This window comes from Cupressus sempervirens, chromosome 1 (genome assembly GCF_028749045.1).
Source record: "Cupressus sempervirens isolate cs-2001-9-10 chromosome 1, ASM2874904v1, whole genome shotgun sequence".
In the NCBI taxonomy this organism is placed as follows: Eukaryota; Viridiplantae; Streptophyta; class Pinopsida; order Cupressales; family Cupressaceae; genus Cupressus; species Cupressus sempervirens.
In genome coordinates, this window is record NC_143118.1 from 736,532,413 (window position 1) to 736,676,591 (window position 144,179).

Consider the following 144,179-nt stretch of genomic DNA (forward strand, 5'->3'; position numbering starts at 1 on the left):
AGTCTCCTCATAATCTATTCCTTCTTGTTGTGAGTAACCTTTACATACTAATCTTGCTTTGTTTCTGTGTGCTAGAAAATGTGACCTGCAAGAAGCATGGGTTAACAAAAAAACACTAGTTTAAAACCTTCAAAATGCATCAAGCATTCATCAAAATGCAAGGAATAAATATCAACTAATGCTTGCTTGGGTTTTGCAACCCTAAGCAACCAACAAATCCAACCTTCCAACCACCTCTATAGCTCAACAAAGGCACCCATGAGAGGCTTTGTTGGTGTGTTAAGATGGGGGTATGTTTGGTGTGCTCTCCCAAACACAACAATAATGAAATCCTTTGAGTGAGTGAGTGCAAGTGTGTATGCAAGCAAGATATGTATCTAGACTAAATGAGATGAAGAATACCTCAAGAAATGGCTATGGAGAGAGCCATTCTTGAAGGCACTCAAGGATGAAGATAATATGCAATGAAAGAACTAACTAGATATGCAAACTATGATAAAAATGCAAGCTAAAACTACCACGAAAGCTCAAACTATGGATGCAAGCCCAAATCTCAAACCAACATGATAACAATGCAATAATGGGAGATGTCAAATGCTTGAGACAAGCCCTCTATTTATAGGCTCAAGAGAGAGCTTGGTGAGGTGGGATCCATGTAGATGCCACATAAGGTGACATGCAAGCCATGCAAATGGTCAAGAATTCAAAGTTTGCTCACACATGTGTGAGCAAACTTGAGAAGAAGAGTGGGAGACAAGAGTGTGTAGGCATGCCATATCACACATGTGTGAGCACACTCTTAGGCTAATGAGGGGGATTAGGGAGATGATTATGAATGATTAAGTGGGATTAGAGAAGAAGTAGGCTTAAGAGGATGAAAATGATGGGTGTAGACTAGGCTCTAGGTTAGGCTTAAGACTAAATTAAATGAAATTTGATTTAATCATGGGTTTAGAGAAATTACTAGGATGTGGGGAATTTAAATAAATAAAATTTATTTTAAAAAGGGGGGAAAGATGGAGGATCATGTGTTAAATTAATTTAACACATTAGAGCTAGGAGTATTTAAATTAAATTTAAATACTTAGGAGAGTGAACTTATTTAATTAATTAATATAATTAAATAAGTAGAAGAATGTGAGCAATATAATTAATTAATTAATAATTAATTACAATGTCAAGGGCAATATTAAAATTAATTAATATAGTGTTTAGGGACGATTTTAAGCGTCTACAGTTTCTTACAACTTCTCCTTGTTCATTCATCTTGTTCCTAAATACCCATTTGGTTCCTATTACATTCTTGTCTGCTAGTATAGGGACCAATTCCCATGTTCCATTCTTTTCTATCTGATCCAATTCCTCTTTCATGGTTTGTTTCCAGTAATAATCATTGCATGCTTCATCTGCATTTTTTGGTTCAACTTGTGATATCAAGCACAATTCTTCATTCATTCTGCTTCTTTTCATCACACCTTTGTCTTTGCTTCTGATGATCTGTTCAGATGGGTGATTTTTTATCATGTTCTTTCCTAAAGTAGGAGTTGCTTTCTCAACTCTTGGTTTTACTGGAGGTTCCAAGCTTTGTTCCTACCTTGTTCTCCTTCATTCTGTAAATCATTGTTAGTCTCAAGAAATATCTCATCATTCCTTGGCTTAATAACATCATCATCTAAATTCCAATCAATTATTCTCTCTTGTATTTTGAACTTCTCATCAATTCTCATATTTGTACTTTCCATAATAGTCTTAGTTCTCTGATTATAACATCTATAAGCCTTTCTTTTCAATGAATAACCAAGAAACATACCTTCATCACTTCTAGCATCAAACTTACCAATATCATCATCTCTCTTTATGTAACACTTACTTCCAAATATTCTAAAATACTTAACTGTAGGTGAGTGACCAAACCATAGTTCATAAGGTTTCTTATTTGTGTCCTTCTTGACTTGCACTTTGTTCATAGTGTAGATTGTTGTATTCATAATTTCTCTCCAAAATGTCCTGGATACATCATTCACGGCTAACATAGCTCTTGCAGCTTCTATAATAGACTTGTTCCTTCTCTCTACAATGTCATTTTGTTCAGGGGTTCTCAGAGTTGGTAGCTATCTTTTAATTCCATTTTCTTCACAAAATGTGTTAAACTCATTTGAAGTAAACTCTCCTCCTCTATCTAATCTTAAAAATTTAATCTTCGTACTAGATTCATGCTCAACTCTATTCTTGAATATCTTGAACTTGTCAAATGCCTCAAATTTCTCTTTAAGAAATGCAACCCACATCATTCTAGAAAAATCATCAACTAGAATCATAAAATACCTTTCACCATAAAATCCTCTAGTCTTTGTAGGATTGCTAAGATCTGTGTGTACAATCTCTAGCTTCACTGTAGCGGTAAACTTTTTGCTGGGAAAATAAAATCTGTTATGTTTTGCCAAAACACACTCCTTGCAAATTGTGTTAGTATGCTTTACAATCTTGGGAAAATCCCTAACAACAAACATTCTACTTGTCCTCACAATACTCTCAAAATTCATATGACAGAATCTCTTGTGCCATAACCAACTATCATCTACCTTTGCAACCAAACATATCATTTCAGTAGGATTCAACTGAAATATATTACCTCTAGATATGGTTCTTGTTCCAATTGCCTTTCCATCTTTATCTCTAATTGTGCATGTCTTTTCTGAGAATCGCAATTGGTAACCTTTGTGTATTAGTTGTCCAACACTCAAAAGGTTGTTCTTTAAACCATCAACAAAGTATACATCCTTAGTATTAGTTTTACCATCAAGAGTTATAGATCCAATACCTTTTACTTGGCATGTTGCATTGTTTCCAACTCTGACAGTTCCTCCATCCTGACTTTTGAAGTCAACAAACTTGTTCATGTCATCAGTCATATGATGTGAACATCCACTCTTAATTATCCAATTAAATTTCTTCTCAACCTGTGATACCAAAGCTACCTTCTTTGAAATTTCTTCTTTAATTGCCACAAATCCAATTTCATTATCACTAGCACTCAATGCTTGTTCATTAGAATTATAATCTACATTTGAATACAAAAAATCTCTATTCTTTCTAGGCTTATGATTTCCCTTATAAATTTTCTCCCTTTTAGGACACTTAGATGCATAATGACCATATTTATCACAAGTCCAACATCTAAAGATTTTCATACCTCCTTTTTCTCTTCTTACCATAAGGGCTACTACTTCATCAATCTTTCTGTCTTCTTTAGATCTACTACTACTAGCAAAATCTCCTCTAGCACTTGTGCTCCTTGATAAGTTAGGTTGAATACTTAAGGCACTAAAAGTTGTCTATATTCTAGTAAATTCTTCAGACTATCTAAGTACATTCTCAACTACTTCAAGTATTCCAAGCAATGTCTCCTTTGTGAAATCTTTGGTGCATGATATCAACAACTGTATCATCTGAACTATTTCCTTGAATGGTACTTTTAGAGTCTTCAATATCTTCCACATAAATTCATCATCATCCTTGGTTCCCCCTTAAGCTTTAATACCTATAGTAATTTTTGATATCCTGCCTATATATGTTCTTATAGATTCATCTTCCATCATCTTGGCATCTTGAAATGCACAAATCCAATTTTGTAGCCTCAACTTCTTAAAGTGTTCATCACCTTAAAAATTATTTTCCAAAGCTTTCCAAATCAAATGTGAAGTAGCAAGTGGTTTTACCTAATTGTACTCAATTTCAGGAAGTGCAGTCAATAGTCCTTCTCTAGCTCTCATGTCACACATGAAAATATCTCTTTCTACCTCGATGCAAGTTTCCAAGTCCTTTTCTTCAATGATTGTCTTCACTAATTTTGTCAAGATCCAATATCCCAGACCCATACATAGCAAATGCATCTTCATATTTTCTTTCCAGTTGTCATAATTTGTTCCATCAAACTTCAGACTATCTTTCTTGAACATGTTTGCCATGGATCTCCCAAAGATGTTAAACTTTTTCTTCGAGGACCTGAAGTGATACCAATTATTAGAAACAATAGTCCACCAAGATAACTGAGAGGGGGGAGGGGGGTGAATCAGTTATCCAATAATTAAAACACTTATCTTTTTTAAACAAACTTAACCATTCAACCAAAGTAAATAAAAACCATATAAAGATGCACATAAACAATTACACCAAATATGTTGACTAGAGAAACCCTTGATTCGAGGGAAATCCCTAGTGGTAATGATGCCCACAAGCTGATGTACTAATATAAATATTCTTTGTTAGAGGATGGACCCTGTTAGGAGTCTATTACAACATATAATACAATGAGTCCCTATTAGGAGACTTTGAATCCCTGTTAGGAGATTCCAACCCTGTTAGGAGTTGTGCCAACCCTGTTAGGAGCTATGATATAAAGTATACAAGATGAGCTCACTGCCCAACCATGCAATTTCAACTACAAGAAGAGCTCACTACTCAAACAAGTAATTTATTGCTATTTTCTTCTTTCTTTGATCTTTCCTTTATCTTGTCAACCAAACCAATCATTGTTAGACCTTGTAGACTAGGTTATGAACCTTAGATCCAAATACCAAACCTCAGATCACTTAAAAAAACCTCGGTAATAAAGTTTCCTTTACTTCTGCACTGCTCTACTCAACTTTGCATTCCATACTCTTTGCTATTTTTCGAACATTCACAGTTCACATATATCCATACCATGATAAAGGAAAGTATTCTTCTTTTATACCAAGTCCATTAAACAATTCCTTAAGTTGATTGTTAGTCCTTCTCAATTAATTATTATAGGACCACATTAAGAACATGTTACACTTAGCGATAACACAAAAATTCCACCTCGCAACTTGAATAACTTTTTGTACATGCAATATTATGATGAGCAAGCTTAGCCATGTCATCCTCAACATTTCTTCTCCATTTCCTCAACCTTGATCCTTAATTTATCAACTGCACTAAGAGATATAACAAGTTTACCAGAACATGCCTTTGTAAGCTCTATCCTAGAACAAATATCACCAAAACTTACATAACTTCTTCTAGACTTATCTTTTTTGCTTTCAAAATTAACTACATATGTCAGATACTTAGAAGTATTCCCCATAACCTTGGGTAGTTATCATGCTCAACTAGTCATCCATATCAACTTGATCTTTCTGATGTTCTTCTATTGGATACCACAGAAGACATCAAACATGTTATTTTGACATCAATGACAAACTCAGTCATGAATGTAACATATCATCATCAAACCAATCTTCCAACATCTTATTCTTTTTCCTTTGAGTGTCAGCTAGGACTTCCAGTTGTACCTTACAAACATGGGTTTTATCATCCTTGTCCACTACCTTTGTTTCCTTCAGATTAGAGCCACATTGGTATGTTCATCGACACAGGAGTTATGCCACTTTAGGGGGGGCTATGGAGTCTTGAGCTTCTATCATGGTGGATTTCATTGTACTTATGGTCTTGAGAGATTCTCTTGAGATGTTTCATTTGTACATTCTTTTCTATCTCTTTTTGGGGTAGAGTTTTTCCCACTGGGTTTTCTCTATTTCTCCATTTCATAGAGATTTGGTTGTGATTGGGTACCTCATTAGGCCTTATTGTTGGGACACAAGTTTGATTTCATCATTGCATTGTAGTTTCCTTTCTCTTTCTACATTTTTTGTATCTATATTGTTTCTCATCTTAAGGTGGAGGGGGTGATAGAGAAAAAGGTTAATTTAATTTCATTAATTAAATTACCTTTTCTCCCTTTTTAAGATTTCACTTTATACACCTTTCGCATTCTTATTTAATAATTAATTAGTAATTATTAAATAAAATTTACCTTTTAGGTTACCCTTTTAACCTTTTAGGTTACCCTCTTCGAGTTTCGATCTCCTTCTATAAGGATAGATTGTTTGTAATTATCTCTCATCTTTTCTTTATCTAAGAATACAAATTGCATGTTTTCAGAGCAAACCCTTGCCTCCTCTTGTATTTTTCTTCTATGTGGTAGGTTTTCTACATGTAGGTATTCAAGGGCTTCGTGAATTTTTTTTGCGTATTTGCTCAAATCCTTCAAGGATGATACCCACTAGATGATTCACTAAACAATAGAATCCTATTGAGGATATTGACCTTGTTAGGAGTCTATGAAGTGCATATAGTGTGTCAATTCCTTGTTAGAGGACTAGGCCTTGTTAAAAGCCTCAACCTTGTTAGGAGTTTCTACAACAATTACAATGTATGCAAGAAGAGTCCACTACCCTAACATGCAATTATACAATTTAGCTCCTTCACAGAATATATATACATACAATACTTGTTTTCTATTGTAACTCACACTAGCTCTGATCTTATATTAGATTTTGCATCACATAAGCCTCACAGATGGTGCTCACAATATTTTTCATCTCATATCTAATCATACAACTTCCACAGTATATGCGCATTACACACATTCACCGCGCAACACAATTTGTACACATTATTTGCGCAACATAAGATCTTTACTTATAGCTTGTGCATTCACAAATTGTTGCATAGTCGACTTCCATGTCTTCACATGCTTGGCATAATATAAAATAATATCCACATATTTGGCTTAACATGAATTAGTAATTATTTTAAAATCAAAACAATTCTTAAAGTCATACAACTTTCTTTTCTGTTATGCTTTATTATATATTGTTAAATTCCAGCATAGTTAAGCTTATTGTAGCTTGTATCATACTAACTGTACACACATGCACACTGGTACACATCATCATGATAATGTTACAAACCTTCCTTAGCTATGCATAAGCTTAACTCTCTGTGCATCATTCATATTGCTAAGATCTGTTCACTACACTCCTGCAAATTGTCTAATACTTAGACAATTTTCTGTCCCTGAAAGCATAAATGAAATGTTGAGTATATGTTGCCATAAATTGCAACCATCAAGACATCTAATTAACCATATTGCCAACAATCACCCCCTTTGGAATTGAAGGCAACATTTGGGAAATTGGCTAAGTCCCAAAATGATGTCATGCAAAACAAAAGAAAATAAAATAACTATACACAAATTGCCTTCAAAACATAATAATTTTATTCATGTTTTGATGGATCATTACATTTTTTATCACTACTTTGTATTGATTCATACATAAGCTCCCCCTTACATATAAATTTACCTCTATACAATTTTCTTTTAATAATACTCCCCCTTTGATATCAATGGCAAAGGTGTCAAAAATTGTATCACAAAAACTTGATATTTGTTGTCGATCAGTTTGTCATTCTAGATATGCAATTTGAAAAATCAATCTTCAATTTATCAAAGTCCTTCTTCCAGTTGCCTTTGACTATGTTTGATATACCAATGAGTGTGCAAAGTGCATAGGATGTCACTTCAACTGTGCTCAAGTCAATATAGGCAAAATTTTTATAGGAATTCTTTGTTGAAAGACATTCCTCTAATTGCCTTTGCAAAATTACAACCTTGGGTGCCAAATATTCTCTAAGAATAGAGAATATTCTTATTATCTTCTCCTTGTCAAATTCAATTCTTCTAACAACATTGTGATTTTTTTCAATCTCATTCTCAGAATCTTTAATTTTGATCTCTGGTTGTTGCAATCTTGTAGTGAGTGAGTGAAGCTTGCTCATATGACCTTTGATCTTTGCATTAAAATCATATAAGTATAGGACATTGCACACTATCCATATAACTTCTTACCTTCAGCTATACACTGTCTCAATTCCTTGATGTTTCTATCAAGTGCCTTCAGCTCATTGCGCACATTAGTGCACACTATGTTGAATAGTGTTGCATCATGATTACTCCATGCTTGCATTGCTGCTACTTCAAATAAGGTTGTGAATTCCCCATTAAAAGTCTTCACCAACTCTTTTGCCTTAGCTTGCACGTTTGGATTAGCTATAGTTGTAGAAACTATCTTATGCATGTACTGCAACACTTCAGCAAGAGTCTTCTCTAAAGGCTTTACAAATTTTTTCTTCTCAAATAATTTGCTCAAAGTGCACAATAGCTCTTTCTAGTTTTCATCATCAGACATAATAGGTACTGCTACTGATGTTTGAACTACTAATACTACTAAAGATACAATACTCTTTTTCATCTATTCCTTTGCACTCTTCTTTTCCTCAGCCTCTTTCTTCTTCTTCTCTTCCTCTTCTATCTTTTTCTTTTCTTCTTCTTCTTCTCGCTTCTTTTCCTTTTCTTCTTTCCTTTTCTTGTCTTCATGTTCCTTTCTCTTCTTTTCTTCTTGTTCCTTCTTCTTTTTCTCTTCCTCTTCATCATCAGAGCTGGTATAGGTAGTGATATTGTGAACAATATTTGCCCCATACGCTACAAATGGATTTAGTACCTATAACAATGTGAGGTGGAGATAGTGCTTTTTTGTGTCTCTTTTGCCTCTTCTTCTTCTCTGGAAGGTGTACCTACCTATACATATATTGGACTATCAGCCTTTGCTTGTGTACTTTCCTCAGGCACTAAGGACATATATTTAACTATAGCCTCCTCTTTTTCTTGCCTTGCCTCCTCATAATTGCCTCACATTAGAAGAATTACTCTTCTTTTATTCCTCAACAAGGGATCAATACCCTTCAAAATTGTCTCAGATCCCTCTTTTGATCCAACATCACATAACTTATTTATGGATGTGATCCTCACATTCATATCTTCTTCTACTACCCTTCTCTTTCTATTGATCAACCTATTGTATAGGTCTTTAGGAATCTTATTCTGAATGCTATGAAATATTTTATTCCTCATAATCATATTTCTTATTATGGCATTCTCTAATTGCCTCCTATCCATACTGCTATACATGCTATAAAATTTATTCAATTGAACAAAATTGTCATCATTTATAATTTGCATGTTCAAATTTTCTTCCTTTGGTTTCCATGCCTTCTTGTCTATGGCTATCTTGGCTTCCTTTACATATTTCTCAATGGGTTTATCTTCATCATCATCCTCTAAGCTTTCAGAACCGCTCACTTGCATGGTTTTCCTCCTTTTGCCAAGCCCACTTCTAATATGCTTTACTCTTTTCTTTGCTTGAGGTGTAGGTTCTTGCTTAACCTTCACCAGTCTTCTTGACTTTATCTATGTAGTAGGTGCTTCCACCTCTGACTACCTTCTTGATTGATCATAGCTTGCTCTTGCAGGTTGCACTTGTGCAACTACTGCATATGGTGTAGTGGGAGCTTGCACATATGATTGTGCCATTGTTACTCCTTCAGAAGGTCCTTCTACTGCAATAGGTGTTGCTGCCAACACTTATGTCTACCCATTGGTCTTAATCCCTAATAAAATTCCCTTTATCTCATTGAATTCCTATCTGGTCATGCTAGATTCCTTGAGTATGGAATCTATCTCCTTTTCTATTTTCTTCTTACTCTCTTTGTTGTGGAGCTCGAACTCTACAATTCTTGACTTTTCATCATATGTCCCCCATCAAGGACATTTTGTATCCTTCTCAGACTTGAGTATGATCTACGCATGCCCTTTAATAAGTTTTGTGCTCATCTCATAGCCCATAGGCTCGATGAACTTCACTCTAGGTATCACTGCTTCCATGCAAGTGTTGTTAGTTTTTGCCATGAAGCACAAATCATCCTTATACTTCTCTACCATAGAGGGAGGTATCTTATACCTCAATTTCATCTCAAACTAATTTTTTTTCATCATCCTACCAATATCAACATCCTTGATATTCTTAAGTTTAGATCTATAGCTTTAAGTTACAATCTTCATTGCACACTCACTGCCATCCCAATTAACTACTCTAGGAAACTTCTTAGTAATATAAAAGAATAAATGAGTCAATAGGAATTCAAATCGAAATACTACACTCTTTGTTTTCTTTATCTTAGCAATATTGTCCAAAAGCTGCACTTTGAGAATGTCACACAAATTAACTTTTCTCCTTTCAACGACCATCACACGTGTTGTATGAAGGAATTGAGTTGGTACAGATTTTACCCTTGATCCATGGTTCAACTTGCACCCTAAGATTTTGGTCAACAACTTGAATCCTTTATCTTGAATAGGATCAACCCTCATATTTCTCCCATTAAACTTAATTTTCAGGTTTGTCTCCACTAATTTCCTGACACTTTTCTCATTAACAGTATTACAAACTTCATTGCTAAATCTTGTGACTTTTTCGATTAGGTCATTGTAAATGACAATCTACGTATCACCTAACCAAAACATATCATCATATATTCTACTTAATATAATTTGGGTCCACTTGTGATTGTCAAATCTTGTGTAGAACATATACTTCACCAAATTCAAATCTTCAAGGTGTGCATACTTAGACTTCAGGAATAAGTCATTATTACAGATGACTCTGAAGTCCTTGTGAATCTCCTCATCACCTATACTCTCAATTTTGCAATGTATATAATTCCTTATATCCTCTACATGTAACACATTTTCCAGAACTTATGAAAATGTGCCTATAGGATCATCTAGTAAAGAAATAAATGGGTGTTTCTTGAATTCATACCTTGGTCTGTCACTAATATCATGCACTCTTTGGCTAGCCATTCCTCAACAATTGCAAATACTTCAAGAAAATGGATTCAATACACCGTAAAATACCCTGAATTCATGATTTTTGGGCTTTTGCAACTTTCATCTTCATAAATTTGCTTCACACTTCAATTGTTGTCAAATCACTCTTGAATTTTCTCAAGACACTTTGCATGAGCAAATGTACATCAAATCTTGTTCATGATCCTTAAATCATTTCAAATCGCATTGCACAATAAATGTGTATCTACCATAAACTCATAATATTCTCTCTGTTTACCAATGACCTTGATCTTACAATTTTCACTTACTGTGATCACATCAAGACTTGCACAGTGAACCATAGCTTTCTCTCTATGCCTTCTACCTTTTGTTAACTGTGCAATCTCTAACTCTCTCTCTAGCATTAGTTCTAACCACTAATGCCCTACTACTAGTGAAAATAACTTAATTCAAACAGGTTGAGTCACAAATAATCTGTGACTTCAACTTTCCATTAGGTGCATCAAAGAATTGTTCTTCCAATACTGTTTGTGAACTCTCTAGATTACAAGCCTTCACAAATGCTTCTTTGAATTCCTCAACATATTCCTTGACTATTTCTTTCTGACTATTGTTACCTCCATTTTCATTCCTTTTATCATTCTTGTTGTTGTTTCTTTTGTGATTAGGGTTCCAATTAAAGTTCCTTCCATCCATTCTACATAATCTTGTTGTGTGTCCAAAGTTATTACATAACTAACATACAGGTGCATTTCTCCTCTAATTTTTCTCATTTTAACTTTCAAGTGCTCTGTAATTCCTTGCAATATGTCCAAGATTGTTACATTAGTAAAAAATAATCTACTTTTTCTCACCATCAGGTTTCTCTCCATCATTAGATTTACTATGTGATCTACTTCTTCCATTACCTGCAAGGTTAGTATTCCTAAATGTTCTACTATTCTTATTATCATCAACAAACTTAGGTTTCTTACATTCTACTACCTTATGTCCATAACCATAACAATTATAACAATAGGAATTAGTAATAGGTTTAAAAGACTTACCTATACAATCTCTCTTCATATGTCCAACTTCTTTGCATATGAAACATCTACCTTTAATTCATGTCTTACCTCTTTGGAGGAATCATCTTGCTCACGTTCTTCATTTTGCTCTGTTGTTTTAAGTTCATCAAATTTCTTTGTCAATTTAGTTTTCTCAACTTCATTAGACCACTTGCATTTTTCTATAGGAATTTTTGCTATAGAATTTGGTTTTGTCCTAATCTCATCTTTCTTTACTAACTTCTCTCCAAGAAGATATCCAAGGCTTGTCATGTCATAAGAGGGTCTTTGATGAAACATATGTTCATCAATTTTCGCAAAACTTGTGTAAAGTTTCTCTAATACTATGTAGCTTGTGTCAAATCTCCTTTCACTATGATGTTGCATTTTTCCAATTCTGCATGCTCTATCTTAATAGAATCTAATTCAGATGGCACTTGAATTAACTGGGATCTAAGGTCTACATTGTGAGATTTTGGATTAGGTTCACTCTTATTGTCGTTAGTCTTAAGACTTGACTTCAATTCAACAGTTTTCAACTCATGTTGCAAGATCCCATTCTCTTTCTTAAGATTTTCTATATCATCATTGTCACTATTTTGTGCAAATGGTTCCTTGCCATATTTCAAATCATCAATTTCATTTTTCAGTTTGCCAAGGTAAACTTTTGCATCTTTGTATCTATCTTTCAAGTTATCTCTCTCTTCAATAAGAAGATCAATCTGTTCAAGAGCTTCTTCAAGATTCTTCTTCAATTGTTGCATATTCATTGGGATCTTACTTAAGTTGTTAAGCCTCTTCAAAGTAATTGGGCTTTCATACCAATTATTAGAAATAGATAATACTAAGAGGAGGGGTGAATCAGTATTCTACAAACTTTTGCCCACAACTAAATATTATTAATTACTTTATAACTTGCATATGAAAGTAAACCAACAATGTTGAACAGTAAATATAACCATACACATGGAGAACTCATAAGACCATTATTTTTTAACTAGGGAAACCCTGGCCAAGGAAAATCCTAGTAGGGATGATACCCACTAGATGATTCACTAAACAATAGAATCTTGTTAAGGATATTGACCCTGTTAAGAGTCTATGAAGTACATATAGTGTCTCGAGTCCTTGTTAGATGACTAGGCCTTGTTAGAAGCCTCAACCCTATTAGGAGTTGCTACAACAATTATAATTTACTCAAGAAGAGCCCACTACCCTAACATGCAATTATACAATTTAGTTCCTTCATAGAATAGATATACATACAATACTTGCTTGCTACTATAACTCGCACTTGCTTTGATCTTATATTAGATTTTGCATCACATAAGCCTCACAGATGGTTCTCAGAATAGTTTGCATGTCACATCTAATCATGCAACTTCCACAGTATCTATGCATTACACACATTCATTGCGCAACACACTTTTTACACATTATTTGTGCAACATAAGATCTTTACTTATACTTTGTGCATTCACAAGTTGTTGCTTAGTCGGCTTCCATGTCTTCACACACTTGACATAATAAAAAATAATATCCATATAGTTGGCTTAACATGACTTAGTAATTATTTCTTGAAATCAAAACAATTCCTAAAGTCGTACAACTTTGTTTTCTGCTATGCTATGTTTTGCACTATTAAATACTAACACAATTTTAAACTTACTGTAACTTGAACTGTACTAACCACACGCACATGTGCATTGGTACACATCATTGTGATAATGTTACAAACCTTCCTTAATTGTGCATAAGCTTAACTCTCTACACATCATTCTTATTGTTAAGATCTGTTCACTATAATCCTACAAATTGTCTAATACTTAGACAATTTCTTGTCTTTGAATGTATGAATGAAATCCTGAGTATATGTTGCCATAAATGAAAACCATCAAGAAATCTAATATACAATTTTGCCAACACCCTCATCGTTTCTTCACAACTTCATTTTGGACTGCTTGAAAATGACCCATGAAGTAGTGAACATAGTCAAGATAATTGTTTCACTGCTTCACAACTAATAATTCTTATAAGATTTGAAGTGCCACGACCCAACAAAATTTAACCACATGCTATGCTTTAATCCTCTGGCAACAACTCGGTTATCTTAGAAAACCATGGTGAGAACCCTACTATGATGCAATAATAGTTAATCTCTTTTTTACCACTTGAATTTGATGTTAAAAACTTAAGCCCATGACGTAGCGAAAAGAGATAATACTTAAACAATTGTTGTTTCTCTATCTTGACTTTCTCACAAATCCTGACCACAAAGATGTCATGTGAGCCTCCTGGTTGACTGTGACATAAAATAGTTAAAAACTTTTCCAAGCGGATATTCGACGATTAGCTATGAAGCATGATTTCGCAACTTAAAAGATGACTAAAAAATCCTTCAAATCACAAGATTAGAATATAAAGAACCTCATTAAAAAGGCTTATGAGGTAGAGAGGGAAAAAAACACATAGGAGATGAAAAATAAATAAGATAAGTGAATTTCCTAAGCACAAAGCCCAAATTCAAACCTAAAAATAAACTGTCTTAACATGCAAGTGTGCCCATTTTAAGAAGGTACACATCTAACTATAATTCTCATAACAACAATACAAAAAGGATGGGAAATTTTAGTTACTATTAAGATTGGGATGAGTATTTAGAATACATGAATCTTAGGCCTCAACTCTTTCAAAAGCCATAATTAATATAAGATAAGATAAAAAAATGGGTTTCTCATTTGCTATGGTGTTTAATGCAAAATCTTTAGAGAGTTTGAGAATAATACAACCATTATGAGAAAAATGAGGAAGGATAAACAATTTGCCAAACATAAGGTTTAAGGAATAAAATCTCAAATTTTTAGAAGATAATTGATGTCATATATTTTTTGTTCATGAAAATGCTTCAAAGGTCTTGATACATGTGCTCTTTTTATGCCCCATAATAATTTGTTAACATTTTAGATATCATTTGTATACTTTCACAATTTCAATTGAACAAATATAAACAATGATATCAAATCCCCTTAAAAACTAAATGTTTCGAATTTCATTATGAAATGAAAATTAAATTAAACTAAATTAAATAGAACATCACAATATTTTATTTTGTAATATTTGATATTATATAAATATTTATTCTAATATTCTACTTAATTTAACCTTAATTCATGTACTACTTATTTTAATTCTTCTTTAAGCCCAATTGTCACTGTAACCCTTTCAAAAACCATAATTATAATTTACACTAAGCCTAAATATAGTGAAAAATCAACCCATATCCCCAGCTCCATTTAAAAAAAAACTTCTTTCATCTAATATTATTACTATAATTCATAATAACCATATTTTTTGGTCAATAAACACTTTTGACTAGAGTTATGAACTAGTGATGCCTCAATTTGGGGGACCTTATTTGCAAACCTAACAATCCATACATATGAGCTCACAAAAGCCCAACAAGGACCCCAACCCAATAATGGTTTGGGTCATTCATTCCTTAATCTTATCATCAACACTTACCTCCACACCTCCTCACAACACCACCACTTCCAAACTCCTCCAAAACCACCAACATGATCACCAATTTATTCTCGTCAATTAATATCCAACATGTCTAACAAGGTGGGCCCAAACTAGCATTAACATATGGACTTGAACTTTGATTACACCATTAATAGTATAATCATTTTACCATGACAACACAAGGTTATACTTATAATAAAAATCATTTTTATTTTTTAATTAACTATTATATAATATTAAATAAAATATTGTAATATTACAATCTACATTAAATTTAATAACTAATATTAATATAATATTTAATATTTTAATTATTCATAAATAAAAATAAAAATATTGTAATCAAATTCAACTATGTGATTTTTGAGTTAACTGCTACTCATGAAAGATGGGTCAATATGTTTGAATAAAAAAGTGTATAATTTGACTTATATAAAAAAATCACAATTTGACTTGCTATAAAAATATCAAAATTTGACTTGTAGTAAAAAATATCTCGTAGTTATCAATTATATCTTATTTTGATAGCTAATGAGTCAAAGTCTAAATTATTTGGTATTCTATTATTATTTGTTGAGATTAATTATTATTATGTATTAAGTTTGAGTAGTCTCCAACCCAAGGCCTCCCAGATAGAAGCTCACAATTTACAATTGTGTTGTAGACTCTTCCTATTAATTATAATATTTTTGATGAATAGTCCCTTTCTATTAATTAAAATATTAAAGTTACATATTCACAAAAAAGGGCTCAAGGACACAAGGATCACCGTGTGAGAGTTCACATGGCAAAGCCGAAAAGCTAAGAACTATTCATTAAAAAAATATTTAAAATGCCCTCATGCGAGGGAGGTGGATCATGGCACTCGTTAGAACCCCATACATCAACAGGGTTAGTGGGTGGCTCAAGAGGAGCCCACCTGTCATCAACAACATCTTTTTCTTTTTCTTCTTCTCCCTCTACCTTGGGAGGTGAGATTGCCAACACCAGGTGGGGGAATGACTACTTCAAATCATGATTGGAAGAAGGCCAACTAGAGGCAACATGCACAACAGAAGGAGCAACTAGGGATCAGCCAGAACCCCATCGCAGAGAGGTGAACCATCGACGTCGGCCATCAAAGCCACCACTAGGGGAGCGACAGGGACCTTGAGAGTGTGTCTCCATGAGTGACGAGTAGAAGAACTACGACCCCGATGACGACCACGGGGTAGAGTCTGATCCATGGAACCATAATCTGATAGAACTCGTGCAACCGTACCTAACATGTTGCCCCAGTGATGAGTAACTCTTGCAGGTGGGCCACCTCAAGGGCTACCTTATTGGATTGTACTTGTATCTACATCATTACATTGTTACATATGCAAGTTTTAATATACATACAAACATTTATATATAGAAAGAAGTCAATGAAAAGAACAACATTTCTATCTTCCAAAGAGTGAACATAATCTCCACCATGAAAGCATACCAAGTCCAGGTATACTTGAAGGGAATCATGGGCGAATCTCCCAACAAGATCATGTGCCACAAAAATAACTTTGACCTAAAAGGATTGGAAAAGTCATGAATCCAGAGCCAATAATGTTGGACTTTGTGATAGATCCAAAAGATATGGAGAAAAGACTCAAGTTTCCCACAAAAGGGACAACAAGGGTCAGGAATACCCAAGTGCTCGAGCTGAGGACCTAGATGTAATCCTTGGAACAAAACAAACCAAACAAAGAGTGCAATCTTTAGCTCAATGATGACATTCCAAATAGTATTAAACTTTTATTTTGTTGTGAAGATTGGAGGTGCCAACATTGGTTGAGAGTATCAACCATAGTCAAATGTAGCACTAGCCAAAGGTATCCCATCTTGGGCTTGTAATTGACAAGAGGAGTAGACAGATACCATTTCCACTCCTTCCACCATGGCTTAACAAGCTAGATACCAAGCTTGTGGAGCATATGAGAAGGCAAAACAAAGACAAATAGGTCAAAAGTTTGACAATTTGGTCGAGTCAGACGAAACTAGACCTAAATATCTTCCCATGTTATGAGACTCATGATAACTTTGGAGAGCAGATCTTTGCGAGTCTTAATGCCATGTTTAAAAAAACACTGCACACTGACACCTTGGATTTTAGACAGTGGAACTCCTTGCACGACAAATATGGGAGATCACCAACTATTGTGTTGGTTCATAAACATCTCATCCCTGAAACCATCACTAGCCCAACGAAGCTAAGGCTTGATGGCTTCCCAGGCTCTCTAGATACTTTTAAGAACAAAAGTGCCTTGGATTTGCATTGGTTATGCATTATTAAAGATAACCAAATAAAATAAAATACTAATATTAAAGTAATATGATTTACTATGTTCATCTTATCAACAATTTGCATATATTTTATAATATATATAAAATAGTCTAGAATATCCTTTTATAAACATGTATTACATGTTAAGATGAGAATAATAATATATATATATAGATTGGATTATCTATACATTTAGAACTTTTAATTTTTTTATATGACAATAGCATGACCTTTTCAAAAATAAAAATAAAAATTGATAATGACCTTTTCAATTGATTTCATTTATACTTGTACTAAACCATCAAAAAAGATCCAATGTCTGCTAAGTGTTCCATTTATTCTCATGAGAGATGAGTTCGTGTGAATCACTACTCATGAAACATGGGTCAATGATTTCAACTCAAAAGCTAACAAGGTAAATCTTAAATCCTAATAGCAATATCACAATTTGACTTGCTATGGAAAACATCTCCTACTTATCATTGGTGAGCTTAATGGGCTTTCCAGTGAATGGTTCCTAAGGCACAACACTTGGTGAAGGTTTTGCAAATGGGATTGCAAGTAGAGTGCATTTGAGATGGATTAGTATTGGGATGGGTGACCTCCCTGGAAGTCCGATGCTTCCCCTCCGTGAGCATCACCTAGATATAATGAGTACTAAGTGTTTCATTTATTCTAATGAAATATAAGTTTGTGTGAATCACTACTCATGAAACATTAGCCAAAAAACTAGATAGCAATATCACAAACTAACTTATAGAACAATATTTATGCAATCAAAAATATACTTGATTATACAATTAATTAATTAATTTATATTTTTATTTTTGAAATTTTAATACTTGACAAATACAAACCAAATTATGTCTAATCATGCGCATTTTGCCCCCTCAATACCCATTTCGAAGGTATACGTGATACACGTGCGTACAACAGAAACTGATAACTAATTGTAATTAATAATAAAGACAAGCTCGATTTAATACATCACTTTTACTACTTAGTGTCATATTGTCTAACGGCAGGCCCACTAATCTGACTTATGCGTCTGAAGACAAAAATGGTTGTGTGAAAACTTCTGGTCGTGACACCGCCAGTCACGGCGGGGAAGCAACCACTTCACTATGGCAGTTGAGCTTCATGCAGTAAAGCGTATTCTATTTATGCATTGACTCTTTAAAGTCACCACTCTCCAGACGTCGCGACTTCGAAATCCCTAGATTGCCGCTGTAGATGAATGGCACTGAGATCGTTATTATGAAATTCTGAGATCCGAAACCCTCAGACACGTGAGCCTCTGCCCGAGCTTGATGCACATACGATTCAAGGAGATGGAGAAATCTTATCGACTTTATTTGCTGTGAATTTATCCTCTGGATTTCTGTGAAGTGCGATTTGGAGGTAGTTTACGGTCGTTGGAGTTAATGGCGCTCCTTGCTTGGCTCTGCTTGGCTTCTCTTTCTGCTCTCGTTTGCGGTCAATATCCTTTCGGTAAGGATTATCTTGCATTTGTGTTTATTTTCATACTAAGTCCTCTGAAGTTTAATTTCGAGAATGTGAGTTTAATCTGTGATGGTGACTATGAATCGGGAACAGAAATGCACTTCAATTTAGAAAATGAGGGAAAATCATTGAGAAAATAATGATGAAAGTATGTTTTAAAAATATTAAATGTACATTAGACTCCTAGTTATGAAATTACAGGTCGAATCTGTGGAAAAGCCTACGAAAAGATTTAGAAAATGTCAGCTGATGAGGGAAAATTATTAAGAAAGTAATGAATTGAAAGTATGCTTTTAAAATGAGAAATTCACATTAGACTCCTAGTTTTGTGATGCAGGGCGAATCTGTGGAAATGTGTACGAAAATATTAAAGGAAAAGATATTTGTTAACTTTAGTGGATTAGATATTCCTAGCTGCCAGGTGAATATGTGAAAATTGACGGGAAAAAGATGATTTCAAAGTGTTTTGTAAAAGGGAAGGCACTTTACTATCTGATTTCATGTTTCATAATTTACGTCCCTGGAAAGTTCTTTAGCCGTGCCCATTTTATATCCTTTCGATTTCTTTTCGTGACAATGTGACGGAATCTGTAAATTTGTATATGATATGAGAAATGCAGAGGAAGTTCCGTTTTCGAAACTGTGTTTTAATAGAGTTTCACTGCTCCTGTAAAGTGAAGACAAAGATGAAGTGAAAGAACATCGATAAATTTGTGGAAATCTTCCGACTCGTATCGATAAATTTGCAATAATCTCTGCGTTTAATATACATATTTTTACTGGCAAGTTCTTCAATTGTTAATTTATTCGTTTCAATTTAAAATTTAGAAGAGCATGCTGAATGGCTGTAGTCAGTAATCTAGGAAGAAGGAATATAAGTGTACAGTAGGCCGATTTTCTATGCTGTTTTAATGCCCGCTTAACTAATAATGCTTTGACGCCTGAAAATTCGTTTGATCTGTGTTAATTCAAATTGAAAGTGTGGAAATATAGAGGATCTGCTCTGATATCTGCTTTATTTAGAACTGTAGTACTGCGGATATTGTTTTATCTGATTCAAATGCGGAGGATCTGCTCTGATATCTGATTTATTTAGAACTGTAGTACTGCGGATATTGTTTTATCTGATTCAAATGCGGAGGATCTGCTTGGAGTTCAGTACTTTCCGAGTTTCTTATTTTTGTTAAATTTTTCAATTGAAAAATGAAAGAAAAATCCAGAGAGCCTGTTCTCAGGACTCCAGAAAACAGAGCTTTGATATCATTTAGGTGATTTTTATATTTTTTGAGTCCAAAAGTATGATTCATGTGCTGTTTAAAAAAAAAATTGAGTCCAAAAGATTTCTTGTCTTATGTTTATATAAAAAGAGTAAAAATGCATAGATTCTGCATTGATGGATGTCCTTTCTACTGGAAAATTATTAGTGTTGTTGTCTTTTTAAAATTTAAAAGTAGAAGAAAATGCTGGAGAGCATGTAGTCAGGAACAGATTAAGCAGAGATTTGATACTGACTAAGTTTATTTTGAATGCTTCTTCTTTTTGTTCTCGCAATTTTTTGATCAGAAATGCTTGAATTATATTGGAAATATGATTAAACTGCAAAGGAACATGACTTTAATGTCAGGCTAGATCTAGAAATTCGTAGCAATGATTAGATTTAAGATTTAAGCTGTTCTAAAATGACATCACAGTCAAATTTCCGGGGATATTGTCCACTGCTTCTGTTAGTTTCATCTCTGTCATCTCTAAAAATCTACAAATGTATTTGGTAGCCTTAAATAGGAGCTGTTATGGTCAAAGTATGTTTTGCAGGAAGAATGTAATAGAGACAAAGAACAGGTTTCTTAACTGCCGTAAAAGTTTAGATTACACCATGTTAGATTATTTTCGATAAGATTGCTATTTATCATGTATAGTATGTATGCATCGCTTAGTTTTTTCCTAGGACAATATTGCCTGTCTCGGGAGTATTTGTTTGGCTTTCCTTCACCAAGTTATTTGTACTAGTGCTCAAATGGTTTCTGTTTCACCATATTAGGCAGGGGTCCCATGGAGGTTGGATTCTGTAATTTTCTCAACATGCTTTGCACATTTACAATCCCTTTGTAGGAAAACAGCTTGCTGAAATGAGAAATTTTGAGTCTGACACATGACAAAATAAATTTTGAATCTGACTCATGATATTTTATAGGAGTATACAATTGGGATTGTCACAACTCATTTGAAGGAAAATTCTGTAAGTACTGCATTCCTAATTCCTAATGCCTTCATCTTGGAAACCAGACTCACAATGTGTGAACAAAATGAAATCTTAAAATTTGTTAAAGAGGCTTAACATCAATTCAAAAGATTCGGGCTACAAATTCTCAAAAGTGGTGACTGCAAACATTCCACCCCTTTCCTTCTCCTGAACTGCTAGAAATTTATTTCCTAAATAGTGATTGTATTGGTCTTTTAAGACATGATTATGATTTTTTTGCATTTTCTGGAATAATCACATTTTGCAATGCCTTCTGCTCCATAAATAATGGAACAGGTACTCGGTATGCGAATGCTTTCGCCCTCTGTGGCACGGCACTGTCCCTGCAGTGGCATTGCTCCTCGAATCCACTTCAATTTAAAACTACGGGAAATGATTGAGGTTGTAATTAGTTGCAATTTCAAATCAACATCTTTCTAACATGCACCAAACGGATTGCCTTTGCTAACTTATTTATTTACAGACAAATTTCAGCATGGGAAGTTTATCATCTTACATAGCTAGCTAAGAGCCCACTGTAACTGAATCACTTAATTTGTTGTGGAAAGCCACCTTGGTTTATTTAATTTTTTAACAATTCCATTATTTATGTATCAAATTGTATAAATCTCCGTGGTTCCATCCATAAACTTGATACAGATGTCTTTTTCACTTTTAATGTCTTTATGAATTCATCTCTGACAAAAATAAGTAAATATAAATGTGCCAATGTTAATGAGATAGCGTTGTGCAATTTTGCTTCTGACTTGGTATTTATGGAAGTGATTAAGACTTCAATGCAGGTTTTTATTATTGGTTAAACTGATCCAACTGTTGTGGTGCCGTCTGTAGGTAGGAAATTTCTGTAACTATTACTCATAGCTCAAGTGACTGATGTTGGAAATCCATTCATTCTGTATTACTGTGATAGAGGTCAAAAATAACAGCAGAGCTTTGAATTTGAGTTATTTCTTGGCAGTCTTACAGAGCCCTGAAATTTTTGTGTTACTTGAAATTCTTACAGATACTGTGTTACGGATTGATTGTGGTGGGTACAGTAATTTCACCAGTAAATTCAATCTGTCATGGATGTCAGATAGGTTCTTTACTGGAGGTGCACCAGGATTAGTTTCTGAACCTCACAATTTTGAGCAAGAGCAAGAGAGAACATTGAGGTTCTTTCCTATTGCAATGGGAAAAAAAAATTGCTATATAGTCAAAGTTCCCGATGGCCGATATTACATACGGACATTTTTTGTATACGACAATTATGACAGTAGGAAACACAGCCCAAGCTTTGAAGTTTCAGTGGAGGGAACTCTTGTCTTCAGTTGGAGATCACCCTGGTTAGAAGAAAATGCCAAATTTGGTGCTTACTCAGATCTTTTTGCTTTTGTTAAAGATGGTGAAGCTACGGTATGCCTGTATAGCATTGCTACAGATGCCCCTGTTATTGGGTCATTGGAAATTATTCAGGTGGATCCATTGTCTTATGCTTCACCCTCAATTGGTAAGGATGTCATCCTGGTGAATTATGGCCGCTTGACATGTGGCTCTGCTTCATTTGGTCCAGGATTTAGTAATGATACAGATAATTTTGGGCGTGCATGGCAATCAGATATGAATTTGGTTATCAGCCACAATGGAAGAAAGGTTTTGTCAACCCAGAATCTAATAAAGAGTACCAATCAAGCTCATGATTATTTCCCAGTTCATTTGTATCAAACTGCTCATACATTGATTTCCAGTGGAGAATTGGAGTATCATTTATCTGTTGATACAAGGTTGGATTACATGCTTTGGTTTCACTTTGCAGAGATTGATTCAAGTATTACTGCTACTGGGCAGCGAGTGTTTGACATTATAATCAATGACATAAATTTACACCGGATAGATATCTTCAAGGAAGTAGGAAGCTTCACTGCATTTCGTTGGCAGCACATTGTTCACAATTTAACCAATCCAACAATAAACATAAAGTTAGTACCTGTTACTGGAACTCCAATAATCAGTGGTCTTGAGAACTATGCATTGATTCCCATGGATCTTGCAACTGAAACATCAGAAGGTAAGCTGGGATTTAAGATTTTTATACAGATCTCTAGATACAAGTAAAGGAGAAACAATATGTTTCATATTATTAGCTGAATATGATTTTGATAAATAGTTGTTTCATAAAAGGTACTGAACTTGATCTCAGCTTTTCCTTATGCTGGTAGGTTTGCACAATTAGGATAGATTCACATGAGCTTCATGCATGGCATTGGTATCTTTAGTATTTATGACATATATAGGAAGAGCCAAACAAAATTCTATTAGTATGTTTTTCTTTGTATAGCCTCTTTAATGTAGCTTAAGGAGTTGGAGTTCCTATTTGCAGTTGTCGCTATGAGAGCATTGAAAGAATCTTTTCAAATTCCTGATAGAATGGGATGGAATGGAGATCCATGCGCTCCTTCTACGTGGGATGCATGGGAAGGTGTGACATGTAATTATAATAAAGATAGCTCAGCTCTTGTTATAACTCACTTGTAAGTTTCAATCTATTCTTCTTTGATGCTTTCTTATTTTCCACAATTTAATTGGAATAGAATATAAGCTACTTAAAAAAGATTCAGTTCCAGGGTTGACATTGTTTTCAGCATAGAGCATCTTTGAAGGATCTCAAGCTTCATAATCCCAACAATGAATCAAAATGGGTTATAATTTCAAGACTCTATCCAAGTTCCAGATTACGCAGCTTCTGTTTATTGAAGGGAAAATATTTACACAAATTATTTGAAACTGTGAATGTGCTTGCACGAAATGCTTCTTAATCTATTACATACGTCAGACTTCTCGTTTTAAATGCTATTCCTTTGTGTGAGTAAGGGTAGCTTCATAAGCTGATATTCCAACCACAACATAAATATGTTACTGATGCATTACAGGCTCCTAATGGAAAAGGGAAGCATTAGAACAGTGCCAGTTTAGTTTGCCTTTGGGGATACCATTCTTGGGACTCCCTCATATTGGTAGCCTGAAAACCTATACTTTATTCATCTTTTTCTGTAGCTCATGCCATGCAATATTTGGAAGAGTGCAAAGATAAGAACATTATCTATTTTGTACATTGGAGCCCTCATCTTCTGCATCTATTACACTTCATCAGTGAATAATTTATTCTTTATGATCTTACGTAATTGGCAAGGCAGGCAATGGTCCATGTTCTTGGTTCGGTAAATTTATATAATGGTTACATAAGGCAAATGCTAGCTAGGCTTTACTTTGTCATCCACTTGACTAGCAAAACCTGCATAACACAGCATAGCCACCAGAGAGGGAGCAATGGATCAAGATGTTCATAAACAAGGATCATAGTGTGTAATCAGTCCCTCACACAGATGTAAAGAGCTATGGTGAAATGTCTTACATTTAAATATCTTGCCTGGGGTCTGGTAGATGCCATTGTTTGGTGAGTTGGAGGAAAAAATAAGTAACCCTTCAATTCAAGCTCTGAGGTTGTAGATTAATCACAATCAAGTGTCACTGCTAAGTGCTAACTGTCCCCAGGTCTATATATCACTTATTATACTCTTAAACATAATAGTAGAGTTGTAGATCTGAAAGAAAGTACTTAGATTTGGAAAATATCAATCATCAGAATGACCCACAACTTCAATATATTAATCTCTGATTATCTACCAGCATTCAATATAGACTAATTCAAACCAACCTTACAGATCAAATTTAAAAGAGTGCAGGCACTGAAACTGCAAACTTTAGACAGTGACTGGAATTGCTGGCAAACTCACGAACCTGAATCGATTGGTTTGAGCGTGCACAAAAAGAAACACACTCACACATATAACCGCGATGGTCGTTAAATATGAAGTTAATCATATGGCCAATCAATTTTTCTTGCCACAATTGTCATTTCTAGCTTGGGCACCCATTGCCATATTGTTTATTTTGGCCATCTAGTTATCGGGTGCTAACAATTGACAACTTTGTTTGGCATGTTGAGGCATGGAATTTGGTTGTGTGGTTTGATTTGTGATGTTCGTAATGGTTTTCGGTCAAGATATGATTTTAATTATGTGTTTTTATGTTGAATGGCATTGCCGGTTAATATTATTGTTAATTTTTGTGGTCGCTGGCTAGTTTTTGGGTGTTTTATTTTATTGGGAATTTAAATTCTTTGACTTGAATTTTAATTTTAGAGTTTATTTTATGATTTTAATTTGATTTTTTTAATGTGTTTATACAAAATATTATATGAGTCTTTAATATATGAAAATTGGATGTTTTCACTCATCTATTCATTTTCACTCTTTTAATTTCAAGGAAATTTTTGGAAAACCCTCGTGGAAATTTAAAATTTTGGTTGTAGATTTTTAAGTGGAGATCTTTTTGTGGGTACTCAAGCAATGGATCTCTCTTTGAGCTCTCCCTTTCCCCAAATTTTCATTTCATTTGGTGACGAATTTCTCAACTTTTCTCACTTTCTTGGTTTTGGGCATGAGGAGGTGAGTTTATTAAATCTTAACTGAAATTCAAGTTTATTGATTGAGAATTGTTGGAAAGACAGTAGGGTTGGATCTATCTTACTTCAAACTTATTTGAGTTCAAGTGAATGGAGGAGTGATCATTTTATTGAAAAATTTGAGAAAAGAAGGGTTTGATGTCCTTATCTTTTCGGGAACTAGTTTGGATGCTTGATTGGTTGAAAAAAACGTATTTTTGTGATGAGAATCATTTGAGATCCAATGGGTTTGTCCAGATTTTGGATTGGGTTAGTATGAAAATTTGAAGAACTTGGCCTCTAGGCTTGTATGCACTCAGTCTTGTGCATATTCTGATTTGAAATTGTATTAAGTGGATATAATATGGAATCTTGTTGTTAATCACGTTGTTGAAGATCTCATGGTCATTTTGCCATGATCAACTTGAAATTTTATTGTTGATAAGTTAGATTGGTGGTGTTTTCATGTTGAGTGACTTGTATGCAATTGTTGTCCAGTTATGTCTTCCAACTATATGTTGAATGAATTGTTGATTTGGAGCATTTGTATTGTAACCATGGATCTCGTTTGGCTTAATACGAGAGCATGCTTAATTGGTATGAGTTTGGGGATGTTTTGTATATCTTGAGCATACTTGATCTTGATGCGGCTTTTCTTTAACTAGTTTTGGGCAATTTCCCAATTTGAGCGTGAAAATGAGTTATCTTTTAGGAGTCTTATTGTGGTATATTGGATTTCTTGGTTCCATGTGAACTTACAAGTGTTTGGTTTTGCATTGGATTTTGTATGGTTTCTTGTGTGTACCGTAATCTTGGTATAGCTCAATAGTGCTTGTAAGGAAACAATTCTGAAAGTGTGTTGAGTGTTATGAGACAATGCATGGTTATGTGATGATAACTCTTGTGAGGTTATGAGTTTTGTACATGGACATTGGGCTTGGTAAATGCATTTGGAATGAGCATTAAAACCTTGAAAGACTTGTGTGTTAAAGTCTTATATAGTCAATTCAGATAAAAACATATTGAAATATATATATTTTATATTTATATGTTTAACATTATGCAAGTTTATATATATATATATATATATATATATATATATATATCATTGGTAAGTTTACTAAATATGTTTAATATTGCATATTATCTTATTATTGCATAATATAATATATGAGTTTGATTTGACCAACTAATTTAATTAGGCCATGTTTGACCAAAATGCATGGTCGATAGCAGGCAAATTATGTTTTGTTTGAGTTTTATTTAAGTAGAGGTGACGTGGTGGGGCAGTCACGATCCGATGGGATGTGACATCGGGTGGTGACTCCTCGCCACCTACAAATATGTCTTTGACTTGCATTTTAACATTACCATTGAACACATAATAGCATAGTCTTCAGAGCCAATTCATTTGGAGTCAACAGGAATTAGAAATTGACAATTATTGCTTAACTTCAGCAATCCTCCTCCACTAACATGGTCTCCGAATATTAATGGAGGAGATATCAAAGGGAAACCCCAGTGTATGCGCCATAAGGTCATCGTACATATTTATTGACAAGGAAGATAGGACATCCTTAGCACTAATTTCTAACACAAGACTTGTGGTGCATACTGATCTTAATCGAGTTGCATTGTGGGATTTATACAACATCATTGAGCCCTCTCTTTTTTCCTAGTTCACGTGCTCAACATTCACAAACATATATGACTGTATTGATTCAAAGATTTTTATTGAGATCGTTGGGAACATGCGCGACTTACATGAGAACACATTTGGCTATCTTTTGAGAAATTTGAGGTACTCATGGTACCTAACTCGTTCTGCCACAACTATCCCACATCGACGTTGCAAGGAAAGATATATAGAGTGCAGAAAACTCGGATTCTTGTGGGTGATTCAGTCGGATTCTAGAGTTGTTCATACAGAGCTTCAATTTATGGCTTGGCTCAATGCTGGAGAGATATGAACACTAAGGAATGTCAAAAAGGTACTTCACTATTCTTCCTAAGCTTGTGGGTAAAAGTTACCACTAACAAAGGTTTCAACAAAAGCGTAGATGATGTGACAAGCCTGTCTCCAACAATCTACTCCCTTGCACAGTGTCTAGTTGAAAGAAAGAGATATTTCTCATTTCCTTGCAGCGACCAAAAAGGGATAGCGGGCAAAGGAGTGGTAATAAAGGTGGAATTAAGATAAGGACATTGCTTGCGTAGTGGAGGATATAAGGGACCTCCAACAAGGAAACCACGAGGTGACTATACAGGTTGATGCAAAATTTCGTTATTTGGATTAAAATGCTCAAGTTGATAAATATTTAAGATAGATTATATGATATCAATTCTACCCAATACTATAAATATAAAGTAATGAGATTATGTTAGAAATGACATAACACTTTCTTAATAGTTGAAGAAGATCAACTCTTAATGAAGGCATAAGGGAATCATAGAAGAAAGGTAGATGATTTCACACATCTAAAGAAGGAATTTAGAAAGAGAGGGAGCATATAGAGAATATGGTTCAATTGATTTTTTGAAAACCTTGATCATGTTTATTAAGAGAGAGTAGACCATGTTGAGATGGATTCTCTAGTGACCTAGAAACTATAGCAATCAAAGGACTATGAGTCATTTCATGACTATTTTGGACCCTGCGTACATCTTGAGAAAGTGACAACTTTCGAATGATCGTCACTTGTATTTGCAGAAGTCATTGGAAGTTGACGATCTTATAATAACTTAAATCACGATATACATTTTATGTAAATGTTGAAACTAATTATGATAAATTATATCTTGTAAATCAACAACTAAGTGTTAGATGTCACTGACTTGATGGTTTATGAGTTGTTTGTATAGATATATGACAGGTATTTGGTGAATATCATGTGTTGATATTCTATAGGCCATTACTTAGAGTATTTGGTGTATATCATATGTTGATATTCTGGAGGTCAATACTCATGATATCAAATGTGTTGTCACAATGGTGGAGATCTTTTGATCAAAGATGTCCTTAAAATTTGCCATTTCTAAATATTACCAATGGTATAATATCTCTGTAGTCCTTTTTGACTAAGAGAGAGTGTTAAAGTCTTACATAGCCAATTCATATAAAAACATATTGAATTATATATATTTTATATTTATATGTTTTAACATTATGCAATATAACACACACACACACACACATATCATTGGTAAGTATAATAAAATATATAATATTGCATATTATTTATTATATTATTATTGCATAACATCTAAGAGCTTGATTTGACTGACTAATTTAACTAGACTGTGGTTGACCGAAATGCATGGATGATAACAAACAAATTATGTTTTGTTTGAGTTTTATTTAAGTAGAGATGACGTGGAGAGTTACGACCTGATGGGATGTGACTCCACGCTGGAGTCACCCCAACTCCTCATCACCTACAAATATGTCTTCGACCTGCATTTTAACATTACCACCAAACACATAATAGCATAGTCTTCAGAGCCGATTCATTTGTTGTCAATGGGAATTAGAAATTGACAATTATTGCTTAACTTCAGCAATCCTCCTCCATTAACATTATGTATACTTGGTTGGGCAATTTATTATCCCATGTGATGCATGTGTGGTGAGTGAATGGTTGCAAGTTGTTATGACCTATGTGAATGGATGTGTCTTGGTGATGGCATTGGATGGTACTTGAGAATGTTTGTGCGATCACCTATGGAATGTGTTTTTGATTAATGTTGTGGTCTTTATTAGTGCTCTATTAGTCATTTTTATGGATGAAATCTATTGTTTAATTGCCAAGGTATATGCCGGCAATGTGCCATGCCCACTCATCTGATGGGAGACCTTACCAACTTGCCATGTGTGTGTGTGCATGCATGAGTAGATGTGAAGCCAATTGTGTGAGTGATTCTCAATATGGCGACCAGGGTACAAAGGGGCCACCAAGGTAACCCATTGCACAATCTTTAATCAAGTGAAAACATAAATAAAATTAATGGGGTTAAAATACGTAATTTAGATAAGTATGTATAAGCTTTCTCCTATGTGCCTTGTGGGCTCCAATTAGCCACAAATGTATTGGAGAAGGCTTGGAGTTTTGATGCACCAATGCATGGGTCACAGTGCAAATGATGCAATGGGTCATTCTGTTCCCCAATTTGGTGATAGGATGCTTGGTGCTGCATGAGTCATGGTGTGGTGAGGCAATGGGTTATTTTGTTCCCCATTTGGGCTATGTGTTGCATGAGACAATATAGTTGAGGCAATGGGTCATCTTGTTCCATGTTGGGGCTATGCGATGACACTCCCATTCCTTGCTTGCATACTCTCTTGAGTTTTCTTGTGAGATAATGGTGGTTGAGCTCGTGAACTTGTATGATGGATATGTTTAGGCCTTGCTTGTGGCACACCAAGTTGTGTGTGTGACCATTCATTCAACATGATCATGCCTATTGTGGTTTGTGTGATTATTTAAATTGAGTTGTTCATGTATTGCCACCTAGTTTTCAGATGGTTGTTGACTCTTGGGGGTTTTCATACCCGATTTCGTGTGGTCATAGTATATTGCGGATGTTGCTTTGGGGTGTATGTGTATACCTTGTATGATTGCCTTGCTTGTGTGGTTTGGGCCACATGGTTATCTCCATGAGCTTGGTGGGAGAGGGGCTGAGGGTTCCTCGTGGTCAAGTGGCATGAGCAATTGCAGCTGGGGACTTGTGCAGTCCCAGGATACACTACTACTATTCCTTCATGGCATTTTGACCTTTTATTGATGTATCATGCACTAATGATGTAAGCTCGATGTATTCATACTTTGAGATGATCTTGTGTTTCGTGGAATTGAATAATGATGTCATTATGATAATTAGTATTTACTATTTAGTGCACTCTCATGTATATTGATCTGAATTGAGTAACTTGGATCCTTAAATAATGTATTTAATACTCTCTAGCATGGTGGTAATCTTAAGTGGACAATTCTTGAACTCTTGGCAATGCACTTGTTAATGATGTAACTCAATTGACTAAGTGTTATTGTAATTGTATATATTTAAGGAAATTAATGCTTACTTCGAGTATGGTTCACCTTTATGTTGTGTCCTCAATCCTTCTCGTTGTAGGTGGGGTCTTGTATTAAGCTTTTGTGATAATACTAATAGGAGAAAGAATTAACTCCAAATTTTATGCTCAGAGTGCTTCTACACAAGAGTCTATGCAATCTTGCGTATATGTGTAATTTTTCTATGCATATGCGTAATTTCATTGTGCATATGTCCATTTTTGCTGCTTATATGTTTTTATGAAGTCTATGCATACATACTCCGTAATCCAGCACTTATCTTCATCTTTTTAGTCATTTAGTGCCATTAGTCCTTTATCAAGCATGGCTTATCCATTTAATAAAATAGATCATATGCAACATTGGCTAGGTGTTGCTAGGTAGATATTCCACACATTCTCACCAAGTGTCATCTAAGATCATTTGTTTGCTGAGATTTTTGGGTAGATTGTGTTCTAGTTTTTTGCATCAACGTTTTGGATCACACTCTATGATACATCTTCAAGATGAGAGAGCTAAAGGAGAAAAAATGATAAGATCGCAGACCAAGGATGAATAAAAGGGAAAAGATGGGATAGGGGGCACAATGATCAAAAAAAGAAAGAGAATCCAAGAAACTTGAAAAAGATAAAAATACAGAGTAAATGGAGAACAAGAACACTCAAATGAATAAGAAATAAAAGGGGAGAAACCACTAAGCTAGAAAAGATACGAAGGACAAATACAAACTAGAAAATGAATTGAAAAACCACACGTATAGAGGAAAAAATAAAAAGATTGAAAGAACGGAAAAAGAAATAAAAACACGACCAAAAATAAAGAAATGAAAAGAGAAACCGAGAAAAATGAATTGAGATCAAATCACAGTAAGTACTAATAAAGACTCAAGAAATTGAGAAAAAAACTAATATTGGAAAGATTTTAAATTACAAACATAAATGAAGAAAGAAAAAAAAGCTAAAAACTAAGAATAAAAAATACACAAGACTACAAAAATAAAAAAATAAAAAAGAACGGATAAAAAATTTTAAACATAAAAAATGAGGACAAAAAAGATTAAACAAACAACAATGAGTTAAAATTTTTAAAAAAAAAAAATAAAAAATAAAATTATATACAGACCACATACATTTATATATATACATATACATATACATAAATACATATGTATATACATATGTATGTATATACATAGATATGTATATACATATTATGTATATACATATGTATTTATATATATATATAAATACATATGTATATACATACATATGTATATACATATCTATGTATATACATACATATATATATATATATATATATATATATATATATATATACATGTATATACATAGATATGTATATACATATGTATGTATATACATATGTATTTATATATATATATACATATATACATGTATATACATATATATGTATATACATGTATATGTATATATATGTATATATACATATATATGTATATACATGTATATGTATATATATGTATATATACATATATATGTATATACATGTATATGTATATATATGTATATACATGTATATACATATATATACATATACATGTATATACATATATATGTATATACATGTATATATGTATACATATATATACATATATATTATGTGTGAATATCTTTATTCACATTCATATATGAGTGCATATGTATGTAAAAATGCATATATATTTATTAGCGCTCATATAAAAATGCAAATAAATTTGTATATATATATATGTTCATAAATATATATACACACACACACACATACATATATACATATATACTTACAACATACATATGTGCATATATATCTACACACACATATGCATGTGTGTATATATATATGAAAGAGGAGAGATGAAAATATTAATAAAGCTGAAAAAATTCAGAAGAGAGCTTAAATATACAAGAACCTAAAAGTCGAAGGAAATAAAAATGAAAAAAGGAAGAGAATATACAAATAAATAAAAATACACAAAGGAGCACACACGTACCCACATATATCTGTATGTATACATATAGGTATATACCTAAATAAATCTAATAAAGAACAAATAAAAATAATAAAAGCTCAGGAATGAGCTTAATAACTGGGGCGAAGAGAATGAAACAAAAAAACTTGAAGCTAAGGTGAGAGAACTGAGGACTCAAAGGAGAGGGAGAAAGGATGACAAGATGCCAGACTCGGGGGGTTGGGGGGAGAGAGAGAGAGAGGAATGGTTCCTGATAAAGGATAATAGGGGTTGCCACAAATGGCTAAGGTACCATTCTTCATCATGATGAAGGTTTTGAGGATGGTTTCCAATTTCAATGGCCTCTTTGATTTTTCACATGAAGAAGTTCTCTTCTTTGCACAAGACTTGATCCTTCTCTACGCAAATGTGGTGTTTGGTGGCAAAGGGGTGTTCAACTAGGGCTGATTTCATGACTCTATTGTGTTTAATGTCTACACTGTGTTCTTTTAATCTTGTTTTGATAGAGCAACTTGTTTCTCCTATATATGGAACACCACACAAGCATTCAATCTTGTAGATTCCCGAATCAAGAAGAGTGTCTTTGGAGTCTTTGAGAGAATGGATACGATGTTTTACCAAAGAGAAAGGTTTGAAAGCACACCATATGCCTTTGTTTGCAAGAATTTTGGAGATTTTATGAGAGATACTTCTAGATTCCTTCAAACTTGTGGTATCCTGGAGTCTTTATTTTCTTTTCAGAATCACTGTGTCCTCATCCAAGACATTATGTCGCAAAGGAGGCCAACACAAGGAACAAAAATGCATCCAATGATTGGGTAGGGCAGTTTGCAAGGCTCTGCCCACCATGGAGTCTCAAAATAGATAAAACAGAGTTCATGGAAAAAACAAATGGTCAACAAATTTCGTTTCCCCTCAAAACTATGCTCTCTGCTAAATGTCGAGTGCGTTTTCACTTGCATCAAGGAATTCCTCTAAGGCAGCCAAATTCCATGACCTTTAAAATGCGCTTGTTGGAGTTTTTGGAGCGCACTTTTGCCCTCCTTATGGATTTTCTATCCCATAGATAAAATCCACTACCATGCTAAAATCACGCTCTCCAAACTTTTTGGAGTGCACATTTGGCCTCATAAAGGAATTTGTCTCTCATGGATAAAAATCCATGACTTAGCCAAAATTGCGCTCTCCACCTTTTTTGGAGTGCTTTTTTTTTGTGTTGAGGAATGTGTTCAAAGGAAAAGGAATTTGAGACACCATTTAAAAAATGTCCCCTATTTTGTCTCATGCACATTGATGCATCTCGTGGAATTTTGGGAGATGCATCAAAATGTTATAAGACAGTTATAATCACGACGGTGGAAAATTCTCACCTCTTCTAAGCCATTAGGCGCCAAAGGGATGAGATTTTGGAACAATCCAAAAAATTAAAAATTTGAAAAATCTAGGAAAATTTGAAAATTTTGGAATTTTGAGAGAATCCATGTAAGTAAGAAAAATTGAAATCCAAAATAGTATGAAAATTCCATAATCCAAATGGGCAATTTTTTTTTGGAAAATTGGAAGATTTGGGAAAATTGTAAAAGGTTGAAAATTTTTGGAATGCAAAAAAAATCCCAAATTTGAAAAAATAAAATCTCATGGAAAATCAAATTTAAAGATTGCGGAAAAAAGCAAAAATAGAAAAAGCAAAAAGTTAGGAAAATTCTTCAAGGATGAAAAAATAAATTTCAATTTAAAGAAATCAAATTTGGGAAAATCGAGAAATGGTTTTTAAGAAACACAAGTGTTTGCTTTTTTTGATTTACATTGAGTATTTTATTATGTTTTATTAAAATTTAATTTGATTATTTTTTTTGAAAATAATCCATAAAGGAAAAAATTGGTAGAAATTGAGAGAATTGATTTTTTTGTGTAAAATAATTTTTTAAAATTAAATATTGATTTTTATTAATATTTAATTAATTAACTCCCCAAATAATCAAAATTGGATAAATGAGGACTTAGCTTCATCATGAAGCTAAAAGTGTCAAAAGGAAAACTTTTGAAAAACAAGGAGAAAAGCGACAAGTGGCACAGAAATGGGAATCTTGGTGACTAAGTAAAGTAGTTGCCTAATTTTAGCCTATAGCTTTATGGCAGCTTTTTTAGAAGGAAGGCTTATATAATCAAACCATTTCATTCTTTCTCACACCCACAAAGTTGAAGAACGAATTAAGAGCGAGGGTGAAATTGAGAGTATAAGGAAGATTTTTGAATAAATTTTTGTGATCGTTGAGGAGAGAGGAGGATTTTTCTTGGAACTCATGAAAAAAAGATTCTGAACTTCATTAGAAAGGAACTTTTTTAGTAAGTTGGAGAAATTTGTAAGTTTCTTGAGACAAGCGTGAAAAGTGAATTCCGAGGAGAAGAATCTAGAAATCTTGACAAAGTTCCAAAATCTTTTTCTTTTGGAGAAATTATTCCTACTTTTTGTGCTTTTCCATATTATTACGTATGAACATTTTCTGTTTTGTAGGAAGGAAGAATGGCAGATGCTCGAGGAACAAGAGAAACGTGAGGACAGTTAATGAAGAAGGAAAGGAGAGGATTCTACCCCAAATCCAAAATCATGTCGAAGTGGGCAGAAATTGGAGCTACAAGCCTTGGTGGCCTTGATTTGAAAGAATTTGATCGGAGCATTTTTGGATACAACGACCATCATCCAACGCACCTAGCTCCCAGAATCATGAGAAATGAAATTGTTGCTGCAGCTGTTTTCCCTCCCACTTTTCAGCATCTAGAGTTGATCATGGAATGTGCCAAACACTATAGTCCTAGGAACAGAACAATTAGGGATTCAAACTGAAATATTCTTGCAGATTTTTCTTTGGCATCCATATCTAAAGCATTTGGAATTCCTTCACACCTAAGAATGGTGACAAAAACACAGGAGCATGCACTCAAAATCTACACTGTTGGAATTCAGTTTTGTGAAGAGATAATGAACAAGAGATGGTTGAAAAAGAATAGATCACATCATTCCAAGATTTCTAAGGAACTATTATGGCTTGACTTGCAGCGGGAGTATAGCGACATGATCATGATGCTTAGTCACATTTTTGGCATGCCTCATTCCTATAGGTTTGAATCTTGGATGTAGTACTTTGTTGAGCAGGTGGCAGAAGAAGGTGATAGGATAGATTGGGTTGGGCTTATAAGTGACAACTTGAATGAATAATTAATGAATCTAGAAGACACAATAAAGTTTTACATAAGCTCTTACATTATCTATGTGCTAGCACGAAGGATGAATTATGATCGACTAAGATGCAAAGGACCGATTGGGAGCAAAAACTAACACTTGAAAGTTCATGAATGCTACCTGCAGTTGCATTTATATTTTAGGGATGATTATGTAAGGGTTAATGATGCCTTTGCCATGTGCATAGTGAGGACCCTACAAAAGAAGTTGCATATGAGATTATCAATTGGTGAAATGAAGTTGGTGGAGGACTATGGCCCTTGGTTCATCCAATTTTCTAGCTTTTCATACATTCGAGTTCAAGGATTTTCCTTGGAGCAGTACAAACTTCGAGGTACCCAACAAATAAGATGGTTTTGTTGGAACTCACTTGGCAACTCACAATCTATGACAAGATTCAAAAAGGGAAGAGGAATTTGGGATTGCAGTTTCCAATTCCATTGGAGAAGGAAAAGCTGAAATGTGCCCATGTTTCAAAGCAACCAAAAGATCATTAGATGTGCTCCACTTCTTCCCTCTTCCATTTTATTCAAAAAGGTTCAATTTTGATCCCTACAACAAGATCACATCAGTAGCGGGATCAAAGTACCAACATAAAGTTTACCTTGAAGATTTTTGGGCAAATGCTGCGATGAGCATGAGATTGGAAAGAGGATGCATTCAAGATTGCCATTTAGCATTATCAGAGCATGCAACATATTCCAGGTTCCTGATTAGATGGAGGAGGATCCAAATGTGATGCGAAAAGGATTCGATCTAGGATGACAGTTCATCCATATGATTGGCAAAAGAAGTCATAGATTTGGATGCTCTTTCAAAGCCAATCTTGGATTTTACAAAGTGGTGGATTAAGCGTAAGCTTGAAAAGCTAGTTGTGCCAGCATATGGATTTACATATAGATTTAATTGGCCACCGACTGCTCAAGGATGAAAGTCTAGGAAAATATCTTAAGCAACTATTGAAGAAAGAGGAACTCCATCGGAAGGTGTAGGAACCAAGAAGGGGAAAGAGGTAGCTCGAGAAAAGCATCCTAGGAGTGAGAAAGACGTCCAAGAGCCTCAAAAGAAGAAGCAAAAATATGGAAATGCTCCATTTTCTCCAAGTCCCACTCCCAGTGTTCAAGAGATAGAAATATTTTAAAGGCACAAAGTAGAGACATGCTTAAGGAGATTTGAGTGAGAAGAAAATTTCACCAGGTCAGTACATGATAGACTGAGTGTAAATGCCTATGAAAAATCCATGCAAGGGAGAGGAAGAGATCAAGATAGAGCTATGGAAGAAAGTCTCGCTGCAATTTTAGAGCGAGAAATGATGGAGGTTGAGGTTGGTCCAAAAGAGAAAGAAGCTCCTGCAGCAGCGATACAGATTTCAACTATTGAAGTTGCAACTCTTGAAGTGACAGTGGATAGTCCAAGAGGTGAAGAGGAGATCGACATCCAAGCCATCGTAAGGAAAGAACAATTGGTGATCCTAGGAGACTAGAGTATACCCATTCCAACATGGTTGAAGCAACGAATATAGAGGAGTCAAGAAAAGGAGGTTGGTTCGACAATTGAATTGCTAGAAATTTTGGACTAGGCAAACCAATTTGAAGAGAAAGGAAAAGCAAAACGATTCACTAAGGTTGTTAGAAAAGAATCGGGGTCTAGGGTTTTGCAGATTGCAACTCCTACAGTTAACAAGGGTAAGGATCAAATTGCTCTAGATGAATACAATCTCATGGAAACCAATCTGGGTCATGCCTTTCGGGAGAAAATCATAGAAGAATTTGATGACTCTACTCAAGCTTTAAAATTAGACTGAAGAAGTTGGAAGAAGGATAGCAAAAACAGAAAAGAGAAATCAAAGCTTTGTGTTAGTATGTCAACTACTTGCTCGGTCCAGTAAGAGAGGAAGGTCCATTATTTGTCCCTTCGATGGGTGTTCCAACTGAAGCAATAGATGATATTGATAGGATCAAGCAAACTGCTCAAGGTGCAAAGATTTGGGTTGAAGGAATTTAGGAAGAAGCCTTCAAACATGTAGAATAATTGTTGCAGGTACATACTAGGGCATTAGCTATACTCTCCAGGATCCAGTGCATGGAGGAATCATGGGATGATGAGCATATTTACCAAGATAAGATAATTTTCGATATTCAAAATTTGATGGAGACCCCAAAACAAGCATTGATTGATGGTAGAGTTATTGGTGAAGGAAATGTCTATGATTTCCTTCGATGTTACAGTGCAGTGATCACAACTAAGGAAATGTTTGAGAGCTTTACCAAGGAATCTGCTCGATGGAAACAGGTGGTTGACGAAATCAAGCATGGGATGTCCAATACAGTTGCATCCTTGTCACAAAGATTGGTAGAGGATGAAATGGCAACAAACAATTTGGAAGTCAAGTTGGAGGAGTTATTTCAGTTGAATGTTTTTGAAAGAGATGATTTTGAGAACTCTTCCATCTTCTCAAATAACATGCATTGGGAGGAAAGTTTAGGAAAGGCAGAAAGAGTAGTTGCAGTTTTGGAATTCAAGCAAGAATTGGCACCAAGCATCAGTACAAAAGAGTTGGAGACAATGTTGGATCAATACCATGCCTTCAAGTGGGGAATCAACGATAGATGCATTTAATGCATAGAGGATGTTCTTAGTGGTCATTTATTGCACCCCACTCCCTTCTTGAATGAGCATGCATAGTGGACATTTATTACCCACTATTGTAATGGATTCCTTATTGCATTAATGTAGATTCCTTTTCTTTGCCCTAATCCTAATTAGGGCTGATGTGGCATGATCTGGGCCATTGGTTATTGTGATCATCCGGACTATCTATTGTAAACGAGGACCTATATAAAGGCCTCACTTCTCACTTGTAAAGGGAGGATTTTTTGAGATTGTTGCTATGAGCTATTGAGATAATAGAGTTTTCATTGAAGCTTGGTGAATACTTGACGTGTCTCGGTGCTTGCTTGTTCTCTTAAATTCCTTCATTTAGATTAATTTTAGTTTAGTTGAAGTGTTGTGATTGCAATGGAGAATGTGATGGTGTATTAATGAATTCCTTTGGTTCATACTTTTGATGTTTTAGTGATTCTAAATCGTTGTGCAAAGTTAGCTTGAACCCTTTTCATGCATTTGTTTAACTTCTATCATTCATAAACATTGTTCTTTATGATGGTGTATGTGGTGGTTTGAAAATATTTGGCATAACCCTTGAAGATTGCACCAGTTCAGGCATGGTTGTAGTATAACTTGGTGAAGTGGAGCTTGGTAAATTAATGAATATCCACACGACACTATTTGTTGCCATCACTTCTCTTAAGGGTAGAATAGAATCTCTAAACCCTATTCCATTTTATTTCCGCATACTTCATGAAAATCTAGAAAAGTACTTCATTGCAAAACCTTTAGATAGCTCTCGTATCCAGTATGGCTTGAAAAGAATCTGAGTAAACACACGTAAGGCCCCTTGTGATCATTAGCAAATCACATCAACCACCGAACTTATCCACAGTCAAGACCTGACATTGAAGGAACCATGAAGTCATTGTATGATCTTCTAGCAATCTTAGCACACACGAGACTTCATTCAAGAGAGGTTAAGATATTTTGGTATTTGGTTCTACTATTTGGTGGGTCATAAAACACGCATCAACAACAATGACCAAACAACAATGGAAGACAACCCATTTGCATAAACACATCTTGCGAATTGTTGACTAGCAATATCATGGAATTTATTTAAAAAGCTATTACAAATAGCTTCTTTCTTCTCTCATGTGTACTGGGCCTTTCGTTATCTATGGACAAAAACGATAGGCTCTCCCGGTACCACTAAAAGATTTGGAAACAATGGGCTTCTTTGATCAAGATACTCTCTTTGCCAAATGATGAGTTGCTTTAAAAGGTAACACTTGTCTACAGGTTTTGTAGAGTGAACTGGTAACTGCTGTCAGTGAAATAGTTGTTAACTTATGATTAGCATGTCTCAAGGGGTAGGCAGTTGAGTGGTTGGTTGTGATGGTTTGTTGCAACCCTTCGACACTTTATAAATGAAAAAGTAGTGCAGTCTTTGTGAGTCTGAACACATGAATGTAAACATTTGCTAAGATTAATAAAGAAGTTGGTGAGTTCTTTGAATAACAATGTTTTGTTGCATTATATATTGCTTTATATTACTTTTTGTTACTATATATTCTGTAGTGAACTTTGCTAGTAGGTTGCTGTCCAAGGTAGAGAAAAATTATAGCACAACGGGGAGGGAGGCTCTTGAGTGATGTACTCTTTTCAAAGGTTTTGACATTGCCTATTGGTAACACCATTTACCTTCTATATGGACCATCAAGCTTTGATGTACCTTGTCAACAAACCCATAATACAAGGGAGAGTGAGCAGATGGTTGCTATTGTTGCAGGAGTTTACGTTGAGTATCATTGTATGGATGGGAAAGAGTCATGTGATTGTTGACCTGCTCTCCCGCATCAAGTATGTAGAACTGTCAAAGGGAGTGAATGATGATTTCTAGGAGGCACATATATTCCAAATTGCAGTCTTGCTAGTGTGGTACACAAGTATTGGCGAGTAGTTATCTACATCCTTGTTCTTGAGGGACATGCAACTTGGAGGGAGAAAGAAACTGGTCTCGAGGAGTCGAACATTCTAGTTGATCAATGGATTGTTGTATAAGATCAAAATGAACTAGGTATTTTGGAGGTGCATCGTAGAGGAAAAAGTCCCGAGTGTCCTTGGGGATGTGCATGAAGGTTCAACTAGCAGACACATGGGATTTGACACTACGATGGGGAAGGTACTACTTGCTGGTCAGTGGCCTACATTGTACAACAATGTCAGAGAGTGGTTCGTCGGCTGTGACACATGTCAAAGGGTTGGAAAACCACTGATGTGAGACTTCATGCCCTTGAATCCCGCACAGGCATAGGAGTTATTTGGAATGTGGGGACTTGATTTCGTTGGGCCACTGAAGGCAAGTGGGGCAAGGAGGTGCAAATACATCATGGTGGCAATGGAGTAGCTTGCAAAATGGGTGGAGGTACGGGCCTTGCCGGACAACTCAACATTGAGCATAGCAAGTTTCATTTATGAACAAATTATCACAAGGTACGAGATCTTGATATAGCTAACAAGTGATGGAAGGGGCCACTTTGTGAACCATGTAATCTATTTGCTCACCACTAAGTTTAAGATCCTTCATTCTTTGTCAAACCCATATTATCCGAGAGAAAATGGTTAAGCGAATGTAACAAATAAAATATTGGTGTCTGTAATTTACAAATCATGAAAAGTAGAGCAAGAAGATTGGGAAGAGAAGCTACTGTCAGTACTCTGGGCCTATCATATGATACAAGATAGCTACTAGGAAAACACCATTTCAACTAATGTACTCATAGGAAGTTGTCCCTGCAGAGTTCATGGTTTTGATCCCGAGGATTGCAATAGAGAGCCAAATGAGAGATATGGAAAGCTTTTGGGAAAGGTTATATGCCTCAAAAAAATTGGATGAGCATTGAATAATAATGCAATGGGCCGTTGAGGTTGTACAGTAGAGGTGCAAGGCATGGCACGACAAACTCTTGAGGCAGGTATGGTTCAGTCCTGGGCAACTAGTACTAAAATATAGTGGAAGGAATGAGATTAAACAGAGAAAATTTAAGTTCAGGTGGGTCGGTCCATACAAGGTAAGAGAAGTCGGAGCACATGGAGTGATTAAATTATGGATACTGGATGGATGAGAGATCCCTAACATGGTTAACAGGTCCAATTGAAACTCTAGCATGAAAGGCAAATGTGAAGGGAAGGGTGATCAGAGCTAGTAAACACGCAAGGTAAAGTATTTTTTTTTATCGGTACAAGGTAAAATATACTAGAAATAAATTAATAATAAATAAATAAATAAATATATATATATATATATATATATATATATATATATATATAAAATAAAAAAACAATACAAAGAACTTTGATCATTGTACAAGCAACTCTGGGCATTGTATGGTGCTCCACCACCTACAGTGGGCCCATTGGAGTCACTATATGACATTTCCCATTCGATGTGATATTAAAAACCCCATTGTACAATATCAAAGGAAGTTAGGAGAGAGAGGCACTCTGTGCGACATATGGTAGGTTGAAAAACAACATAACATAACACAAACAAAATAAGACTGTACAATGTATGACAAATGTAGATTGTTCAGTGACCCCGCACACAAACTCCACATCGTACAATGGTTGACAAGTTGGGAGAAAAAAAGAAGACTGTACGATTAGCAAACATAAACAATAAAATTAGAACACTGTATGACAACAATGGGCACAAGGATAATATAAAACACTGCAAGCCATAAGCAAATAGCCATGAAGGCCGTACAACATAGATGGGTTAGTAAAATAAAATTGGTGGCAAAATTCAAACTCCATTGCAAGGGTATGATCACTTTATGTTTATAGATGCAAAGAGAGATATCATATGACAATGCAAGCTATACTCAATTGTACGTGTGGAATAGAAAGTTGGCACAACATAGAAAATGTAGAGGTAATAAAAGGTTACAAAGGGTCAAGTTGCTTATTAAATCCAAGTGTAGAAGCCTAGAATTCCGTATGGAAAATAACATGAGTAGACCTGGTAAGGAGGCATGGTTGCAAGCTACATGGTGGGATTAAGGAAGACACATGGACTTAGGAGAAGCTACAATTTTGTATAAGTTGCATGGAGTTCGGTCACATGACATATGCTTGATCAAACTGAGCAAAACAACAGAGGCCACGAGCGGTGGAGACACAAAAGGTAGATAAACAAAAAAGAAAAAGAGGAAACTAAACAATGATCGAGGGAGCCGAGCGGATGCATTGATAGGAAAGTGTTGTTGAATTCCATTATGAAGGGAGAAGTTCGTATGCATACCCTAATTGACGTTTGCCATATTGAACAAAATGCCAAAGAGAAGATCGTTATTGATGAATCCTAGCAAGAAGAAGGATTGGAGAAAACAGTTATAGTTGGCTTCAAGCAGCTCTTCAGGCATGAACAAGGATATAAGGATATTACCCTCTGGTGTAAAAGTTATAGGAAGAATAGATACAAACTTAGGGAAAAAGAAGAAAATACGGCCAAAGGTGCTAAGGCAAACTCACATGCAACAAAAGGAGGATGTGACACTACAAAATGTAATTTTTGAAGGACTCAGTGGAATTGAGTGTAGAAAATGTTGACAAGAATCACTAGATGATGACTTGGTGAAGCAGAGTATTAAGAGGGCTAAAGTTCAGCGGGACATACAAATGCTCATTTTTTGCATTCGAGATTATGAGGGTGCCCTTTGCATGCTGGTCGAGACCTTGGATAGATTTACATGCAACAACTCTTTTGAGTATCTTGGGTATGCTCTCAAGGTTTCCTTAACAACTGTTGAGTTCACATGAGTGTTTGGCATTCTTGGCAGGGATGGAATGAAAATTGATTTGAAGGCCGAGAAGATGACTCGCGACGAGAAAAAGTACCTGATAAGATTGGTTTCATAGACTCTCATGCTAGCTAAGATGGACTTGGTCGCTGGTGCCTCTAGGAGCTGAGGGATGAAGTAGTCATTCATTACAGAGGGAACATGGCATTGTCTTATGGGCGTGGTGAAGATCTAGTTGACAAGGTCTAGTAGAGCCCCCGATGTTTCTCTTCCACAGATCTTCCTCATGAATGGTATCAAGAACAAGTTGGTGTATGATTGAGCGTCCTTCTTAGCAGATCAAATTTTGAGTTCCTTACCCTATAATACAGGACCTTCGACATGCCCTATTATGCGATTGGACTATTCCTGAATGTTATGCAAGTGTAAATTCCTCTTGATAAGTTGCAGGTGAAGTCGGAGGGTACCTTGGCACCAGGCAAGTCTCCGATATTTTATTGGAGACATCAGGATGTTGGGAGTGCAACCATAGGGCAAAAGAGGACATGTCAAGTAGTCTCGAAATGGGAATTGGAGGAGAAAATAGATTGTGGTAGGGAGGTGATTATGGAGACTTCTAGTGCATCTAGAGATAGCTTAAATGATCGTCAGTGATAGCAAGGCAAGGGAGAGGTTGTAGACTTGGTAGCCACGACTACACCTACACAAGTCCTCTTTTCTTGGCTGCTCCTAGATGCAAACCATTTGACTCCACCTACAACAATTGACTTGATGACCACCGTGTGCATTCTGGGGTTCGATTAGTTGAGGACACCTACTAGTATGGTATTGATAGCCGAGCTAGTTATAGTTGTGGTAGAGTCAGTAGTGGAGTTTGTTGAAGGAAAGGTCAAAGTAGAGTCTGTTAGAGCCCTAGTTGAGCAACTAGGAGATTTGGTATTGCATGGTGAGACAAAAGCAATTGAAATGATTCCCATGGAGACGATGGATGTGATCGAGGCTGAGGCTGATGTAGTGGACACTACAGTGGTGGAGCAACCGAAAAGGGAAGAGGTTTAGGCTATGCAAGATAGTACTCCAGTGGTAGGTGGTACTCCATCTCAAGTCGACATAAGTGCTTGGCATCGTAGATTTCAGCTTACGCTTATGGCGCTTGTGGGGATAACCGTCCTATCTTCTCGACGTGAGGTACTATTGAAGATAGTGGATTTAGAGGGGGAGATTTCGCCGTTACAATAGATAGAGGTATCACTAGTTAGGTAGTTGGAGGAGAGTGCCCTAGTGACGCAATTGGCGATGGCACTTGAGGTTGGCTTGTGGAGTCTCCGTAGGGACTTGGTGATATCAAGTAGTATATTGAGGAAATGACGGCACGAGCTAGGTGCATAGCGACTTCCTTGGGGTCACAAGCAGAGGTGGTGGCTGAGGAGAAGGTAGAGGCCTTGTTAGAGTTTGTCAAGACGAGCTGCATATAGGAGTTTCACCAATGTTCTGAGGCTCAGGGTTGGCCAACCACAAATACTCTTGAGATGATGGAGAGTTGGGGCCTTTCAAAGGGTTGGGGCAATTCCTAGAGTAGGGAGAGTTGAGTTCAAGCTCTACTCCAAAAGGTGGAATAGGCATTTAGAGAGGGTTACTATGAGTTTTGCTAGACTCAACACAGCATTTGGGGCTGAGGCTTAGCAGTTAGCAACAGTCACAGTGAGGGACAAGTTGGCATATTGCCTTCAGTTGATTAAGGAGAAGCATAGAGAAGAGTTAGCTCAAGAGAGGGCTGTATAGGCAGTTGAGAGAGGGGCCCTATAGACAGAGAAGGCAACCATAGAAGCTAGGTTGCAGGAGGAGATGGCTGAGATAGCTATGCTTGAGGGCCGCCTTGCTAGTGCCTTGGAAGCTATAGAAAAGGACAAGGAGGTTCTTGAGGCTGCTTTTATGGTGAAGACAATAATGGAGAGACAGATGCTAGTGGAGTGGGACTGAAGCTATAAGTATAGATAGGTGTATGAGTCGAGAGCTCGTCGGACATTCCTTACACACCACCAGCACCCCTCTTCATCAGGGACGCTTTCTAAGATCCTTAGTCATGATTTTTATGAAGTTGACGAGTTCTCTGAATAATAGTGTTGTGTTGCATTATATAATGCTTTGTTTTACTATCTATTTTGTAAGTGTTAAACTTTTACTGTAGTTGCAAAAAATAACACAACATGACTCATAGGTGTGAAACATAGGGACTTTCTAGGTGGTCACCCATTCTAATACTAATTTAGTTTAAGCTCACTTGAGTGTAAAGATTTCACACAATCAAGCCCTCTTAACTTATGACCTTAGTTGCCGATTTGTGACACGAATCCGATTCGGGCACTTGAATTGGATCAGTGGATTCGGAATTTTTTTTCCCCAATTATGATTTGTGGAGGATTCGTGCACACACACACACACACACACATATGCATTATATATACTAAAAAAAAAAAGAAATATACATAATTCTAAAACTAAATCATTTCATAGTACGCATCTATGAATCTAGTATACTTGATCAATGACATTGATAATTAATCTATTTTCATTATTATAAAGAAAATCAACACATTCACATTGAATTACTGAAAGTGAAAGTTTGTAACATGATTTAGTCATAAAAGAGTCAAGAGTCAAGACTAAAGTTTTTGATTTAATCATCAAATGGATTTTCAAGAAAATCCACATCAGAGGGGTACTGATGAGCTGCAAGTGCTGCATCTGTATCAGTAGAGGAACCCAAACCACTAGCAGTACTAGTAGAGGGGATTGTTGACTCATAATCCTCCTCCTCATCATCCACATCAATCAAAGTGGATCTAGCAAGATCCCGGATGGTCATATCTAAATCAGGAGTCTCAGGTGCTACATCCCAAAGCTTTTCGGGCCCTTTCTTGTACTTAGGATCCTTCCGTGACAACAAGCGCAAATTGTTGTGAATGAACACAAGGTCTTTTGATTTTTTTGGAGCCAACTAGTTGCATTTGACTGAGTGGATAAAGGAGTAAGTACTCCAATTTTGCTCAGCTGCAGAAGAGCTGGCAACCTCAAGAGAAATTAAAAATTATCAATACAACAATCAAGATAAATAAATAAAATAATAAATTCAAGGAATTGAGAGTGTTAACCTTAAGCTTAATTTTACAAACTTACTTGGGATAGGACCTTTATGGCAAGAGGTTGGAGGTACGTGAAGGCTTGCCCATGAAGGTGCCACCATTTGATGGCACCCATCCTACTTCGGTCTGCTATGGCAATAGGGTGGAAATCCTCACCTGAGTTGAAGGCAGCAAATTCACTCCTCACAATTGCCCCAATCTTTGGATCTTGGAATATCTTAGCTAGTGCCCTCTTATACCCATCTGCAACCTCTGCATCTCTAAATGATGGCACTCTACTTGGAAGGCGAAGTACCTTTGCACTATAGTACCTGGGGATAACAAAAGACAATTGAACACTATCAAATATCAATAGCACAAACGTTGGATAAAATAAGCACAAGCATTTGATAAGAACTACAGTACCTTAGGGATAGAGCATATGCAAGGAGGTGCAAAGGTGTGGTCATCTTGTTCCATCGATGATGAACAATTTTTTCCACCTTCTTGTAAAGGGTGTCCTCAGGATCATTCTCCCTCCTCTGTATGACCTAGGATATGAAATATGAATAATAATTATAATTAGTGAATATGTCAATTTAAACTTTAGATTTTAGATATCTCTCAAATAAAAAATTGTTGTAAAAGAGCGTAAAACTTACCATTTTAATTTTTTTCAGCATACTATCCATGAAATCATAAATATCCTCAAGGCATTGCTCATCACTGTCTGCGAAGCGAAGCATTGCCATTATTGGATCGGTGATTTCCAACACATAACTCACAAGACCCCAACAATCCTCATCTAGTATCATTCTTCTCACGTTTATGGCCCTTGCTGTATTGGAATTCTTCCAAACGCCCCATTGGGGGCTAATGACCATATGTTTCAATGCTTCTTTTACCTTCACAAGTTGTCCCAAGATGATTGTGTGAGAGGCAAGGCGGGTTTCAGCAACCTAAGAACATGTTAAACTCAAGTTAGTAATACATTAAAAAATTAAAACATGTTAATGTAAACAACAACAAATATTTATTAATTATTATGGAATCCAATAATATTCAATTATATATTAAATATACAAATTTACCTTCAATAACTCCAAGTCCGAGAAACTCCTAAAAATTGCTTGTGACATGTGGTGATTTGTTACAAACATTTGAATCTCTTCAGCTTCCTCATATATCCTTTTCACCCAATCTATTTCAGTGCCAATTGCTTTCATCGCTAATTGAGAGAGTGGACGGTGCATGGTGTCCAAAAGATATGATCATATCTAGACTCTACAATTATCCCTGCAGCCCTACAAACTTTTGCATTGTTTGTGACCACTTGGACAACATTATCAGGACCCACTGACTCTATGGCATCAATGAGAATGCATGAAATAAATTCTGCATCTTTCACTTACCCTTCACAATCAACTGCCTTCAAGAACATTGCCCCCTTAAGGCATACAACAATAACATTGATCAATGGACGATTTCTACAATCTTTCCACCCATCCAAAATAATAGACACACCCGATTGAACCCAAAAATCTCTTATTGGTTGAAGTTGAGCCTTTACATATTTTCTCTCATCATGTAATATGTTAGTGCACAACTTCTCATAACCAGGCGGTTTGTAACCATAGGGTGCATCATTTATTGCTTCCACCATCTCCCTAAAATAAGGTGATCTCACAAAATTAAATGAAACACCATTTGCAATTAAACAACGTCCAATTTTGTGATCAGCAATGTCTCTCTTTTCATTTTGGAATGCCCTATCTAGTGGGCCTCTCTTGCGGGTGAGTGGAGATGGGTCTTCATCTTCATCATTTGTAGTTGGCATAGACAAAAAAAGATGTGTTCTTGTGTTTGTTTGATCAAATGATGGTGTTGGTGTATTTTCTTTTGGAAGCACCACATTTTGCATTTGCAACTGCTCTATCAGCATCCTCTTGTTCTTTTGCTAACGCTGCTATTTGTGCAACTGGTAATCCCTTCTTATCACTACCCTGACACATGTTGATTCCTTCACCCGCAGGGCCCAAAAAATGTAGTTTCACTCGAGAATAGGAGCTTCTATGTTGTATGTTGCAATAATTACATTTTCATATGTATGCCCCACCCCCAGGACATTGTGCGACTCTTGTTGTGTGTCTCCATAAAGGAGACCCCTTATCAATTTTGAAGCTTGGTGATGCAGCCCCGCCCCCACCCACTGAGCCTTGACTACTCATTGTTCTATTCTTGCAATCTAGAAAAAAAGAAAGAAAGAAAACCATGCTTCACACTTACACAAAACTTTGAAAATTTGGAAAACTAAAAATAAATCAATAATCTATGAAAGAACTCAAGAATATGGTTGAAATGCATACCTTAAACACTTCTTGCAAGGTATTTGGAGCTCCACAACCGATCTCCTTCGAATCCAAGCACTTTACTTCAAACTAGCAAGTATGAGAGAGCAAAATGAGAGAGCGAAATAGAGAGCAAAATAGAGAGTAAATGAACTTGCATTGTGATTTAGAGGGTCGTTTTTAGGGTTTAGGGTCTTTAGGAAAAAAAAAAAAAATTAAAAAATTAAGTTGGGCCCACTTTTTTGCTTTTTTATTTGGGCCCTGCTGGAGATTCGCACGTAGATTCTCGAGGATCCGGGCAGGATCCTCACGGATCCATACGCGGATCCAGACCTGAATCGGACCCGAATCCGGATCCGGGGCTGTTAGGATGAATCCGGTAACTATGCTTATGACCCAATTTGCAAATCTGTTAGGAAATTTGGTTATTTGTGAATACTTCATCACATAGCTTTGTAGCTTATTTTTAAATTGTTTTTATATCAGTGGTTTTGTTCATAATGTGTCAAATCATGTGACGTAATACCCCTTACTGAGATATTTTGATCAAACTTGCAGTTGTAATAATCTGAACCACTTTATGAACATCAAATACCACAACTTTTGGAAATTTATTGTATTGGTTTTCTGTCCAACAGATTGAATGCATTCATTGGAAGAGAGCTTTGGACTGAAATTGTTTATGATAATTTAGTTAACAGTCTCAAATACATTTGCATATATTTCTCTTCTACAATTCATAAAGAGCTTAACCATTTATCCAGATGCCTGTCATTCATTCATAGGACTAATACATTGTAAATATTGAATTTAACAATTGCTGTCCACAATTTCAGAGGCATAGAAAACTTATTTTCCGACCCTATCATTAGTAGATTTCTACATATTAGAATTAGTTGTTTGTATTCTGACATTATTATCAGCAGATTTTTACATATTAGAATTAGTTGTTTTGTATTCTGACCTTGTTACCAGCAGCTTTTTACATATTAGAATTAGTTGTTTGTGGAGCAAGAAACACTCATTTCATGCTTATAATGTCTCCTTAATTCAACGCCCACCTCAAATCTGCCAGAAAAGCATGCTACACCTTGATATTTCAGATCCTATTGCAGCCTGCAGTATTGCTGTTCAAACCCTCATGTCCCCACACAACTGTTAGTGATTAGCAGATAAGGGAGTTTTAAATGCTCACAACCTCCTCCAATGACTACACCCAATGAGAATTAATTGAGGAGGCAGGTTATAGATTTTAAATCCCATGCCTTTCCTTGAAGATCCACTTCCAGCTTACTCATATATCAAACAACAACAAACTCAACGACCCAAAACCAAATGCTACCATCAACCAGTAAGATTTAATTCTCTTGTGAGCAATATGAGATTGTTTTCAATTGCAAATCTTTACAATATGACATCCCATTCCAAGTTCCAATAATTTTTTTTTCCTGCAGATGTCTCTTGGAAATAAACCAAAAAAAAATATTCCCCAAAAATGGTAGGAAACAATAATTTATCTTTGCCTGCAAAACTTTGATAAATTATTCGATCTTCAATCATTCAGATCTTTCATAAAATCTGCGTGGTTTCACTTGCAAATTGGCTAGGTTAGGTTTTGCATGACTGAAACCAATCCAATCTAATAGATATGCTAGTAATCCTATTTGATTCCACCAAGGTTGGGCGAAATGGGATTTCATCTGATAAACCGAGAAAGGATCCAAGGGTTTTCTGAACCAACAGCACAAACTCTTGGAGCTCTCCAAGAAAAAATAACACGTCAAAAATTAAATGCTTTATTGTACTGAGCCCTTTTGTATTCCATCCTCGTGAGAATTTATATAATTTTTTATTTCATATTCATGCCATAGATAAAAAGTGACAAGCTTTATAAATTTCCGATTGACATAAAATGAAGTCATCTTATTAAAATTACCTAAGCTCATCTTTTACATTTAATAATCTCGAGAAGCTTAGGGCTATTTAAAACTTAATTAATTAATTATTCCCTAATAAAGTCCAAAATTAACCTACGGGAATTAAATAGGCTAAAAAGGATGCTTCCAGCTTCCCAGTGAAAGGGGACATTACAGTCCTCTCTTCCCAAGGTTTGCTTGTCCCCAAGAAATCTAAACCTGTATGCTAATACTTGGGGTCCTGATTGAATCTCTAGAATGCTCTTCTATATCTTTGCTGTGGAAATCTAATACACCTGAACCAAACAACTCTGTTAAGCTCTGTTATAATGTGGATCGATTTTACCAGTCATATAAATCCCCTGATCTCAAATCCAAGTTGGGAGCTTGCCATTCCCAATATTTGATGACTTTTGTGGTGCCACTCTGTTCACAATAGGAGAACCAATTTGCCAAGTCTCTTTTTCCTTATCAGGTATCCCAATATAATATCCATCCTGTACAAACAAACTGGGAGACCTTCAATATTGAGATTCTTATTTCGTAGAAGCAAGCAGCTCATACCAGAGTGTTCTATGTAATCTTTAATCTATCCCATTTTTATGCCGCATCGTGAAGATGGTGAAATCATTTGCATGTGGGCTGAAAAAGAAATGATGAGCATACCTCACAAGGCCATTAATGTGAAATTCACCTACTTGCAACATCGAGAATCTTTGACAATCACATGGATTCCATATCTGACCATTCTCATCAAATCGGTCGGGTGTCTCAAAGATCAGATCTCCGAGAGATAAATTTTACATTGAAAATGAAGATGAATTATCATGCAAAATCTGCTTGTAAAGTCCATCAGAATTGGACTTAGGATTCTTTTCCCAAGTGCTATCATCACATTGAATATTCAAACTGCTGTAGTCACTAAGCAGTTCTTCATCACTTCCTAGCTCAATGATTTGTTTGACCTCCAGAATTACAGTATTACATTCTTGTTCCTTCAATGTGGCTAAAACAAGTGAATGATTTTCTGCTTTGGAGAGAGAAAGGTAAGGCAAATTTAACTTAAGGTTAAGCTTGTCAACTTATTTCTCCTTTTCTGCGAATCCTTTAGAAGTCTTCTTTTCTAACTAGATAGCATGTTGTCTATTGGAAAGTAAATACAGGAAATCTGTTTTTGTTACCTCTGAAGCACGTTTGATTGTTTGTAGATTTGATATATAGTGGCTTCAACCTTTAAGTCCTTTTGTTTCTCTTCAAGTTGAGCTGTCCAAGGAAGATACTTAATGAATTTGTACTTGTTATCAAAGGAGTTAAGGTTTGAATGACCTTTTCCTTAGTGACCAACAATTGATTCCTTAATGTTGCAATGCAGTAGGTCTTTGATCAATCTCAGCCAAGAGACTTGGCTCTTTAAAGTTTAGAGAACCTGTTGTCCTGCATTTTGTCACCACAAAGTGTAGGTAATAGTACGAAACTTTTTCAAATTAGTTTCGCATTTTTTTGAGTTTAGTTTATTATTTAATTGGTTAGTATTGATCAACCAATCAGTAACAATTGATATAATAGACCCTTTAACTGAAGGCTTTCATCAAGTCTTTTTTGTTTTTTTGTTTGTCGAGCCTATGCTCGATTTTTGAGGCCTTCATTGTCATTTTCTTTTCTTTTGAGTGTGTGTTTCTTAGATTTTAGTCTTTTGGTTTTGCTCAAGTCATTGCTTTTGGTTTTTCCTTCGATTTGATCTAACCTGGAGCTTAATCGGAGTTGTCAGTCAAAAGATATGGCCATTTTAGTGCCCAAAAAGTGGACCTTTTTGATGCAACAACACAAATTAAAAATATCATGTTATATTTTTAATTTGACATTCACTTTTTGAAATATGTAACTTAAATTCACTTTATGTTATGTTTTTAAGTTACTTTATCAATTAAATTTTCACTTAAAGTAACTATAGTGCACTTTATGTTATATTTTTGAGTTGAGTTTACTTTTTGATTTTTCACTTAAGTGACTATATTAACTATATTTTTCAATTTATTTTTTGATATTTAAATCAAATGCTCTAGTACATATTACTTATTAAATGATATTTGCATGTTATATTGTTAATATGATATGTAAATATAATTTATGACCCACTTAAGTAATTTTTATTGAAATTAAATTGACATGTGCTAATTAAATCACTTAAAGTCATCAAAAGTGGACCATTTTATATGTGAGACATGTAAAATCCATCAAACGTGGACTTTTTACATGCATATAAAATTCAACTTAGAAGTATAAATCCATCAAAAGTGGACATTTTTCATGTCTTTGCATGTAAAAGTCATCAAAAGTGGACCTTTTTGATGCCATTGCGTATAAACTCACTTGAAATGTGCAATGACATCAAAAAGGTGAGTTTATAACTTATGTATGCTATTGCACCCAAAAATGTGAATTTTTCACTTAAAATGTGTAATGACCATGAAAAGGTGAGTTTTCAAGCTAAAAGCATATTTTTAAATGTGTAATGACCACCAAAAGGTGCGTTTTGCACTATGAGGAGATTTTAAAACATGTTATGGGCATAAAAAGGTACGTTTTGCATGAAAGTTAATGTTCTTGCTCTTGAGAAACCTGTTTTTGAAGAAATCACATGCAAAGAGGCTCCAAGAACCCATTTTTGAAGATTGTGGGAGATTTCCTTCCTGGTTTTTCACGAAATCTTCTCCAATAGGGGGTCATTTTTGCCTATCCATGGGTTTTCAAGCAATGAAAATGGATATATCTTGCTAAAAAAACATTATTTCAAACTCCTTCCAAGGGTGTGTTTTTGGAAAAATCTTCAAATAACACCATTTTTGGCTCAAGTGTTTGCCCCAAGAGGAATCGATTTTGCATTTTTTGGTGTTTACATTGCATTGTGATACACGTTTTGGCTATTGGAAGCCAAAACGTTTTGATTGCTCACCTTGAAGAATCACGTTTTTGGTCAAAAACATCCCAAGAGCATGTGCAACCAAATTTGTTGGGATTTAGAGCAAAGATAGGGCACGTTTTGGCATCTACCATTAAAAACGCCTTTTTTGCTGCCTTCTCCAATTCGAAATTACAAAGTTTGAAAGAGTCCGAGTGTTTTTGAAGAAATTTTCAACTTTGGAGCTTCTCTTTTCATCAGTTTTGGCATTTAATCCTCATTTAAGTGGACATATTCTTTCTTGCTATTTAATTTGTGCTTATTTTGTTGATTTAATAACGTTTTTGCTTGATGATTGCCACTTGTTGAAATTGTATGCCATGAAAAGTGCATTTTTTCTTTAAAAATGATGAAAACTCTCATTTTCACACTTTTGGAATTTCCCCAAATTCCACATTCGAATTTACACTTGAAAGAAACTTGCTTGTTGACATGTTTAAATTTAAGACCAAAGGCATGTGTTTGTTTTGTGCTTGCTTTTGTGTTTTGCTTGTTTGCAAGTTCTTTACCAAGAACTTGGTCATGTTTCACTTCATTCCACTTTCCATTTCATGCGAGAGCATCGTCACATTCCATTTTCATCTTTCATGTCACAACACTTCACATCTCATTCTTCACATGCGATTACATGTATTCCCATCCATCATCCACACGTACATGTAATTTCATTTTCCATGTCCATTTTCAGTCATCTCATTTTACGCATCCAATTGCATGACACGATTACATGAATTTTTTTTTACATGTAATTGCATCTTGAAAACCCATTTTTGACTAAAAGTCAATTTTGAAAGGTCAAAAAATGTCACGTGCATGTATTCCCATGTACTTGGACTTCACCTTTCTTCAAAGACGACTATAAAAGCTCACTTCGCCTCAAGGCACATTACATTCATTCCTTCCATATGCACTTACACCTCCATGAGAAAATACATATTATTTCACTTCCCGTGTCATTACACATTTCATCTCATCTGTCATCCGCACTTACATGTAAGCTCATTCTTCATCTGCATTCACAATCTCACTTTCCATTCCTCATTACATGTTGCATTTACATGTAATCCATTTTTCGTGCAATGACATCTTGAAAGCCCAAGTTATTTTTTAAAAGTCAAAAGTTCTCATTTGCATGCATTCCCATGCGCCAAGCACTCTACTTTGAAAAAAAAGAAGAGTTAAAGGTGTTGATGGAAAATTATTTCAAGTTTACATCTGGACATCGTCAAGAAGGTTTTCAAGGTGTCAAAGTGCCAATCTACAAAGGAGAATTCACGACAACTTGAACGAGAAAAGCTTGATCACATCAAAATTTTAAATGACAATGGACAATTCATCAAAGAGAGTAAGAGGTTATCAAAAGACGCAAGACCATGGTTATTAAGGTGAATGTAGTGACACAAAATACAGGAACTCCCAATCTTGTGATCATTTGGGATAGCATCAACATGTAAAAGGCCTTTCAAGACAATCCCTAGGATTGTTTCAATTCTCTTCCGTTCTTCTTCTTCTTCTTCTTCTTTCATATTTGTAGTTGAAGAGGATGTATTACATGAGAATATCTAATTACATGTAATGCGAGTTGCAAGTGCAATTGCATGTAACCCAATAATTTCTCTTTTAGTTAGATCTGGTCAAAGTTGGTTGAGTTGCTCCCACTTTTTCCTCCACTTTTTTCTCAACTCCTTTGCCTATATAAAGGAGTGCCTCCTCATTGTAAAAATCATCTTTTATTGTATGCAAGAAAGCTCTGCCACATTTGTGCAAGCATAACTTTGATTGTGTGGTATGAATTTGGGAGAAAAGTGAATAAAAGAAACAATTGGATTTGAAGCTTTGTTTGGAAGCAATTGTGATAGAGAAAATTAGAAGCTTTGATTGTAATTTGTGCTTATTGTCTTTGATTCATGTTATTATTGTGTGTTCAATAATAGAGCATAGTGATTTAAGAAGCAATCGGAGTCGAAGCTTTGACTAAGAGCGGTTGTGGTAATACATAGACTAGGAGCTTTGACTGTAGCCTGTATTACCATCTCAAATTTACGAAAATTAGTTAGAATTCCCTCTTTTGGAAGCCTTTGTGCCCCAATGGTAGAGGTTATTCTTATAGAATAGGTTAAAACAGGACTTAGAGCCAAATTGGTACACTTTTAGCTAGCATTTGAGTTAGTGTTGGTTTATCGGTATCACCGTTTACAACTTTAGATAGAAGTGTAATTTGAGGTTTCATCTTGCCCATTACTTGCTTCGTGGGTAAGTGGTAAGTGCTTCACCCCTGTGAGCATGACCTAGAGCCAATGAGTGCTAAGTGTTCCATTTATTCTCATGAGAGATGGACTCATGTTGAATCACTACTCATGAAATATGGGTCAATGAGTTTGACTCAAAATTACACAATTAAATCCTGATAGCAATATCACAATTTGACTCACTGTGGAAATTATCTCCTACTTATCAAATGGATTCTTTCTTGAAAGCTAAGAGGATAGAATATTGGTAACACCCCTTACAAAATCTGTCAACTTTTTACTTACCTTGAGTTGATCCAAGAAACGGTGAGAAGGGGGAGCCTTTCCTTTAAGGTAGGAGAGACTCTATCTCACGTGCTGTGGCTGGTCATCGTATTTTGCGACTGAATTTTACCCAAAACTGTCGGTTGCAAAATATCGCAAAATATCCACTCAACAAAACCAAATTTTTGAATCTTCTTCATTGGCATAATTTCCGAAGTCAGCTACCTCTCTATCATTGCCTTTGCCAAATTCCTGCATTGAAGATAGAAAAACTCTATGCTCAATCAATTAGTCATCAAAAACATTCATACCTTCATATGAATTATCATTAGTATCCTTCATTCTCAGCACATTCATGAAGGGCGAACACTCTTCACTTCAAGACGCTCCTAAAAAATCTGCTTCATCCCCATTTTCTGAAGCAACATAACCTTCATGATCAGATTTATCCTTCTGTATTTTCTTGCAAACTTTCTGAAACTGATGGCTTGAAGGCACTGAAATTTTTAGCAGGCTCAAAGTTGCATTCTTCTCTATTGAAATGTCTGGAATGGTAATTTGATAATCTTCTTATTTGATCTTCACCTTTTTCAGCCTCTTCTTTTGTGACTTCTGACTCTTACTCTAACGAGTTCACTTCTTTGTCCTTGTATAGGTAGTTAGGCTACCAGGTTCTTTTGCATGAAAAGCAAATATTTCTTCTTTTGAGTTCATTCTTGCTGTCCTTATCCTTTCTTGCAATGGAGAAACTCTTTTCTTTTGTTCCTTCTTTCTTTCCAACTGATAAATAAACCTTCAGCATCTGTTGATGCTCTAGTAATGTTGTAGATTCTTGTGATAGTCTTCAAAGACTCATGGAAATTTTGTCATGGGTTCCTGATTTTTCATCTTTCTCATTGAAAATAACCAACAATCTCCTGCTGAGACTCATATGTATAAAAGCTAGTCACTCTCTGGAAGCAATGTAAAAATGATCTTTTCATTGATAATCCCTTAGGCTGGCAGGGTGCACAACACTGATACCACTGTAATATCTTTACCATTATAGTCAGATCAAACTTGCATTTGTAATAATCCAAAACACTTTATGAACCCAAAATACTATAAATTTCACAATTTTATTGTATTGTCATTCTGTCACACAGTTTGAATGCATTCACTGGAGAATAGTTTGGATCGCATTTGCATAGTATTTCCATTTCATCATTTTTCCAAACACTTGTCATTCATTCACAGCACTGATAAATATCATAGATTGAAGTTTCAAACTGCTGTCCACAATTTTTGAGTCATAGAAAACCTAGATTCTGACTTTCAGGTCAGCAGATTTGTAAATATCAAAATTAGTTGTTTGTGAAGCAAGAATCACTCATTCCATGCTAGCATAATGCCACCTTGATGCAAAACCCACCTCAAATTTTCCAACAAAGAATGCTGCACCCTGCTATTTGACAACCCTGCATACCTATTGCAGCCTGCAGTATTGCTGTTCAAACCCTCATATGCCCACATAATTGTTGGCGATCAGCAAATAAGGGAGTTTGCAATGCTCAATGACAATGCCCAATGAAAATGAATGCAACAAGCAGGTTAAGGATTTAAATCCCACCTTTCCTCGAAGATCCACACCTAGCTTACACAAATGGGGACCAATGACAAACTCAATCAACCCAAACACCAAATAGTACCATTGCCCAGGAAGATTTAATTCTAACACCAGTAATATGAGATTGTTTTCAACTGCAAATCTCTACAATATGATGTCCTGTTCCAAGTTGCAATTATTTCCTGTGGATGTCACCTGGAAATAAACTAAAAAGAAATATCACCCCAAAATTTATAGGAATCAATAGTTTATCTTTGCCTGCAAACTTTTATAAACTATCAATCTTCAATCAATCTGGGCTTGCGAGAAACCTATGTGATTTCACCTGCAAATTGGCTAGGGTAGATGTCACACCATCGAAACCAATCCAGTCCAATAGATCCATCTATGAATCAGTATGATTGTACCTCATTTTGAATTTCTTTTCTATTTTTTTTGTGTTATATTAAGTTGTTCTAGATTGCAGAGAAGTTATAGTATGATCATACCAAAGCTTTGAAGAAGAAGCATAAGGCAAGTTGAGAAATCTGTTGCTACCTGTTGGAGAGGATAAATGGGACTGTAATCAATATGAAGCTGAATATAGTCAAAACTTAAAACCTCCCCGTGGATATGCTTAGCTTTGTTAAGGGCATTGCAGTTAAAAATAAATGCACTATGGTACATGGAAGATATGAGGGGGAAACTATTGAATTCTTATGGCTTGTACTAATATACAATAGAAAGAACCTTTGGCAAATGGATTCTTCAGAAAAAGGCCCCCAGGTAAGTAATGGAAATAAGATTTCCAGAATATGATGGCAGAGCAATTTGAGTGATGCTTACATCCTGCATAAGCTGCATAGAAATTTGTTCTAATTAATGTGAAGAAAATGAAAGAGAAAGTAACCTGATAATTATTTTGTCATGAAAATAAATATTAAAAGAAAACTTAAGGATTGGTGGAACACTGTGTGTCTTGGTATAGATATAAAAAATTCTCATTTGAATCATTAAAGAGTCAAAAAACAAACACTGTTAACATAGAAAGCATTTCCCTTCAGAAGGAAGTACTTGATAGTTTTCAGCAAGATTAACATGTGTAACTATCAGTATAATCTATAATATCGTAGACATGAAATGAAATCCTTGATTTATCTAGTTTATATAGTATGACAAGAAAAACAAACCCCCTTAAACACTATATTTGAAAAGCATTCTTAATACTTTGACCAGAAACCATGGAGCAAACTTTTTTATCAGATAAATACAAAGGAATACATGAGAAATATTTGTTTGGAAGGGATTTGTATAAATAATAGGAGTCCGTGAGTATTGTAAACCTTAAAAAGTGCACGAAGGAGTGATCATTTAATAATAGTAGTTCTGATGCAGAGAATATTACCTTGCAAGGTGATGCCCACAAACAACTCAAAGACCACATTGCAGCAGCAACTAACCTGGGTGAGAGATGGTAGGTGCCCTTGGAATAATTGAGGATTCAATAAGAATCGTGGTACAAGAAAACATACAGAATTAATTAGGCAAGGATGATGGCAGAGTTCTTTCAGCAATGACAGAATATAGTTGAGTTGTGGATAAATTAATTTCTTGAGACTTAGGCTCATTTTCTTTTCTTTTAAGGTCAAGCATTTTGGAGCTACCCCTGATATATGACATAAGTTGCTGAAAGCGAAAGCCTGAAACTAATGTCATTATGACTATTATGTACATTTGATATAAAAAACTCAGCAAGTACATGGTGAGTTTTTCTGCCAAAACTGGCAAATAACTCAGCCAGTCTAGCAAAAACTCGGCTGCAGCAATAAAAAGGCCTAGACGCATAATTTTTTTATCTAATACTTTTTTTTTTCTCACTCACAACCCCTCAACTGTTGGCTTTTTCTCACATATAACACCTTGTGCAGCTTGCCATCTCTTCCCTTCAAACCCATTGAGGTTTCCACTCCCAAACGCTTCGTAGTTATCAGGTTCTCTTATCATTTAAAAAATTTGATTACAATTAGGGCTTGGGAGTGGAGACCAGAATCAAGAACTTAGACAACTAATTTTATCACTATCATAACATCATTGATCAGTGATGAAATATCATACCACCAGTATCAAAAATTCAAATGTGATTATTAGAAACTTTGTACCTCTCCCAAAATTTTCAGTAGCCCAGGAAAGAGGCAGATGTAAAATTATGTAGTATGCAACTTACGAATTATGATGAGTTGTCATGATGTTCAAAGGCAATCATCAGAAATTCATAATAGTTGTCAGCTAACCATTATATCGGGATCTCACTTGAGGATGCGATTTTGTACTCAATATGCATTCAAATCAATCAAATTTAATAGAAAATACCGTTGTACTCATTAGATACATCTTGTCATTGAATATTGTGAAAACAAACTGTTTGTAATGAATTTTAGGCTAGCATTTAAGTTGCCGTGTTTTTGCCAAATCAATTTTTTTTGTCTGACGAGTTTTTGTTGAATCAGAGTAGCTCAGCTATGCTTACAACTACTGTGGTCTAACCAATTTCTATGAAACAGGGTTTTTATATGTTTAGTCTGAAGACCAGGCAAATGTCTGTATGAGCTTAGCAATTTTGTATGTAAACTTTTGTCTATTTAGGACTTGTCACTTTCTTGATGACAGAATTTAAATTAAAGACACATTCAGGCTTGTTTACTGTATCATTCTAAGGTCTCAGTAAATGAGGCTTACAACGAGTTTATTATTTTCAGTTTCATGCATACAACATACCTTTTGTTCTATTGCTAATGTCTTAATTTTATAGAGATTTGTAGTTTTTGATGATGACCAAACTTTTCATTCGCTGGCAGGGATCTTGGGAGTCAAGGTTTAAAGGGATTTATAGAAACTTTGTACCTCTCCCAAATTTTTCACTTGACTAGGGAAGAGGAAGATTTAAAATTTTGTTGTAGTATGCAATTTATGAAATGTGATGAATCATCATAATGTTCAAAGGCAACCATCATAAATTCATAACAGTTTTTCAGAAAGCCATTATATCAGGATTCCACATGAGGATGTGATTTTGTACTCAATATACATTCAAATCAAAATCAAATTTAATAGAAAAGACCTTTGTACTCATTTATGGACTCATTAAATAATCTTGTCATTGAATTTTTCAAAAAAAACTGTTTCTAATGAAACATAAACTATGATTTAAGTTCCCGAGTTTTTGCGGAGTCCATTTTTTTGTGTCTGGCGAGTTTTTGTTGACTGCATAGTTCAGCTATTCTTATGACTACTGTTCTTTAATCAATTTCTATGTGAATTTATTATTTTCAGTTTCATGCATGCAACATACTTTTTGCTCTTTTGCCAATGTCTTAATTTTATAGTCGGTTTCTTGATGAAGATATGTACTTTTTGACAATGGCCAAACTTTTCATTCATTGGCAGGGATCTTGGGAGTCAAGGTTTGAAGGGATTTATTAGTGAGAAAATCACCACTCTCTCGAATTTGATAAGCTTGTAAGTATTCAACTTGACACCTGCTAATTGGGGAAGACCTTGCAGTTTTTTATTCTTGCATTATTCTTCCTGAGCTATACTCATGCATGAGCTCTGGACTGTATTGCCTGATTTGATCTTGTTGTCAAATGACTCATCTTGTAGCCAAAGAGATACAATCCATGGAATATGAATTTGGTCTCACCCTTTACATTTGATGCTTTTGGATGCTACACCTTTTGATGTTTTTAAAAATGTTCTGTGTGGTGTACATTTATGTGTTTGAGGACAGAACACTATTTTAGTCACATTTTAATTTAGCAGAGTCCCAGCAAATAGCCATATAAATTCTAGTCCAAAGTCACAACTTTTATAACTTGATGGAAGGTCTCAGTTTAGCTCTCACTGCTATGGTAAAAATACTCCACATATTGGTTACAAGCAAGGAAATAGAACACTCTTGTGAATATCCATGGAAAAGAGGTTACTGGAATTTGGTACGTATTTTTATAATGAAGTACCCAGTGCCAGATCATAGACCATTGCAGAAATCTATTGCCTTCTGAAGTTATATCAGATCTCAAGGTTTGTTGCCTGCATTTTGGGATGCCACCAAGCTGACTCTAAAAGATCTGATGTCTAATCATTTAAGGAAACACAGTTCAGAAGATATTTATGGTATTCAAACTTGTAGGATGCAATATATGGCTTGGTTTGATATCCATTACCATTGGCGTTATTATCTCTTTTGTGCCTCCTTTTGCCCCAAAATGCTCCCCGAAGGATTTGAAAAATTGCCACATTTCATCCATTTTTAAATTTTCTTCTGGCTGCTATGAGAAGGCTGGATCAATCCTTGATAGCATCTCAAATTAAAAGCTGATCATCCTTCTTAAGGCACTCTCAACCTATTTGCTTAATTGCTGCAGTCCTTTCCAATTTCAAATATCTAAATCCCTTAGGATTTTGCTTGGTTTTTTAATCATTCTATCTTGCAACTTGCATATAACATGCTTGTTGAGGGCATGGCAGTTGTTTTATTTTGAGATGCAAATTAGGTTTAATATTATAAGCTAGGGCTTATAATTTAGTATCCACAATTCACTAGCATGATTTACACTAAGTACTTGTGGTAGGGTACTCAGCTATACGGTTCTGCAGGTTACTCCAGGAAATTCCACAAAGACAGTGCACTGAGGAAAAAATGCCAGAACTATAACACATCTTTTGGTGGTCTGCTGTGGGTGCTTGATACCTGTATTACATAATTTGGCTTAGTTTAGAGTTTTCTGGAGCAAGACATCTAAAGATTAGACATTTTATCCTACTTAGTCAAGGAGACTTTGAATGTATTATTACGAATTTCAGTTCTCCCAGGACACCTTAGAATTCATTAAATCTATTTCAGTATTTGCAGTAATTTGAAAGTCCTTAAATATGAGTCCTTCTCTAAGCCTTTACCTTTAAGATGTTTTTTTGTCAATATATAACCTCAAGAAAACCAAATCTCTTCCCTCAAATTTTGGTCATATTGCTGCTGATTTTGTATGATGTTATCCTCTGTTGAGCCAGTATGATGTTCTAAAGTTGTGTCAGTTTCTGTTCACTCTACTCAATGAGATCACAAACCCGTGCCACTTAGATGTCTTCAAAGGTCCAATGATCATAACTTGAACAATCTTCAATTGTGGCTTTCCAGAAGTTTTATATTATAATGTATTATACCAATTTTTTCCATGGGGCATTTGCTTATGAAAATTTCTGTTTGCAACATAATTGCTTAATTTTCTGTAGTCTACATATCTTTGTTCATTTGTTTGAAGGTGGCAGCGGTATTTGGAGAAAAGGTGGCAATGACAAGGAGCCCTTTATGTTTATACATAGGAACTTATTAGTATTCGTTAGCATCAATTTTTGAGGAATATTTAGATTTCTATTTTTCAAGATTCTCTTTATGGAGCCAAGCAACTTAAAAGATATGAACAGGTAACCTACATGACAGGGAACAGATGTCAAACTTATTGACAAACCATACACTAATTCTAATAATTTGATGTTTGCCTTAGTTATGCCTTAATCATAGATGGGGGATCCTCCATCTTGGTTGAGAATGACCTAGAAACAAGAAGCAAATCTTTGCTAGGTCACAAACTTAGACCGTGCTATATGCTAGGGTCTTGAACATCCTGAACTATGAATGGTCACTTTCAGGCTGTTGTATAATCCAAACCTTTACAGAAACACCCTGTATAACCACAAGCTAAGGACATTGAAAATTGGAATCTGGTATTCTTTCTGTTTATGCAATCTTTTCTATGATGCAATCTTGGTCATGTTTCGAAGATTGAATCAAGTTTTTCGGGTCCAAATAGTGCAAACATTATTATTACTTGATTACTTTAGATTGCATATTCGAATCTTGGTCATGTTTCTATGCCTCGTTTCTATGATGCAATCTTCATTTGTCCTAGGCAATCTTTCTGTGGATTATGATCATGTTTATAATTTGTCTACTGAGTTAGGAGGCCAAATAAATTTCCTTCTTGTTTTTATTGAAAAATCAGAAAGGATTAGATTAATATATTCTGATATTATAATTGATGAATTCTACTCTTGAAATTTAGTTCTTATGCCACTTTGGTCTTTGAATGAATCTACAGGAACTTGAGCTCTAACAGTTTGAAAGGCAGTATTCCATCGGGGCTTGGACATGCATCTCTTAGAAAAGTGTAAGTATCAAAGCAGTTAATGCTTTCTTAGTTCTGTGGTTTTGATGGTAAAAGTTTGTGGAAAGCTTTAAACTTAATTTCTACCACCATCAACATGATACAAGTTGTTGGCAAACAGCATGGATCAATAGTGTTTTTGGATGAAGGTAACACTTGATCAAAAGAAGCACCAACTCAAACTCCATTAACTCATTTGATTTTTAATAAGATTATTATTTTCAGCAAGAAAATATTGGCTTGTGTGAATACTGTACAATTTCTCATTCAAATGGTTCAAAATGACCAGCTTTATGAACAGAAATACCATGGATATACTGTTATTACAATACAGGCTATCACACGTATTATCATTTTCTATTTCATATTTCTATTCTATTCAAGCTTCAAACATCAGAGAGAATTCTCCCTTGAAAACTCTTTTAATATATGTGTCATTTTAGCTCAATAATCTACGTTTGGAAATAGAGAGGCCACAAAAAAGGTTTTTAAAAGAAAAAAGATATGGAAACAAAATTAAAGGCATCTCCAAACGATGGGTGCTTTTGGGATGAAGTAGCAGGCATCTCACCTTTGACTTGGAAATGCATGGTAAGAATTATAAAGCTTAAAGCCTAAAATGATGCGTTTCTTTATTGAGCTCACTCCATATTAAAGAATCATACCCTTTTTATTTAGTGCATTGTGTTGGAGTGATTTTTTCATACATACATGCAGAGAGACATATGTCTACATGCACTATGCACATGTACTGCCTTTTTAGTTTCTCTCTTTCAATACTCTATGTGTGACAGCGCCAGTTACAATATTCTTCTTATAGAAGATTCCTAAGGATCATTTGACTTTAGAAAGAGGTTAAGACAAATAATTATAACTTTCTTGGATTGTACTGTTTGTAGCTATTTTCTTGTTGTAGGCACATTTCACATAATTGAAGAGAAATTAAGTAATAATGTTTGCGCAATTTGGACCCTAAAATTTTTGATTACTTTTTGTTTACCTAATATGTTATTCATGGCTTTTTCTGTTGTGAATATTTCAGGGATTTGTCAAACAATCTGTTGATTGGCATGATTCCGAATAGTCTAGGCTCTTCACAGCTTCAGCTCGTGTAAGTTCATGATATGTCTTTATGTTACATTGAAAGTAAAAAATTTGAAATGGGATTTTTTTCTTCCTTTTGACTTTTTGAGTGAAGCACAATTGAAAATTCAAGTTGAAAAGGGGCTAATGTCAAGAATCTGATATTTTCCTTATTTTTGAAGAATTTCCACCTGGGAATGAGCACATTTTTTTAAACAAAGTGATACCTGTTACAATTTGGAGGAAAGCTTTGGATCACATTCCTTGGCAGAAAACATAACCAGTTCCGAGTCTTTCTGTGTTGGATCAATTTAATTACCCAAGTGCTCTTGTAATATTTGCAGTGTACCTTTAGCTTCCATAAAAGAACTAAGGCATGTAGCTAATTCTCAAGTTCTTATTATTACATTCTTGAGTAGACAACAGTCCTTGTTCTTACAATAAAGGTTCGACAGTTGTCATTTTTGTATCTGTATTCCCCATGCATGAAACTGAACTAATATAAGCAATACATTATGAAAAGTTTTGTTTAAAGGATTACAATTACTTAGATATTAGGGATGGAGAGAGAGAAAGGGAGAGACAGGAGGAGAGATCTAGATGCAGAGGGAGAGGGATATAATTAAATTACTAGCTGTCCTGTTCAATTATTTTATATAACGGGGTATGGTTCACTTGAGGCATGGATCCGCCGCTCATGGTAGGTGGAAGGCGATATGGAGATTATGTTGGCAAGGAATAGTTATTTTTTTGTTGTATTCTCTTGCATGTCTGATCGGGATCGTGTTTTTGAAGGAGGCCCTTATTTCTACAACCATGTGGGGTTATTTGTCAAACCTTGGCATTCAGGTTTTAATTCTGCTGAGGATCTCCCTTCAACAGTTCCAGTTTGGGTTCGCTTGCCTCGTCTTCCCTTGGAATTTTGGTGTGAAGACATCCTTCGACAAATTGCTGCTTTGTTGGGGAAGCCGGCTGCGATCGCACATCAATCCCTCGATAAAAAGGTTATTTTTTATGCTAGAATTTGTGTTGAAATTAATTTGAATAACCCATTACCAGATTCTTTGATAATTTGTATGGGGGATTCTTCTTGGGTGTAGCAGTTAGATTATGAATCCCTCCCTTTCCGTTGCCGGATTTGTCATGAGTATGGTCATTTACAGCGTCAGTGCCCCCGTAACTCGAGTTTCAAAGGAGTGGATGGTTCTACAGCTGGCAATGCTGGTGGTTTGGCAGATACTACAGGGAAAGGACAATCTCAAATGGCTAATACTACCAAGGGGATGAATCCGCAAGATGCTACAGGTAAGGGTAAGGCTCAAATGCAGGATAAGGATGGATTTACCCCTGTTCGCCCTCGAGCTAAGGGACATGGTCAAAAGAGGCCTTTGAAAGAAAGATTATCTGATTCAGGTTTTAACCGCTTTGAGGTGCTGGATAGTATGGTTCTAGAGGAGGGTATTCCTCCTCCTATCTCTTCTGATCCAGTTTGCCTAGATGAGAGATCTGTTCCTAATGATGCTTGTGGGGCATCCCAAGTTGTAGTATATCAGAACTGTGAGGTCCCTGTAGCTCCTGTGACAGAGGCTTTGGTGACTCCTACAGTATTGGAGGATAATGATGTTGTTTTAGCTGACTTGGTTAAGGATGTGCTACCATCAGGTAAGGGCAAGGGATCTCCTCTCCCCTTGGGGTTGATGTCTCGACCCTTTAAGCGAGCTTCTTCTACTCCCCCTCTAAGGAGTGGGCGCAAAACAGACCAAGAGAAGATTAAACTCACAGGAGATATATTGATTGAGTCTGGTTCAGTGAAACCTTTGGATTCTCATTTTCCCAATTCTACCCAATGATGATTATTCTCTCATGGAATGTGAGGGGGTTGAATAGCATCCCTAGACAAAAGGCTATTCATAACTTGGTGGTTGATCATAGTCCTGATGTTTTTTGTATCCAAGAGACTAAGCTCTCTGTGGAGTCTATGGTCCAACATGCCTCTAGTATTTGGTCTCGTGGTCAATGCCAATGTGTTGGGGCAACAGGCAGTGCAGGTGGTTTAGCTATATTTTGGGATCCTCAAAAAATTTCTCCTCTTGGCTGGATGTCTTCTCGCTCAACTCTCTCTATGGTAGCTTCTGCTCTAGACTCAGGAGAGGTAATCATGGTTACTAATGTGTATGCACCTGTTGATCTTGTGGGAAAGGAGGAACTTTGGGAACATATTCAATATGTTAGAAATTGTCATCCTTATCATCCTTGGGTGTTAGTAGGGGACTTCAATTCAGTTTTAAGTCTGGAGGAGAAGCATGGTGGTTTGGCTAGATTGGGGCCTTCTTCTGCTCTTCTTCGGCAACACATATCTCTTTTGCATCTCTCTGATGTTAAGCCTTCGAATGGTCTCTATACCTGGAATAATCGCAGGACTGGTGTTGCTACTAGCTCAGAACGTCTGGATAGATTTCTTGTTTCTTGCTTCTGGGTTAGCGGCACCCTTACTATCTCTTCAGAAATCCTTGATTGGAGGGGTTCAGATCATTGGCCAATCAAATTTTCCGCTATAGGGGCTTATGTTCCGAAGCATCCTCCTTTTAAGTTCCAGTTGATGTGGCTTCGTGACTCCTCTCTTCATGATTTTGTTTTTTGTTGGTGGAAAGATGGTGCTCCTGCATATGGTATTGCAATGTTCTCATTTTCTAAAAGGCTTCAATATGTTAAAAGGCAGCTCAAGATATGGAATAGGGAATGCTTTGGGAACCTTCACTTTATGAAGAGGCTTGCTCAAGAAGATCTTGATGTCATCACAAGGGAGATTAGAGATCGAGGTTTCTCAGAGGATCTTGGCAAGGCTGAATCCCTTGCTTCTAGAGCTCTAGAAGAATGGGAACTTCGAGAGGAAATTTTTTGGAAGCAAAAGGCTAGAGTTGATTGGCTCCAGGAAGGTGATTGAAACATTGCCTTTTTCCATAAAACAGTGCAATCTCGCCGAAATCAGAGCACTATCTCTTCTTTGGTTAATTCTCAAGGTATCCAACTGAATTCCTTGCCAGCTTTGTTCCAGGAGGCTATTTGGTACTTCTCTACCCTCTTCTCTGAGGACTCTCCTCCTGCTGATAATGAAGAAAATCTTATTTTGTCCTATATTCCTTCCCTTATCACTCAGGAAATGAATGATTATCTCATGCGTCCTATCTCTTTGGAAGAGCTGGAGGAGGTGGTCTTTGGCATGCCTAAGGGGAAGGCTCCTGGTCCTGATGGCTTTCTAGTTGAATTCTTTCAGGAATTTTGGGACATCATTAATCATGATTTGTTGGAGGTGGTTAAAGAATCCTATGCTAGCAAGCAGATGCTTCGAGCTTTGAACTCTACATTCTTGACTCTTATTCCTAAGAGAGAGGGTGCTAATCAATTGGAGTTTTTTAGACCAATTGCCTTATGTAATGTGGTTTACAAAGTTATTACTAAGTTGATTGCTGAGAGACTGAAAAGGTGGCTTCCCATTATTATCTCAGAAGAACAAGGTGGTTTTGTTGCTGGCAGACAAATTTTGGATGGGGTGGTTATTGCTACTGAGGCTATTCACTCTATGGCTACTTCAAGGGAGAGAGCCATGTTTGTTAAGCTGGATATGGCTAAGGCCTACGATAGAGTTAAATGGAGCTTCCTAAGGAGTATTCTTCTTTCTTTTGGATTTAGCTCTGACTGGGTGAGTTGGATTATGAGTTGTGTTACTTCTGCCTCTTTTTCTGTTCTTATTAATGGTCAACCTTCTCAACTATTTGGTGCTTCTAGAGGCCTCCGCCAAGGTGACCCTCTCTCCCCATATCTATTCATCATCATGGCTGAAGGCTTGGGCAGATTCATTAAGCATCAGGTGTCCCAAAATTCTATTCAAGGCTGGCGGTGGGGTAATGGCTTACCTTCTCTTTCCCATCTTCAATTTGTTGATGATTCTGCTCTTGCTGGTCTTGCTAGGATCAAGGAAGTTGAAGCCTTTCGACATGCTTTGGGTGTTTATTTGGCAGCTTCAGGCCAGAAAGTTAATGAGCACAAATCTTCCATTTACTTTTTTAACACTCCTGATTCTATTCAGCATAGGATTGTTGGTATCCTACGGTTTCAGATAGGATCACTTCCTTTGACTTATCTTGGCATTCCTATTGCTGTTTCCAGGTAGCCACGTCTCTTCTGGCAAAATTTGATTACCAAGCTTCAGGATAAGGTAAATCATTGGACTCATAGATGGCTTTCTGCTGCTGCCCGGGTTACTCTTCTTCAAGCTGTTATCCAAGCTCTTCCTACTTATAGAAGCATGGTTCACGCTGCACCTATTTACTTTCTCAAGGAGTTTGATGCTCTTTCTCGACAATTCCTTTGGAGTGGTAATTTGCGTAGTACTAAATGGTGCTTGGTTAATTGGGCAACTGTTTGTAGGCCTAAAAAGGAGGGTGGTCTTGGTTTTCGATCTGCTCTATTGAGTAGTCAAGCTTTGGCTGCTAAACTTTATTGGCGATGGTGCTCTGGACAACATCAACTTTGGGCTCGTATTATCACTCATAAATATTTTCATGGTGCTGATCCTTGCTCTATTTCTGCACTTCCTCTTGAAGGTCGTGGCTCAATGGTTTGGCATACTTTGAAGACAGGTGCGATGTTGGTGAAGAGGGGTCTGTTCTGGATATGTAAAGGAGGATCTCAGGCTTTGTTTTGGTCTGATGCTTGGGATGGATTCTTCAGCCTCTTTGTGACTCTTTTCTTGCCGCTGGATGGGATAAAGTGGCTCATTACAAGACTCCTTATCAATTGGGACTTGTTGTTGGTTACAGATGGAAGCATTCTTCTGATTGGCCTCCTGGAGGTACAGACATGGATCGTCAGGAGCGTTCTCAAATTCTGGCCTCTAGAGAGTGTTCTTCTTTGCTTGGTCCAGATGTTTTGGCTTGGGGCGGTACCTTGTCTGGTAAATATCATGTCTCTGCTGGGTATTAGGAGATAACTAGACAATTATTTGGGGATGCTGAGGTCCCTTGGTGGAAGCAAGTTTGGAATAAAGTTTCTTGGTCCAAGTGCAATTTTTTCATGTGGCTAGTGGCTCACAACCGTTGTCTTACCTGGGATAATCTTTGTAAACGTGGATTTCAGGGCCCCTCTTATTGTGTTTTGTGTGGTAATGGAGAGGAGTCTGTCTCCCATCTGTTCTTCCATTGCTCCTATTCTACTCATATATGGCACCTTTGGTGGAGCGCTTGGGGTTGCTCTTGTCGGCATGCTTCCTCTTTGCCTGAGTTCTGGGCCCGCTTGGGTAGTGCTCCCTCCAAGTCTTCTTCTCTCCATGCTGCTTGGATTGCTGGCCCATCTTTCATGCTTTGGCATATCTGGTTGGAGAGGAATCGTCGCATATTCCAAGATGTTCGACTTGGTGTTTTGCATCTTTGGTGGAAAATATCACATTCTCTTCCGGAAACTATTCTTGTGAAGTGTGAGCTTGATGGGGGTATGGATCCGGTTGATCTTGCTATCTGTAATCGCCTCAATTTTCATCTGCAGGATGGGGCTGCAGCTCATAGGTTTCCTTCTATGTCCAGGGAGCTTCACCATCAGAGGAAGGGTCGGGTTAACCGGGATGGGCACTGGACTCCTCCTCCTTGTGGAGTTCTGAAAATTAACACTGATGGTTCTTCCCGTGGGAATCCTGGTCCGGCTGGTATTGGCAGAGTGGCTCGTTGTAGTTCTGGGATGTTAAATTTTTCTTCTCAGTTCATAAGGGTGATTATACTAACAATCTCATGGAAGCTCAGGCTATTTTATATGTTGTGGAACAGTGTTGCTTGCGGGGATGGAGTAAGATTATCTGTGAGTCTGATTCACAGGTGGTGGTGAACATGCTTTCTTCACAAGAGCTTGAGGATGTTAGTTGGCAGCTGGCCATTGTTGTTAAGCAGATTCTTTTCTTCTCTTCCTCTTTTCAGTTCATTAGGTTCACGTATATTCCTCGTGAATGGAATAGAACTGCTGATTGTTTAGCCAAATGGGCTTCTAGTCATGATCCGGGTTGGAATATTAGGGATAGGTGGCAATTGTCCTTTGAGATGGTGCAAGAATTTGATGATCTTGTTGCTCAGGATCGAGCTCCTTGTTGAGCTCTCCTTGTTGTATTCCTTTCTGTCTTAATAAATTTTTACCCCTCTTTTTGTCAAAATCTTCTCTTAATGAAATACAAAATAATAATGCAACTGTTGGGTTTTTCTAGAAGAATGATGTTGGAGACCCTAGGGGAATAACTAATGGGTCTAATGAATCCAGACTTTAAGAACTTTTGGACTTTCTGCTTGAAAGCAACCTTAGGAAGGGGGAGAGGAATGGTGGCGAGTAAAGGTGAAGTGTTGGAAGATCACCATTCTCACTCACACTTGAAGCACTGATCCTCCTTTCTTAGGTCTTCTTGTTGCCTTTTAAAGTCTTCTTGATCACAAACATGCCCACACTCCCATTTTTCTTTATAGTGGAAACATGATTTTTCTTTTGAAAATTCATTTAGGGCTTCATGTTTCGATTGTAAGGGGGAGATTTTGTTGTGCTATCATACAATTCTATAGAGGCCTTAGCCTTTGATGTCAAAGGGGGATAGGATGAGTAGAAGGGAGCATTAGACAAAGGGGGAGCATTGTCATTGTAAATTCTTTAAAAAATTGCCATCAATGACACAAGAGGAGATAGTTGGAAAGTTGTCATTGATGCTGTTAATGATTTTTGGACTTCAGATTTGATCAGAAATGAGAATATGCAGATTTCTTATGAACTTCATAGGTTATTATGCTCGGAGTTATTATGCTCAACATATGTAATATAATTAAATTATAGAAGTTCAATAGGTGGCCAAATCAAGAAGGTGGTTAATATTAATAAACACTAACAAAGGTATTTCTTGTTTAATATGCAAAAAACTTTGTGCATGACAACTCATAAGAGTTGCAATTCATTTTATATTGAAATGGTTCTTTTTAGTTAGGACAAGGGCGATTACTATGGAATGCAATATGAATAGATGTAACTTGGTTTACAAGTTGTGACTATTTGATGAAGAAAGATGTCTATAAGGGACAAGTTGTGACTATTTGATGAAGAAAGATGTCTATAAGGGAAATGAGAAGATGTAAAAGGGAGCGTGATTAGATGAGAGGAGTGTTTGTAGTGAATGAGAAAAAGCAATCATATTAAGCATCAACACCAGACCTAGAGAGAGAAATATATGAGAACATTATTTCATATTTAATGAGCAGAATCTAAGGAGTACATAGAAGATATGCAAGAGGAGAGAGATCACTTTGTGGCTGATTATGATCAATTTATAGCAGAATTGAAGGAGGATTTATCGCAGATTGAAGAAGAGAGTTGTAACTCTAGTGTTGACAATAGATAGTCCATTGTTAATTATCCAAAAACATTTCAAATGCCAATACCATGCTAATCATAGGAGACAACTAATCTTATCATCAAGTGCATCTAACTATTGCAAGAAGAAATTGAACATGTTCATAATTAATTCTACAATAATTACAATTACTCAGTCTTTACGGATTGGGATGTTAAATTAGGCTAAACTGCAAATATAAATGCCAAGGTGGAGTCAGTCTAAGTATTTACCTTATGGATTTAATATGTCCTATCATTACTTTTTATGTGTTTTATACTAAATTGCCATAGTGGCCCCTTTTTAGGATAACTAGGAATATTGGGACAATTACTCAATTTCATAAACTTATCCTATCTGATTTTGAATTGAGCTATGTACTGGATATTATGGAGATAAATGTGTATAATATAACAATAAACAATGTCACTTGCTATCTCTGATAAATGCAATAATATGTATGCTAAAGTGAATTGGTATGTTTTGCACTTAGTGCAATGATCTTTGCTATGTCAAATATGGCAATATAACTGTGCAATTGAGATGTAATGGTATTGCTTATAGCAATGCGAACTGATTTTTCTGGTATAACTCTTATAGCATGCAATATATGATCCTTAATTATCTCTTAAAGTAATTCAATTTCAGTTTTTAATGCAATCCTTCAATCCTTTCAATGAAGTCTACTTACTGCTTAAAGCAATAAATGCTCTCTGGTATGCCGATATGTTTATGCAATTTTGAAGCTGCCTCTATATCTGACATGCTTGATTGATGGTTGCCACAAGGTGCCATCTCTGATCTTTCTTGAAGTGTGTGCAACCAACAATGCCAATAGGCAATTGCTCAAATAGGAGCAGATCCACAAGGGATAATAAAAGAGATTGAATTCTAATTGATGCTGAATTGAGTGGTTGGGAATGCCTCCTCATACCTTGCTTTTGGAAGGATGAGTCATGCATAAGAGATGTGTCTCATCATGCATGCCTCTTAGATTCACCTTTCTTCATAAAAATCACTAACTGTATTGTTTCATCATCTTAATGTTTATCAATCAAACTCATGTTCTAATTGCATATTTTCATCAAACAATCATTTAGCTTTCAGATCACACCCTTTCATTATGGTTAACCCTTTCATTATGGTTAATCTCCAACTTATGATCACTGTTAGTTTATGTTTGCAGATTATTTACACTTAATAAAGTTTTGCCTCTTTATCAATCAAGTTCCTTGACTGATCATCAAATTGATATTGATGTTTCCATCATAAATTGATTGATTAATAAGTGCATATGTCTTTCATCCCTTCTTATCAATGATTCTTCAAGTATTGACATTCCTCCTTCCCTAATTGGAATTATGGTCCATAATTATCACCCATTTTCTGACTGTATGTGTATTAGTTTGGATGTCAATTTGCCTCTCTAGGAATTTGTCAAATCTGTTCATCTCTTGAGCAATGATATTAATGATCATACTGAACTCCTTCAGATTCAGTGCTGCAGACAGATTGCTTCTTACTTTTAATGAGTTTAGTTAGACATCAATCCTTAATTCACTTGTCATTGATGATGACTCCATCTTCTTCTCTTCTCCTTGATTAATCAGTGTAGTCACTGTATATTGATGATGATTCCTTATTCTTCTTCATGCTGTTGATGTCATTCTTCATAAGTAGATATTTATATTGTGTGTATACATTTGTGATATGCTTGCTGCTCCTCATCAACCATCGATGTCCTTGGGAACTTCTTGATATTGGTTCATGCCTCAGATAATAGAATTCAATCTTCATTCCTTGATAGTCTTGTCACTGTTACTACTGATGGTAGATGCTAACCTTATTGTTTGGGAACCATGATAACTCTTTGTTCCTTCAACTAGAGCCTTCTTTTGATCTCGATCATCAATCAATGCATATACCGGAAACATGTTTTCTTTGATGTTCATATGTTTGCCTTGCATTATTGATAATGCATACTTGCTGTTCTAGTAATTGTCTCTGTAAAGAATGACTGATCCATACAATGAAAATGTCTTGAGTGTAGTAATCTTTTATAGCTTGCCCATGGAGATGTTCTCTATACTTGGTGTGATTGACATGTTGCTCACCATCCTTAATGAAAGGTCATCATCAGCTTGGGCTGATCCTTATTCCTCCTAAACTAGGAAAGCCATCTCATTGATAGGACTTCATGGCTTTTCCTAATATCGTATAATAACATATGTACATCTATTATTGCTAACTGCTATTGGCTATAGGTTTTCAAAGACTGCCTCTCCTTGATAACAAAGCACTTAATTACTTTTATATTGTTGGTTTAAGGATGGGGAAACCACAGTGCCATCATCTGTTTAATTCTTATGAATGTCTTATAAGCTCTGTAGTCAATCCTTTTTTGTATTTACTCATAATACTTTCACAGAAGCAAGTATTTTGATGTCTCCTTTCTCTTTACACTCATCAAGCTCATATTTTCTAATGCAGGTTACTTAATGGCAATGAGATGGAAGGACGAGTCCCTGAGGCTCTGTACTCTATTGGTGTCCGTGGTGGAACTATCAAGTAATTATTTCCGTGGCTTCCTATTTTCTTTTCTAATAATTGTAGTCATTTCTGCCTAGTATTTTTGGATAATGGACTTCGAAATCTTGCTCCCTGTAAGTGAATGAATAGTTACAAATTGACTGCAATTTTTCACGACTGAATAGTAAATTTACATAGACATCCCCTGTCTTCTGTAAACTATCAAAGACAGCTTGCTTCATTTATGTGTTAAAAGTTGAAGTTAAACATGGTGTAGATTTCAGTAAAGTTAGTTTTCCTTTGTTTGCTATTTCCATGCATATTTTGGTTCATCCTTGTACATTTTTCCAAATATATGCCATTTATTCTGTAAATCCTCTTTAAATAAGATGAAAACCTTCATTTTCAAGTGCTTGAAATTTCCCTAAATTCCAATTTCGAATTTGCATAGGAAAGTAACTTAGTATCTGTCGTGTTTGAGTCAAAAACCAAAGGTATGCTTTTGTTTTCTGCTTGGTTTTTGTTTGTTGTTTGTTGTTGTTATGATTTTCGAAAAGCTTAAGGTTCTTTCCTAAGAATCCACAATCATTCTTCACCACTCCACTTTCCAACTTTACATGCAAGTGCATCACACCATTTCACCAACACACGCCAAAGCACATTGCATCCTTTCCTTTGTTATGCAATTACATGTAATCTCACTTTCTATCCAGAATTACATGTAATCTCACTCTCCATCTGCATTTACATGTAATCTCACTTTCCATCTGCATTTGCATGTAATTTCACATTCCTACCTTCATATGCGTTTATATGTAATCTAATTCTTCGAACCTAATTACACGATTACATCAAGTCATGATTACATGTAAATCACTTTACATGTAATTACATCTAGAGAACCCATTTTGGTAGGTCACTCTTTAAATACCAAAATCAGCTTTGTTATTTGCATGCATTCCCATGAACTTAGCTTGCATTCCAAAGAGCATTTACATGAAAACACATACACATTTACATGCTATCCAACTTCTAAGTCCCATTTTAGTCCTCTGCACATACTTTCCATATCACATCCAACTCATTGCTTACTTTCCACGAGTATCTAATTCATACTCCAAATTCATCTTTTCTCATGATCTGTCTTTGCCAATATCCTCGTGGAGTCAGTATCCATATCTTTTGATGATGTGTTCACACTATGGAATTTTCATGTTGTGGCACAAGACATGCCCCCATCTTTGAAGTCAAAAGGAAAGATGAAGTATCTAGATGACAAGGAGTTGGCACATGCACCTACATCTCATGTTTCTTCTACCTTATATAATGTTTCTGATACATAAATTGGACACGTGGACATTGCTGAATTCCTACAAAGGGTTGAAAGCCCTTCAAGAAAAGAGATGAGGTGCAAAAAGAAAAGTACATCCACCTTGTATCTACTTTCCCTATGGCTTCCCTGGAACTTGAGTTCGTCTTAGGATGTGCTCGCCATTTTAGTCTTAAATACAAAATGATAAAAAATGCAAATAAAAAAGTTATGATCAGTCTAGAGCCGGAGGTGATTGAAAAGATTTTCAAGGTCCCTCAAAGTGTAGAATGTGACTTATCAAAGGATACAACTCTCTACTTGTGGACTAGAAAAAGCTAGAGTACCAAAAGTATATGAATGCATATTACTGTACTATTAGAAGAAATAACTTTTCTAGATGGCCAAAGACTTTACACAGATCTAACTTTAAGCTAGAATGTAAAGACTTGATTACCCTTCTCAGTGGGGTGTGCGGCCTTAAGGAATTTGGCGAATTTGAATTAGGGATGTTCAAATTCATTTTCCAAATCTATGATAATAAAGAACCTATCTTTTGGGGAGAGCTCATTAGTACAACTTTGTGTGAACAATTGCTTAACATGGAAACTTTAGTGCCATTCTACATGAATTCATACTTGGTTTACATAGCTATGGGATCTTTTTTAGGCTTATCCACCAAGGGAGATCACACTTTGGTTCCCATTTGGAATCGCTATGAACGAATCACATTAACATAGAGTAAGGTATATTATAAGACTAAGGAGAGTCCAAGATGCATTCTTTGGACATTTCAGATGTTAATTTGATAAGGAGTTGGTGATCAAGAGGGTATCAAATGAAGCTTGGAACAAGTTGAATCAGTTTGGTTGCATCTTTCTATAGTTTCCAACTTTCACTTATCTAAGGGTTGCTTACTTCAAAGGAGAGCCATATATACTACCAAGGTATCCTACTGACAACATCATTCTGATGGAGTTATCCAGGCAGCTTATTGAGGTACAATCATATCAAAATACTCTACATAAGCCAAGTTTCGATATCACTATCGCTAAACCTTTGGTGATTGGGTGATATATGCTCAACTCAATATACGATTCAAAAGACATGGAGACAAAACTTCAGCTGATTACTATGAAGAAGTTCAAGGCTAGGTATGATTTTGATTACTGAGGTTTGAATTCAAGAATCAAGAGAGCATTCACTCATGTTCATCAAATGGAGGATGTATGGATTGATATGCACACGGAGCTGGATATTATGAAGATGGATTATTGTAGGCTCACCTTGCAGCAGATCATTGATCTCAACATGGTTAAGATTCCACCCAATTTCTAGGAAAGAGACAATGATAGTATTCTAGACCCGGAATACCATTAGGTAGGCTTTGGCAAGTGTTGTCCATTTCCCATCAATTGGCAACACAAGGAATGCATCTCTATCTTTGATAGATTTCAATCCATCTTAGCAAATACCAACAAGTGGCTAAAGATCAACTGCCTCAATAGTGTATATCCTAAGCTCAGGTCAGATTGCAACAGTTTTGGACTAGTTGGAAGGATATCTAATATGAAGATTACAAGCCAAGATGGTGCATCTTCTTCAATGCTTGAGAAATCTCTCAAGATTAAGCTCAAAGGTGGAAAAGGGTCAAAGTCATCTTAGGAGCCCCCTTAAGCACCAACTCAAGAAGAAGAAGCTGAAGAAGAAACTGCATCTGGAGAAGAATTTGATGAATAGTAAGGAGGATAAATCATGATAATTTCTCCTTTAAGGCCACCAAATGCTCAAAAACTGCTTCCTTAGGAGGAACCCGTCTTGGATAATGTAGACAACAACATGGATTCATTCTCCATTGTCTTTACATCTACCTCAGAGGTGAACATGTCAGCTTTCCCTATCTCTTCCACAGCTCCTCCCATTCTCACAGCAAAACAATGTGAAAACTTGGGAGATTTTTTTAAGGATTTGCCAACTCTCATAGAAGGACAAGTTTCCCAACTTGACACTTTAATTGTTGGTTTTGATATGTTCATGATGGAATCACCTAAAAAAGCACCTATGGATTCAGCTGTACAAACTGAGGTATGCACAATTACAACTGAAATACAATTAGGATTGATGTCTACTATAGGCATTGTTCCTGTTTCGGCTGATGAGGGTTTTAGTTTGTTTGCGTGGAGAGATTACTATGAAGAGGAGGAAAGTAGTGCTACCTCTAGACAAACTGCCTGACAAGAAGACCAAATCCAAATCTTTGAAAGACAAGATTGTTTCAAGAATTGTGGTTGGGTCTGAGAAAACCAAATATGCTGAAATTGTAGAGCCCTTAGTGGATAAACCAGTCGGGGAACTTAATTGTTCAAATTATAAGATCACTAGGATTGATCTTGGTAAACAAACATGGTTGGGATGTTTGCAAGATGCTCAAGACGCACTTGCTAATGTGTCTAGAAGCAATCATGATCTTTGGGAAATTTAAAATCAGCTTAAGGAAGAAGTCACTTGCCTAAATGAGGTTATCTGACAGTAGTCATCACAACCTGTAGCTACCAATTCTCATACAGTTGAGGAGAAAAAAATGAATGAAGTAACCAACACTTGGTTTGGAGAAGTTGTCTTAGAAGGAGTGCAGGCCATAAAAAATGCTGTCAGATTTCTTGAACGCATTAGAGAAATTGAGAAAACTATACACGATTTGGTTATCTCTATGAATCAAGAAGCCAACACTCTAAAAGATCTATTGGTAGATTGGGAGGAGATAGCCAATACTGATTTGGATGGCATGGTGGCATGTAAAGTCATTCCATCTTCAAAGATGTTTTACAGATGCCAAGGTCTCATGGGACACAAAGAAGAGATACTAGAAAAACTATTGACCAAGTTGTAAACAACCTTGGAAGACTGCTAGACATTTGATACAGATCTTATATGCAACTTGGAACAAATAGGATGCATTGCTCTCACCGAACATGATAATTTGGTCTCAGCAGAAGAAATGACTTTAGAATACACAAATAGAGTCAATGTTGAACTTGATGATGAGGAATTTGGCTCACATACAATGAATAGATTTGCAGCATATAAATCAGTGGCAAAGCATCTACAAGATTCGATTGCAGCGAACTACAAGATTGTAAGATCAACATACACGGATATAGTCAGGATTGAGGCCATATCAAAATCAATGGATATCTTAGATCTTTCTAGTGCATGACTGCATTGCCAAATACAAGGCACTTTAGAATAATCCTTAGGATTATTCCCTCTACTTCCATCTTCTTCTTTATTTATTTTCATGCATGTAGTTAGAGAGGATGTATTGTATGAAATTGTGTAACTACATGTAATGCAATTTGCATGTCCTTATGACATGTAATCTAATAATTTCTCTTGTTAGTTAGATCGGGTCAAAGTTGGTTAAATTGCTCTCACTTTTATCCCCTTTTCCTCAACTCCTTTGCCTATATAAAGGAGTGCCCACTCATTGTAAAAATCATCTTTTATTGTATGCAAACAAGCTCTGGAGAAATTGTGCAAGCATAACTTTGATTGTGTAGTACTCTTTTGAAAGAGAAGTGAATACAAAGAAACAATTGGAGCTGAACTTTGATTGAGTGCAATTACGATTAGTGCAAGTTGGAAGCTTTGACTATGATTTGCATTTGTTATCTTTGATTCATGTGTTTTTGTGTTCTTGATAATTGCGTTCATGTGTTTTTGCATTCTTGATAATTGACTTTGATACATAGACTAGTAGCTTTGACTGTAGCTTGTATCTCTTTGTAGCTGATTTGAGAAATTTGCCATGCCTTTGACACATTCTTCATGTTGGAGTAAGCTTTCTGTTGAAATAAGGATCTTTGAACACTTAGACACATTTCTGATTGCTTTCCAAAAAAATTTCAAAATCCATCTCTGCTTGCTTTTTTCTTGAATTTTGTCTCGATTTTCCTCATTCTCCTTATCTGAAATCTGAAAAATACTGCTAACTCCAGAGCTGCAAAGAAAACTGCTGTAGCTTGAAAAATATGAACAAAACTGATTGAAACCGTCCACCAATGGAAGCCATAAAAATAACCTTGAGCTCTCACTCTTGCTCCTGCAATCGGAACAATTCTCAAGACTTGAGCTTCAAATATTGCTCTCCAACTTATGAATGAGAAGAATGGCAAGCCTCTTGTTGATATGGGCAATTTTCTGCCTTCTAAGAATATTTCTTGATAACAGTTCCTTGTTCTCATCCTTTAAACTTGCTAATCAGCATTTATAATATCCATAAATAAGGTGGAATTTCTTTGGATAAGAATTTCCTTTGTTTTGCTCTTGTTTTTGCTCTTGTTTTTTTATTTTAATGTTTATTTATTTTTTTCCCTTTCTTATGTTTTTTTTATTCTTTTAGTTATATTCTAGACTTTTTTTTTCAAATTGATCCATTTATTTTCTTCTAGAATGTTTCAATTTTGAGTGCTTTTCCTTTATTTGAAATCTGAAATTCTTCATCACTTTTCTCTCTTAACTTCTTTGACATCCCTATATTTGTATTGAACTCCTAAACTTTGCACTAGCAAGAGACGAAAGGCTGAAACAAAAACACTAAAACAAAACCCTAACAAGCGAAAAATTGGGACTCCCCATTTCTAATGGGATTATGTGTGATAACGTCACAACATCTAGTGTCACTTTGAATAAATGTTTCTGAACATTCCATAGATAAAGACCCATTATGAACATAGATTCCTTGATTAATTCTGATTAATCGATCCACTGACTAGAAGGTATACTAAAAAAGGAGAAGAGTCAAACCAAAACATCGTTGTCTATGATTATCTAAATGTGTGCAAATGCACTGATTCTTGCTCAACAAGACCACCAAAACCTCCTATAGTTGATTGCGAGAAGTTACGTCATGTAACTTACTCCAAAAGCATCCTGGATAGAACCTCATTGCCAGTTAGGCGTCCATAGCCCCAACTAGGTTATTGCTATAATTTCCTCACGGAGATTTGCTCAATTTTTTGTGAATAATTCGTTTGAAGTTTTGAACACCTATTGAGTTTTCTGTGTACCCCAAAAAGCCAATATGCCTTGCATTTTCTTTTCTTTTATCCTTTTTTTTCCTTTTGAATATTAATGTCTATGAGCTGAATCTAGGATCAATGAGGAGCATACCCACTACCCAAACCAACCTACTTCCTTGTCGTGATCTTTTCATTTTACTTGGCTTGTTGAAGCTTACTATGGGACAGGGAGAACTATAGTGGCGCTGAAGTAAGATATTAGATTTTTCACAAGCCATGAATGCCTGTAAGAATCCTTAATGAATCAGATCAACTAAGTGGTTTTGAAAGATATAGTAATCACAAGATTCAAATGTTAAGGCCCAATAGATGGTAGAACACCAACTCAAAGTTCCATGACTCTCCGTGAGTAGTGCAATTAATCTGATTCACCAAGCCAAGCAGACCTTGTCGAGTTTTTATGACTCGTCCCGAGTCATGGAATATGCTATATAATTTCATATATATATATATATGCATATAGTTATGACACAAGGTAGGCAGGGGAAAGGAACCAATTCCGGTATCCTAACACCTTGCCAAGAGTACACACAAAAGAAAACACATATACAGCAGCAAGGAACCAACTTTATTCATGAACAAATAGTGATAAATTAGACAACTTGTAGATAATTTTTTTATGCCATGTTGTAAGGCCTTCCTGGTTGCGGCTAGTGCAATGAATTACAGCATCAAAGCTCCAAGCTTGCAATCTTGAGACTCTCTTCTACTTCTCTATCTACCAACTTACTTTCCTACATCTAATCCAAGCTCTTATATAGCCAGCAAGACCACAAGTCAGCCTGTCAGGAATTTTATTACAAAATAGGTCATGCCTTAGAGGAGAAAACAAATAACTAACAAAAATGACCAAATGAGAATCCGCGCTCTTAAGGATAGGTCCACACATGATCCAAGAGACGTTCCTCAACTGCGCAAGATGCCACATCATCATAGGAGACCACACAGAAAGAAACTCCATGGTATGCTGGATGAAGCAAGCAGTGAAAAGCGAGCGGAAAAAGAGGCACAAAACTCCAAGCACAAGGAACATTAGATTCAGTGCACTTAGGGTAAGGATCAACAATGGGTCCACATTAAGATGCCAACCGCGCACAACTTGCAACCACGAGCAGCAGCAACTACTCCTCGAACAACAAATTGATACAGAAAACAAGCAATAGTTTTGGTTGATGTGAGATTGCTCTTTGACCCAAGATGCTCCTACATCAAGTTATAAAGTATATAATTTCAAGGGTTTTTTCATTTTGCCTAGTCATTGGCAAGTTGTTGCCGAGTTGTAGGTGAGTCACGAGCCAAGTCGGCCTTGTTGAGTCCAAGCTGAGTCTGAGTCTGGGAATTCTGCTCCAAGTCAACTAGAAATCCTAACCTTTAGATGCAATTAGAAACACTCAATTTTGGATCTCGTGGTTCTTGAAGAATATTCATCTAAGGAGGCTTTTGTGAGCAGATTTTTGAAGAGTTATTTCAGACATAATGAGCAGATTCGTTTCAGTCTCATGAGCAGATTTGTTTCGGTCCTATTAGCAGATTACCGCAGACATCAAGGTTGAAAAACTGCAGACTTTTGAGAAATTCTTAAAGAACATAAGCACATTTGAGAAGCAATTTTGACCAGATTTGTGAAGTGTTTTAGATCTGACTGAAGAAGGAGATCAATCATTTATCATTTTATTCTTTTGATTTTGGTGCCTCCTTCACAAAGAGATTGGTGTCTTTTTCTGAGTTGGTGCTCAGTTGTGGGGACTGAAGTCTCCAATGGGTTGGGTCCTACAACATCATCTAGAGGGTATTGGTGTCTCTCAAAGGTTTTCACCCACAAAAAAAAATGTAAGAGGTTTTCAATGCAAAAGCAATATTTTTCTTTGGTTTTCTCCTACAAGGGTTGCCATGTAAATTGTGTCTTTTGTATTCTTGTTTGCTAAATCTTGCATGTGTAGTTGATTAAGATTTTTGAAGTATTGCTATTGCATTTAATCAAGTTTTGAAAAGTAAGAGTTTATTGATATACTGATTCGCCTGTTCAGTATAATTGTGTGCTCTTCAATTATGGCATAAGAACCATGTTAAATTGTGGTATAAATGGGACATAAGCAAACCTTATCAGATGTATTCTAAATGCTTCCCAAATAATTAAAAAGTTCTGTATTTATTAGTGTAACAAACGATTTTTCATATCGAAAACAAAGACAATTTTAAATAAAGAAATCTCAACATTCATTGATAGACAATTGAATCCTGTTCATATGACATTAACTGTTTTAACAATTAACTGAAATAACCATAACCACATCAATGTTCATCTGAAAATAACTAGTTTAACGATTAACTGAAGATAATTGTATCCAGGATCATCTGAAATAACTAGGTTAACGATCAACTGAAAATAACTGTATTTATGATCCACGGAAATAACTAAATTAACGATCAACTGAAAATAACTATTTTTATGATCAACTGAGAATAATTGTTTTTTATGATCAATTGAAATAACTAGATTAACAATCAATTGAAAATAATTGAACTATCTTTTCTACATACAAGTAGGTAAATGCTTATCAAGAAAAGAAGAAAAGAAACATACAAGTATCATCTGGAGGATCTTTAGCTGGTTGTGCAAGCCTTGGCTTGGTGAGAGGAGAAGCATTGACATAGGCTTAACTTCCCAACCTCGGACCATACTTATCCCCACACATTCTATTGAATTAGAAAGACCCTCCCTACCTTGGGATCGGGCTTGGGATGTTCTTTAGTCCAACCACCTAAGCATCCTGGTGTTTAGAATGTCCGCATAGTTATGAAACAAATATGTTTGCATAACTGGCACCATTGACATCAAGTGATCATCAGATGGCAACCATGCCTTTAGACTAGCTTGGCCAAGGATTTCAGATGAGTTCATTGACCTAATCAGCACCGCTCGACTTGACAATAGGTTTCATTTTAGGGATGAGCATGAGCTATTAAGTATATTTAATTTAATTTATTCATGTCTGATTTCTCTTCTGCTTTTTTGCAGATTTATTCTACCTCTTCACCATTCATGGCTACACAGCCGGTGAATCTTAGGTGTTTTTGGAAGATTTTGAGCAATCCACTCTTTGCATCTCTTCACCAATTCATGGCTACACTGCCGGTGAATCCTAGGTGTTTGGAAAGTTACGAGTATTCTACTCTTGGCATAGTTTCTAAAAAGATTCATTGATTTTATATTATATCATGATTTGTGACAAAATAAAACATGTTCTTGAGATTAGCATCATTCATCTAGGTGTTATTGCACTTAGAAACTCTTCTTCAAGAGATACTATTCAACTCTTTTTATGATGATTCTGGAAACTATGAAAGTTAAGAAGAAAATCATTATAATAACATGGATTATTCAGCAAGCTTATAACGAGATCATGGACAAGAAGGGAGTTTCTGAACCTAGCCGATTGCTATAGAAATTGAATTAAAAACATTGGAATATCAAATCTGAAATGATAACTCATGACTTGATATGAATTCAGAGTTGTTTGAAAACTTTCAAATGGATTTAAAATCAGTTTCCCTCCAGTTGCTTGAAGACAACACCACAACGAATATGAACTTCTATCCTTAGCCAAAAAAATACTTGTACGGTAGGGTGTACAAAATGAGCTGTTTGAACAAAGCTTTAAAAAAATGATATTGCAGGGAATTCGTTACAAGAAGAAATAAGAAAAACGAGAGTGTGGAAGGCAGAAGAAAATATTGGGAAATAAAAATGTAAGTCGCCGCAAACAGGAAGTTGGGTGTGAATATATGATATCCGCCTTCTACACACATGGCTCAAATAAGGAGAGTGGTCGTGACTTCTTGGCTTCTGCAAACTTAAGGATTATTTGTCAATTAATTTGCCAAGTGTTAAATCGGTTACATTCAAAAGAAAAGAGAAATAAAGGATGGAAGAAAAAGTTGGAAAAATTATAATTCGACTTATTGTTATAATATATATTTACATACGTTCATGTAAATATATCAATGGGGTGACATCATTTTATTAATTTATTATAATATAATGGTGCCATTCCATTTTTATATCTATATGTACGTATATACATATATATTATAATAATATGGCGAAAGATCATTTAAAATCCTTTGAGGTACGTTTTATATTTTAAATAGATTATTTTATGTTTTCTTAGATTATTTACTTAATAGCTCATGCAGATCTCACAAATGTATCCTGTGTTCAAGTCGTCGGGTCCTTAACAAAGAAGTTTAAGGTCATGCCTACCAATCTTGATGACTGAACAAAGCGAGCATCCCATTCCAACGATCCCATTTAGCAATGCTTCCTCCCGTCATCATCTCCTGCAATCACCCATGAAAACACTTCCGCCATAATAACAATTCTATAATAATTTTATATGAACATTTAAACAACTTTAAATTATTAAACATAATTTCAAAATCAAGCAGCTGCTAACATCATATAGAAAATAATGGTTAACGACCGTCGTTATTAACAATTAATACAACAGATATAAATAACTACCTACTTCACATGATCATTAAAGAAAAATCCATTAAATCCAACGGCTATGAGCAATTTTGAAACTCAGTCAAAATTTGGGATGTAACAATTAGGTAGAGTATCTTATGACATAATTGATCTTTGTGCAACTCAGTCTAGATCTTAGAATCTTTGAACAATTATCTCTATGTTAATGTAAATGTTTATTTGTATTCAACTCATCTTTATTCATTTTTGTTTTATTTTTTGTGTCCATGTTTCAAAAGTTAAAACACGTCATTTGTTGCTTCAGTAAGGGACATTAATATTTACATATATTCTTTTGTTAGCCATCAGTTTTGTTTTAAATTTCTTCTTGTTAAATCTAAAACAAACTGATGTTGATTGTTTCTTTTTTACAGTTTGTCTGGAAATCAGGACCTTTGTGGAGTGCCATCTTTACCTGATTGTCCAATCTTTTGGGAAAAGGATGGCTTGACTGTTGGTGCAAAAATTGGTATAGCTTTGTCTTCTGTGCTATTTATTATAATGGTAATTTCAATCATTTACATCTGCTTCATTCGCAAAGGGGATAAGGACTATGACTTCAGCCTTGGTCTGTCACACGATCTTATCTGTAAGTCCATTTTTCCGGACTAGAAATTCCATATTCACAAGCATTATCCAGGTTAATCTTAGTCTTTTCAATTCCTCTACAACCATAGAAATATTTGAGAATCATGGTTACATACTGTTCTCCTTTGCAATGTCACATTTATCAGATCAATGCTCATGCGTACATAAATAGCAATTCCATTTTACTTGCATTCTTAGCCAGGGTTTTATTAAGAAGGCAAAGATGTGTCAATAGGGGCAACACGTTTAGAATTGGTTTTACGAAAAATATAACTTGGTCTTGAAACATTCTGAATCAAATATTTAAATTTTAAAAAGTGAAGAGGGTGGTAAGCAGTTTGTTTTACAAATTATTGTTGGCATCACTGTTATGCTTGTTAGAAAATTTAGTTGAAAGGGAAATCAATTATTACTAAAATATGGACTAGCTTCTTACCACCCATACTGTGAGATAGGCAGATAGACCATAGACGAATTTCAAAACACGCTGGAAAATTTATTCATGTAATCTATGCAATAGAGGTCTAGGATGAAAGAAATCTATTTGCAAATGTATAATCTAGATGAATATGCCCTATAGACATTAAAAATGCAATTAATTGGTCAAATGTTGCAATAGAGATTGTGATCAGTCTGATGGATAACATTTTTTTGATCTGTAAATATAAATATTTTATTAATAAAAATGTATGATAATTACATAGGTACATAGATAAAAAGTTTTGAGTATTGACACCCTAACTGCCAAATCCAAAACATCCAGCCAGAGGAGCAGTGACAATTAACAGGACACAGACAGCAACCCCTCATGCCATTACGTGCAAAAATCATATAGAACCAACATGAGAAAATGTGTCCAACAACACCAATTTTTTTTCAGAGAACACATACAAGGCAAAAACTGAACTGGGTGCAGACTAATTGACCTTGCTTGAATTAATTTATTCCACCCACAGGAGCAGCCACCACCACTTGGATGTCGACATTTTTGTTCCCTGGTAGGCAACCCCTTTGCTGCTGGGGATCCTCCTGCCTACGCTCTTTCTGCTCCTTTAACATGTTCTCTATGAGTTGCCGGGCTTGGATATCTCTAATCATGAGGAAGTGCTTAGCACTACTAAATCCGATTAGGGCTGCAGCCCTCTTGAGCTCTCCGTCTTCATTTGTGTGCCACAGGAAAAAGGGGCGAATGAATCCACACGCCACCTAGAACCACAAACCCTTCACTTGGTCTCACATTTAACAACAAAGATTCCATCCCTCCTCACCATTCCTCAGGAACACGTTCCAGCATTAACCTGGTAGTCTTCACCTTTGAGCCAAGCTCAAGGGACCAAGCCGTAAATAGCGAACAGATTACATTCCTGCAATACTTATGTTCTCTGTTCAAGAACTCTTCTCAGGATAATTCCAACTTGGTGCAGGAAGTTGTCCTCATCAAAGGTGAAGACATTCTTCAACTGCTCCTGTAAAATCTTACTCCAGAAAGCAGGCATTGACTTCTCTAATTGAAGTGAGAAATTCACTTGCATTGTTGGCTTCTCAGAGTTCTGTCTACCCAACAGAATTCAAAAACACAAAAGCAAGTATAAAATGCAAGTAACTAAGTAAACTTAAAGAGGCAGTAGGTAAAATCAACTTGTGGCATGAGCTTTGCTCTTCCCATGTGCACCACTGTAACTTGTGAGGATGAAATTAATGCCCTGTCAGCCCTTAGTGCTTGATGCAGGCACTGTACCTTCCTTGGGGGTAGTAGCCACTCTAAGTTGCTCACCAACAACTTTGTCCAAGACCACAGCTTTCTCCTTATCCAAAATGGCTGGCAAATCAGAGTAGTTTTTCTGCATCCATGAAACCTTCCCTATTGACATGTGTAATTTTGAAATTGCTAACCGTTAACAAGAGATGGCGAAACACCTTGAGTACTTTGTCAATTTTCCAATGCTCAGCACCCATCTTGATGATAGCATTAGTAATAATTTGTGAATGCCCTTCAAGGTGCAGCTTTGAAAGCACCATTTTCCTGGCAAGTTTTATTGCAAGAGCTTTATTGGCTTCAAGAATAATTTTGTGATAAATGCCAATTTTTGCATACTTTATGCTAAAACATACCCTTTCCAATCTTTAGCTACACATTGTATGCCTAACGGGCCCAGGTTTCACTTTGAGGCATCATCAGAGTTGATCATAATCCATCCCTCATCTGAAGGTGTCCGGAGTTTCCAACTTTCTTGCACTTGGGAAGGATTAAGCCTTCACAGCCCATTAATAGGACAATCAGATGGATAATATTGAGTCTAGGTAAATGTCAAGAGGAAAATAGAAAATTCAGATATAATGATATAAGGTTAATGAGAAAGCTCCTCATGGAAATTCTTTAATCATGATTATTGTAATGTTTGTAATATAATGCCTTATTGCATCTCACATATGAAGGATGTACCTACATTCGTTTTACCCACCCTAGTGCTGTGTGCTCTTTAATAGTTACATTTAAATTTTTAAAAATCTTTTAACCTTCTTTTGGAGTTTCTTATCAGGTTCCTCATTAATTCTAGTGTTGTGCATTGCAGTCTGTACTATCACTAATTTTTAGCAATTAGCAGGTAGTCAGTGAGCACAGTCCATCATTGTGATCCTCATGGTCTAACAGGCACCTGGGTGCTATATTCAGTCAGTGATAATATTGGCACCTTCAGTGGTATATATTGAGTTTAAGTTTTATAAATTGCTTAAGTTTTGGGTGCTTTGTAGGGGTATTAATCATTAATTCACATGGAATATAATACTTCTAACATGAAGCTTTTTAGCTTGGGAGTTATTTATTATTAATTCAAAGTTATTAAATGGAGGCTTCTAATTGAAAAGTGTATTGACGAAGGCTCCTTGGTGAAAGTGTGTGAGAGAAGCTACTTGCTTTTGGTGTCTTGAAGAAGACATCTTTAATTATTATAAACTCAATGCTTTGTGAGAAAGTAGGTCATTCATTATATGCTTATGTTTTTATGAAATAGACAATTATGCAAAGTATATGGTTTCCATTTTTAAAAAGTCTTCCTGACAGAGAAAACATGAAGGGAATCAGGAGGATTGTATACATGTAGCTTCAGCAGCCAACAACCATGAGGTGGTGGAGCCTTTTCTTTGTGGGGTAGCTACCAGTCCTTATATGTGTGATGTTGGAGGCTCTTCTTAGGAGCATGTGGCTATGACAGACTTTCTTGAGGACAGTTGCATCAAGTCCCAACATTTACATAGCTGGAGCTAGTGACCCTAAAATGTTGATGACACGATAGCCACCATTGATGACAGCCTTACATTAGTGGGCAGTAATGAAAATGTAAGTCATATAGGGTCTGATTTTTATGACAAAAGTCCTATTTTTGAGGCTTTTGATGGTGTTGATGGCAAGGTGAGTGTGGAGAATGCTGTTGGTATCACTATGAGTTTTGTTTCACATGGCAAGAGTATTAGTTTTGAGGATTGCATGGAAATATAAGCTTCTATAGCTCTGATTTTTATGATAACAGTCATAATGGTGAGCCTATGTAGGTGATGGTTGCGTAGAGTTCCCTTTTGTGGATACTCAAGATTCAGGTGTTAGAAATGAGTTATATGATGCTGATTTGTACCATAATGATTCTGATTTTTATGACAGCAGTAAGTCATGCTTGCAATAACTTGAAGCAGTTGAGGTTTTATAAGTGGATGATGTTGGTACTTGTGATTTGGGTACTACTGATGTCTTTTATAAGGATGACTCATGGTGCAGTGAGTTTTATTTGTCATATCAGACTTTGGCCTAAGTTACCAGATTCTCTTCAGCAACCCTCAAAGTCTGGTTCAATTCTGTACAAAGTCTGGTCCTTGTCAAATTCTCTCCAAATTCTCTTGCAGAACTACAAATTTGCTGCTAATTCTGTCAGAGGAACCCGGGCAGAATTTGCAGCGAATTTTGAAGAATTTTCTGTCTAGACCTGGGCTGAATTTGGTCACGGAACATTTTTTTAAGACTTTTATAAAGTGTTTTTAAACCTCCAAACCCTATTGTGACCACTAAAAAGACCAAAAAATATGTTTAAATGTCATTTATGCATTTGTGTATGAAAATGAAAAATTGCTTATAAAGGAAATCCAAATTGACAAAAGGTGACATCTAAATTGATGATCATAGAGGAATGTCTTTAAAAAGATATATCTATGAATCCAGGACTTCAAATTTGTATCTCAACTTTTTATATAGCCTGGTTAGAAATGCTCTAACCAGTACAAAATAAAAATTCGGATAACTGCACTTAGCTTTTGACAATTCCTTTCATTCTCGAACTGTCCCCTTAATATGGAAATATGTTCCATGCATGTGACCAAGCAAGTGTATCAAGTTGTATGTATGGCTAAATGATGCAATTAATGTCAAATTGAATTGAAACATAGATTTGGTGGTGTATTTTGCTATGTTCCTTTACTATTAGCAGATTCAAGTATGGATTTATTTTTTGTTGCATATATATACACACACATACATATTTTAAAAAAACATGTTTTTGTACGGATGAACCCAAAACGAATCCAAACCAAACCCAAAAAAATCTAGACGAATTTTGAACCTGAATCTTGAACCCACATCCATATCGGAATCCGAGTCAGCAACTTAGATTTTGGCAAATACTTCAGAGTACTCATTGGTTGATGATAGGTCCTAGTATCGTGACTCACATGGACTTGCAGTTACATGGGGAATGGAAGCATGCAAGGAGAATGATATAGCAACAACTTCTACTTGTTTAGATGCAACATTCATCAAGGTACCTAATAGCAGGACCTTGACTGTTGATGTGTACGAGGATGATAGCACACATGATGTTATGTGTCATGAGGGGGGGATGCATATATGGTTTCCTATCACAGTGCTAAGTTTGGGTTAGAGGACATGTGGGAGTCAATAGTTACAGGTTCCTTATCATTTGATTGGGCAACTGAAAGTTAGTGATAGCTTTGCCACAACTTTAGAGAACTTTGATGTTGCTCGACAGATGTTGGCTATCTATGGTTGGAGCGCTCCTGTGATAGATACTTGCTATGGTGATGATCTTTCCCTTGAGGAGTTTCATGCTCTCCGAGAGGCTACTAGGATTCTAAGACATAATTAATTACAATTGTTAGCAGATCGAGATTTCCTACACGAGAGAGATTATATATGTTATGATGCTTTGAGGGGAAAGGAGGAGGTTGATGAGCTCACCCATGAGCTTGAGGTGATTGTGGACTCTTTGCAGTGTAATCAGTTGGCCCTCGAGGAGTCACAATCATGTTTGGATGAGCTTACCATGGAGTTGAGTAGAAAATAGTGTTCACCAATTGCAATTTCGGTACAAACTTCTACAAAGACAATTAGCGATGACCATATATCCATGGATTATGGTGATGGATGTGTTGGGGATGTGGCTACATCCATTTCAGATACACGTGCAATACAAACAACCATTGGGATTATGAGTGCATCAAAGAGCCACTCGTATTAGATTCTTCAGAGGTTAGTCCACTAACTGATAATGCGGAACAAGTTACCCCTGATGTTATATTAGTGGATTCTTCAGAGAATTGTGTACCAGTTCTTGACACTACTGCTTCTTCACAGAACTTGGCAGAGTATCATTTGATTTCGAGATAAGCTCTCATGGGGATATGTTTCTTTCCGTCAGAAGAAAATCTATTACTTCACCTCATACAATTGATAGCGATAAACAATTGGTAGTGCCACAATTTCAGAGGGATGAATTGTAGGTCATATGAGAGCAGGTTGATGCTTCTTCATAATCTCCATTGTGTAGAGTCATTTATGGAGCATTTGCTTGAGAGTTCGGAATTGTAGGAGGGACCATATAGAGCTTCTGACGGTTCTCTCATCCGGTGCTCCTCCAAAATTCAATGTTTGGTGAGAAAGATTGTGGAGACTTTGGCTACAATGCATCTCCACATTGATTTTGTAGTTGGTTTTGCTGGAAGGGTTACAATGGATCTTGACCAACAAGTTGTTCGTGGATGGAGATTGGAGCCATCTCTTGGTCTTTGGTTTGATGATGATGAGCCTCTGACACAAATCAGTGTTGTTTATTGCAGCTACACAGTGAGAAGTGCTCATCATTTTTTCTTTTGACCTACAAGTAGAGGATTTGGTTTCGTGCATGTGTTGGTTTGCACCGGTTTCATTCCATCCTTTATGGGATGGGTTTGCATCATCTACAATTGATGAGGTTAGTAGTTGCAAGTTAGTAGGAGGCTTCTTGCAGAGTCAACATGTCCATGACAATTTTGTAGAGGATGGATATCTGGGTTATGGTTCAAATGCTTTTGGGAGTACTAGTTCCTTTTGCACAGATAGACTTCATACTCATGGTAGATTCGTAGGGTGTGCACAAAGTTTTGATCTAGTAGATGATATTAGATATCCATTCTTCCTTGTTATGGATGGATGTGATATTTCGTCTCTTTCGTTTTTTGACTTAGTTTGGTTTCTTCATCGCCTTCATGGGTTTGCTGATATGGTTAGAGACCGTGATCGTTACTCCTATTTAGCTTATTGCTCTATGGTTTCCATGGCAGCTGTTGAGTTTGGTGCTTGTGCGCGGTGTTGGTATGCACAAGTCTCTTCTTTGCTGAGTTCGATTGGGATTGATATTGATCGTCTCCCCCCTTTTCAGTTTTCTTTGGATGCCCCTGCTCATCTTCTCCCTTCTCGATAGGAGTTGAATGAGCATGTTCGTCTTGATATTTATAGACGTTACATTACTACTACTTGGGTTAACCCTCCTGGTGGATTACACCCACGGATGTCGTTTTATGCGACACACTTCTTGGAGATCTCAAATGGGATTATTGCCCGACCTAGCTATCTTTCACGGCGTTGGTCTCATGCCCTGCGGATCTCTTTAGGTTCTTTCAGAGTTGGTTTCCATCGTCTTCGGGCTCAGTTAGATCATCATATTGACAGGGAGGAGTGGACTTGTTTGTTCTGTTCTTTAGGGGAGGTGGAGGATGAGGCTCACTTTCTTTTTCGATGCCCTATTTATTATGAGATCAGAGGGAGGTTCTTTTGTTTGTTCAGAGAGTGCTTCTCTCTCTATGATTTCTTCAGCTATTATGATCAGAGATGCCTTGCACTGTATCTGCGTGAGGCCACTATGCTCCGGGATAACATGATTCAGACTTTACTTCCACACCGGCACTCATCTACTCAGCTCATTACTGCCTTTTTAACACCTTTATCCCCCTTGCGTGGTGTGAAAAGGCCCTCTAGCTCTATTCGGCCTAGTGATCTTTCTAGATGCGTCAAATCCCGTTCTGCTTATAGGCACCAGCGAAACTCTTCTAGGACAGGTCGGAGATAGTGTAGTACCTCTATGCATCGACACGTGTATCATTCTGTGACTGATTTCTTCTCACCCAAGAAAGACTCCTAGTGCTTTCTGTTGCTTGTTTTTGTTTGTTGTTGTTGCTTTTCTTCGGACACCTTTGTGTGCTCCTGCTGGCTTCAGCCCTGCTTTGTTGTAATCTTTCAGTCCCATAGACCTCTTTTTGGTCTTTTGTTGGACATTAATATCATTATCTTATCTTATCTTATCTCTATTGGGATCTAGGTGGAGTCAGGGTTAGCACTACTGATTGGTTGAGTCGCCATTGTTGGCATGGCGATAGGATGTTCATGATAGGTCTATGGATATATCCAAAGCCTAAGACAAATTGCATTCCCATTTTCCATTCAAATTAGACTTTTCCCAAAGGAGATATTTTATAACTTTTGAATGCATTGTTCCCAAAATTACTTCTATCCTATCCAATACAATTTTTTTTTGTCTTTTCAAACAATCAAAAAGTAGAGCATTATTAAGGAATCTGTTCAATCATTTCTTCATAACAAGCAAAATGAACAAACAAGCTAATCAAAATCACCCAAGACATATATTTATAGGGTTAACACATGGGGAATTCGGTGCCGCAAATTTTATTGAGACTTAACTAAATAGTAGGTATTTTCAAGGAGACTTAATATAAATATCAAGTATGTTTGGTGACTTACCATAAATAGTAATTCTGATATGTGTTAACCATGTAGTTTTACAAGTCATACTTTCTAAATTTAGTAAGTTATCTTCAATCAGGACTTTGCAACTCTATTGTTATATGCATCTTGAAGGCATGTTTTGAAGTACATTTTGAAGATTGCTGTAAATGTGAAAATTCCTAAGAATCAATACAAAAGATATTTGCCTGTGGTTTTCTTCCTGGTATATTACCAGATTTTTTTCCGTGTAAATCTGGGTGTCACGTGTTTCTGTTCTTCTCTATCATTTTCTGCGCTTTTAATATTCGTAACAGTAAGTTCAAGCGTGAAGGATACATCCACAAAGTTATCTTGCAGAATTGGTTCACTAGAGAGGTGAGAATGTGTTCCATATCAACAAATGATCCATCTATTCTAGAGTACATGCTTTTACCCTATCAAATATTACATCATTTAATAGAGATCCCTTTACTACCATTTTAATCACCCAGGCATAAGCAATGGTTTTTAGAAACCATCTCACATTACATGAGAATAACAATTCATTCCCCTTGGACTTAAAGTTAGAACCACCTAGTTTAGGCTCCATATCATCAACCATAGTAAAATATGTTCTAATCAAATATAGAACATGTTTGGGATTAGAGGCTAACCAATTCCACAAATTGGTTCTGTTTCTATAGTAATTAGGAATTCAGGAGTATAAACAAATCACACTTAACATTCAATTCCATCTCGTTTCAAGATGGCCCAAGAAAACCTAGACAAGAGAGGAGCTTCCTGTAACACTCTTATCATTTTATGATATGTCAAATAAGATCGTAAGCCCTCTTTACCTTTCTCGTGATTAGCACAAATACAAATGGCATCCAACCAAATACTTCAAGGCACTCCAAACGACTCAAATTAGACCGATTTTTTTAGAGTACGGAAATCTACCTTTTCATCTGTCCCATACATTCTGACTATTTCTATCCAATCACAATCTTCTAACACCTAACATTTCAATGGACAAATTTCAGTAATTCTTGATTAAAGTGGTTTAGACTATGAAATCCTCTGGAAACAACCAGGAATCTTTTATTTGATGCCATCTCATGCATACTCACTTTGGAGAATCTTTTAACTTCTTTTATTTTTTAAGGATAAAATGTTGGAGCATCATCACTTATTTCAGCACAGACAAAGAATTGGCCTGAGTCCCTGACATCATTGATTCTTCTTTGGGACAAGGACAGGTAAATCCCATTGCCCACAACTCAACTTCCTTGGCGCTATTCTTTGGGAGACATGTTAGCAAGTCCTTTTTCAGGGATGCTACCTGGTAGTTCAAGCATCTTAATTCTCTGTGAGGGGTCCTTTATCTGTCAAAAGCATGCTGTTGCAGACTTGGTGTTCTCAATCTCATGAACTCTCTCAGAAAAGCTTATTTCAAGTGATGGAAATGAGTTCACAGATTCCTAATTAGCACCTGAGTGGTAGCCTCTTTCAATGCAGTTTGTGGTTCCTTAGAAAAACATAACCATATATTCATCAGATGCAAGTCTAACAGAATTTTGTGAACAACAAAGAGGCAATAAGAGGTTCAGGAAAAAGGCAAGGAACAATTGTACTTTATCTGACCGATTAAATAGACACCTCTTTTGGAGGCCCTTAACCTCAGTTTTAACTTTTATTTGCATGATTTTTACTACCAGGACTGAGTATAAGTGGGAATATTTTACTGATGTTATATTCTCTTTTGCCAGAAAAATCATATTCCTAAGCCAAAAATCTCACACAAATGCTCTGATATTTTTTAACATTTTCTTTTGTATCCCTGGCAAACCAGAGATGACCATAGGGATAAAGGATGTAAGCATTCATACGAGTAATGCTGTAATGGTAACTTTGACCTTATCACCTTCAAAAATTCTTCTGAGGATTTCAAGGCCCGAGTGCGTCGATAGAAACCCAACAACTAGATGTGCACATTGCAAGTTTGGATCTATTGGGGGATAGTTCACTTCTAAATGCTTTCAAGGTTAAAATTTTAGTACCAAGGCAAATCTAAAAACAAAGAACTATCCATATTTCAAGATCATCTGTATATAGCTTACTTGGCCATAGGAAAACACCTCAAAACACTTTTTTCTATCAATCTAAAAAGCTCACACGAAAGTCCAGATTTCTTTCCCCTGAACAGAATTATCCTATTCATCAAAGAATGCATGTCAAGGTAAGCTTAAACTCAGAAACACAATTTACAAAATGGTACCTACTGGGTTTAAGCTTCAAGTCTAATTTCCCTTACAGTTTCATTCTTTCTGCGTTTCTTGACTTACCCAGAGAGAAGAAGAGACCTATCATATTCTCCGATGTCACTACTTTATCCCATTTTGCTGCTACTCGTCACATGATTGCAAATCTTTAATTGTACTCCTTTTGAGGGTATGACCCTTTCCTCCTGCCCAATTGTCTGGAACAATTTTTTCCCCTGCAGAATTCACTTTCCTTTAACAGTACAAGAATGACAAAGATAAAACCCATTTCAAAGTTAAAAGGGACTGTTCCTTTTCCAAGTTCCCTTTATACATTGTTATTGATTTTGGGCCTCCCTGACTACTGTAGCAGCACCCGCTTCTATCAACCCAGAATATAAGTTTTATCCTAACGTTACTTCTACATCCTCTTCCCTTCCCTTTACCTTCCACCTAACCACTTACAAACAATCCAGTATGTCTGCGATCTAACCAGAAACCCAAAAAAATCTATACAGTTGAGAATAATCCACATAATTCCTACAAAAAATCAAATTGAGAAAATAAATAAATAACAAAGACAAAACTAAATTGTATTTTAATATGTGGGAGCTAAGTGTAACTAAGAGATGCTCTTATGGAGGATGTCTGTCAGTCATCCTTAACAGCCAGATCTCACAAACAACATTGAGCTGTTTTTGCTATCTATTGACAGTAGCTTAACTTCTTTTTTCTTTCCCTTGCACTACGCAGAATTACTTCACTACTTATTGTGCTTTTTGATGACTTCATTTGCATGCTTTTACTTAAAGTACAGCCAAAAGATTTTAACAGATTTAAATTTCATATTTTCCCTCTGTTTTAAAGTCATCAGATTAAATTTAAGGTTCTATTGTTCATGAGCATTTTAAATGTTTTATACAATATTAGGTTGTGTACTAGAGTTACCATAACATGTTTACCATTCTTTTGTGTTGTCAAATAATTTTCTTTTAATTTTGCAGTAAGGAGCACTCGATATCAAAAACATAAGAACAAGATGGTTTTTGACTCAGAAACTCAGAATATGAACTCTGTTCCCAACTCCTATGGATTTGCATCAAATTTAAATCCCTTATAGGATTTCTCAAAGTCACATATACAATTATTCGAAATGTTGGCTATTTAACTTTATTTCGGGTGACCAAAATTTATGGGGCTTATTTGGTGCTCTTGGGCAATGCATTCAAAGCAACCCAATGCTCTCGTAATTCGTTTTTACCACAGCAAATAATGCATGTGACCAAGGTGCATATGATCATAAAATTGTATAGTAAAGAAGTACAGTGTACATCTCACAGGAAGGTGTAACTTATGCAAAGTGGAAGATATTTTCTTATAGAGATTCTTATTTTTGAGAGAATAAGAGAAGTACAATAGACCCTTTGCAAATGGAAGGAATTGACTTTATGGAGTTCCATCACCTCTTAGAAGAAGACTGCAAGGTGTGTAACATTCAATGTCTGATCCCCAAAGTCATCATCGACTATCTAAACTATTGTTTTCCCACACTCAGGAAAGAGTGAATGGATATAATGTGTATCAATGTAGAGAAATTCTTCCAGTGGAGCTCAAGTAGTGTCCAAGAGAATGAAGTTCCTGAACTCTTTATCATTGGGGAATATTGACTTGGTTCTAAATTAGGCAAGCAAAGCTGCTTTTTTATTATTGATGTACTGTACTCTTTTTCTTGTCACTGTTCCTTTTGTTTGTAAACTTATTCTATCACTAATGCAAAAAATGATCAAAATGGTAATTGCAGATGAAGAAGACAACCATTTACCTTGAGCATAAATTAATATTTTTCATATATATACTAGATTTCACCACACATTCATTCAAATATAGTTTTCATGGCACTTGTTATAGAATAGAGTGAATGTATATTAAAGTTCTTATCGGACTGGTATTGTAATAGCAATTTGCAGATTGTAGCATAATAATTTCTTATTTTAATTTGCAAGTTATGACCAGTCTGGTTCTTGAATGAGTCTGAATTTCAATGGCAATGAAATCTCTGTGTTCAAATCTGAATATTTAATTTGTCTTCAATTCTGAAATCGCCAATCTGTACTTGAGACAACATTTATCAATTTCAATGCTTTTCTCCTGGATATCAGTTAGTATAGTTATGTTTCTTATGGGACAGATTTCAGTGACTTAATTCGATATATAGACTTTCGATTGTATGCAAGGACAATTGCTTGTCTCCGAGGTATATGAAATGATAATTCTAATTGAGCACAAGAACTGTGTATGTGTGCATGTAATCAATTCAATTAGTTATCCTTGTATCTGACCAAAGTTATTATGTATCAACACTCCCTCTTAGCTAGGGAAGACAATTAAGTATATATCTATAGAGATATCACCTAACTCGTGATATCAAAGGATATAGAGAACATCAAGTCACATGACATTCTTCTTGTATCCTAGTTATGGTATGTGCACCGACATCGTGTCTTATGATGTCTACCATAACATATCATGGCATTTCCACGGATATCACGTCACATAATATTCACCATGATTATCTCATAAATAACATAATGATTCATAATTGATATCAAGTCTCATGATATCTAGCAAAATATTCAAGAGATACTATCATGATATGCATACAAATACTAAGTCACACGATACTCATCATGATAATGAACATCGTAAAGTCATCACCTTACAATGTTGAATACAAGTATATATTATTTGAAAAATCGTCACCTTTCAGTAATGTACATGGGTGCCCCATAAAGTCATAGAAACATGTATGACAAAAGAGTTTACATTAAAACATCTTTTAAATATATATCAGTATAAAAACAATCATTAGACTCAGTCTTAATAACTTACATTTCCATCATACCAAGTTCCTTTCAGAAGTATTCGATGTTAATTCTGGAGAGAGGCTTGGTGATAATGTTCGCTGATTGATCTGTTGTATTGATATACTCCAATTGTATCACATTCCTTTCTTCCATATCTCTCACATAGTGGTCAGGAATCTTTATATGCTTAGATCAACCATGGAACATTGGATTCACTGAGAACTTAATACAATTTTGATTATTGCAGCGGATAGTAGTAGGTTTAAGGGGCTCATCAAATAGTCCCACAATCAACTTTCTAAGCCATATTGGTTCTTTGGCTCCCATAAAGGCTGCAATGTATTTGACTTTTGTAGAACTTTGTGCGATTGGAGACCGTTTCCTACTTACCCAAGAAATCATGGCTGATCCCAAATTGAAACAATATGCTAATGTGCTTTTTCAATCAGTCACACTTCTAACCCAATCTAAATATAAGTATTCATGTAGATATAGGTCAACTTTTCCATATTAAAGACCATATCCAGTGGTAATTTGAAAGTACCTCAATATGTGTTTTGTAACAACGAGGTCTATGTTTTGTGGTTCACACATGAACTGACTCAAAGCATTCACTGAATAGCAAATGTTTAGTCGAGTGTTAACCAAATACATTAGTGATCGAAAAATCTGTCTATAAAGAGTAGGATCTGCAAATCTCGATTGTACTAATGCCTCTTTTAATTTATGTAAGTTGGTTTCCATGGGTGTGGACATTGGTCTACCATTTAACATACTATGTCTCTTTAGAATATCAATAGTGTACTTTTCATGATTCAGAAGAATACCATCTAGTTTCTGCCTAACTTCCACACCTAGAAAGTAGTGAAATGCCCAAGTCCTTCATGTCAAATTCTGAGGCTAAGTCCTTATATTAAACAATAAGATGATCTTCTCCTGTAATTAGTAGGCCATCAATATATAGGATTAGTATTAACATATCACCCTTTAATAATTTTAAAGTAGAGGTTTGGGTTTGCTCCATTCTTGTAAACTCTAGTCCCATGAGATAGCTCTCAATAGTTTCATACTAGAGTCGAGGAGCTTGTTTAAGTCCGTGTAGGACAATTTGCATACATGTGAGGCTACATTATTTATCACAAAACCTTCAGGTTGTTCTAAATAGACCTCTTCTTCGAAAGTCTTGAATTTTAAAGTAGAGTTTTGGGTTTGCTTCATTCTTGTAAACCCTAGTCCCATGAGATAGCTGTCAATAGTTTCATACTAGAGTCAGGGAGCCTATTTAAGTCCGTATAGGACTTTCTTTAATTTGCATACATATGAGGCTGCATAATGTATCACAAAACCTTCAGGTTGTTCTAAATAGACCTCTTCTTCAAAAGTCTTGTTCAGGAATGCAATTTTCACATCCATCTAACGAATCTTCTAGCCTTTAACTATTGCAATAGCTATGACTGCTCTAACAAAAGTATATTTGATAATAGGTGTAAATGTCTCTATTGGTTCTCAAAATTGTTGGTCAAATTCCTACAAGCCTTGCTTGCTTGATGCTAAGAACCTCAACACAATCTTAGCCAACAAAGAAGATTGAATTACAATTGTTCAATCTCCAGACTTAGGCTCTGTAAAACCTAGGTGGTTGTACCTATACTTATGTTTCTTGAGGCAAACTTAAAGATTAATAATGTAGACTTTATAACTAATAGTCTTGAGTTGGCAAGTATCTTTTCAAGGAGAAATCAAATTTGAGTGTTTTGAATGTATATTAGTAATGAAGTGTAATAAGGTATCTATGCACATGGGTAAGATAAAGAATATCATCTTCCACAAAATTGTACATTTCTTTAGAAGAAACAAGAGACCAATCCTTTTTTGTTGGGAGAATAGAGTCAATTACGATATTTACTGTAAATATCACACTGCTTGTAAACGAGCGCACAACCACCAATTGCTGGACAGAGAACTTGAAGTCATAAAACCCTAGTTTTTGATTAGATAAATAGATTTTGAAGGGAGCCTGAAACCCTGTACAAGTCTAAAGATTTTCAATAAGTTCAGATACAAGATACTGCAAGCAAAAGCAAAATTGGTCACCCCCCAAACATAGGGTAACGAAGGTGACAAAAAGCCTATCACCAACCAAAAGTAAAGATCCAGCAAGGGGGTAGAGCCAGATATATCACGATTTTCCCTTTGATTTAGAGCCACCCTTGCACAATTGGAGGTTCATTTCTAAAGGAGGAGCTGATGGTCTTGTGATCTTTCTTTTTACCACAGTCCAACCATCCTCCACCTTAGCTACCTCAGCAATCCAATCTTGAGAAGAAATTGAACAATGAAGCCCAGGGGAATTCGAACAACCAACAATCTTCCTAAAAGAGCCCATTGCCAACTAGCCCCCCACAGAACCAGGAGGAAGGATAGGGGCAGGGGCAGGAGGGGGAAAAGGGTCCTGGCCCCCAACAGGACCAAGAGGAATGTCCAGTACTGGGGTAGGAGAAGGAACAAGAACCTCCTCTAACACCAGCACCGAAGGATCATTAGCTGAGGATAAATCTGTTGATACAACCGCTAAATCCAAAGGTGCATCACTGGACTTAACCACCATATAGTGTTCAGAAGAGGCCCCTGACCACCAGGAAGGTGGTCGCCTAGATTTAGTCTTCACAGCAGCACAACGGGCAGCAATGTGACCAGTCTTATGACATTTTCTATAGTGAAAAGGGATACCTTCGTAATCCAATGTTTGGGTCCAAGAGCCCCTCGAAGAATCCAAACAAACCATCTCAAGAAGGCCCTTAGAAATATCCATCTCTACAAGAAATCTAGCATATGTCAAATGAAGGATATCCAAAGTGTCTGGGTCCACATATAAAAAAACACCAATGGAAGCCCCAATAGCTTCAAACCCTAGTTAATTGTATTTAACTTCAAAGGATGAAGACCAATTATACAAAACATGCATATGTGTTTTGCTCATTAAGAATTTGCCCCAATTTCAATCTATCGACAACAATATGAATCCAAGAAGATAATTCACCGACAACAATATTTATGATCAATTCCCAAATTTTGGAAGAGAAACAAAGTATTTTTATTAATTCAAAAAATGAGTGTAATTGGGTTGTGACTGGTTGCAGTATCTACCCTATGTTGCATATATACATATCTATCAATATATTTTCTATTTTTAGCCTCTTGCTATATATCCTATATATATTTTAAGGTCATGATACCCTTTCTTATAGGAGACGAAAGGTTGCAAAAAACTTTAGACCTTTACAAAAAGAAACTAACTAATAACTAATTGCAACCATTCACCAAAACTTACAATAACAAAACTTAGAAAATTTTCAAGAAAACTATAATTCTTGCATCATGTCTCGATAATCTCATCAAAATGTCAGTTGCCCTAAAGATTTTGGAACTTTACAGGAATAGTGCGAACTTTTGCCCTTCCTTCCTCAAGCTCCACTTCATGGGCATCACTTGCAAAGCTCACATAACTACTTCGTAATTCCTAGGCAACCACATACATGCTATTGAGAATGTCCAATTGGTCTTCTTGAGTCGGAGTTAAATCTGGTTGCATGATGGGCTTTTGGTCATCCTCTGCATTGTAGGCTTGAATTAACAATCCTATGGCTATGCAACTTTAAAACTTGCACAAGAAACACAAAAACTGCATTAGAAGAATGTTGCTAGTGAATGATCTCACAATGTTATTTTAACAACAGTTAGAAGATGCATTAACTCTGACCATCTTTTCACATGCGCTAACATAAAGTTATTGTCATATCTAATTCAATGATAATTTAAGAGCAACAAATGTACTTAGTTATTTCGTATGCATTTCCTATTGTAAGGATGAAGAAACAATTTTACGTTTTCACCTTTTTGTTGAAGTTGATGAAAGATCAACCCCACAGCTCCTAAGAATCACCTACATGCAAACCCCTGTCACAAAAGAGAAGCAAAAAGCTATGGAGGCTGAAATTGCCAAATCCATAGATGAGACATTTTTGATGAGCAAAAAAGATAAATTGCTATTATCAACAATGAATTTTCTTAATAATTACAAAGAGAGATCGTCCTTATAAAGGAGATCGAAACCCGAAAAAAGGCTAACCTAGGTTGCAACATAATAATTAATAAAAGAATTAATTACTAGATGCCTAAAGTTTAGCTTAAAGAAAACTAGAGTTAATAAAGAAGCCTCCAAACTAGGGAATGTTCCAGAAGATAGGAACAAAAGATGATCATGAAGAATACCACTGAAGCATGTAGATGCTGCAAAGCTCTATCAAAAGTAACTGCTGATATGAATAATCTCAATTGAAATAGAACCTGACCAGGTAGAGAAGACTGTAATCTACATCGAATTAGGAAGCACGCAAAGGCAAACAACTGAACTTGAAGATATAGATGACATGAAACACCAAAGCCTAAAAAGATGATCAATTGAACCAAGGAAGCATGAGAAACAAAAGAAACCCCCTAATGCAAACAAGGGTGATGTGATAGGCTATTGAAAAAGTGGGTCAAAAGAACTACATGTCAAGGAATCATGATCAAGATGCACAAAAGAGTACATATGTGTGTACCAAGGTGATCAATCTCAGATACGTCATAAGACCAATCTCACGAAATGGACACTCATTGGACAAAAGAAGATGACAAACAAAGGCAAAACATCAACTCTCCATGACACTTTAATCATGAGTAGTGTGTGTACAATAATTCACAAGATATTGTGAATCCCAAGAATACAATAATCTGCATGAGTGTCCTCAGATGACACTAGTCGAATCAGAAGGAAAAATAAGGCAAAACAACTGAAATGAAAATATAGATGCAATATGACACTTTATCTCAGTGCGTTTGCAAGAATGCATACAATGATATCTAAATAGACCAAAAGAGACATAGCACTGATACAAAAGATAGTACAAGTCATGATGAATCATCTGAAGCAATGAAATTGATCTCCGGACCTGAAACAACCAAGATATCCACCAGATTGCAGAAATGGAAAAGATTGATAGAATGTGCTTGGAGAAGAATTTGGGAAAACAACCAACATCACTAAAAAGACTTCAGAAAGACCTTTCCAACGATATAAAGAATCCCCAAATCGGAGATCGGATGCTCAAGATATGTCTTGAGGAGTGCAAAAAGGGACTCTTGACTTTGACAGTAGAAAAAGCCATTTAAAAAAAATATCAAAACTAAAAATAACCTATACCATTGTGATGGGCTCTAAACCAGCTTTTCAGTGATATCTCATTTTTTAAAAACAGAGTCCATATTCCCAAGATATGAGCAAAAAATCGAAGGTAGGTCCAAACAGAGCCCAAAAAGGTGATAGGAACACTGATGCAGTGCTAACATGGTGTTGATGTCAGCAAGTGACGAGCCCAGAATTGACGATCAAACGACTATCAAGGCAAAAACATGCCATAAAAATGACCGCTGTTGTCGAAAAATAAAACATCCAGTATGCCGAAAAAATAATTCGTTGGCAAACAAAGAGCTGGTGTTGGAGTAAATATCCGGTGGCCAATAAAAAAAGTTTTCACATGTGCAAAAATATTGCTAAAGAAGGGAACTTAGTTGAGGTGCACTAATCTGCGCCATGTTGACTTAAATGTAGGAGCCGTCATAAAGTTTTCAACAAAAGGAAAGGCAAAAATCATGGCTTAAAAAACATAGCATGTGATTTTCCAAAAAACCTTACTTCAAAGCACTTGTAGAGGAGGTTGATTAAACCACCAATGAACTTTAAACAGGTAAAAGGATTGAAAACTGTTGACCATTATTTCCTCCACTACTCAAGACCATAAACTTCGCAAGCACGTAAGAGAGGTTCCAAGGCATGCACAAAAAATCCACCTAATAGAAGAGGAAACCATTGTTGAAATTAGTAAACCATCAGTCATGGCCAACATAAAATGCTTTGCTTGCACCAAAAGAAAAATTGGAACACCAAATCTGTGTGGGATCCTCGATCTGCAATTAGGAAGGATTGATGTGGATTAGGCGACTCGCTCCAAAAATAGATGTGCAAATAGATGCCTCCAAAAAAAAGCCTTTGCTCCCCAATCAGAAGGAGCTAACATGGCACTGGGGGCTGACGTGAAGACACCAGTGACAGGAGTGCTTTTCAATGAAGACATCAAACCTCCAAATAAAATGCCCAAGCTCCAAAAAAAATCTTCACCACGTGCTATGAGTAGAAGTTTGAAAAATCAACGTCGAAAATAACCCATGGATTGCGTAGTCGCAGGGAAGAAGTCGCGTTAGATCCTAGTGAAGAGCATGCATGCGCATGAATCATAAAAGACCCCACAAAAAGACTTGGCTATGGGTCCAATACGTAGCGCTGCATGGACAATGAAATTTTTTCTTCAAACTACAAAACTCCGCCAAATTTCTGAGTTCCCATCGTCCACTAACCACAACATGTGTCATAAAAACATCCACCAAAATCAGCTCAAAATACCATGGGTTGTAAATCAGGGGCCAATCAATCCAAAAAACAAGATGACGATAATGTTGAAGGTGTGGATTTTGCAATTGATATCGTCCATAAACAACCCATGGGGTCCAGTGAGCTGGATAAGTGTCTCCCCCACAAAAATAAACCGCTCACCAAGATAGGAGGTAAGCATGGGGTCTATGAATGCAACCAAAAAGAATGGGTGCATGGGCCAAAATATAGTGGCTAGAAAAGTGGAGCCACCAGTGGGCCCAAAGCCCAAAGCCCAAAAACTTGTGAAGCACAAAGTTCCAAAAAAAATGCCTCCAACAAATAAGGATTGGTGCCAAATATAAGGTGTGGTTCTCAAGCAGGGCTAGATCATTGGCAAAGGCCCAAAATAAATGGACCATGGAATTGTAAAAGTATAGAATGGGGAGTGGGGCCCACACTAGCTCTCATGGCTCCCAAAAACCTTTGTGTTCACGGCTTCTAAAGTCGGCGTTCAGCCTATCTTCACCGTTTTAAAAAAATTATGCAACTAAGGTTGCAATAAAAAAATGCACATAGATTTAAAAAAAATAAGCTCTATACAAAAAAAAATAAAAATTTATTGCCTCGATTTGCGTGCCCAAGTCAATATGGCTTGGGTGCAATTTTTTTTTTTCCATAGATTTCAACAATTTTCAAACTAGATGTATTTTTATATAGAAATGAGGGTTTTCGAGCACTCTAAGCTCAATGGTGATGTTTGTTTGGGCTCAAAGTGCTCTGAAAAATAGGTCCTCCCTAGATCCAATATACAATCCTCTAAAAGCTATAAATATGAAAAATGATGCCAAATCTCTTACAAATAGAATAGGGGCATGAAGATCTATAGCTCTAATACCATGTTGAAGTTGATGAAAGATCAACCCCACAACTCCCAAGAATCACCTACATGCAAACACCTGTCACAAAAGAGAGAAGCAAAAAGCTATGAAGGTTAAAATTGCCAGATCCATAGATGAGACATTCTTGATGAGAAAAAAGATAAATCACTATTATCAATAATGAATTTTCTTAATAATTACAAGGAGAGATTGTCCTTATAAAGGAGATCGAAACCCAAAAAAGATCTAACCTAAGTTGCATTATAATAATTAATAAAAGCATTAATTATTAGATGCCTAAAGTTTAGCTTAAGAAAATTAGAGTTAATTAGGAAATATCTAATTACTCTTAACACTTTCAACATTGATTTCACAATTATGACTTTGAATAATTCTTTTTCACGTGAAGTCACGAAATTGAGACAATACTACTTCATTACTTGAGAGATCGTGAGATTGGACTGTCAAAAAATCATGAGCTACAAAACTGTGAAATTGGGCAAGCAAGGTTGAATCTCGAGTGAAATTGTGAAATCAGAAAGTTGAAATTTGATGCTCTATGAAATTGCGAAATTACACAGAAGATTCCTTCATCTCCAAAATCATGAAATCGGGGTTCACTAATTAACACATGCCTGATATTATGAATTTACGATCTTCGCTACCTTCCAAATACTTCTCATTTGATACGATGAAAAGTTGCTATATTACAACCCTGCTCAATTCAAGACACCAAAAATGAGAAATGACTTATTTTGAAGAAAACTTTGTGAAGTGCCATCAATGGCTCTTTCTGGGGACACATATTTCATCAAAATATGATGAGAAAAACAAGAACAAGAAAAAGAAACAAAATCAGCCCTATTCTAATAATATATAAATAAAGAATATGTCATATTAGAAGAAAAAGGGTTTAAACTATTTTCCACAAATAAGAAACTCATGTATGTTACCATCAATATCTTGCAAGAAGAATGAGTGTTCCCTTGCCTTTTCATATATTATAAAGGTCCCAACCATAGAGAACCAAATTTTTCATGCTCGCCTTTAACTTGATCCTTTACATTCCATTTCAACACCCAATCACCAATATTAAATGTTTTTTCTATTTATCTTTTATCATGAAGATATTTAACCCTTTTATGCTTTTCAATATTATGCTCTAATTTTGTTCTCTAGTTCTCATCAAATTTTGCCGATGTACTAACCCTTTCATCCATAAAGTCTATGTCCTCTATTTGATCTTTCTTGATGAAATATATAAACTGGTAATAAAATATTTTTAGGAAACCTAGCTTCTTCTCCACACAAAATTTCAAATGATGAAAATCCGGTGGCCTTTTTTCTTGTAATCCTGATTGCCCATACTGCAAGATACAACTTTGAATCTTAGGGCCTTTTGTTACTACCCAACACTCTCTTGATGATTCTAAGTATACTCTTATTATTTGACTTAGGCTCACCAATCACTTGTGGATGATACGGAGAAGAGTAGGTGATAAAAATATCATATTTATTGTAGAATTTTGAAAATTCCTTTGATCTAAAGCACATGCCATTATCGATAATAATCTTTCTAGGGACACCAAATCTGGTCATGATATTGTTCATTAGAAAGTCTGTAACAACCACGCTAGTGCATCATCTAGTTGGTATTGCTTCTACCCATTTAGTGAAGTAAGATGTGGCAACATAATTCAACTATACCTATTGCTTGATTTATTATTGATCTCGCTGATAAAGTCCATTTCCCACATTTGGAATGGTTCTTTTGCTTGTAAGGTTCTAAGAGAAAAATCTCCTTATATTTCAACTTTCCTAAAAATTCTTAGCATGCTTCACACTATCTAATGTAAGCACTATAGTCACTGAAAACATGAGGCCAATAATATCTCACTCGTAAGAACTTATGAGTAGTTTTCTTTGCAGAAAAATGTTCTCCACAAACTCCCGCATGCATTTCTTTCATAATTAAAGATGCTTGACCAATATTTAAGCAAAAATGTAAAACACCATCTCTGTTTTTCCATTAAAGATCATGTTGGATAAGGATGTATTTTGTTGCTTGCAACTTTATAGTTCTCTTTTGATTTTCATTCGAACCTTCATGGTAGCTCATATATCTTAAGTAATATACAATATTTGAATACCAAGAGCATCTTTCAATAATTGAGATTATTCTTCCTCCACTTGATTCACTTATGTTCCTTCCAAGTTTGAATCAGCCATAATATTTTCTAATCCTTGACCACTTACTAACTTGGTTATTTAAATATTGATTCCTGAATTTAATTGATCCATTTGCATCTGCTTCATGTAGTTTTTGTTTGTCTAAATATAGCTTTAATTGTAGCATTAGGAATATAAGCTATAACATCAATACCTACCAAATATGATTTGAAAGCCTTAACAAATTTTACTAAAGCATATGCTTGCTTCTCATTAATATCATAATGCAATTTTCAACTTTGCAGACTTCTGCTAAAAAAGACATTAGGTTGATTATGTCCTTTAGTTTTTTGATCATGACTACTGCAATTGTATGATATGATGCAAAGGAGAATATTTGAAAAGACTTCTTAAAATCTAGTGCCTTATGAATTGGGTCTTCTTTTATTGCTTTCTTTATGTTTGCAAATGCTTGCAAAGCTTCATCATCCCAAACCACATTAGCCCCTTTCTTTAGCATTTTAGACATGGGCTTAACTATTTATGCAAAATTGTATACAAATCTTCTCACAAAATTAATCTGTCCCAAAAATGATTGAATAACTTTAATAGTCTTAGGGACTTTTATGCTATAAATTGCAACAACTCTTTTAGGGTGTATTCTTACACCTTCTTTGGACACAATACTTCCCAATAATTTTCCTTCTGTGACACCAAATTGACATTTTTTTGGATTAAGTGATATTCCATATTCAAGAGCTTTTCTATTTTTTCCCCCCAAATGGTTATAGTGATCCTCAACTTTCTTTGAATAAGTTGTAAGATCATCTTGGTAGAACACCAAGATATGATCAACCGGTCCTTCAGATATGACATCCATCACTCTTTGAAAAGTTTCTCTAGCATTTGTTAATCCAAATAGCATCTTAGCATAGACATATGTTCCCCATGGGGTAGTAAATGTTGTTCAATACTACTCCATCGTTTTGACTTTCACTTGGTTGTAACTAGATAAATCATCCATCATAGACAAGAGATCATTTCGTGTAACTTTTTGCAATAAAATGTCCATGTTTGGAAAAGCATAATTATGTTTTAATGACGATATATTTAGATTTTTGAAATCAACACACAATCTTATATCTCCATTCTTTTTTCTGACAGGAACCAAATTAGAAACCCATGTGGAATATCTAATAGGTTTGATTATACTAGTCTCCCTCATTTTAACCAATGTTATTTTATCTTTGGTGCTAACATGAGGTTTATTGGTCTTTTATTTTTCCTTAAAGGCTTGACATATGGTTTTAGAAGTATTTCATCTTGTAACAGGTCTTCTCTATATGTTTTTTAATCTTCATAGAACCATGCATACACATGCCTATATTTTCTTAATAAAATAACTAATTCATATGTTATTTTGTTTGATAGATTTTCTCTAATAAAAATTTTTCTGGGAGGATGCTCATTCCCAAGAATAACTTTCTCAATCTATTCCTACATGACAAAAGGGGTGTGTGTCTTGAGCTTTTCATGCTCATCAAATATGTTCTCTAGAGCTACTAATCCTTTTGGTATCTTGTTAGATTTAAGCTGCACAATCTCCTCTCCAAAAATAGTCTCCTTTCCATCTTGATTTTCAACAAGACCACTCTAATCAAGATCGATATCTTGATAATCTTCTTCACATGTCAAAAATTATAGCAAATCTTTGTCATCTCTAAAAACTTTCTAGTTATGAACATTATTAGGGATCAGTGGTCTATTTTTCACCTCAACTTGCAACACTTCTTGTAATGACATGCCAATTTGTTTAACCACTAAATTAGCCATTATGTCAGTTAAAAAATTCTCTCTCCTATCAATCCAATTAATTAAAAATGATAAAAAAATAATAAATCTCACACATAATTTTGTACCTTTTTCACCTTGAGTTTTTTTTGGTCATAAATTTATCTCTAATCTGATATACTATTAATTTAGAGTCCCCAAACACTGAAAGTAACTTTATTTTATGATTTTTTGCCATATTTAGTCCTAGAATTAGGGCCTCATATTCAACAATATTATTCGTGCATCTGAAATTCAACAAAGTTTAGTATCTAATTTTTTTACCTGATTGTGATGTGAGGATTACCCCCTAGCTCCATTACCTTCCTTACTATAGGCTCCATCAAAATACATTTTCCATATCTCATTGTTCTCTTCCTATGCAAAAACCTTATTAATACTCTATAATTTGAATGAGTTTACTTATAATTACTTGGAAGTTACCGATATCTGCCTCACAGAAATTAATTCTAATATCAAGATGGAAGCTTTCAAAAAGGTATTCAAAACTTTGCTCCTTATCAATTATGATGTTTTGATAATTTATTGGAATGGTTGCATAAGAAAAATCTAATTGCATGTGCCCTCCAACTAAATTTGACCATTGTCTTGAAAGTAACATTCCATAATAGGTAGGAACTTCCACAACTATTATGCCTATTTTATAGGAGACTTCAAAACAAGCTGGGAATGTCAAGTCGATATTTTTTATTGTACCTACCATAGTCAATGATATATTATCCATAGGCACATAAAACTTTCCATAAGAAATATCTACTTTTAATCCTATTTCTTTTATAAGCTCTACATGCATTATATTCCTAGCCACCCTTGAATCTACCATGCAATTTCTCATTAATTTATTATTAATCAATAAAGTGAGATAAAAAGGGTTTACCTAGGGGACACTCTCATTGATATTTGTCTCGAGATAAATAACCTGTGCTTCATTAGAATTTTGATCTTTGACATACCCTTCTTTGTTAGTTTCAAACAAAATATTTAAAACCTCTCTTCCATAGTCAAGAATTTAAAAATTTCTAAAAATGGAACTGAAACTTTCAATTGTGATAAGGCATTAGAAATGAATGAACTATCACTTACCACTTTCTTACCTGCTACATGGGTCAATCTATTGTTGATCCTTGGGCATCACCCTTTCTTTGTCTTTCTTATGTAAAGTGGGCATTTCAATCCTCTTTCCCATATCTAGATTTATAGTTTTGTTTCTTAGCTTATAATTACTCCTTTCTTATTTAACTATTGTAATTACATGAGCCATTCTATCCTTTTCAATTGACAACATCACTATAGGCTTTTCATCATTATCAAAAAAGACTTGTTGAACGTACAGTTGTTTTACTCTTTTTGTGTGAGCATCAAGAATATGTTCTTCAAAAGAGCCATCTTCTCCCCAAAATGGTTTAGATGATAATGTATTCAATATCTACTGATCATCCTTTGGGTGAATTTCTTCTTCTAATATGCTTCTAGCCACTAAAAGTTTCTCTGACATATGAGGTAATTTGCAAGCTTTACACTAAGGACCATTTTCAACATCATTATTATTTTTCTCTAGAGGATCAAGAGTTTTGTTGTTCCTTATTGGTTTACCATCCTTCTATGATGTGTTATAAGGCATTTCTTGTAATCTATACCTATCCATTTTGTAATATGGTTTGAAATTCCTATTAGACCTCATTCCCTCATGCTTATTATATTTGTTATGAAGATCCTTAATCATACCTAAGAATTTGTCAATCTTATCTTCATCTTTGTTCTGCTTGGGGGCTTTAGGATCAAATAGTCTAGGGTCATCTCTTTTAACAAATTTACTGCCAACTTTTCTATCATTCTCAATTGTCATTGCAACCTTAAAAGCTTCTTGTAATGTTCTTGGTCTATGTGATCTTATCTCATAGCAAGTCTTACTGTGAAAAGAACTTAAGTAAAAGTTTATTAGGAATGAATCAACATGTTTGATATCTTGCAGTATCCTATTTAGAGCTTTATTAAACCTTTTATTGAACTAAAAAACTGATTCATTGACATTTTTCTTAATACTAGCCAATTCATGTGACACAAAGGAGGTATCCATAGGATTTCCAAATTGCTCAAGGAATAAATCAACAAATTCTTGCCAACTTGATATAGATTCATCACGAAGCCCTCCATACCATTCAACAACATTATTGGTTAATGACTAGACAAAGAATTCCATAAAAACATCTTTATTATGTTCTTTAAATTCTTCAATAATGTTCTTTAGATTAATCACATCTATTTCAACAGATTGATTTTTTTCTTCAAAAAATTTTGGTATTGCAATTTTCAAATCATTTGATATAGGGTTTGGAAAACTTGCTATCCCAGTGAAATCTAATTGTTTATATCTTGCAATTATCACTGGATCCCTTATTCCTTGATTTGTATGATGAAAATTTTGTCTTCTTTGATTATTCATCATAATGTTTTAATTATTAATATGATTTTTTCCTTCAATCACCATCACTCTTATCCCTCTAATTCTTAGTTTGATTAGGCACATTGTTTTCATCTCCATCTTTATTATACAAATAATTCTTATCTATAGTATTAAATAAAGAAATTTTATTTTTATAAGGACTATATTTAGATGACTTATCTTTTTCTTTTGTTGCTTTCTCTCCAGTTCATTTTGGATCGATGATTTCATCCTTTTTGAGACCACCTCTTTCTAACTATTCATTGAGAACCTTTCTTAGAGATTGGTATTTTTTTGGGGCATAAAAATATTTGAGGAGCTTCTATGAGTTTTTTTTTGAGTTTCCATTAATCAATATCTTCATCATCTACTTCTTCATTAGTTTCATCATCTACTTGATGAGCTTCAGGTTATTCTTGATTAAGGAACAAACCTATTTTCCTCCCTTTGTTAATTATTGTCTTGATCGTGAGAATATAAATCTCTATCTCTATCAGCAAACTTCTTATACCTTGTGAATGACATATCATCAGTTTGTTTGCCTTTTTTGTTCCTCTTTTTGGGAGTGTTTTCAAGATATTCTGTTATGGAGTGAACCGATCTTCTTTCTTGCATAAATTTTAGGAATAGATGTATATTACTTCTCTTCTTTTCAACCACAAATATCTGTTCATTCATGGACACATATATTCATAAATTACAAATAGAGTCACCACCTTTTCTTAGAGGATCAATCACTAGATCTTCTGGGTCTTTCCCTCTAGAAGAGCACTAAAATTTCTTTCTCTAGTTTGCAAAACTAGAATTTTTGGGTAAGCTCACAAGTTGAATTATGAGCCACTCTCACTACTAGAGTCACCAATATATTAGTTCTCAAATTTTTTGGTTGAATTCCGATGAGCCTTGCTTGCTCAATGTTGGGAATCTCAAGACAATCTTGGCCACTGAAGAAGATTTAGTTACAAATGTTCAATTTCCACACTTCAAGCTATGCAAAAATTAGGTGGTTGTGCCTATACTTATGCTTCTTGAGGTAAGCTTAAAGATTAATAATGAAGACTTTATAACTGATACTCTTGAGTTGGCAAGTATCTTCTCAAGGAGAAATCAAAGTTGAGTGTTTTGAATGTATATAAGTAATGGAGTACAATAAGGCATCTATGTAGATGCATAAGCTAAAGAATATAACCTTCCACAAAACTATACTTCTCTTTAGAAGAAATAAAAGACCAATCATTTTCCATTGGGAGAATAGAGTCAATTACAATATTTACTATAAATATCAATTTTCTTAAAGATGGGTACACTACCATCAATTGTTGGATAGATAACTTTTCATAAAACCCTAGTTAATTGTATTCAACTTCATATGCTGAAGACTAATTACACAAAACATGCATAAGAGTTTTTCTCATCAAGGATTTTCCCTAGTTTCAATCTATCGACAACAACATGAATCCAAGAAGATAATTTACAAACAATAATATTTATGATCAATTCTTGGACTTTGGAAGAGAAATTGAGTATTTTTATTAATTGCAAAGATGAGTACAATTGGGATATGACTGGTAATATCTACACTATGCCACATATATAAAATATCTATCAATATCTTTTCTATTTTTAATCTCTTTTTGTATATCCTATATATATTCTAAGGTCCCGATACCCTTTCTCATAGGAAATGAAATGGTGCAAAAAGATCCAGACCTTTATAGAAAGAAACTAACTAATAACTAATTGCAATCATTCACCAAAATTTACAATAAAAAAACATAGAAAAATTCTAAGAAAACTATAATTCTGGCATCATATCGAGAATCTCATCAAAATGATGATTGTCTTGAAGATCTTGGTAATCTACAAGAATAATGTGAACCTCGACCTTGTCTTCCTCAAGCTCCAATTCATTAGTGTCACTAGCAAAACTCACATAACTAGTTCATAATTCCTAGGTGATCACATACATGCTATTGAGAATGTCCCAATGGTCTTCATGAGTTGGAGTTAAATCTAGTTACATGGTGGGATTTGAGTCATCCTCTACATTGTAGGTTTGAATTGACAATCCCATTACTATGTATCCTTGAAATGTGCGCACAAGAAAAACAAAAACTACACTACAAGAATGTTGTTGGTGAATGATCTCACAATGTCCTTTTAATAATGGTCAAAAGATGCATTAACTCCGACTGACCTTTCACATGCCCTAACATAAGGTTATTTTCATATCTAATTTAGTACAAATTTAAGAGCACTAAATGTACTTAGCTATTTTGCATGTGTTTCCTATTGCAATAATGAAGATTTTTTTTTACATTTTTTCCTTTTAACATTCATTTTTTGCAATTACAACTTTGAATAATTCTTCCCCTACAAAGTCAAAAAATCAAGAAACTTGAGAAATCATGAGATCAAAATATCAAAAAATCATGAGTAGCAAAATCGGGCAAGCAATGTTGTCATGTGTGAAATCATGAAATCAAAAGGTTGAAATTTGATGCTCCATGAAATCACAAAATTGGAAGGTTGAAATTTAATGCTTTGTGAAATCATGAAATTGGACATAGAAGATTCCTTCATCTCCAAAACCACAAAATTGGGGCTCACAAATTATCACCTGCCTGATATTTTGATCTTCGCTATGTTGAAAATACTTCTCATCCAATATGGAAAGAAGTTGTTGTATCAAAACCCTACTCAATTCAAGACAAGAAAAATGAGAAATGGCTTATTTTGAAGAGAAATTTATTGAGTACCATCAATCTCCTCATAATCAATATTTTCCTTATAAGAGAATCCTCTAGCAAAAAATTGTGCTTTGTGTTTTTCTATACTAGCATCTGGTGTTACAAGCTAGAATTGTTGTTGCACCAAAAGATTGATTTGTTAATGCATGATACAACCACTACACTTACAAAACATAGGAGGCAATTAAGCCATGTCATGAATCCCCTCTCAGCATTATCTAAGGGGATTCGAACCTGTGACCAAGCTCTGATACCACTTGTTACAAGCTAGAGTTTTTGTTGCACCAAAAGATTGACTTGTTAATGCCCGATACAACCACTAGACTTATAGAACATAGGAGGTGGTTAAGCCATGTAATGAATCCCAAAGGGGAAGGATGGTAGTTAGTCCAACATTTGCAACATGTTTTATTTTGAAGAGCCATTTGGAAGAGACAATAAATTTCTCTTTATGTCTAGGTACTATATTACATATATTATTTTTTAAAATGGCTTGATACTCTTTTTTCATGGCATCTTTCCATACTTGATGTTTGAGTTTCTGTTACACTAGTAGGTTTTGGTTTTATGGTTTTGTTTATTAAGGCCACATAGCTTGAGAATTTGTTAGACATCTTACTTTCTTTGAAAGTTCCTTTGGGTGTTACAAAGTTTTTAGCTTCCTCAATCATTTTTCTAGTCCAAAGTAGGTTTTTCTTGTTGTTATTGTTCTAATTTTCTTCTTGATGCTCCCTCTGATTCTCAGGGTTAGGTTGGTTTTCATTTGAAGTTTATTCTGTGTATTCTCCCCAAAAATCAAAATTAGGGAATTCTTCCATGTTTTAAGGAAAATACTGAATTTATAACTTATTTGAGCTTTTTGCTCTTTGCTCAATTTTGTTTGTCTTTGTTTTAGCATGTATATCCTATAAGTTTTTAAGGTTTCATTGTAGATTACAAAAAATTCCTTTTCTCCTAGAAGGTTCTAATTTTGACCTCTTCTCTTTAGGAACATAAATATACATAGGACAACCAAATATTCTTAGATGGATTATGTTAGGTTTTTATGTTACTAAAAGCCTCTAATTCATGAGTTTTGTTATCAAGGTCTAAATGGAGAAATTTGTTTTGGATGTAAACATTTATTTTAGATGCTTTTTCTCAAAATAAGGTATCTATGTTTTGGGCATACATCATTAATTTTGCAGCCTATACAATAATTCTATTTTTCCTCTCAGATATCCCATTTTTTTGTAGATTATAGGGTACAATAAACTCCCTCTTAATCCCAATGTTAACACTAAATTATTTAAAGATTTCTTTTTATCTATATTCTTTTTCATTATTTTTTCTTAGTGTTTGAATTTTCTTTTTCAAAGAGTTTTCTATTATGATTTTTAACCCTTTAAATATTTTAAGGGTCTCTATTAACTCTTTACACTTAAGGAAGTAGATTCGTGTCTTTCCAAAGAATTAATCCACAAAAATTACATAATATAGGAATCCTCCCATGGAAGGGGTAGGCATGGGCCCATATAAGTCAGAGTGGACTAATTATAATATGTTTTTGGTTTTTCTCAAACTCTTTTGAAAATTTCCCTTTGTATTTTTTCCTAAGGCACACCCTTTGCATGTCCCATTATGAGTCTAATTTAATTTGGGCAGTCTTGTTACCAATTTTTCTATGGAGGTTAAAGTGCGAAAGTGAATATGACCTAACCTTCGATGCCAAATCTCATTAGAGTAAGAAGTCTAATGGAGGGGGGTTTGTTTTGTATTAATGCAAATTTTGTATGAGTATTCTTCACTAAAACTTATGGTTTTAGATTTCTTATATATAGAGTTCTTTGGCCATGCAAAATTTTTCCCATCTATGAAGGTGAATCCTATATCCATTGTCTTCTAGGGAAGATATTAATACTAGTTTTCTCTTAAATCTAGGTACACAAAGTACATATTTTAGTTGAATAGTGATACCTGATTCCAATTTGATGGCACAAGTTTCCACCCCTTTTATAGGATGTTCAAAATCATCCATAGTGGTTACTTCTAAGTTGATTTCTTCCACCATATTGTCTAGGTGTTCTCAGAATCTAGTGATATGCCTTGATGATCCTCTATCAATCACCTAGGTGTTAAACTTATTTGATACATGATTTGATAGTGCTGAGTAGAAGGAAAAATACTCAAAGTCATCTTTTCTATTTACTTTTCCAACCTTAGCAAAACATGCTTGTTTCTTTGTCCTATCAAGGCACTTGACATCATAGTGCCCATATTGACCACATCTAAAACTTTGAACTTGCAATACTTATTTTCTTTGCTTAAATGAATCCTTTCCATGAAAATTTATTTTCTTACCTTTTTCTATGAGAATTTTTGTTCAAGACTTGAATATCCCCATCTAAAGGGTTTTATTTATTTCCATTTGACTCCTATCTAGCTTATTGTTGTAGGCAGTTAGTTCTAAATTGATCTATTGGTGTTTTAAAATGTTATGTTTCAAAAATCCTAATGAGAAAAGAATATATCTAGGGGAAAAAAATTCCCATCTACAACATACTCATTCAGAAACTGGGGCCAACTATAAGGTGAGACCGTTCTTCTACTTTAGGCTCTGTAAAACCTAGGCAAGTGTACTTCAAATTCATTCATATGGTACTAGTGTTAAATCATACACTTGAATATAAAAAAGAAGATAATACCCTTAATATTCTAATACTTATGTAAACAACATAGACATGAAATAACTAGAATCATGACTTATGAACTAGATAAGCTAAGTTAGGGTAACACTTTTCAACTCTTCAACAAAAAGGGAAGAGGATTTTGACTATAAATTTGATTTCAACATAACCTAAACATGAAGAACATAAAATTTTGATCCTATAGATGATCAATGCCTTATCTATTGGGAAATCCCAAAAATCACTGACATACATCCTTGAAAGTCATTGATACATTTCATATATTAGGATTTCCTAATCTATCCATTCACCTTGCATCTTTTGGAATCTCATAATCAACCTATGCCATCATGAAATATGCAACCCTATGATGATAAAATAAGCATTTACATGACTCCTTGAATCATAAGCAATCGATATCAACAAATACAACCTCTAATAGATTGCAATTGAGTTTTATGCTCTTTGTTCACAAAACAAAAAAGATCACAAACAACATGAACAAGAGACAAGATTCAGATTGAAGATTAATTTGTTGCTACACTTTTATTCATTTCCTTGAAACAAATATAATAAGATGAATGAAATTGAATCATAAAACTTCCTAATATACCAGAACTATCTGTATTCTTATTAGTTTTTCATTACATGAGACAAATAATGAAGAAATGGTGGGATCACAGTCATGATAGAAATTTCAGCCTAACTGGAACCATCCTTGTGGTATCACAATAGTGAAGAACATCCAAGAACTGGAACCAACTCTTACAATGAGAGAGAAAGAGAAAGATATAGGAAAGGAAGAAGAAACTAGATCTAATTTAGAAGTGACACATGTCCTCTTGAATCTCCATCATCTACTTCTACAAAGCATCTCTCTTCTCTCTATAATCGAAATCTAAAAGGAATCTCATCATTGTGCTCCAACAAACCCAAAGTATCTCCTCTAACTGTTGAGAAACCTTATCCTAGGAAAAACATAAGGTATGCATCTGAAATGCTAATAAAATCTTTACTAAACTAATGTGAGAGTGAAAAAAACTATCACTAACTGCATCCTTATTGCCTTTGGCACAAATCTAGTTCACCGTTTTACCAAAAAATCAAATCTGAACTGCTATAGCAAAAAGTGGTTAAAAAATAGGCACCTAGTACAAAAACCTAAATAGCTCAAACATATGGGTTCCTATACAAAAAAAAACTCCAAATTTGGGAAGTTCATTGTGAGAGATTTCTAATGGTATATGATAGTCCTATGTAGGTTCATCAGAGATGCTTAAAATGTCCAATTGAAGTTCAGGTTCTAAAACAACCTTATAGGTTTGCATTTTGCAAATATTTAACCATTTTTTAAAGTTAAAACTTTAGCATATAAATTTTGTTTGATTTAAAAGTGCCTGTACTTTCAAAGTAAAAAATAATAATAAAAATTACTTTTTCTGAACTCAAAAATTTCCCTCTACTTTTCAATCCAGGTAAACTCAAATTTAACTGCTTGTGCTAGGTGGCAACATATGATAGGTTTGTCTCTACTCTGTCACTACTGCCTATGTGCCATGTGGTACCCTCTGATTTGATCACTAGTCTACCACTTTTTGCCTCACATGCTAACACATGGAAACCTCCCATTAGACCTCTACAGATAGTCATCTCGATACATCGTCTGCTTGTTGGGAGCCTTACCACATCATCACCACTTGACATCTTTTGATTTGTTGATCTTGCTTAATTCCACACCATCAACCACTCGAGTCCATTGCCACGTGTCTTGACCGCACTTCCCCACCTTCCTTAACTTCTGAGTATCTTCATCTTTCAGGGATGCATTAGCCATCAGATTGTGCCATGTATTGGCATATAGTGAATTGCTCCTATAATCTACCACATCACTACTAACTGCCATGTGTCAACATGATACTTCCCCACTTTTCTTAACAACCTTGCATCTTTGAAATACAGGGAAGCATGAACCATCTGATATGACACATGTCACAATTTGGTGCCTCTGATCTTGGGCTCGCCACATCATTGCTCTTCATTTTTATGTGCCACATGTCACATTGCAATTGGTCCATCTAGGCACCACATGGTGTGTCCTAATCTGTTTGGATGTTTGCCACATCTATGTCCTTAATTTTTGTGGAAGGTTAAAATTTTCTTACCCTCCCCTCAGCTGGCTAGGTGGGCCCAAGCACAACTTGCCTCTATCAAAATGTCCACGTCTTAAAGACATTTGTTAAGTGAAAGTCTTTTCTTTAAAAGACTTTAAAATAACACTACCTAGTCAGTGTGGGACTTAAAAATTGACTTTATATGTAGATAACAACTCAATTTCACATCCTTCTCACAACTATTATGCATTTTATTTGAGATAATCAATGAAAAGTGTTTCCTTTATCAATCATTACTGACATCCAAAATGCTTAATGCATGCATAAAACATAAAATAACCCCAACTTGCATCCTCAATAAAGGAAAAAATGATGCCATTATCTTTCAGTGGAATTGCCTCTAATGCAATCAGTTTTGTGTGGCTCACTCTTCTGTTGCTTTGCACTCATCACTCCCATGTCTAGTATAATGGCCTCTTGTGATAAGAAATTATGCTAATTGAAAGACATTTAGTATATCACATAGATATGCAAATGTTGCCATTACCTTCCATCACAGTATGGTGACTCCTTCATCTTACCATGGAGCTTAGTCCTTCCCTCAATGTGCCATGCAAACTTAACTACTCTCTCACAATTTCATACATATTTGCATCAACATTTTAGTGATATAGTGGGATAGACTAAAGTTTTATATGTGTTAGTTGCTTATTTTCACAAAAAGTGTGGATTTTCTCCATTAATGATGAAAAGTGGCCAATGGAAATGTTGGATAGGAAGTTGAGGAATCAAATAGACATCCCAAATATGTGGGCAATGCATAGTGATTTTTGCAAACAAAATTGATGCAAAGGTGGTGTGTGTGACTGGTAACCAAATTCTTGCAAGAGCTGGTGTGAGAATACAATATTGGGTCTCTTGAGGGAGTTGAGTTATGATATCCTATACTACTTAGACTACTAGGATCCAAGTAATGACAGTCCAAAAGAGTCCCTACATAGATTCTTATAGTGTGTTCTAATTAGTGACCTAGAATATTACATTGTGATCTTAAAGAACATTTATGCTCTCTTGAGCTATGCATTTATTTGGCGTGTGTGAATGATTTTTTTTGTTTCTTATGTGATTGTGCTTAGGTAACTATCTCTATGAGCACAACAGGTTGGGTCTACAAGTTCCATGTGGTCGGTAGGCATTGCCAACATATACCACTATTGGGTATCAAAGTATAGAGACAGTCTCCTTCTAGCTATAGGATTGGAGCTTTCTTTCTCACTTACTTCTTCAATTTACTCTAGTTGTTACATTTATGTACTTGATGATTCACATGTATATGCTTCATGTTGTTATTCTTATTGTGATGGAGTAAAGTCATAAATTTATATTGCTCTTGATCTAAATTCTTAAATATATTCTTTGTTTGTGTTTATGATGCTATTGAAAGAATATCTCTTCAATATGCACGTTTTTGGTACCCATGGGTGTGGATTTATATGTTCTTATACTTTGATGTCTCATTTTGTGTGTCACCCACAAATTGTTTTTCATTATGTTTGGCTTTATTTGGATTATGAAGTTATTAGCCTCTGCTATAAAGAGTAAGAGTAGAATTAGATAGTCATAATAATTAGAGCACATTCTAATTAATTATATATCTTCATCCAAAAAAAATATTTCAATTTAAAATTATGATTTTTTCTCTTTTCACGATTTTCCCAAAATTTGAGCATTTGTTGCTTTAGGAATTTTGTGTCATCCTCGTGTTCTAACAAGATGATTTATAGATTTTTATGGGAATTATTTATCTTGGAAAAATGGTTGATTGCATTATGTGTTGTTGTCCTTCTTTATGGTTTACACTCAATTATTGTCCTTAAGAGAAAATTATGCATTTTCATTTGATTGCATTGTAATTGGAAAATCTAATCTTGTAGTATGGTTTTGTCTTACATTGAGAATTTTTGAGTTGGTTGTGCCCACCCATAAGCACATGAACATAGTTTGACATGATCTTATGAGACCCAAAATATTGGCTTGAGGTTAATTGAGTATTTTATGCATTGGGGTTTGGTATGGAAAAATGCATTCTCTTGTGACAATCATTGTATATTGAGAAGGGTATGTAGGGTAGACATATGGAATGGCTTCTCATGATACCCCTATAGGAAGTGGTTAATAAGGTAATGAGGAGAGATTTTAAATAAGTGAAAAATAAATAAATACATTGATTGATAAAACTTAATACAAGAAAATATATTTAACCATTTGAATAGTAGTTGGCCTCTCAAGGGAGTTGGTGCAAGCCTGTTGTGTCTAGGTGGTAGCTAGCCTCCTACAAGAGAGTGCAAGGGTATGGTAAAAGATGTTTAAACATTTAAGTGATAGTCAAAGTCCCAAGGGATTCTTTATGAGGGTGGTGTGTCTAAGCAATGGCAAGATTATGGCAAGAGTTGGTGTGAGGACACGATATCAAGCCTCTCCAGGGAGTTAAAATATGATACCCTATACTACTTGGGCTACTAGAATTCAAGTAATGACACTCTATTAGAGAGTCACTACATATTAGCCTATAGTGTGGTATAATTAGTGACTTGGAATACTACATTGTGACCTTTATGAGCATTTATGTTATCATGAGCTACATGTTTAGTTGGTGTGTTTGAGCATTTTGTGTCTATATCTTACATGACTCTGGTCAAGTTACTATCTTCATGAGCATGACAAGATGGGTCAATAGTTTCCACGTGGTTAGGAGGCATTTCTAATCTATACCACTCAAGGATATGGTAAAAGAGGTTTAACCATTTGGGTGCTAGTTAGCCTCTTAACAAATTCACTGTGAGGGTGGTGTATCTAAGCAGTAGAAATATTTTAGAAAGAGTTGGTGTGAGGACACAACATCAAGCCTTCCCAAGGAGTTAAAATATGACGTCTTATACTACTTAGGTTACTAGGAGCCAAGTAATGAAACTTTATAAGAGTACCTATATATCTTCCTATAGTGTTTTATAATTAGTGACTTGGAATGTTGCATTGTGACCTTCATGAGCATTTATGTTATCTTGAGTTATGCATTTAGTTGGCGTGTGTGAACCATTTTGCATGTATGTCTTATGTGACTGTGGTCAGGTTACTATCTCCACGAGCATGAAAAGATGGGTCTACAAGTTCCACTTGGTTGGGAGGCATTGCTAATCTACACCACTTTTGGGGATAAAAGTTCAATGATGGTCTCCTTCCAGCTATAGGATTGGAGATTTTTTGCTCACTTATTCAATTTATTCTAGTTGTTACATTTATGTACTTGATGATATACATATATAATTTATGTTGGTATTCTTATTGTAATGGATTAGATTAGTAAATTTATATTGATGTTAATCTAAATTCTGAAATTTATGCTTTATCTATGTTTATGATGTTATTGAGTGCCCATCTCCTCAATATGCCTATTTTCAGTACTCCTCAGTGTGGAGTTAGATGTTCTTCTTAGACTTTGGTTTTCTTTCGGAGAGGTCATCAAGTAGAATATCATACAATAGAAGTGATTTTTTGTAAAGAGACATTATAGAATATGGAAGAGGGATTATGTGACTTTCTCATACATTCTAGATTTAATGTTGTGTTAAACCTAGTATATTATTGTATTGTATCTAGTTCTAGGCTAATGAGCATCTCAGCTATATTTTCATTTGGTAAACAATGGGCATTTCTACCCTCAATTAGAAAGTTTGAATTGGTGATTTGAATACCCTTTTTGAAAACACATGTTCAATTCAAAACAAATTAGATCCCTATCATCATAGTAGTAGTTGTATGTATTGCTTATGGTGTTTGTGTGGTTAATTTGGTAAATGAATTCACATAGTTAACCATGGTAAGAATTGTACTTTGGACCTAAAATTAAAATCACAATGAAAATGGATAGTGTAATAAGAATTGGATACACTTGTATGTGTTAATCACTTCTAACATAATGAACTAGGGGACGTGTTCCCCATCCTCTTGACTTAGTAGTATCTTGGGAATCTTTGGTAGTCTTTAGAAGACTTATGCTTGCATATAGATTCATCATGTTCTCTATAATGCTTATAGTTTCTATTTATTTCAATAATTTGATGTAATTAACTTTAACAAAAGAATATGTTTGTGCTTTTTCTATCCTTATGTCCAGGATTCTTGAGTAGGGTGTTACATGGAGAAAAGTTTTATTATAAATAATGGAAAGGGTCCCCTAGAATTTGAAAACTTATTCGACCTATTGGTTGCAACCAAATTTGTGTTCATTACTCGCACAAATATATCTACAATGTAAAGCCCCATCCTCATAACTAAATGATATTCTTGTGCCCATATAAATCCTTCTAAAAGATGCATAAACACACTATGCATGGTTGTCTTTTTCTGCAAGGAGGTAAGTGAGATTAGTAGTAAGAAATAATGGGAGTGCTAAATTTGGCAATTTAGGGGAAGAGATAGGTTAGTGAAAGGCTTATTAAGGAGTGAGTTTTTATAGAGAGATTTAATGGGAAGGAAAAGTTCATGGGATTGGTTCAATAAGTATGTTAGAATGCCTAAAGGTCTTAGAAGAGATCAATGCCTTAGCTTTCAAAAATAGGAGACAACCATACATTTATGTATTTGATGATACACATATATGCTTGATGTTGGTATTCATATTATAATGGATTAGATTCATATATTTATATTTATGTTTATCTAAATTCTTAAATTTATGCTTTATTTATGTTTATGATGCTATCGAGTGCCTATCTCCTCAATATGCCTATTTCTGGTACTCCCCAATGTAGAGTTAGATGTTCTTCTTAAGCTTTGGTTTTATTTCTGAGAGGTTATCAAGTAGAATATCATACAATAGAAGTTATTTGTTATGCAAGAAAAATTATTGGTTATGAAAAAAAGGATTATGTTGTACTTTCTCTTACAACTCTAGATTTAATGTTGTGTTAGACTTGGTATATTATCATATTGTATCTAGCTCTAGGATAATGAGAATTTGAGCTATATTATCATTTGTTAAACAATGGGCACTTCTTCCTTCAATTAGAAAGTTTTGATTGGTGATTTGAATACCCTTTTCAGAAATACATGTTCAATTCAAAACAAATTGGATCCCTATCATCATAGTAGTAGTTGTATGTATTGCTTATTTTGTTTGTGTGGTTAGTCTAGTAAATCAACTCACATGGTTAACCATGGTAGGAATTATACTTTGTGCCTAAAGTTAACATCAAAATGAAAATTAGACACACTTGTGTGTGTTAAACACATCTAACATAATGAACTAATGGACATGTGTCCCCAATCCTCTCCCCTACCTCTCTCCTTAGTAGTAGCTTGGGAATATTTGGTAGTCTTTAGAAGACTTATGCTTGCATATGCGAGCATGTAGATTCATCATTTTCCCTATAATTCTTATAGTTTATATTTCTTCGAATGATGTGATGTAATTAACTTAAACAAAAGAATGTGTTTGTGCTTGTTTTATCCTTGTGTCCAAGGATTCTTGGCCAAGGTGTTACATGGAGAGATGTTTTATTATAAATAATGGAAACCTTATTCGACCAATTAGTTGCAACCAAAGTTATGTTCATTACTTGCATAAATAGATGTAAAACGTGAAGTCCCATCCTCATAATTAAAGGATATTTTTTGCCAATGGTGTGTGCTATGAAAACTAGTGTGAAAGGAACATTAAGAAATTGAAAAACATTCACAAACTAATCACATACCAACATATATATTAGACTAAGAAAAGCATATAAAAGGGAATTCAAAACACTAAGTAGCACTCCAAGCTTCCCTTGATGATTAGATGTTTCCAAGATGGAGATATGTATTCTCAAAGCTTGCTCCAAGCCTTTAATGGATGGGATCCTTCAAGGGATGAAACATGGTGTATGAGGTGAGTATGGATTGCTACATGGTAAAGGTATGGTTTAGTAACTTTCTCTCCAAAGGGGCATTATAAGTTTTCATAAGAGTTTATGATGAATTGTGAATGGAGAGGGGTTAATTTATAGGCCAAGCATGTGAGGATGAAGGGTTGGTATGCGAGGATTGATGAGGGATGAGGGAAGGCTAGAATTTAAGGAGAGGGAATCACATGGATTGTTCTTTCTCAAATCCATATCCTTTTGACGAATGTCACGAGGGGATTGGATATGAGAGGATAGTCAAAATGGATGGTCAAAGGAGTTATGAGGGAGATGGAGTGTGGAAGAGGGACGTAAGAGGCTCTAAAGTCTATGTAAGATCCTTTAAAGAATTTGGATAAGAATGTAAGAGGGATGGGATGTGAGTTTGACTTTTCTTTGGCTTAAGAATTCTTAACCCTTTCTTAAAGTTGTGCACATGTTTAGGGAAATGATTAGGCTTATCTTAGGAGGGGATTAGGATGCAAGTGGAATGTTAGAGGGATGCAAGTGGGTTATCTTTAATGAGGTGGGTTAAGTAGTTGGCTAAGCGAGGTTAGCATGGGCGAATGGGTTGGATTTAGCTAATGATATGGATTTAGGAATAGTTAGAGTTTGGGGATTGATTTACTAAATGATATATTTAATTAAAGGGGATGTGGAATTAAATAAAATAGGGATGGTGTATTTTCTTAATTTAATAGGAGAATAGGGACTTAATTGATAATTTATACTTTTGATTGTCATTTAAATTTATCAATTGAAATATAGTTAATTAACTTAATTAATTAAATAGGGGATGAAGTTGAATTAATTAAATATTAAATACTTAACCAATTATGTCTTAGGAAATGACTAAATATGATTACTTAAATGATGTATTTAGATCTAGGTGTTTATATTTTTCCCCACTTTGACATAATGTTAGGAAAATATTATTTTAATGAAGTTTGAAGAATGACAACATGAATAAGTTTTTTAAAGAAATAAAGTTTCCCTAGTCTAAAAAAGAAAGAGAAGAGACTGGGTTGTGTGATGCCCCCTCAAGAAGGAAAAAGGGAGAGAAGATGTTTCTTGATGGCTTCTTGAAAAGTATGAGAATATAGGGCAAGAGGGAGGAATCAGATTGGCTAAGAGAGGATTAATAGGAACTCAAACTCTCATTATGGGAGAATGAGACAAAGGAGAACCATGTACACAAGAATAACCATGGGTTAAGGACTTAGGTTAGGGATGGGGATGATTGGTTATTTTAAAAGAGCCTAGGTGGGGAGTGATATAAGAGATGAAAAGGAGGGAGGAACTTTGGATACTATGGGATTGTAGGATTTTATAAGATCATGATTGTAAGATTGATTAGATTGGATAGTTGGACCAACTAATTGATATGGGGCTGGCAGGATTTTGAAAAATAGTTTTTGTTTTTGTAGTTTTGGAGGGGATGAAATCTATTGAAGCTTGAGTATGGGGTCTCTCCAAAGGGAAGCACCACCATGTAGTTGAGTAGTTAGTTTGATATAGGAATATTGGAGACATGCCAAGGTTACAAAGAATATCAATGCCTTTTCACCAATATTACATAAGACTAACTCAAAACAAACACACAAGGATTTCCCTAGCATTACACAATACACATGAATCCTAGAGGAATTAGAGTGGAAACAATACTAGTTAACCCATAGGAAAATGATATTTCCCAAGTGCACCATGCAACCAGAAGTGATCACATGTTTGGAATATTCAAGGGTCACATCCAACTAACTTGCAAGAGAAAAAGAATAAGATGAAAAGACTTGATCATGTCCTTGGTAATCAAATTGCCACATTTGTAGTACACCATGATATGAAGTGATCACAGTGACCTTGAGGAGGAAACAACCCAAATTACTTGGAAAAAATACTTCAAGAACCAAACTTGAAATCATGAAAATGAAATAAATTGAAAGAAAATGTAAACCCATAAAAAGGGAACATTTTTCCATTTAGAGATCAATGGGACTAGATACTAATGGACCAAGTTCAGACATGAGGAAGCATGCATCTTGCAAGGACCTATTAGTAGTATTTGGGACTATGATGATATAAGATGGGAAATCAAAACCTTTAGGGTAATGCGTTGATTACAAGGGAGATTGTATAAGGATGCATTAAAGCACCCAACCAAAAGAATTGCAAGTTGTGACCATACATAATTTGACATGACAAATAAAATATATACAATAGGACAAAGATGAGGACTGACTCTGGGATATACAAAAAATAGACCAAGATATTTAAAAGGATCATTGTATGAAAGCTCAGTATGATAGGATAGAAAAATTGTCTAATATAATACAATGGAAAAGGCTCAGGAGGAGGAGATAACAAAAATAAGATATGTACAATGATTACAATACTAGGGGTATGATACATGGATATGATACATAAATATCATACATAGATATGACACAAAGATAAGATACATAGATATGACACATGCGGAAAGTGATTATGATACAAGGTGAAACTATCATGATAGAATATATTACTCTAATGTGGATGCTGATAGTCCATATTTTCACTGAGCTTAAATTTCAAAATTTTACGGTGACAATGTTATTAAAAAGGGAGTGCTGTCATGTTAGGGTTTATATGTTATTTGTTTTCATCTACAAAGGAAAACCCTAGCATGGTTTTTTCTCTAATCCAATTACTTTTCTTATTGCCCTAGTACAAAATTTGATGCTCTAAGGTCTTGTTTCCACCTAATATTACTTGAGATCTTCATAATTTTTTTTGAATCTAGCCCTAACCTTAGGTTTTGTAGTTGACCAAGATTTTATTTTTCTATTAAATCATGCTTTACGATGTGACAATGAATGGTTATCGAAGGGTGAAGGGGACACAACCCAAGCACAAAATGGACACAACAGGAAAGGGAAAATTGTATTAACTGTGAAAATATGCTATTACATTCAGTACAGAGAAAATAGACTTCAAAACATGCCCTAAGGGCTTACAATAGTATAAGTCTGGAGATAATTTCTCCTTTTAGTACCTCCTCTCAAACTCCACTCCGAACTGCCTTTTACAATGCCAGAAATGTTCTTAAATAGACCTCGAAGGGTTAAGGATTAGGAATACATTCTAGAAAGTGCTAGTTGGCATCCACCGACCAAATAGAAGGCTCTAGAAGTCACATTAGAAGTCGGCACAAAATTAGAAGAATCCAGAAATGGTAACCGAACTTTCGGGAGGCATAACTTTTGAACCGTAGCTCCGATTGACGAACCGTTTACATTTTCAGAAAGCTCTCAAAGCACTCTATAGCCCTATGGAGAAAATTTTCTAGTCCCCCATTTTTGGCCCTATTTGAGGTCATTTAATGCCCCTAACCTGATTTTGAAGCATTCTTAGGAGGTCTCCAAAAACTAAAAAATTGCAATAACTTTCAAACCATGGGGCCTTTCGACCTAATTCTTTTTTTGGAATGCTCTAAATTACAATTAAAATATTTTGACCAATTTACACCTTATAGTTCACCAAAATGATGGCTCAATTACTTACTCCTATTTTTTTGGCATTTACACGTATCCCAAGGTGTTCAAATACTCTATCCTAGAACACTAATAGTGGAACTGTGAGAGTTGGAACCTTTATTTGACCCAAATGGGTATCCAAAAATAAAAACACATGAAACAGAAACTAAGTCTAAGTACATTTTTTTGGTTGACACAGGATTGCCCTTATACCTTTGGATGCTCCTACATCAGACACCTAGGGTAGATTGAAAAGTGACCCTGTCACTTTATGAATGGTAGAGGAAATCCCAAATGGGAAACTTCAGCTGCTGAAATCCAAGTTGAGTCCTCTATCGACCGTCCTTTCCACTTGACCAAATACTCTTCATACTACCTATTTTTGGTACTCCTACCCACATGACTATCCAAAATGTCCTCTATCTCCTCCTTCTTAGAAGTAGGAATCGGACATGGCTCTAACATCAGCTCCTCATCTGCACCATCATCATGATACTCTGTTAAGTCTGCAATGTTGAAAATAGGAGAAATGTGAATTCCATCTGGCAACTCCACCTTATATGCATTTCTTGAGTCATGTTTCTTCAGAATTTTGCAGGGACCAAATTTCTTCATTTTCAGCTTGTTGTAAGTACCGGATGGAAATCTTTCTTTTTGTAAGTGTACCATGACTAGATCCCCTACTTAGAATTCCTTATGTCTTCTCCTTTGATCAGCCCTAGCTTTATACTCTTGATTCATCTTGGTAATGTGTGCCTAAACCTCCTCATGTAGATGCTTGATATGTTCAACAAATTCTTCAGCTTCAACACTTGTCCTCTCCCTTTGCTCTATCTTCCTCAACTTTGGTGCAGTCCTTGGCCTACTTCCATATACAATTTGGAATGGTGATCTGCAAGTACTCCTATTTATAGAGTTATTGTAAGCAAACTCTACTTGTGGTAGAATCAAATCCCACCCCTTGGGTTTATCCCCAACTAAACATCTTAGCAAATTGCCCAGACTTCTGTTTACCACTTCTGTTTGGCCGTCAGTCTACGGGTGATGTGTGGAACTGAATTTCAAGTCTGTTCTCAATTTCTTCCACAATGTTCTCCAGAAATACCCTACAAATTTAGTATCTCTATTAGAAACTATACTCCTTGGAAGACCATCTCGTCTTACCACCTCTCTGAAAAACAAGTCTGTAATATGGACATCATCATGAGTTTTGTGGCATGGAATGAAATCTTCCATTTTGGAGAACCTATCAACCACCACAAATACTGAGTCATTACCCCTTTGTGTCCTTGGCAATCGAAGAACAAAATCCATACTTATGTCCTCCCATGGCTTTGATGGAACAGAAAATGGCTGATATAGTCCAGTATTGTGACTAAATCTCTTGGCAACTTGACAAATCTGACAACTCTATACATACTTCTTCACATCCTGTGAAATCTCAAGCCAAAAATAATGTTCTCTAAGAATGGCAATGGTCTTATCTCGACCAAAATGTCCTGCCATCCCTCCACTATGTTTCTCCTTAATCAGATTTTCCCTCATGGAACTCCTTGGAATGCATAATTGATTGCCCTTGAATAACATACCATCCTGAATCAGATAGTCTAACCACTTTGTTCTATCTATAGCAACAGGCTCCTTACAAGCTTTCCATGCTTCAGCAAAATTAGGATCCTCAGGGTATAGATTCTTGAGTTCATCAAACCCAACTACTTCAACCTACATTACTGTAAGCAACAACTATCTCCTACTTAGTGCATCTGCAATCCTGTTAGATTTTTCACTTCTATGCTTCAACACAAATGTATAGCTCTGCAAGAACTCTACCCACTTCATATGCCTCTGATTCAATTTACTTTGGCTATTTAAGTACTGTAATGCCTAATGATCAGTATACAAAACAAATTCCTTTGGCAATAAATAATGCCTCCATTTCTTTAAGGCCTGAACTATTGCATAGAACTCTTGATCATAAACAAAATACTTCCTTTTTGCATCATTCAAATTTTCACTAACATATGCAATAGGCTTACCTTCTTGGTTTAATACAGCCCCAATAGCACTACCACTAGCATCACAATCCACCTGGAACACCTTTCTAAAATTTAAAAGTGCCAACAAAGGTTGTTCTGTCACCTTCTTCTTCAACAATTCAAAACTTCTCGCAGCTATCGTAGTCCATTTGAACTCTTTTCTATCCCCTCTTATTGTGTTAGTCAGGGGTGCACATATCTGAAATTCTTAATGAACTTCCTATAAAAACTAACCAGACCATGAAATGATCTTACCTTAGTAGCAAACCTTGGAGTAGGCCATTCCAAGATGACTTTTACCTTCTCTGGATCCATTTTGAGACCTTAAGGTGATATAACAAACCCCAAGTAGACTAATTCCATTTTTGCAAAGATACACTTCTTCAGATTAATTAACAATTTCTCTTCCCTTAACATTTCAAGGACACTATGAATATGCAGTAAATGTTCTTTCAAAGTCTTGCTCAAAATTAAAATATCATCCAAATAGACAATAACAAATTTTGCCAAGAACTTCTTAAGTACCTCATTCATAAGCCGCATGAAGGTGCTTGGGGCGTTCGTCAATCCAAAGGGCATGACTAACCACTCATAAAGACCCTCCTTAGTCTTGAAGGCAGTTTTCCACTCATCTCCTTCTCGTATCCATATTTGATGATAGCCACTCTTGAGATCTATCTTTGTGAAGTACTGAGCTCCACTCAAGCAGTCCATAAGATCATCCATTCTTGGCAAAGGAAATCGATACTTGATGGTTATCCTATTTATAGCTTAAGAGTCTGTAAACATCCTCCACTCTCCATCCTTCTTTGGTGCCAGTACTGTACATAGACTCAGGCTTTCCCAAATCAAGCCCTTCCTCAATAGCTCCTAAACCTATCTATTTAGCTCCTCAGTTTCTGTAGGAGTCATCCTGTGAGTAGCCTTGTTAGGCAAACTAGCTCCTGGGATTAAATCTATCTAATGATTGATTTGGCTTACTGGTGGCAATCCTTTTGGAACATTATCAGAGATGATATCTCCAAACTCACCTAGTAAATCTGAAACTTCAAGTGGTATTTCACTACTTCCTTCTTTATCTTTCCTAGGAATCAAAGCATAACACATATGCTAATGTTTCATGCCATCTAAAAACTTCCTTCCATCAACAAGACAAATCCTAGCACTGCTACATACCTTTTCACCTTCCTTTTTCATGGGCTTCAGTTTGTGGAAAACTCCATCCTTTGTTAGAGAGTATGTGTTTGCATGACCATCATGTACTGCATGCCTATCAAACTACCATAGTCTTCCCAACAATAGATGGCAAACATCCATTGGAATAACATCACAGAGAACTCCATCATGGTAACTCTCAATTTTGAATTTCACTAAACATTGTTCACTTACCAGGACCTTATGATCATCTTTCACCCAAGCAATCTGATAGGGCTAAGGGTGTTTATCCCTCTTGAGCTTCATCTTAGAGACCATCTCCTCTGATACCAAGTTATCAGTGCTACCACCATCAATGATCACATCAAAACATTTATCCTCACACTTGCATTTGGTACGAAACAAACACCTCCTTTGTCCTGGTTCAATCTCACCACTTAGTAGGACCCTTTCATTTACTAAAGTCTCTCCTCTTTCTGCATCCTCTGAATGTGATGGTTGTGCATCCTCATCCACATGAGCAACCCTAGCTTGACCCTCAGCTCTCCTATCTATCCTTCCTTGTTGTTGAGGGCATTCAAAGGCACAATGACCTTCTTCATTGCAATGGAAACAAGTACCATGGAAGCCTCCTCTTCCTTGTCCACGTCCTCTACCTCTTCCTCTCTGATTTCCAAAATCTTGATCATGGGAGCGGTTGAAACCCTCATTCCTCTGGTTCTTGCTAGTACCCACATCTTCATTTTTATTTTGGGTTTCATTTCAGCCTCCAGATGACCTACCACTACCCCTTCCTCCTTCACCATGCCCTCTTTGTCTTACTTGAAACCTTTTATTTAGCTTCTCTTCAACTTGTAGGGCAAACTAGTATGCCTCTTCAACGCTGGTCATTCTTACCAGACTTAATTCCTCTTGGATGCTAGGTCGCAACCCATTAATATAATGAGTAACCTTCTCCTTATTTGCTTCTTCATGCCCTACTCTAATCAGAAGTTGGTAAAACTCCTCTGTATATTCTTGGATAGATTTTCCTACTTGCTTTAACCCATGCATCTTCTTAAAAAAATCAAGCTCATAATCAACAGGAATGAATTTCTTCTTTAATTTGTCCACCATACAATCCCACCTTGTGATCTTCTCCTTTCCTCTTCTGTTTCTTTCCAATTGAACCTCTTGCCACCAGATTTTGGCATGGCCTTTCAGTTTGGCCTTTGCAAACTTAACCCTATCTGGATCCCTGATATCCTCATACTCAAAGTACTCTTCCAGTTCATTGATCCAGTCGATCAACTCATCTGGTTTCAGATTTCCTAAAAATACACCCACATCAATTTTAGGTCTTTTCCCAAACTTAGTAATGGCCCTAAAATGCCTTTCCTATACCTAATTTAGAACTTCCCCATCAAATTCCCCTTATGGTCCAATTTCTTCTTCTTCATTGTCTTCCTCACTTTCGTCTCCTGTGGCAACATTTGTTCCTCTATGGAGCTCCTCCTGCAATGCTTGTACCTGCCTTTGGAGGGCTCTAACCTCCTCAGGATTAATAGCTTCGGCCCTTCCACCATGCTCTCTTCATGGAGGCATCTTCTTAACTCAAACCCTCAACCACACAGTCTTGGTGCAAACTACCTCACAGTCGGCACTCTGTCTACTCACTTAGAAAAACCTGTTGTGGTACCACTTGATGGGGACATGACTCAAGCATAGAATGGACACAACAGGAAAGGGAAAATTGTATTAACTATGAAAATATGCTATTACATTCAGTATAGAGAAAATAGACTTCAAAAAATGCCCTAAGGGCTTACAACAATATAAGTCTGGAGATAATTTCTCCTTTTAGTACCTCCTCTCAAACTCCACTCTGAACTGCTTTTTACAATGTCAGAAATGTTCTTAAATAGACCCCAGAGGGTTAAGGATTAGGAATACATTCTCAAAAGTTCTAGTTGGCATCCACCGACCAAATAGAAGGCTCAAGAAGTCATATTAGAAGTTGGCACAAAATTAGAAAAATCTAGAAATGGTAACCGAACTTTCGGGAGGCATAACTTTTGAACCGTAGCTCCGATTGATGAATCGTTTACATTTTCAAAAAGCCCACAAAGCGCTCTATAGCCCTATGGACCAGATTTGCTCATCCCCCATTTTTTGTCCCTATTCAAGGTTATTTAATTTCCTTAACCTAAGTTTGAAGCATTCTTAGGAGGTCTCCAAAAACTGAAAAATTGTAATAACTTTCAAACCGTGGGGCCTTTCAACCTGATTCTTTTTCTAGAATGCTCTAAATTACAATTACAATCATCTGACCAATTTACACCTTCTAGTTCACCAAAATGATGGCTCAATTGTTTACTCCTATTTTTTCAACATTTACATGTATCCCAAGGTGTTCAAATACTCTATCCTAGAACACTGATAGTGGAACTATGAGAGTTGGAACCTTTATTTGATCCAAATGGGTATCCAGAAATGAAAACACATGAAACAAAAACTAAGTCTAAGTACATTTTTTTGGTTGACACATGATTGCCCTTATACCTCTGGATGCTCCTGCATCAAAGGGTTATGGTGGAATGTTTTTAGTTCCCCGATCTTAAGACAAGTTGTGCATTGTATTGTCATATGGTAATTAAGAAAGCTTCCTAATTTTACGATTCCTTTTGAATTGTATGGTCATATACTATTTTGAAGAATTTTAAGTCTTGATGTGTGATGCTATGACAAGGAAGACGACCGAGACATCGAAGACCAAGGAAAAGGGTTACTGCGACCTTACAAAGTAGTGGGTGTCATAAGGTCATGAAGATAATATTTTGATGTTGCGATGTTAGAGGAAACTTATGATCATAGGATTGTAAGGGAAAAATGATAGGGAAAAGTGACAATACACTATCAGACAAGTGATAGGTGTTCAGTTTTGATTGACCAACTATGAAATGTACACGAGGTGGATGCTTAGTTGGACTAGTGGGGCTAGAAAAAAATTATATGTCTTTTATGTGGCATAAATATGATTTCTAATTTTATGATAGGTAGTTTATCATAAGATCTCAAGCTAATGGAAAAATGCTCTAATGCTACAAAAAAAGCCATGCCATGAGAACATAAGGGAAGACAATTTCAAATAAGATGATATGCTATTCAATGTGGATTGCTTGTTTAGAGATTGTAAAGGATCTAGTAATCAATGTCAATGCCACAAAAACTAATATGCCATAAGATCATAGAGGGTTTTTACATGGTGTCTAATTGTTCGATAAAGATTTTTTTTAGGGTTTCATAACGTCATGGAATTTTTTATCTAGCTATAAGATAATATGAGGAGTCATTTTCTTCAATGGTGATTATAAGATCGTAGCCCATAATTCAACATAGAACATGCTATTCAATTTTCTAAGCTAGAAACAACAACAAACTTCTCAACCAATGATATTTGAATATGGTACAAAAAGTGTATTGCTAGATAGTAATGGTGACACTCACTTGAGGTGATAGAATAAGCTGATATTATGTTGCAAGCATGCTGAAAATCAATGCAAAGATGAATGTTGACAGTATACACTGAGCAATAAAGGCTTTCCTATTTGTCAATTACAGTTTACCATTTATAGAGAAAGAGATTTTGAGTAGTTGCAAAGATTTTAGTGTACACAGATAATTGTTTTTAGAACTTGAGAGTGGAGTCCATACCCTATTTGCCAACATATTATCAAGATGTTTGATAAAGAGGTGGAGGAAATTCAAGTCTCAAATATGGGAGTTGCAGGAACTTCAACTTCTGAAGGAGAGATAATAAGACAAAGGAAACCTAATAGGTTTGTTGAAGAATGGATTAAGCTTTTCCCTAGTTCTTCCAACACTAATGCTATAGATGACCATGCTTTTTTTGACCCATATGCTCTTTGCAAAGATTCTATATGCCCTAGTGTCATTGGGTCTAAACTTTTCAAATATTTCTACTCAAATAGAGAAAAGAATATGCCTATATGTAATCCATGGAAGAAGAACCTGACTAAGTTGATATTTCTAGAGGCTTTTGTGGATGTTGACTTGATGAAGGCCCTAGTTTTGTTTTTACAATACTACCACCAAAGCATTCCATAGGAAAGATGGAACTATTCTTTGTACACTTGATTGTGTTTTATTCATTGAAGCTTTTGGATTGGATGGGGCCATGGGCTAGCCTGTAGATTTGAAGGATTTGTATAGGAAGTTTGAGAAAAATACCAAGGCCTACACTAGGAATTCAATGCTACAACATATTCCCATGTATTTAAAGAATGTGGGTGATTACCCTAAAAAGGTACAATAAATGATGCCTTTAGATAAATTTAAAAATTACTTTGTAAAAATAGTAAATGGTGTCCACAAGGTGATTGTTAAAGATGGAACTGACATGGTACATGGAGCTGAATTTATTATTTCTAGAGATGTTCAAGACTCTTACCATGGGGGGGACTATGACTATGTTGAATACATTTTGGAGGTGATGAAAGTAAAAATTACTTGGGCTCAGAGTGGAGAATTAAAAGATTCCAAGTTCCATCATTATTCACTACTGATGCATCTGATCCTCTACATAAATGTGGGGTATGTGAGTTCTAATTTTATTGATCATACCTCTGATGCAAATGGAGATCTACTAGTTTAGTTGTGGACATAGAAATGGGACATCAAATATAATTTTTTTGATTCTATTTTATTCTTTAATAATTTTAGTACTGTAATAATGAGAATGTTAGATCCATGTTACTTTAGGGCACTTGAGATTTTAAAAATCCTTTTAAGACCAACCCTGCTTCTTGAGGGTAAAATATTATACCATAACTGGGGGGACATTTTCTTATTTCCAAGTTTTTCTTTGATGAGAGTCTATGGTTGTCCTCAGCCACCCCACATATTACCAAAGTTTATTCCTCCTAGGTTGAGTATAATTGAGTTCATATGGTAGTTGTTTGTGGTCAATAGGGAGTATCTAGGGCCCAAAGTGTATAAAGGCACTTTCTTGTGTAGATGTTTTAGGGTGGGAGATTTTATAATTGGAAAAGAGGCCCTTGATCTGATCCATGCTTTCCTCTACCACTACAATTTGTCAACTAGTCCTTATAGAATGTATGAGCCTAACAATTGGATGAGGATCCCCATTAAAGAGATAAGGAACTATGCATAGCCTAACACCAAGGAATTACCACATGAGGATTTTATTCTAGACATAGTTGTAGAGGGTGAGGCAGTTGATAGTTTAGCAAGGCTAGATGATCTCTTGAGGATGGAAAGAGAAATGGAGAGGGCATATCCCCAATTTATGGGATTCTATATGGATATCCCCTATCCTCAAAGAATTAGAAAGATGGCCACTGACCATGCTAAGATTATGGAAAAGATACCAATGAACCTATAGGAGAGGAAGAAAGGGTATGCCCGAACATCCTTGAACCTGATGTGACCCTAGAAATAGAGGAAGATGATGCTCTTGAGGCATCATGGGTCACAAAAGGAAATAAAAGAAAAAAGGTTGTCCATATCCCTACAGAGGTGAAATATAGGACCTTACAAATTTTACCTGGCAATAGTTAGTATTTTGTTGACTTAAGGTAGAGTTACCTCCAGAATAGGATTAATGTAGCTAAGAGTACACTTACTGACATAAAACTATCAACATCAAGGCTGGATGATAGGATCATCCAGGTCCAACAATTCATAGAAGATGATGAATTCATCAAATCTATTGAGTTCAAGAATTTTTTATATAAGATAAAATAGAGTGAGCTGGTGCTGAAGATGAAGCTAGGAGAATTAGATGAGAAAAAACTAGAACTGGTGGTGAAGCTACAAGGCTATGATCCTGAGAGCAAAAACATGACTCTAGAGGAGGCAATAAACCTTGTTTAGAGGAGTGGCATGTTGTTAGTGCCCCAATGGGATTTGGAGCAAGCTTTTATGCTTGATAAAATAAGGAGGCAAGAGAATGCAATCTCATATGAGGCATTTGGTGCTAATGGACTATAGAGAGGAACACTTTTTAATATAGATACCAAATCTTTGGTAGTTTGGAGCATGGCTCCATCATCAAATAAACCAAAGTTGATGGATGTGCAAAACACTAAATAGGGTAATATGATTGTATGGACTCTATAGGGCACCTCTGGAACATAAATTTCTAAGGCCATGAAATATTTTTCATTTATGAATGAGGCCAAGGTAGAGGAGATTGGGACTAGACTTTCTAAGTCCATACATGATTATATTGATGTAAGAAAACTCTATGAAGATGAGCTTAGAAAGAACCATGTATACAAGGAGAACATTGTAGAGGTTAAGGCTAAGGTCCAAGCACTTGAGAATGAGGTTGCATCTCTCAGAGAGAAAATTGTACAGGGAGAGTAGGTAGTTGTTACAGGATAGGTACATGAACAAGAAGATCAATAACAACCAACTATGAACACAATTGAAGCCCCAACACAAACATATGATTTGGGGGAAGCAGATACAACAAAACTAAGGAGAATAAGCATTGATGCTCCATCTACTCAGTAAGGAGATGTTTGTGTGGTGAATATTTTTATGGGTCAAAGTTTAAAGCATTGATTCACCCCCATAAATTCAACTTTCCTATTGTAATTCTAATAATTGGTATTAGAGCCTAGTTATCTGAAAGTGAAGCTTTGCAACTTTGAGAAAAGATCTCATAAATGGAAGTCTACAAGTTGCAAAAGATTATTGAGAACCAAGAGATTAAAATACATCTCATTTTACATTAATTGAATGAAGCAAGAGAAGATCTAAATAAATCATTGAGTAGAAGGAAGGAAATTACTATTGAGGAGAATAACACAAAATATCGAGAGATGGACACTACTAAGGTATTTGCAAATGGAAACTCTAATGAATATGATGTAGTAGTTGTAGATCTAATAGAAAAGAATAGAACCCTAATACATAATGAGAATCATAAGCCATATTACTATGTGAGGTGACTAAATAGAGAAAGAAAGCTATGTAAGACAAAATCATGATTGAAGATGACAAAAGAGTTTTGACCAGTAGACTAGAAGATAAATCATCAAAGGTAACTATGATTGCTAACATGCAATTAGAAAATTTGGGTTAAATAATGAATGCCAACCATGAATTAAATAATAAGGACATTGAGATAACAACACTAAAGTTGTAGAATGAACAGTTGAGAAATGACCTAAAAAGGGAAAAGGAATTTGCTAAAAGTTTCAATAAACCAAATGAAGCTATCAAATGCTTTGAACAATTGATGAGATCTCATAGATCTAATAATGATACATCTAGACTAAGATACACAAGTAATGAAGAAGGAGAATCATTCAATAGTACTGAAGAAAGAAGTAACAAAGGTAAGAACTCAAAACCTACTTGTCATAATTGTGGTAAGAAAGGACGTATTGCTAATGTGTGCAGGAGCAAGACTCTAAATTAGAATGTTAAGTAGAAGAGCATGAGTCACTACCATAAGTGCAACAAATAATTTCACGAGGCACATGAATGTAGAACCAAGACCATGCACACTCAAAGATTTGAAGGATATTATTACAACTATTAGAAGTATGGACATAGAGCTTTTGAGTGCAGATCAAAACCCATGTGGTCATCAAACAAGAAAACAAAGAGAAAGAATAACGAAAAATATTATAATTGGGATTATAATACAAGGTATAGTTCTCACTACTATCAAGAGTATGGACATTTTCCTGAGAATTGTATTAGAACATACTTTAGGAGAGACTACAAAAGGTGGTTGAGTCAAACCACATGTTTTAGTTGTTTGAAGATTGGTCATATCAGTCAAAATTGTCCAACAAGGTCAAGGGCACCAAGTTATGAGTTCAACAAAGGCAAGGTAAATATTGAAAATTTTAGACATGAGATGAAAAAGACATGGAAGGGAAAGGAGGATTCTAGCACATCAAGTGCAGATAGGATCACTTCACCCAATGGGTTAGGTGATCAAACCTCATCAAACTAAATAATCAAGAGGTAAGTGAGACTAATATTTCAAGGATACACCATACATCAGTTCTGAAGGATTTAGTTTTGAAAAGATTACATATGCATGAATAAAGATGAAAAGTATTATTATAAACCAAAGAAAAATCTTTAAAGTTTTGTCATCTTTTTCATGTTGCTTTCGAGAATGAAAAGTTGCCTATGGCTGCTAAGTGAAATGCTAGTGGATGCCACACTAATAGATTGGTTAGTTGATGCCAAGATCATAATGGTTGTTGAGTAAATGGAAAGACATGTGGATGTTGACTGAGCCAGAAATTAGTTGATGTTGAGCTTACAACTGTTCAAGCACTTAGTATTAATTGTAGTGTTTTAAGAGCTATTTGATCAATTTCTGCTCATTTAAAATCATTTAAATTTGAGAAAGAAGATAAAGAGCTAAAGTAAAACTAAATAATTCCATCTAAATAATTTTAAAGAGATTTGAATGGCTGTTTGACACCATTTCACCAAGATTTGTAAAGTATTTATCATGTGCCGAGCTACGTTGTTTTGAATTTCATAAACCTTAGATTTATATAAGGGCATCTAGTTCTTTGAAAGTAAAAGGCATAGAGGTAAAAGAGGTTTTAAATGTTTAGTTAATTAGTAATGAGATAAAAAAACCTATTTTCAAGGTTATTCCAAACATAGTATATAAGAAGGATCCCTCCAGTGTGTCGTCTATGATACCGCCACGAGTCTTAATGATACAAGATGTTAGGAATTGTTGTACCTACAAGATTGGTAGCATAGGTGACATGTACATTAGAGAAGAGTATGGAAGATTATGTGAAAATGGAGCATTGAAGGTAGAATACAATATTATTGAAAAGAAAGGGTTAACTCATGTCCTAGATTTTTTGAATGTCTTCAAAACTAAGTGGATAAGGATTATCTTAAGCATAATTCATGATAGCTTAGTATGGTTAGGTAATGGGGTGGTTAAAATCACAAAGAAAATTATTCATAGGGTAATAGGGTATCCAACCCTGGATTGGCCAAAGACTATGAGAAGTGAGTCAAAAGAAGTCATTGAAAAGAACACAGGAGCTATATGAAACAAAAGGATAATGACAATTGATACAATCACAGATCTCCTACTAGCTTTTGCAATGAGGGTAATAGCACATAAGTTTTATCAATCAAGAAAATTAAATAGTGTACCTTGCATTACAGTGAACATGAGCTACAAGATTGTGAAGAGAGATTATACTTATGATCTTTTCGAGTTATAGTTGCAACAATTGATTTAAAACCTAGGAGCAATAAGGAAAACAAAGAGTGCTCAATGCAAATTTGGATCTATTTTGTTATGTATTTTCTTCTATATACAAAATACATTTCCTACTTTTGATAAGGTTTCATGGAAGACAAATAGATCCATTGTAGTACAAATAGGAGAATTCCTTGAATAATTAGGCAATAACTTTGAATAAGTAATGACTAGTTATTTTGTGGATTTCAAACAATCCATGCAGAAGAGATTAAGGATACCAGTCTCACTAGTGAGAAACATTATGATGATGCTTTCTTTTTAGTCAATACTGATCAAATACATGTTCAAGCAGTAATTTCTAGATTGAGTTGGCTAAGTCCATTAGGATATGAGATAAATGTTGATGAGGCCTCTGTAGTAATCACAACATTACTGGCAGAAGAAGTGGATAAAGATGCCAAAGCATTTGGTAACTATGAATTGGCCAAATAAAAAATTCCTATGGAATTGAAAACTACCTCTACAATTAGAAAGAAGAACAAATTGGTGAAGAAAATAAAATGAAAATTTTGTGAAGGAGTTGAGAAAGAGGAGGAGGAAGAAGAAGATGATGAAGAAGAAGAGGAAACATAGGCTCAAGCACCTATGGTTCTATCACAAGGTCAGGAAGAGGATCAACAGGAGGAGGAGATAGAAGTTATAGAAGGTGCTAAGGGAGAATAAGTCAAGGAAGTACCTACTCCTACTAAAAAGAAGAAAATAAAGGTGAAGACACCTACAATGACAAAACCAAAGAAGGTTTCAATAACCAAGTCGGCCCAAACAAACAACACCTACCACAAGGGCAAGTATCAGAGTCACTACATAGAAGGCTAAAGAGGTAGCCAAGCCTAAAGAGCAAGAAGGTGGAACTCAGAAAAGATCAAGAAGAAATTATGTTGCTGAAACTAAATATGATAAAGAGAGGACTGGATCTGATGACATGAGCCAATTCTAGGTGGTGAGTCACAATCCATCCTCAGACCTAGATAATTTATGTGAGAATGTAAGAGACAATGTTGATTTGTTAGGTTTCTCTCACATTGTATTTGATAACCTTGGAGAGATTAAGAAAAACCAAGTAGAGGAGGCAATATATGCCATGATGACTACTTTCAAGAAGGCTCGTCTAGAAATTGCCAACTCCATATCTAAGAGTCTATATGAAAGAGTTG

The 144,179-nt window shown here is 35.5% G+C and overlaps 1 protein-coding gene across 4 annotated transcripts; it reads left to right on the plus strand.

Moving 5' to 3' along the window:
- Nucleotides 1-18,420: 18,420 nt before the first annotated feature.
- Nucleotides 18,421-98,585, plus strand: LOC149580032 (Di-glucose binding protein with Leucine-rich repeat domain-containing protein). 4 transcript variants are annotated; one of them, XM_089788572.1, is made up of 9 exons: nucleotides 18,421-18,916; nucleotides 22,020-23,235; nucleotides 23,548-23,698; nucleotides 61,274-61,345; nucleotides 63,985-64,053; nucleotides 65,093-65,161; nucleotides 75,029-75,106; nucleotides 86,363-86,577; nucleotides 97,883-98,585. In XM_089788572.1, exons 2-9 carry the CDS (start codon nucleotides 22,062-22,064, stop codon nucleotides 97,996-97,998), a joined length of 1,944 nt encoding a protein of 647 aa, XP_089644698.1. In that variant the 5' UTR covers nucleotides 18,421-18,916; nucleotides 22,020-22,061; the 3' UTR covers nucleotides 97,999-98,585. The 4 variants fall into 4 exon arrangements, with proteins under 4 accessions (XP_089644698.1, XP_089644705.1, XP_089644723.1 ...); XM_089788579.1 differs by having other exon boundaries at nucleotides 18,458-18,916; nucleotides 22,192-23,235; XM_089788597.1 differs by having other exon boundaries at nucleotides 18,578-18,916; nucleotides 22,192-23,235; nucleotides 86,363-86,457.
- Nucleotides 98,586-144,179: the final 45,594 nt, after the last annotated feature.

Excerpts from the sequence above, each read along its gene's own strand:
- LOC149580032 (XM_089788572.1), top strand. The coding sequence starts at position 22,062 with ATGTTGGAAATCCATTCATTCTGTATTACTGTGATAGAGGTCAAAAAT. Across the intron at positions 23,236-23,547 it reads TGCAACTGAAACATCAGAAG|TTGTCGCTATGAGAGCATTG; the intron begins GTAAGCTGGGAT and ends TCCTATTTGCAG. Across the intron at positions 61,346-63,984 it reads CTCTCGAATTTGATAAGCTT|GAACTTGAGCTCTAACAGTT; the intron begins GTAAGTATTCAA and ends ATGAATCTACAG.